This window comes from Mustela nivalis, assembly GCF_964662115.1.
Source record: "Mustela nivalis genome assembly, chromosome: 9".
Lineage (NCBI taxonomy): Eukaryota > Metazoa > Chordata > Mammalia > Carnivora > Mustelidae > Mustela > Mustela nivalis.
In genome coordinates, this window is record NC_139028.1 from 27,436,333 (window position 1) to 27,542,773 (window position 106,441).

A 106,441-nucleotide genomic window follows, 5' to 3' on the forward strand; every position below is an offset into this window, starting at 1 on the left:
GGCTCTTCCACCTTGGACTCCCCTGAGACTGTGGATAGACCTCTTCCTTAAATATCCCCTTTCATAGCTCAGACAAGGTTGAAATGCTTAACCAAGATAAAGGAAAGAAATAATTAAACAGAAATAGAAACACAAAACTCAATAAACTGCTTTACAGGCATGGCTCCTTCCCAAGCTCTTGGGCCCTTCTCATGCTCCATCTCTCATGCTGTTCCCATAAAATGTCCACCTCAGCATGGACTTCCGAGGAGCACAGGGGTCTATGTCTCAGCTCCTCAGAATGGAAGGCCTAACACTGAATCTCAGAGAAGTGAAGAGTTGCCTCCCTCTTTAAGGGCCGCCCACTGAGTGCTTGCTGAAAACACACCTGGCCTCTAAGAAATTTGATCATGCCTGATCACAGAAATATGCACTTTTTTCTTTACCACTTGTTTCCTTTTTTTTTTTTTAATTTTATTTATTCATTTGAGAGAGAGAGAGTGAGAGCATGGCAGGGGGAGGGGCAGAGGGAAAGGGAGAAGCAGGCTCCCTGCCGAGGAAGGAGCCTGATGCAGGGCTGGATCCCAGGACTCTGGGATCACAACCTGAGCCAAAAGCAGATGTCCAAGCAACTAAGCCACCAGGCCCTCCCCACCTTGTTTCCCTGTGATGGTATGATTCATTCAGCCTTTCCTCATTCAATCATTCAAACAATGTTTACTGGCTATCCACTATGTCCCAGACACTGCATGAAGGCTACAGTGGTAAAGAAAACAGTCTCGTCCCTTTCCTTAGGGGGCTTCCAGGCTAATGGACATACACTTTAAAAATAAGTACTAAAGAGTTTGTATGTTTCAAGGACACATACTTAAATGTTTATAAACGAAATGGTAATAGGGGAAATCATAAGGAATACAGGTTATATGAGTTCAGTGACATGCTGGGAATTATTGAACGTGGGTAATGGGTACAGCGGGGTTCACTATGTATTACTGAATTTCTGCAAGAGTTTCAAGTTCCTAAAATAAGACAAAAGGTTAAAAAAAAAAAAAGTACATTGCTAGATGCCAGATGAATGAGAGCCCTGACCAGCGGATCCAGATCAAAACCAGCCCTCCAGGCTCTCAGATTAAACAGTGTGAGCATGAAGAAGGGGAAGGCTAGGATCCTTGCCTCATACACAGGCTCCACGAGATGCGCATTCTGAATGATTGTAAGAGGGTCTCCCTCTCCAGGATGAGAGTTTATTGTTCTGTCCTGAGGTAGACGATGACAAGGAGAATGGCCTCAGCCTCCCTTGACGCATATTGCTAGTGGAATCAAGAATGTCTTTTATCTGGGCGCCTGGGTGACTCAGTGGGTTAAGCCGCTGCCTTCTGCTCAGGTCATGATCTCAGAGTCCTGGGATCGAGTCCCGCATCGGGCTCTCTGCTCAGCAGGGAGCCTGCTTCCTCCTCTCTCTCTCTCTCTCTGCCTGCCTCTCTGTGATCTCTCTCTATCAAATAAATAAATAAAATCTTTAAAAAAAAAAAAAAAAGAATGTCTTTTATCTGAATATCTGGCTGAACCACAAAAATAAGGGTCCATAAATGGACTAAAAAATCAGGTGAGAATTACACCTCATCTAAGTCTTTTTATAAAAACTAATTCAAACAGACATTTTTCTGGACCCAAATTGGGGGAGTTATCAGGTTTATGCTGGAGTTTGTCATTAAAATATTATCAAGATGGTTGTTCCCTTGTTGTAAGAATGGTTGTGTGGGTCCAATGTTTACAGATGGCATGTGGAGGCCCAGAAGGTACACACACCATCACCAGCTGTGATTCGTAACGAAAGGTGGGGAAGCAAACTGAAGAAAGGGAAGTGGAGTGGAACAAAACAAGTAGACAATTGGGGCAATTGAGGAACAGGGAGAAAACCACATCCGGGACTTTGAACCACAATGGCCCAGAGAACAAGGGGGTGGAGGTGAAGAAAGCAGCCTCCGGCCACAGCAGGAGGAGCAGGGCCTTGAGCAGGAACACGCACACACTTGCAGCACACCTACAGGTCCTGGAGGGTTTCAAGATGTTGCCATAGGTAAAATCAGGACGCTGAGCTTCAAACATAAAACCTCGCTGGGGCAGGGTCCCTGGGAGGCTCAGTCAGTTAAGCCTCCTACTCTTGATCTCAGCTCAGGTCTTGATCTCAGAATCCTGAGTTCAATCCTGCATGGGGCATTGATCCTACTAAAAACAAAACAAAAAACATCCTTGTGAATGGTAGGGAGTTGATGGGGATGGCTGTCCTCAGCGCCTTTCTGGACCAGGTAGCTTAAGCACAGAGACACTAAATGCAATGCATGGCTCACATTTACTCCTGCCTAAGATGTCCTTCTGCCCATCTCTATCCCCCTCATCCAGAAAGCCTTCCTGGATCATCCCAATTCTCAATCATTTCTCCCACACCTCAACTCCCATAACGCTTACTCTGCATCATTCATTTGGCATCTACTATTTATTACTTAAATTTATCTCATATATATACACAAGTAGATACATATACACGTCTATATCTATATATACACGCACACATATACATATGTACTTTCATCATCAGACTGTTGGAGCCAAGAGAGAAGAGACTATGTCTGATTTGCTAACCACTATAGCGCCCACTCCCAGGAGCCCACTGCAAGGTCTAGGTGTTGCACAGAGCAGCTTAGAGGTCCAAACACAGAATTCAAAGTTAGAACTCCTGATTTTAGCCCTCGTTCTGCAATTCACCTGAGGGCTAATTCCAGATAAGTCATTTAGCCTCTCTAGGCCTTACTTTGTCCTCAGGAAAAGGGGTTAAAAATACCAATACTTTCCCGTGCAGTTCTCATGAGCACCAAATTAAATAGTGAATTTGGTAGCACTTTGGAAAGCTCTATTCCAATATAGAATAATATTATTATTCTGCTCTGAGTTTTGATCTAGAGCTTTCCCTTGAATGACGATATAAACTTGGGCAAGTTCTTCAGCCTTTTTGCTCCTCCCTCTGTAAATAGGAAACATACGGCTGAAGTCACAAGTTTGTTGTAAGAATGAAATGGAAGCGCGGAGCTGATGTGGTGAACACAACACAGGACCCTCAGGAGTGCTGGATCTTTCCGCTGTCTTTCCAAGTATCTTAAACCCTCTCTGTTGTGTCCCTAGGAGTCCCCCACACACAACAGAAGTTTTAAGAAGTATTTTCTTTTCTGGGTAATGCTACTTATGATAGTGATACTGCTGATGATTGCTACCAACTCTAGGTGAGGAGCACTCAAGGGTCAGCGAATGCCCAGCAACCCCGATTTGAATGCACTCCTTGAGCCATCCATGGTGCTTTCTTCTCCCCTCCTTTAGGATGGGTGGGGTAACGGTGGGAGGAGGCCTCCAGTCTGGCAGAGGCCCCTTTAAAAATGTACCCGGGCTCCTCCTCTGCCAACCAAGTTGCTAAAAATACTACTACAGCAAAAGCTGAAATATTTGCAGAGAAAACTGAATTTCCTGCTACCCCCACCCCCTCCATTCAAATGGGTGAAATCCTGACCTAAGAAACCCCCAGATCAGCTCCACCAGAGGCATCGGCCTCCGACTTTCCACCCCCATCTTATCTTGGAGTGCCTCTGTGGGCTTGAGCTGGGATGTTATGTTCAGAAAATGCCCACTCCAAGGAAGGGAAGCCGCAAGTATTGGCAAATAGCTTGCCATGTGCCTTGGCTTTTCTCTCTGCTTACGAGGACCAACTCTCTCCAAATCCCCCACCATCTGTCCCCAGATGGAACCGTATTGGACCCCAGAATCTTCCCACTAATCCATCCCTTATCTTTTCTTTTGTCTCAAATCTCTTCCTCTGCTGGCCTTGGCTTTGACTTTGTACCCCTCCCCTGCCATGCTCCCTGATGGATGCAGCCCCCCTCCCCTACATGCCCAGGTTCCCTCTCTAACCTGGCCCTCCAGAGTTCACCTCCTTTCCAGGCTGCCAGTTCCTCTCCTTCAGTAACTGTGGGGGCCGCAGAGTTTATGAAATTCGAAGAAGCACGGTGGACAGCTACAGGGCTCAAGTCCAGCTGGTTAAAGGTGACCCTCCAAAAGATGACCTTGGCACCCAGGTCCTCAGCCAGGCAGATAGTCTAGTCCCTCAAGGGGAGTGTCATCTGGTACTCCTCTGCCAAGCTCCTGAGCTTTGCAGAGTGAGGCAGCCTGCTCCTTAAAGCAACCAGACCCAGACATTCCACACAGCTCCTGTCCCTTCTCCTTGCTCATCTATTTGAGCAGGGGCTCAGAATTCCACCCAGCCCAACTTGCTGGCGAACCCTCAGCACCTAGTCCAAAAGAGGAGGTCCTCACCAAGAAAGCCTCAAGCATGCCCTTGATACATGATGGAAAAGGGGTCCACTGTCATGCATATCTTTGGATATCAGTGGGTGGCAACGGGCCCACAGTTTGTGTCTCTGTGGTTATGTGAGCAGGGCTTGTTTCTGTGCCTCTGGGTCCGCGCGTGTGTCATTTAAATGAGGCTGTACATGTAGCTGCTTCTTCCTCTGGATTATTTGAGTTGTGTCTGTCTTCTGATTCCCGTCTCTGCCTTCCTCTCTGTCTACCTTTTCCTTACCTTGGAGACTGCCCATCCCCCACGGCAAGCTCAGTGGCCAGTTCTGCGTGGGCGCCTCAAGTGGGCTGTTGCTGAAATGCTTGTTTTGAGGATAGAACTGACAGTTGCCATTCTGCTCTCCCATGGGCCCGCCAGTGTTCAGGGACGCCCTCACCCCACACAAGGGCGGCTTTTAGGAAGAGGGAAGGGCTGTGCTGCCTGTGTGGGAGTTTAGGGGTGCATGTTGTAAAGAGAACCCCCCCCTTCAGCTCTGACCAGCAGGAAGAAGGGCCCAGAGGCAGCGCAGCCTGCAGAGGGATGTTGCCTAGCAACTTGGGAGACTTTACTGCAAACTCGCTAAATCCCGAATTCCTCAGCTCTAATTTGGGAAGAGAAAAGCAGAGTCCAGGCCTGATATCCATTCTGTCCCCAATTTCCTCCTTCTTTTTCGCCTCTGGATTCTAGATTTGAAGTCCAACAGGAACTGGCATAAGCTAAGGCCCCAGATGTGCCCCTCATTTAGGCAAGGGGCTGAGTTCCCAGGACATCCTGCCATTTGGTGGAGGTGGGGGGGATAGAACGTGTGCCAGAGACAGATTGGGGAACAGATTTTCAGTTACAAGGGTGGGTGGGTCCCAAACATGCTGGGAGAGACACCCCGATACCCCAAGCCCTGGAATCCCAGCCAGCATCCAGCCCAATTTGGGGGACCAAGCTGACTAACCCTGTTCCCACCATGAGTGGCCACCAGAATTTCCCTCCCACTCATTTTCCCTTTGCCAAGCAAAGCCTGTAGCCCAGTCAGGTAGGAAGGAAGCATGCAACAGCCATGCTGTGACTGGCCAGGGGCTGTGGCTTCACTGCAGTGCTCTTTCAGGATCCCCTGTCCCAAGCAGAGCCACAGGACCCCTCCTTGCTCTGTTTCTGCTCTGCTCCTCCTTGCTCAGCCTGCCGGAGTAGCCTTCCCTCTTCTGGGACCTTAGCTGACAGAGACTCTGTTTTCCTCAGATGTGGCCTACCCTATCCACTTAACACAGCATGCAGCCAGCTCTTACACCCTGACAGGCTGGGGGGCCCTGGTCACCACAGATGCTGCTGCTCCACCATGCCTGTCCCATATCTCCCTTTTCCAGCCTCTCACAAAGCCCACATCCTTCCTCCACCATGGACCCCAAAAGACAACGATTTTTTCGTATTTCCCAATACTTAGGGTTTCAGGTATTTTTCTTCTTCCCAGGGACAAGGTGAGAGTGGCCAGTTTTATGTTTTATTTTGAAGCAATGGATCAAGGTTAGGGAGGGTTGCCTGCGTGGCTCAGCAGGTTGAGCAAGGGACTCTTAGTTTTGGCTCAGGTCATGAACTCGGGGTGATGGGATCAGCCCCACATCGGGTCCCCCCCCCCTTAGCTTGTCCCTCTCCTTCTGCTCCTCCCCACCCTTGCTCTCTCTCTCTCTCTCTTTGCCTCTCTCTATTTCTAAAATAAATTAATTTTTAAAAAGACATTAGGGAGATTCTGGTCTGCGGAGTGGGAAGGAAGGGTATCTCTCCCAAGTTAGTATCTATGCATAAATACATACATTAGATAGATGGTAGATAGATAGTTAGATAATAGGTAATGGGGACATAGCAGGTAGGGTGATTACCCACCTGTGTAGGCGGCGCACCGTCTGCATTTATCTGCACAGCGTGTGTACAAGATCTATACAGTTATTTTTTTTAGGTCGTATCTGTAGAGTCTGGATGTAGCAGTGCGCGGTTTAGCCAGCCGGGCAGGGCCACCTATGCATATGTGGGGCTTGTGAGCTTTTGTGTTTAATGTGTACTCACCCTCAGGTTCTGTACTGACAGCTTTCTTGATTCCCTAGCAGAGCGAGGATGGGACTTCTTAAACGCACCTCTTAGGGGGCTTTTCTTTGAGGACTGGCGGGGGTGAGGGGGGGAAGGAGTTAGAGGGAGCCATATTTGGGACTCTAAGTTGTGGAAATGTGGGGAGATGGGTGAGGGGTGCGTGGTTTTCCACATATGGGTGGGAGGCGTGTTGTGCCCAGATGTGAGTGTGTTTGTGCCCGGGATGTCGGGGCCTCCTTCTGCCTGCGGCGGCGTACATCTGCCTGGCAGTCTGCCGCCTCAGCAAACAAGGGGGTTGAATTTGGGAGGCTGGGGTGTGTAGGAGGAATGGATGGAAGTGTGTAGGCGGAGGGGTTGGGGCAGGAGCGGGAGCGAGGCGGAGGGAGCAGGGAGGGGGCGTGGTCCTCCCTGCAGAATCCCCGCCCGCCCTGCCCGAGGCTTCTCCTGATTGGCTTCTCCACCGAAGGGCTCAGGTTACATTCGCGAGCCGAGCGGAGCGCGGGAGAGAGGACCCGAGAGCAGAGCTGCTGCTTCGGCGCTGGTCAGCGGGCACCCCAAGGCCCCAGAGTCCCCACCCAGCACCACACAGACCCCACCCCCGCCCTGCGCCAGCCTGTACCCCAGCCAAGGACCCCCAACACCAGCATGGACTGCTGCACCGTAAGTTAGAGGGCCGGGGGGACCGGCACTCAGCTTGATCTGGGGCAAGGGGCTCCCAAGAACCCCCTGGAGGGAGAGTAAGGGATGGAAGTGCATTTGAGGGTGCTGAAGACCGAGGAGCAATAAGGGGTGCCTGCTGAGACGTGGGTGGTGGGTGGTGGAAGGTACCAGCCTGACTTGGAAGCCCTAGGAAAAATGCTCCCTAACTCGCGGGGGCGTCTGGACGCCCATCCGCTAGGCAGTCCAGGTTGGACCGGGGACTGCAGGGCTCCGCAGCTGCGAAGCTTCAGGTTAGACGAGGAGAGGAACTTCCCCCAGAGAGACGCTGTAAACTGTAGCGAAGCTGCGGCGACTCCTTTCGGTCTCCTTTCCTCTAGCTTTCGCCTTCATCCATTCCCCATCCCACTGCCGCCACCGTGGGTGGGCAGACAGGATGATCTCCGTGACCCTCGTGCACGGTACAGCGCAAGGCCGGAGGTTGGGGGGACAGTCAGTTCATATTGGTTAGCTTAGGACTGATGATGGGCAGCAGAGAGCCTAGTCAGTGTGGTTCTGGGGAGGGCTTGGCCCGTCCCCCAACGCCTTCTAGCCCCGGAGGGGGCTGGGTGAAGTGACCGCGAGAGAGCCCTGCTGGCGAGGCAAGGAAGTGTCTGCAATTTGTCAGCGCCCACACGGAGACCTGGATGCTGCGAGTGCCTGATGCCAAAGTAGGTTGCTGTTAAGGTGACTTGGGTATGAGAGCGCCTGGCCCAGGACCTGGCTCCTTGCACACTAGAGGAGTACAGTGATCATACATATATCAAATGTGTTTATTTTTAATTTTAATTACTATTTATTTTTAGACCCTACATATGGAGAAAGGCTACTCCAAAGTCCTTGCATTCTTTGTCATTCAGTCAACCCAGCTAAAGATACCAGAGGTTATGACTTTACCTGCTCCCCACCCTCCACTTTATGGCTTACAAAAGAAAAAAAAAAAGTGAGGGGGCGCCTGGGTGGCTCAGTGGGTTAAGCCTCTGCCTTTGGCTTAGTTCATGATCTCAGGATCCTGGGATCTTTGCTCAGCAGGGAGCCTGCTTCCCCCTCCCTCTCTGTCTGCCTCTCTGCCTACTTGTGATCTCTCTCTGTCAAATAAATAAATAAAATCTTAAAAAAAAAAAGTGGGGTTTGGAAGGAAAGAATAACCCAGTTTATAAGAGGTGAAACTTCCCTATGTCTGGGTACCAAGAGGCAGAAAGAACTTAGAGGTGAATCATTGTGGTTGTTATTATGATTTTGATTCATTAACATCAATAATATTGGTCAATTTGTGATTGTTTACCATGTGTCTGACTTTATATTTAATCATCAAAACAACCCTGTGAGACCCTGTCCCAGATCTGCAGGGCTAAAAGACTAAGCAAGAGATAGCACCATGGTCAGATTGTGTGGGGTGGGGGAGATAAGAAAAAAGAGAAGAGGTGCAGGGGCAGATGGCCGGGGCAGAGAGCTGGTACAAGGCTGGGACTGAGCCTCTTCCTACCCCATCCCCATTCTGTGGAGGTGGACTGAGAGCTGGAAGGGACCTGGGACACGCAGAGAACAGAGTGCATCTGGGGTCTAGAGGCAAGACTGTCTTTTTTTTTTTTTTTTTTTTTAAAGTAAGCTCTATGCCCAACCCCCTCAATGTCAACCCCCTCTTGCATGAGCCAGCCAGTTATCCCAAAGCAGAGCCCTCTTTATCTTTCATTCTGAGGCTCTCCTTGCTGACCATCTCACCTGGTGTATGGTAAACACTTAATCCTGCCTTATTTCCTTCTTGTCCCTTGGTAAGGAGGCTCAAACAGAAATGAGAAGAAAACAGTTTTTTGTTTTTTGTTGTTTTTTTTTAAGACGCAGAGCTGCTGATTCAAATGTACCAGTTGCTGATTTACACAGTCACATATATATGACTTCCCTCCACTCACCTAATATGAAAAGCAAAGAGACATTTTTTTGGATCCCACTCCTTTCTTTTACTGAGTCTGGTTGACTTGGTCTAGCTGAACTCCTAGAAATAATTACTTGCCCTGAGGCTTCAGAATCCCATCCCAATTAGTTAGCTCTGTGGCCTTGGTTAAGTTACAAAATGTCTCTGAGGCTGTTTTTGATCTCTGAAGTGGGGATTAAGTGAGGTAATGTATGCAAAGCATAGGGCCTAGCTTATAGTAAGCAATAGGCAGGGATAATTTTCTTAAAAGATTTTCTTTATTTATTTATTTATTTGAGAGAGAGAGATAATGCAAGAATGAAATGAGGAGCAGAGGGAGAAGCAGACTCCCCACTGAGCAATGAGCCCTATGCAGGTCTCAGTCCTGGGACTCCAGGATCATGACCTAAGCCAAAGGCAGATGCTTAACTGACCGAGCCATGAGCCATGCAGGCACCCAGGCAGGGATAATTCTTAAGGCCTTTAGGATTGGGGACCTAAAGGATTTATCCCTCTAGGCCAAGTTCCAGTTGCAGCTGAAGAAGCTGAGACCCCCCCTCCCCCGGAGGTGAAGTGGTATGCCCACTTGGGACCAGAAGTCATGGTTCCTGTTTGACCCTCTAGAGCACATTCTCACCTCTGGTTCATACGGAGCTCTCAGGCTTTGGAAGGCCCTTCCTGGATTCCATTTATTCTCTCTCTGGCTCTGCCTGTGGACAGGCCACTTAGCAGCTCTGCCCTGAGAATTAAGCTGGAGGGAGAAGGAGCGGCTCTGGGGGAGGAGCTGTGTGTTGGGTAGCTCTGCCTGTTGTTCCAGGTTTCCATTCTGGATCTGGCTGAGGTGGGTAGAGACAGCAGGTTGGCCACAGCATGGTTGGGGAAGAGACCCCTTCCTCCCTAGCTGCTGGCCAAGGATAAGTGGGTCAGGGATGGGTTGATTGGTTGGTTTTAAATCACTGTTCCCTAAGGATATTCCAAGAGAGACGTGAGCTCTGAGAATCAGGGAACTCAAAAGAGTTGTTTCTGATTACAGATGGAGAATAAGAGGTCAGAGAGAGAGAGAGAAAGAGAGAGAGCTAGACCTGCAGAAGACAAAAAGAATGCTAATCCTGTCTACAACCATATTGGCTCTTAATAACTCTGCTTAACTGCATTTAAATCAGTTGTGGGATCTTGAGCACAAATGGCAGAACTGTGAAGTTCAGCATTGTGAAGTATGATTTTTAAAGCAGTAGAAGTCCTTGGGTGGGGGTGGGGGGGGGTGCTAAAGACAATGCCCAGAAACCAGAGGGTCAGATCAAAAGAGAAATGCCTTTTTAACTCCATAGTAACCATCTACATCCCAACCCACATTAGTGCTTTGCATAATATTAAGCAAGAAAGGGGCTCAGAGACTGAGGCCCTCTCCATTCCAGAGCCTTACCTCTAAAATCAATACCATCAAGTCCCTAACCTTTGCTTGTCTCAGCTAGGGTAGGCTGTGGGAGACAGAAACCTGAAGACTGGGGGTGGATATGATTATTATAGGCTGATCCATATGAAATTGAATTTTGGGGTTTTTTTTGGCCAACAGAAACAACTATTTCATATCAACTTATTGATTAAAAGAATCATCATAATCGCTACCATTTATTGAGCAACTAGATTGTGCCAGACAGTGGATGTATATCATGCTGTTTATTCGATGATTTTGATTGCAAGTGAAGGAGCTAAGACAAGAAAGCATTAGGTAACACGAGGAAGAGTTTGGCTCATTTTCTTGACTGCCTTTGCTTATCCTACCGAATAGGGGTTGAAGATATACTCTGGACTCTGACATGCAAGGGTCAGAATCTTAGGTCCATTAGTAACTATCTGTACGACTTCATGCAAGGTTTATGAACACTTGAATCATCAGTTTTATTAGCTAGGATGACAATAAAAGGTGCGTCATAGCTTTGCCGGGACTAAATAAAATAATGTCTGTAAAACATTGTGTTACTGTGCCTGGAACAAGAGAAGTACTTAATGGATAGCTATTGTCATAACGCCTTTCTTCTGGAGCACACAACACCAAGGGCTTCTTGCTCCTCCTTATCTTTCCTTTGTCCTTTTTTGGAGTGAAGCCTTTTCTCTGTAGCTTCTTCCAGACCACCTCCTCTCTGCTGTTTGAGTACCTCCAGGGGAGCACTGGAAAAGGAAGAATCACTGGCAAAGCAGTCTCCGGGCCTCTAGCCCTAGGTGGAGGGAGGCTGACTTACCAGGGGTTAGCCCCACCTTCACCCTAATTCCAGCTTTGAGCCCTGATGTGATCTTAGCTAGGGAAGGGACTGGCCTGATCCTTCTACACCCTGTCCCAGGGAATCCTGGACTCAGAAGGGGCCCTTCTGAGCTGGAGGCACCCTCTAAGGACGTGGGAGGAGCAGCCACGTCCAGGAGTCCCTGCCGCTGTTTACTTTGCTCCTCCCAGCCCATCCTCCATCAGCTCTGCTGCTCTCCAGCTCAGCGGATGGTGATGGACCCTTCCCTCACTTAGGGCTATTTGGCTGTCTTGTACCCCATTCCACCGTGCACGACTCTTTCCCGAGTTGGAAACCCAGCTGTTCACCTGACCCTGACCCTAACTTTTTGCTTGCCTCTCTCCAGAAGGGACACACACACACACAGAGCAGCGTGCACGGCCCTTGCTCAGCTATTTCTCCACACCCGCAGCTCCCCTCTCTGCGCTTCCCACTCGCGCGAGGGGGCTCCCCCTCATCCCGGGCCCGTCACGGCTCTACTCCTATCTCACCCTCGCGGGGTCTCAGCCCAGTCACCCCACGAGTACCTCCCTGCCCCGCCCCCAGGAGAGCGCGTGCTCCAAGCCGGACGACGACATCCTAGACATCCCGCTGGACGATCCTGGCGCCAACGCAGCCGCTGCCAAAATCCAGGCGAGTTTCCGGGGCCACATGGCGCGGAAGAAGATAAAGAGTGGAGAGCGCGGCCGGAAGGGCTCGGGCCACGGGGGAACGGGCGGAGCTGGGGGCGCCCGGGGAGGCGCGGGCGGCGGCCCCAGCGGAGACTAGACCAGGTGAGGCGGGCAGGGAGCGGCGGGCGGCAGGTTCCCCCCTTCCCAAGCCTGGGGCCTGCTGAGAGCGGCCCCGGTTCCCCCACGAAGGAACCCGAAGACTCCGGGCGGGCTGCGGGGTGGAGAGAAAGCTAAGGGTGGGGGACTCACATCCGAGACCTGGGGTGGGTGGCCGGGAGGAGGCTGAGGGCGCTGCGGGTCCCGAGAGCTCACCTGTTCCTCTCTCTCCTTCCTCCCTTCTGCCCCGCCCTGGACGAAGAACTGAGCATTTTCAAAGGTAATGAATACGACTCGGAAGCGGGTGGGAGGCCTGAGGTTGGCGGGGAGAGGAAAGGACCAAATCCCTCACCCTTCCCTCTGTCCGCCCTCACCCCCTCCCAGCCTGCGGGTTTTCTGATACATCAGGACGCCTGAGGCTGCGACAGGGACACACCTGGACCAACACAGAAACGCAGCCACCCGCGTTTGGCTGCACAAACTCGGCCTGAGGCTATAAACACAGTGCGGCGCACACACGCACTGGCCGCGGGCTTGTTTTGGCTCAGTGGCTCGCGTGGGGGTTCTGGGTGACCAGGGCCCCCTGGCGCTCGCCGCCCCGGTGTCCTGGTTCAGGAAGGGAGAAGGAAGGGGGAGAGGAAGTCGTGGGGAGGGCAGGTGCTCAGACCTTCTCTGTCCTCAGTTGCCGAGGAGAGATGGATGCCGCGTCCCCTTCGCAGTGACGAGACTTCCCTGCAGTGTTTGTGATCCTCTCCTTCCCACCAGCCTGCCAGCTTCAGGAGCCCTCCCTGCGTCCCCAGAGACCCCCTCTCCCAGGCAGGCTCCGTCGAGGAGTCGCTAAGTCCGTGCCCTTTTAGTTAGCCCTCCAGTCTAATATGGTCCCTATTCGCCCTTCCTTCCCACCCTAGCCCCAAACGCCGCGCTCTCATATCTTCCTTCTTTTGCTTCTCGCCCACCTCTGACCGCACCCCGCATGCAGCTCTGCCTCCGCAGCCTCCGTGCACTTCCCTGCGCGCACTGCGGAGGGCGCCCTAAGCGTCGCCCAAGTACACTTAAAAAAAAAAAAAAAAAGAAAGAAAGAAAGAAAAGTCCTTTCGTTCTGTACTCAGATAAAGGGGGCGCTCTGCGTGTCCGTGCTGTTCGCGCCCCAGCCTAGCCCCAGAACTTTGGCTCTGGGGTGAGGAGAGAGGGAAAGAGGGTTTTTATGGTGTTAAATACCTCCTGTTCCGATCGTGAGGGAAAGTACCAAGTACCTATTTCGCACCCGAGCCCACGCCTGCCTGTAATCTGCTTCCCCTCTCCAGCTCTCCTGTTGTTTATGCAAACGCCAATCGCCTGGGAGGCTCGGTAGGAGGAGTCTGCCGCGGCCCCGCCCCCGCCCCTCTAGCCCCGCCCCCGCCGGGCTCCTGGGGCTGTGGCCCGAAGGATTTTTATCTCCGTGTGTGCATGTGACCGTGCTGGGTTGGAATGTGAACAATAAAGAGGAATGTCCAAGTATTCAGAGGGTGCCGGAGGGAAGGGAGTTTGGGTGCACAAGGCCATCACCTGAAGCTTGAGCAAATTTCACTTGAAATTTGAGGCGAGGAGGGGGAGAATAGGGGAAGAGGACCTTGTTAAAAACCTGCTTTCTTGGAGCCAACCAGACTTCCCACCTACAGCACCTCCTCTAGGACTCCAAGCCCATTCCTTCTTCTACTGGTGATATTCTTTGTGCCGCCTAGAGGAATTTGCTATGCCGGCAGAAAGAAGAGCGAGACAATATGGTGCCCAAAGGCTTTAATTCTTGATACTCCTCCGCAAGGATGAGGGGGTGATCAGACAACCATAGGGAGCTTGGACTTGGTGGTCGTCACACTGTTGGCAGAGGGGGGCCTCTCCAGGAGCCCTTTGCTAGAATCAGCTCTCACGGATGTTTGCTCAGAAATCCCAGGCGCAGTGGCATCCTCCCTGATAGAAGAAAATTTTTTAGTGAAGGCTGGGGGTATCCCTCAAGGGACCCCCACCAATTCTCTATCCTAAAGACTTGAGATTTTTACTGTGCATGACAATCATCTGTGGAATTTGGGTTGAAATGAAGACTCCATGCCCCATCACGTGTGCGCGGGAACACACACACACACACACACACACACTGCTTCAGGAGGGATATAGGAAGTAGCCAGAATCTGAATGTTTAAGAAGCCCCTGGTGTTTTTTGTCCAGATAATCTGAATACCACACATGGTGAAATATTGCTCTGAGCCCTCTTCTGGACCCCACGACTGACCGCTCACGTGGGTGACCAAGGCAGCTTTTCCGACACAGAACTAAACTCAGTTGAAAGTCTCAGGACAAACGCAACTCTTGTATATGTATACGAAAAGGTCTTAAAAACTGAAAATTCTTTTAAGTATAAGGAGGGTGAGGGAAGCCATGAACCAAGTCCTCCACCCTGTGCCTTGCTCACACGCAAGTGCACTTGCTGTACCTGCCACCCCCACCACCAAATCCCAGAGCTGAGCAGCACTCCTTACCCCCAAACAACCTGAAAGATGTCAGAGTTTGAGGGCTGAAGTCACCTACTCATAACCCAAGCCCTTTTCTCCTTTTCCCCTTTTCTGTGACACCCCTCCCCCGCCCAACCCTCCTGCTCACCGAATGTCACTACCCCCATATGTCTCCTTGGGTTTCTTCCTCCTCTCTTTCTGGAACTTTATCAGGCAGAACACAGCGACTGACAGGAACAGCACACCCAGGAGCACCCCAATCACAGCCCCAGCCATTCGGCCTTTGGATGGGTCTAAAGGGGACACAAGGAACTCAGAGGAGCAGACCTTCCTTGCCCCTGCTCAGATGTCTCATGCAGCCTTCCCAGCCTGGGCCTGCCAGCCAGACCTCTGCCCAGCATCCCCTACCAGTCACAGAGAGGGTCAGCTCACAGGACGCACTGCCCATCTGGTTGGTGGCCACACAGCGGTAGGTTCCAGAATTGGTCAGGGAGAGATTGGTGAGAATGAGCTGGCCAGACACCTCATCTGGAGGGTAAAGAGGAAGGGTTCCATCATTCATTCAACTCACAGGGAGCGCCTACTATGATGAAAGTATATTTCATTTCATCCTTACCACAATCCTGTCAGGAAGGGACTAATCTCCTTTATTAGGGGGGACGGTGGCTCTGAGAAGGAAAGTAATCATTTGAGGTGACCCAGAAAGGAAGTGCCAAAGCCACTGCCACTTCTGTGTTCTTTCCACCCTGCAAAGCTGCCTTTTCAGGGGAGAGGGAGAAGGCACATTCCCGGAATCGGAGTGAGATGCTTACTGGCTGATGGCAGGTTCCTGACTGGGATGGAGGGAAGGCTTGATTGCTAGAAACAGTATCTTCTGGGGTGGCCCAAAGCTCCCCCAAATGTTTCACTAAGCTGCTTACCCTCCCTTTAGAAGGCAGAACACACACCAGATGATGGGGGGGGGGGCTCTCTGTATTGATAAAGGAGTGCGCTAGGGCTGGGGTAAGGGACAGGGCACTGGAACAAGCATGAGAAGGCTGAGAAGCCAAGGCTCTTACTCTTTCTCTGGTTCCTCCCAAGACACTGACTAAATGATTCAAGCCAGTCCTCACTACTCTGCCTCAGCTTCCTCTCTGGGAAGCTTGGAAGTGATCCATGACCCTTAAGAAATCCTCAAAAGTGGGAATCATAAAAGACCCCCCTCACCTTCCACTGTCTTCCAACATCCCAGGAGTGCATGTAACGAGAAATGCTTCCAGGAGCACAGAGCTACAGATGGCAGGAAGACAGATAGGAGGGAACAATACAGACACCAGAAAAGAAGAGGGAAAGGTACAGCCCTCTGTCTCGGACCCACAGGCACAGAACTGAGAAATGAGGGGACATGGAGTTTAGAGATCAGATTTGCCCAGGACCTCAGTCCCCTCTTGCCCGGTGCCCCAGGCCCTTACCTTGCACCATGCTGCCAGGAGAAGGTGTAGGGGAAGATCCAAGGTGTACCCAGTTGTACACTGGCCGGGGGGCTCCCTGGGAAGAGCTGCATTTCAGTGCAGCAGAGCCCCCCACAGAGGTCTGACCACTCTTACTGCACAACGGACTACTAGGGGGCACTGCAAAAATCAAAGAAAGTACCTTAGCCATCTTTTAGCTCTGCCCTGCCTCCCCATTAAGTGCTAGATTTCCTGCTCTGGCACTCCCACCAAATAGTAGTCCACTTCTGTCCACATTCCACATTTCCCCAGGAAATGATTGCCACTACTGGAAATTCTGATTGTTAGAAAATTCTTCCTCATGTTGAGCAAGAATCTGTGTTAATGTAATATCTACCCATTTGGTCCCAATTTCTGCTCACAAAGAGAAATGAAAAATCTCTCCTCCATAGGACAAGCCTTCAGATACTTGAAAGCAGTTGTAACACACCTCCTAAGTTCTCACTTTTCCATCTAGATATCCCCAGACTCTTTAATAGTTCCTGTCTGCTCATCTCTGAGCAGGTTCTGGGTTGGAGTGAGCTGGAAACTCTGCACAGAAGGTTGGTGCCTAGTAACAGGGGCCCTTTTTCCTTTCATGGTCACTCCCTTTCTCTGCCACTGACCTAAGGAGAGACAGAATCTGAGCTACAAAAGGGATGTCCCCCCAAAGATAGGGTTATTGGGGGGCATAACTCAGATCTATATATGAGAAAGACTTTCTCTTGAATCTTTTGTGACTAAGAACTGAGGGAGGAGTCTTCTTCCTCCATCTTTGTGGAGGATGGAGGACTTTGGGAAGGAGGTATTTCCCCTTGGGGTCCCCAGTGCAGTGTGTGCTTGGGGTAGAATCGGGGGCTTGGGGGGCAGGGAGGACTTAGCCGGACCAGTGCAATCTTTCAGGGTACACGGGTGGCTGCTGGGTCCCCAGCCTGCCTTACCAAGCACAGTAAGGTTGATTAGCCCCAACCCATTGGTGTAGAAATCTGGAGGGTTGTTAACTTGGCAGAGGTAGGTTCCGGTGTCTGAGGGGTCGACATCAGTCAGTTTCAGGGTGGCTACCCCTCCTGTGGGGGGGTTCTGAAGTAGGCTGGCCCTCTTTGCCTTAGAACCAGTTGGATACAGATGGCCATTGGTGAAGTACAGAATCTGGGGAGAAGCAGAAGACACACAAACGTGGTTTTTTTCTGCCTGGTGTCAACTCTACAGTCCTTTTTCGAAAGCAGGTATAAGAAGGTATTAGGGGCCCCTCTTTTTATACCAGACAGGGAAGCTAATGCTCTGAAGCCAGAACAAGCAAGATCTATCTGTTCCCAAATACCATCCCTCCCCAAGTGCTAAATGAACTAGTTTTACTGCTTTCAGCTAAGCATGGGTCTCAATTTGCAGGGATTCGGGGGCCGGGGGAGTGGATTAATGCAAACATTCCTGGAAGGGACATCATTTGATCTTACTAACAATCACCAAAGCTGAGTGTCAGTGGGCTTATTAACCGAAACAGGGATAGGAGAGTTGCTTGTAGGAGTTAGGGGAGAGAGTGAGAGAGGTTGGATATACAGAGTCATATATGGGATTTGGAGTCATGCAGACTGTGGTCCTAAGAACATCTAGAAAGAGACCACTCATTTTTTTCATCCAAGCATCCTGGGTTTGCTGATCCCCAAACCCAACCTCTCTGACCAGCACCCTCATCCTGGGTGGGCCCTCTGTTCCAGCCTCTCCCAGCCACCCCCACTCCAGCGCCACCACTCTCAGCTCACGGGATGGGACTCAGAGATAGGCTTCCCAGCTTGCACAAAGCTCCACTCCAGGGCGAAGTTGTCTCCCACCGACGTGCTGTAGCTGCAGATCAGCTCTGCGGTCTTGCCCGCGGGGGTGCTCAGGGGTTCGGCGGGGACCTTCACCTCCACGGCTAGCCCGGGGCCTGCGGGACGAAGAGGGACAGGAGGCCGGCGGGAGAAGCGCTAGAGCGGAGCCAGGCCCGGGGCTGGGGTGGAGTGGAGGCCCGGCCCCAAATCCCGGGGGGGTGTGGGGGTCCGGCCCAACATGCGGCTTCCAAGGCCCAGGGTTGGGTAGGGGGGCCTCCCTCCCTCCTCCCGAGCTCAGCTCCCGGCCCTCAATCACTCCCTTCTCGAAACTGGAGGTTTCCGGAGGGAGGAGCACCCATCTAGGCAGGGTTTTTGTGGGTAAAAGGACCGAGACTGGGCCAGGTATGAGGGTGTGTTTGTCAGGGAAAAGAAAACAATAGTCCGGTGGTGGTTAACCCTGCCGGGGAGGCCGGACTTGCCTGCAGGTTTTCGTGACTGTGTCTTTCACCCGCCCGCCCGGCCTTCGACGCCCTCTCCCCATCCCGACGACAGCACCCCTGGCCCGCCCCGCGGGACTGAGCCGGCTCGCCACCCGCAGCCGGGAGGCCAGGCCTCTGCCCCCAGCTCAGCACCCCCCAACCTCCCACCCCCAGCCCCACCCCCGCCCCCTGCCTCCTCACCGCCCAGGCAGACGAAGCCCAGCAGGGCCCCGCAGAGGATGGGCCCCGGAAGCCAGGCCATGACCGAGTCCAGCTGTCTGGGGGTCGGTCTGGGCGTCTGGGTCTGGGTGAGGGAAGGCAGCACCCAAAGGGCAGCCTCCTCGTGCAGGGCAGCCGCGAGACTGGCTATCTCAGAGCAAACAAGGGGAGAGGCCGCTGCCCTCAGGTAAGGAAATGCTCCTCCCTCCTCCAGCCCCAATACTGGAATCATCCTAGCCTCACTCCCTTCTTCCTTCCTTTTCCCCGCTGTTTCTGAAACTGTCAGGTCCCGGGGAAAAGAGCAGGGCTTGGGTGGGCACCTCATGGGAAAGGATCAGATCTGGAGTGATCTGTAAACAGAGAGTGGCCCCGGAAGAAGAGGGAGGCATTTTAATAACCTGAGTTGGCAAATGGACATCACTACTTTGGTGTTCCAGAGCATGAGCCCAGGCAGAAGACCCTTTCTGACCCCTTCAGAGATTCTTACCCTTCCTAGCCCTTCTTTTGTCTGAGATCCTTCTTTGGCACCTTGATCAGGCTTGCTGAGGTAGGAGTCTCCATGGAAACCACAGCCACCTCCCCACTCCCTGTCTCGGCACTCCTTGTCTGGGCAGAGAAACTGAGTCTTGGAGGAGACCCCAGAATTGGAGCAGAATTGGCAGAATTGGAGCACAGGCCTACATCCTGTCCTATGTCCAGCTTTCCCTCACTGCACTGGAGGGCAAGATGTGTATGTTAAGGACTCAGTGGTCTGGGAGAGGGAGGAACAAGTCAGGTTTCTCCCTCCTACCCTTAAGAGGAAGCTGGAGATTAAGAGCACCGACACCCCAAGTCTGTGAGCACCCTTAGCAGGAAGGGCACCAGGTTTCAACCCTTTCCTGCTCGGAGTGGGTTAGGGTCTTCCTGGCCTCAGACTTTTTGAGCCCTCCCCATGATACCTGAGAGCTAATGACCCTTTTATTTATTTTTAAGATTTATTTGTTTTAGATAGAGAACTGAGCAGGAGGGGCAGAGGGAGAGGATCTCGATCTCAGGATCCTGAGATCACAACCCTGAGATCAGGATCTGAGCCTCAACCGGTGGCACCACCCAGGCGCCCCCACAAATGACCCTTTTAATGACTCTACAAGAGCTGTTCCAGGAAGTTGTGTGGAAAAGCCCTCCAGGGTTTGAAAAGGCCATATGACTCGACTGGTACTTTTCATACAAACACAATGCATCTTTATTGAAATTTGCAAAATAAAAACAAAAACACACATTTCAAGTTAGTTTAAAAAAATACCTTCCCTATCCCCTGTCCCAACAAAACCCAACCAAGACAGCAGGACAGCTTATATGAATGCAGGGAGCTGAAGTGGGAGTGACGGTGCTGTTAGATATGGAGGAGTACAGATGGAGGGGGCCTGGAGGACTCACTGGCCAGCAGTCCTCACCCAGACCAGCATTCCCTGCAGTCATAGGGAGGACTGGGGAAAGGGGTGGGCACTCTTCCTAATCTGAGGTCCACTTCCTCTTCTTCTACCTCCTGATGTTTGGATCTTAACTGAGACTCAGTTTTCCCATAGTAGAGAAAGATGTGGGTGGAGGACTGGGGGTCTGGAAGGTGGTCCCCCAAGACTCAAGCCTCTGAGCTAGGGCTGACCCTTACAGGAAGGAGAGAAACCAGATGGCTTGGGTAATAAGTGGCTGGACCATCACACCAGAGACCCAGCCTGACTCTGGGCGGGCACCATTACAGGGACAGCACCCATGCGGCTCAGAGCGGAGGAAGAGACTCCACCGGGGCTGGGGGATATTGGCTGAGGTTGGGCCCCATCTGTCCTGGGCAACCTGGGTGAGGGCAGGACCTGACTGGAGAGGCTGAGCGTGGGGGTCAGTGCACCAGGCCTGGGAGGACCTTGGGGGTGCCGGAGGGCTCGTGCTGAGGTGACAGAAGAAAGGGTCCCGTTCTTGGAGATTGTGTCTGAGCCCTTGGGCCAAGGCAGGGTCCGGGGAGCAGTGGCGTCCTCCCTAGTGATCAAAGAAGTGATTAAGAGGTCAGAAGCTGGAGGGGGCAAGAAGGGAGGATTTCTACCTGCTTTGTCTTATTCCCTGCTCAGACACCTTTTCACTCTCCCCTCCCTTAAAATTCCCCCAATGGAATGAAGTTTCAGTTACTGCCCACCTTTCCCTTAGATGACAGCGGCCTGAACTCCCAGCCAAGGGAAGCTAGGAGAACTCCACTGGGGAAGAGACCAGACACACTTACTTGATATCATTGGCCGGCTCCTCTAGGGCCTTGCTTCGGCGTTGGTACAAGAGGACCAGCCCAGCCAGCAGCCCCAGTCCAACCAGAGTGCCCACAACAGCTCCAGCAACAACCGTAGGCCCTGGCCCTGGAAAAGCCTTGGTGTCAGGGGCAGACATCCAGGGTAGACACTGGTCCCCACCCCCTCCAATCCCTCTACCCCACTGCGGCCATAAACATTTTTTTCTTCTTCCTGTCAAGCAGAAAATGCAGCAACCAGACATTTGTAGAAACATTGACCTGGACAAGCTCTTTGTCCTGTTAACAGTGAGAGGCCTCAGCAGGAGGCCTCCTCTCCTCTTGCAACCCCACCCCCACCAGTGTCCAATCTTCTCCTTAACCACACTTACCCCTCACTGACCTGTGCTCACTTCCAAGGTCACATTGCACTGGGCACTGCCCACTTCATTGTGGGCCCTGCAGATATAGACTCCAGACATGGGACTGGAAAGGTTTGTGAGGCTTAAGGATCCACGGATGGCATCTGCGGACACAATTGGGCCATCAGTCCAGGGACCCTTTTTCCCAATGGAAAAAATTCTGTCCCTTCTGGAATGTCCTCTCTGACTCTCTGGGAGACTCATCTGTCTGTTCCCTCACAGTGGTAAAAGTGGTGACAACCATCATGCTGCTAACTCGATGACCCTCCCCATTTCCACAGGTCAGTGTCCTGATTGATATCTAAAAAGCATCCAAGAGGAACTGGTGCCCAGAAAAACCCAAGCACCATGTTTGCTTTTATTTCCGATTGGCGGTGTAGGAGAAAGAACACAGTAGGCTAGGAATCAGAAAACCTGCCGTCCAGAATAGGACATGTGACTTTAAACAGGTTACTTGCTATCCCTGGGTCCCAACTTTTTGATCTGTAAAAGGGGTAATATGACCTCCTTGATGGTGTTGAAAGGATTATATGAAATAATCATTATTACAGTTAAAGTTTATTGGCCACTTACTCTATGTCAGAGACTAAGTTTCTTACCTGAACTAACTTGCGAAAATTTCACAACAAACCTATGAGCTTGAGCACTATTTAAAAAATACAAATGATTTTTTGGCACCTGGGTGGCTCAGTCAGTCAAGCAGCTGCCTTCGGCTCAGACCATGATCCCAAGGGTCTGGGATCTAGTCCCTCATGGGGCTCCCTGCTTAGCAGAGAGTCTGCTTCTCCCTCTCCCTGCTCCTCTGCCTACTTGTGCTCTCTATCTCTCTGTCAAATAAATAAATTAAATCTTTTAAAAATACAAATAATTTTTATTATAGAAATGATCAAATGAAAAGTAGAAAGAGGGACAAAATGAAATTCCACATACCAATGTAGTTTGCTAACATTTTGCTATACTTACTTCATTTCCCTCTTTTTGTGAGACACTTAAAAATAAATGCTCACCATGAGTCCCCCCAAAATAAGGGCATCGACTACATAACTATAATACCACGGCCACATCTGCTAAGTTAATAATCCTTTAACGGAATTATCTAATACCTAATAATAATTATCTAATTATCCATATTGAAAATGTCCCAGTTGTCCCAAAACATTTTTTATAATTAGTGGGTTCAAATCAGGGCTATGACATCCCGTTTTACAAATGGAAGCACAGAGCCAAGTACAGCTAGTACACAACAGAGCTGGAATTTTAATGCAGATTATCTAGCTCAAGAGCCTCTTCAGTGACACAAGTATACAGCCTGTGAAAGCCCCCAACACAGAGCCTGCACTTGCTGGGCCCTCTTTTTCCATCCCTTCTCCCCACTCCCTCCTTCAGCCCAGAATTTTGCAGCACGAACTCCCCTTTCACCCCAGTCCCTCTGGTGCCTCTCATCTTTCCCTCCCCCAGCCACAGTCTCAAGTTCCCTCACCTAAAGCTGGTGCAAAGAAAACCTGGGCGGATGGGGGTGCCCTCTCCCACTGGTACTGGGCAGCTGGCTTACTCCTCGGGGACTGGCAGCTCAGGGTCACATTGGTCCCCACACGGGGCACACCCAGGAGACCACAGGATGGAGGAGCTGGAGGAACTGAAGCAGGGAGACAGATTAAAAGCTCAACCCCAGGGGACAAACAGATCCCTCCCACCCACCCACAAACACCGCCCCCGCCCCCCCCCTTCTGTCACTCTGTCTGCCTCCTCTAACTTTACACTCAGCCTTTGGGAGACAGACCTGCCTGGGCTCCCGTGGGGCTGGGGAAGGTGTTGCCAAGTGTGTGCTTCTCACTCACCCAGCACACTGAGTTCTAAAGTTTTGCTGCTGTGGCTCCTTTTGATGCCTTGGTGGTCTTGCACATTCACAGAGCAGCGGTAGGATCCAGAGTCTTTCTCCTGGAGGTCCTGCAGCCGCAGTGACACGTTCTGGGAAGGCATGGAGTAGACCAGGGATACCCCATTTTTGCTTGACGTGGTCCCACTGATGTATGCCAGCACCTGGTGTGGGACACAATGCCTCCCCGTTATTCCGTGTGAGCCCTGTGCCCACAGGTTCAGCTAATCCCCCCTCCCCCAAACTGGCAGTCTTCAAGTGCTTCTCCCCTGCACTCACCTCCTCTGACCTGCCCCAGCTCCCCATTCCCCCACTGTCTCTCTCCCCTCTCTCTCCCTGCCCCTGGGTCCTCTTCCCCAGTGCTTTGTCTCTTCATTTCCCTCTTGGGGTGTTTAGAAAGGTGGTATGATGGGTGAGGGATAATGTAAACAGAAGGTATTTATGAAAGAAACTTAGATTACAGGGGGTAGGTCAAAGATTTTTTTTTAATCTTTTTATCATCTTCTTCTTGAAGATGTCCCCCCTTCCCCATGTATAAATTCAGGCTCTGTGAAACCCTGGATGTACCCCTGCAATCTAGATTTCTCTCATATGTACTCCTATTTATCAAAGGACCTCTAGAAAATACTTTCCAGAGCCTTGGGAGATCCCAAGCAAATAAGGGGCTCTGAAAATGAAGTTTCATTGGCTTCCGGGTAAATAACCTCTGAGAAGAAGTCTGATATCAGGAAAGAGGATAGATGTGAGGTTGGGAAAGGAGACTGCCCCTGTGTAAAGGGGCAGGGGGACGGATTCGGGAAGAGAAGTGGCCTGTAACAGCACCCAGAAGCACAAAGAAGGTGAAAATAGGAAGATGCTCAGCTTTTTCAAGTTGTGAGAAACTTTCCTTAACCCTTCCCTGGTCCTCAAACCCCAATCCTCGCTGCCCCTCCCCAGAAGCAAAGCAAAATGCCTTTCCACTTTCCTGTGTTTTGTGTCCTGGATTTCTAGGGTAAGTTGGGGAAAAGGAAATTCTTTGGGGGCCTCCAAGGTCAGAGCAAAAATTGAGCTGGTGAGGAGGACCTTACTTTTTCCTGACTATTCCTTCCCCATCCCCCACCCCTGGCGAACCCTCCCGCTCTGGCCACTTCTTCCCCACGCTCAGCCACAGCGTGTAGCCTCCAGTTGAGATGCAGCCCTCCCTCACCTGGTTCAGATCCTTCCCTTCTTGCTCCAAGAACCACATCACCGTGAGCAACTCCCACCGCTGGGAGGAAGATACCTGTCCTTGCACGGTGTACCACGCTGGGAGCACCACTTCTGATCCTTCCACTGCCTTCAACCTGGTGAGGCCAGAGGGCACGTGGAGCTCCAGCTGGGCCTGTGAGGGAGAGGCTGGGGACAAGAGCACAGAGGCATGAGCTCGGAGGACGGGCTCCTGGCTCCTCCACCTGCGGATCTTGCCCAGCGCAGCGGTTGGGGGGGGGTGTAGAGGAAGACTCCGGCAGAGTCCCACCTCTGTAGGCCTCGAGCCTCGAGGCCCAGGGACTGCTGACCTAGTGTCCTGCTTTCATCAGAACGTATTCTCCGTAATCTCGGCCTGCCTGTGGGTTCCTAACAGGGGTAGGGACCCATTTCTGTGCATTTATTTGTATCCAGAGGAGCAGATTTCAGAGCACCAAGAAGAGGGGGCTGATTTCCACCGCGAGGGGAGAGGAAGATCTCTAAGAGGAAGGACGTGTTGAATACTTTTAATCTTCACTCTACGTAGCCCACTTGCTCCCTCAATTTCCCCAGGGAGGGAGCCAAGAGGGCGTAGCGACGCTGGTTAGGATCGCAAGCGTTCCCCGCTCCTGCTTCTCAACCCGACGGGTGGAGGGGGTTGGGAGGCCGCCGGATTAGCGATTAACCCGCGGCTCCTTCTGAACTAACAGCTCCGAGAGAGAGACTGGAGCCGCCCAGCGCTCCAGCTGACCGACTGACCGCCGCGCTCCCCCGCCTCCTGCTCCGTCCAGACCCAGGGCCTGCCCTGGGAAAGCAGGCCCAGAAAGGGGCCCTTTGGGGGTCCAGGCGATCTGGGAGGGTCCTATGATGTCGTAGGAAATCCAGGGCAGAACTGGAACACGAACGAAGGCCCCCTGGCAGTCAAGTACAAATCTGCGTGTGTTTGGCGTTCAGGAGGTGGACCGGGGTGTCGGTTTCGAGAAGAGGACAGTGGAACCAGTGCTTGCTGATGAGGTCCAGAAACATTCACTTTTTGCCCTTCAGAGAGGCAATGGAGCAGCGGAATCCTAAGCCCTTGGGAGGAATAACCTTGGGCTTGTACCGGCCAGGCCCCAGGAGGCTAGCCACCGTAGCCCCTGGCCTCCGCACTCTGAGTCTGAGACGCCATCAGGCGGCCAAGGCGCGGACAGAGGCCGCACGCAGGCTGGGCTTTCCGCCCTCCTGGAGCCGGGCTGCAGGCCCCTAAGGGCCCCGGCGCGGATCCGGCCAGGATGCGAGCCACCCCCACCGCTTTCCGCCTCGCGTCTTTCCAGAACCCCCACCCCTATTCCTTGGCTTTCGCGGCACCCCCCTATCCATTTCCTGGCGGGTCCCTGCGGGCTGGGCAGGAAACTTGTGCCCGGTGATAAGCCAGAAGACAATGACCGGGGCGCCGCTGGACCGGAGGCTCTACAGGAGAAAACAAACTCTGCCTCAAGGAGTCCGACTCCCCCCTGGGGACCCAAGCGGACCTGGCCCGCACGCGGGTCTCGGGAGGCCAGGACTACAGGAGGCCTTCGGGCGGTGCCGAATCTCCCCCGGCCTTTCTGCAGCGCACTCCCGAGAGGCCGCAAACAGTTCCCGTCGGGAAACCTGCCTGCGGCCCGGGAGACGCTTGAGCTTCCTTCGCCGCAGGTGCCCCCAGCGACCTCCCCCAGGTCCTGCATTGACCTTTTTTCACTGGGAAAGGTGGCGGCGGTAAAAGAGCTAGTGATGGACACACTGGGGTCTGGGCAAATGCTCCCTGTCCTACGCCCCAGTGGGAAACTAAGAGCTGAAACTAGGGCACCCTCAGGCCTGGGTGTCAACAGGACAACCGAGTGTTTGGGTCCAAGTGAAGGACACAGGAACAGGCCAAGAAAGGGACCCTTCTGTCCCACTCCGAGACCGGAGTGATGGAGCCGGCAAAGCCCAAAGAAGCACAAAAAATGGGCCTGCTCCCCGAGGCTACTATTTTTAGTCTCCTTTTCTCTGAGAAACTCCCCGCTTGGGCTTCTCACGCCCCAGGGGCAGCAGCCAGCGCAGAGCCACCAAGGAGAGGAGCGTGGAGCTGCCGGGCCTCCCTGACAGCCGAGTGCCTCGGAGTCCAGCAGAGCTGGTGCCTGCCCCCAGGGCCCTGGGCCCTAGTGCCAGTTAACTCTTGAGTGGTTGGTGGAGGTCAGCAACCCCCTGGGCCGCCTGGTAGGGAGGTTGGGCCTGGGCTGTCCTTGTGAAAACTGAGGGCCAGAGTTAGGATAGGAAAAGGAGAAGTTGCAGGAGAGGTGCAGACACTGTCCAAGCAAGGAACTGGGACTTTTCTCCCTTGCTTGGCAAAAGCCCCAGCAGAGAGATGGGGGAGTTGGGGATAGAATGCAGAAGGGAAAGGGGTGCTGAGGTTGCCTTTGGGAGAAGGCAGCCAAGAAGTGAAGGGATCCGGAGCAAGCCCACCGAGCCTACAGGGACAGAAATCTGTCCAGGCTTTGGTGTGGCGGGTGCGCTGCTAGGAGTCCTCTTTGTCTAGGGACCCTAATCACTTCATGCCCCAACACTCTTGCAGCACAAATCAGGCTAAAGGGGGCATGGATGAGAGTTAGCTGGTCCCTGTCTCTGTCCCCATCACTGTGGATGAATTTCACTCTGTCTCTCTGTATCTGTGACTTCCAACCTGAGTGAAATGAGTTAAACTTGACCTTGACAAACTCACCCTTCACCCTTCAGGAGATCCTTGAAAAGAGATGGCAAGACAGCCCCAGAGGAAGACGCTTACAATGGGTTTAGTTCTTGCTGGGCCCTTACTCTTCAGATGTCACAATGGACCATCCCCAGCTCCTGAGAGCTCCTGGAAGCCTTCAGCAATCCTTGAGCACTTGCTCCAAGGAAGCGCCCTTCTTCTCTGACTCTTTGAGGAAACTTCTCTCTATTTCCTTTGTCCGTTTAGCTCTGGGAACCAATGGGGGTGGTGGACCTCATGGGGGGGGTCACAATTCTGCTCCTTTAGGCATTCAAACCCCTCCCCCGTTTCCTGTGTCCCAAGTGACCTCACGGTCAAACTTTTGGGGCACCTCCCTTTATTCCCAGGGCAGGAAGCTGGAGGGGGGAGAGGGAGGATCTGGACTGGGGAATTGATGTGAAGTGCGTTTGCCAAGCCTGGGATCCAGGGGATTCCTGGGGTTCTTACATATCAGCTCCTGTGTGGGGTGGGGGACATAAGGGGGCTGGAGTTAAGTCCTTAAGCTCTTTAGCCTGTGTCTCATCTAGCCGCTCAGCTCATCTGGCCCTGCTGGGTGGAGGTGGGGAGTGCTGGTGAGGAATGGTTCGCACAACTCCCAGAGAGGTCTACCCACACAGATGCCCTGACCCTCTCTCCAACCGGGCAGAGTCCACACCCAAAGTGGTAGTTGTCGGGACACAGTGGAGATAGAAGTCAACCCCAGCCAGTGATGCCCTGGGTGGGTAGAGGGGGGAGGGAGTGTGGGGGAGGAGGGCAAGAGTCAGAGGGGGGTGGCCCCATCCATCCAGTTCCTTCATCGTGCCCAAGACCACCTTCCTCAGGGTCGGATTCATCCCATTACCCGGCTCAAGTTCCCTCCCGGAGCACGTTTCACTCACCGAGGGTACTCAGCCCCAGGAACAAAAACCGCAGCAAGCTGGTCGCAGGGGGCCTGGACAGGGAAACCATGGCACTCCCTGGCCCCGACGGAGTAAGGGGGCTCCGGGACACACCGAGCGACAGGTGCTGAGGCGGGTAGGCAGCTGGGGCGGGCGCAGGAGTCTGGCCACTGACACCGAGGGCGGCTCTAGCCAGAATCTGTGCGCGTGTGTCCCGGCGGCGGGGTGGGGACCGACGGGGACGGGGGGGGGGCGGGGCGTTCGAGGGGGCGGAGAGGTCGCGGTCTTCCCGGGCGGGGCGTGCGGGTGACCCGTCACGGGGGGCGGGGGGGCGGCTCCCGCGCTCCGACGGCCGGATCTCGCGGCCTCCACCCTGGTAGGACGCAGGGTGGGGTCCGGTAAGTCTCGGTGCCCCCACAGCCGGCCGGGGGGCCAGGGGAAAAGGGAAGGGGCCTGAACTCCCACACTGGGGCCATACCCTTCCCCCTCCGCCGCGGGGGTGGGGGAAAGACGGGGAACCGAGGGATGTTTGGGGGACTCTCCGACGTCCAGGAGCCGCCCGCACCTCTGACACCTGAGCCGGCAGAGACTCTGGCCACTGCTCCGAGCTTGGGGGTACCGCGTCCTCCGCCTAAGCGGGGCGGCCTCCCTGATGGAGGAAGAAGGGGGCTGCGTTGTCCCGGAGCCACTGGGCTTCTGCAGGCTGTGGGGCGGAGCGGCGGGAGGGGGCCCGGTTCTCCGGAACCGGACGGGGAAGAGATGCGGCCCAGCCCGCCTCCGCCCAGCCCCGCAGGGGCCCCCACTGTCTGCTCCCGGTAAGGCCGAGAGCCGCGCCCGCCGGGTCGTGCGGGGACCGTCTGCACCTGCGGGCGGCGGAGAGGGGCTCTCAGCACGTCCTCGGAAACTCCCTAAAACCCAGGCCCCAGGTCACTGGGTCTTGTGTCTCAGCTCCCCAGCAGGGAAAGGACCGGCTTAAGAAAGCCCCAGGAGCTAAGCAGGAAACTGAGGCAACAGGAGCCCGGCTCCCAGCGAAAAGAATGGCTTATGGGCCTTATGCTAATTGGGGAGGTGGGGGCGGCTGTGGGAAGAAAGACCCCACAAAGCCCCCCGTTTCTTTATCCCCGTATCTTCGCTGCCCCCCATCCGTCGTCAGGCCGGCTCTGATCCTTTAATTCCCGGGACCAGCTCTCGTTCGCTGTGAATTTAATTTAACCGTCTCCCCCGCACCCCCCCCTCCACCTCCAGTTGGTCCAAAGGCACCTCTGCGCCCTCTGGCGGCCGCAGCTCCGCCACAGCCGGGCTCGCACCTGTTCTTGCTTCTCAGTCCAACAGCGCAAATACAGATGCTTCAAACATTTGGGGCACAGCTTAACCACGGAGCAAAGGTCACCGGCGGCAGAAAGCATAACAACCAATTCTTGGCGCTGCCTGCTCTGGGTGGCAGTTGACAGGGAAGAAAAGCAGCCAGGACTCCGATTCCATTTATTCCACACAGTCCCGCTCTGTTTTAACACCGGGTGTGGTCCGGGCGCCTGCGTGGAACGTCTTTTTCTACAGAGTTGCCCCACACACCCTGTCGGATGCCTCTGCCTCGTGTGACTTGCCTGACTGCTCTTCAAATACCTGCCATGCAGTGGCTTCGAGAAATACCTATGCAAACACTAGACTGCTCATGCAACCCTGGAATCCAATACTTGGCAGCTGAGAGGCAGCAAAGGCAACAGATAACTGCTAATCTCATACCCTTATGCAAGGGCCTGCAAACTTGGATTGTCAAGGAGAGAGAGAGAGGGTGTGTGTGTCTGTGTACTTGGGGGCTGTTGGTTTAGTTTTTCTATTCTGTCACACTCAAATTTTCCTTTAGTTTATGCTTCAAACCACCTCCTGTAAACATTCCTCCTTCATTTCCAGACTAGGGTTAAGTTACACCAAATCGGTAACTCCTTCCAAGAAAGGTAGTACCAAGTCTCTTGGTTGTATCCCAAGAACGCCGAAGCATCTAATTACATGGGCTGTGCTCACTCCTACCAAGTGCTATATATTCACTCTCTGCACACACACACACACACACACACACATACACACACTTTCTCACTCTCTGTAGCTAACTTCTTTGGAAAGTAGATCCCAAATAATATCTTTTCCATGTAACACAGGGGCCATCCCATTAGGACTCTTTCAATGCCCTCACCCCAACCAAAAGATCTTCCATTCTAACTCCTATTCCAATCACTTCTTTCCACTGACCCCGGCTCAGTTGGAGTGACAGAAATTAGCAGAGCAGCTCCGTTCCTTTCTGGAAGTTTTTGCCAAAATGCCTTTTAGGATGAACACAGCTGTCTACCCTTGTGTAAAATGAGAATGTTAGCAGATAACCCGTGAGTGGCCTGGGGACTGCTTCCATAAATGGATTGAATGAGAGAGCTAAGTTCATGGTTTCCTATGTTCAGAGACATGCAGGTCACTAGTGTTTCTTCCGATCGTACTTCATCTCATTTCTCAAAGCATGAACATAGTGTCTCCATCCCCCTTGACTCAGTTCTAAGGCTTCATTAAGGTCCATTTTTTTTGTTATCTTTAATAATGCTCAAATTAGTTACATGATACCCTGCTACCCTCTCCTCAAGATTGTTCTGGCCAGAGAAACTGGATATTCAGTTATCAGCAAGCTTTCCATTTCCAAGCTTTCCTTTCCTTTCCAAGCTCCCATTTCCCAGTCTGTTTTGTCCTCTTGCCCCTACTCTCACTCATCCCATGCTGAGTGGTAAAAACACACTGATTCTTGGATCCAGCCAGCCTTGGTCCTCTTCTCCATGCTGCCCATGGTGCTCTAGTAATGCCCCCTTCTCAATAATGTTGGGTAGATCTGAAATACCCTCACAAAATGATACCCCAGCTTAAGTAACTCAACAGCAACAGAAAGCGGGATAGAAAAAAATGCACGAAGCATGTTGGTTTTGGGTTTGGTTGGCGGCAAAGTTTGGGGGGATGCTGTATGCTACTCCTGGTAATGCTTTTTCCTGCAGCATTTAGCACTGAATGTTAAGAAATTACTGCTAAAAGATGGTCTGTAATTCCAAGTTCCAAAGAAGAGCAAAGTCAGGAGAATTTCCTAAGGCCCATACCCGTCTACTGTGCCCAGAGAGAAGAGGTGCTACACTTAAATTCCAAGAATATTTATATTCTCCCTGAACTAGCATCCACTTATATTTCTGTTTGTTTGTTTTATTAAGTAAGCTCTACACCCAATGTGGAACGTGAACTCACAACCCTGAGATCAAGAGTCACATGCTCTACCAAGTGAGCCAGCCAGGGGCCCCAACTAGCATCCGTTTTTAGCAACAGTCAACTCCTGAGACTAAAATACATTAAATAAGACATTAATAAAATCATCCCATTGATTATAAGCTCTCTAGCCATCAGAATATAAGCGTCAGCCAACTAAGAGGTATCAGGATGAGAAAATCACTGATTTAAGGCTATTCAGGTTGTAGGAAGAAGAAGACTATTTTTTTTAATCAATATGCAATTTTATATTTAATAGTATAAAAAAGATGGGCGAAATTATAGCTCTTACCTGGATTTGCAGTCCATCTAAAGGAGAGCACCTGAGACATGTTGGGGGAATCATTGAAGATACACCATCAAGCTAACAAGTCCCGGCCATGAGACCAAAGTGATCTTTGCCTGCCCTTCCAGTAAACTAGCTGTTAGCCAAAAGCGCTAACCTCTAAGTGGAGTGTTCGTTAGTTGATGCCAAGAAATCCCTGAGCAAGGAAGCTGCCTTCCTAATGGACAGATAGGAAGCTTTATTGTGGATCACTTAAAAAAAAAGTTTTTGGATGTTTCTGTTTTATTTTCTGTTTTATAAACAGCAGGATGACAATAATTCCCCACTTACACTCTTTGAGGGAGTGGCCCCTGATGACTGAGCGTTAATATGAAGAAGGAGAATCTCTTGCAAATTCACGTACGTAGGGTCAGAAGGAATATCCCATTTTTCAAAAAGAAATATAAAATGCAACATCCAGTGACTTTGGTGCTCTGACAAATAATGACATTGGTCAGCGGGGTGCAGAGAGTGAAGATATCCTGCTCCCTTTGTTCTGTATGTTGTGAGCAGCGAAGTCTGCATAGGTCATACCACCGGTGTGCCTATGCCCTGCTACAAAAAAGCTCAAACAGTGCTCCAAGAGGCCAAGAATTACTTTAATAATTTTTTTTTTAAAAAGTTCAAATGGCAACACAACCGTAAAGTTGATACATCACAGAAACAAAGGTCTTTGCAGGCAACACTGATTGGGAATAGCAAAACACTTGGCTGGTGAAAAAAATGAAACTCTAAATTATATACAATAGTAGCTAAGGGTGATATTGAAAAACAGTCTTATTTACTGTGACTCGCGATTTAACTTGCCATTATCTATTGCTTATTTATTCAGGGTTGTAAATAATACTTATATAGAGACATAGAGATGTGTAAAAATGAAACATTGTGAAAAAAATACAATTTTTCAATTTCATATGAAACTCAAAGTATAAGTTTTGTCCAATATGGAATGTACCTACATTTGTTTATATTAGGGCTCTAAAATCCATTTAAAAATTGTCTTTTGTTTTTAAAAAAAGAACAGCTGACCCACCATGCAAGTTCGCTGTGTATCTTGTTTGCTCAAAATGAGCATTTTCAGGTGAGGTCTGTTTTTTCTGCCCAAAGTCTGGTATAATTCAGTTGCAGTTGTACTGGCCCGACTGTGGAAAGAGTTTCCGTGAAGAGTCTGATGGCAGCATCCGGATACGGGGCAGTCTCGGGAATGCAGAGTGAGTAGAGAAGAGGGAGGTAAGAGCCCAAATCCTTATGAAGGATGACGTTCAGTTGTTAAATTTTAAGGGATATCCAATGGCTTTTTCCAGGCACTCAACTAAAGAGCCGGCGGAAAGAAAATCCCTCTCTACTTCTACGAATTTGATATAGATAGATTTGGGGGAGACTCCGGGATCCACAATACAGTTCTGGGACAAAAACCCATTAATACCAACCCAATCTTTGCTGAAGGTTTTGGTATTTGCTTGGAAATGTAAAAATAAGCATTGCTGGAGAGTCCTAACCTCAGCAATCCCGAGGTAGCAATAGATTATTCGGGTGGGTTCAATTTCCACCTGTAACGAGGCTTGCGCCGAGAGGGTCTCCAAGTCAACCCGGCCCTCCTTTCCCGGGTCCAGAGAATGTCGCTCCAGGTGTGGAGATGGGGGCCTCTCCATACATTCTTCATAGCCAATGGCATAAAGGCCTGGACTTTTGGGAATGCCTCCCGGTAATAAATACTGAACCACGTTCCCCCCCGTTGGTTTGGAATGGGCAATGGGTATCCAGTCAATTTCCATGTGCAGCTCCAAGCACCGAGCTTCACTAATGGTGATCTCTAAAAACTTGTAGTAAACATTTTTCCAGTTCATTTTCTGCACACGGGTCATAATGATCCGTCCCTCGGGCTTCTCGGAGTTGAAGTATTCCCGCAGTCGCTTGCCGAGGGGCACCTGGGAGCTGATCTCAGCATAATGGTAACGAATATCCTCTTTCCAACGGGTGTTATAACCGATTCCAAAAATGGCCAGTTTGTTAGAAAGATGAAGCCTTGAAAAGTCCGTCCAGCTCTGAAACAGTTCCCATTTCAATTGTACTGATTCCAAAATCTGGACGATATTTTGCATGATGTCTCTCTTCCTAGAAAGGGAAATACAAAGTCAAATTCTTCAGGTGTCTAGTTCAGCACGGTGCACCAGTACTTTCTGCAGTGATGCAAATGTTCTAATCTGTGCTGTCCAATATGGTGGCCATTAGCACTTAAGATGTGATCAGTGTGAGTGACATATGAAATCTTTAGTCATAATTTAAAAAATTATGTTTAAATAGACATGTTGGGGCACCTGGGTGGCCCAGGCATTAAGCATCTGCCTTCGGCTCAGGTCACGATCCCAGAGTTCTGGGAACGAGCCCCGTATTGGGCTCCCTGCTCAGCAGGAAACCTGCTTCTCTCTCTGCCCACTCCCCCTTCTGGTGCTCCCTCTATTGCAGTCTCTCTCTCTGTCAAATAAATAAATAAAATCTTAAGAATAAATAAATAAATAAATAATTAGCTACATGTGACTAGGGACTACCGTACTGGACAGTGCAAGCCAAGATGAACATAGTATTAAAATCTGAGAAACACTCTTTCCTAGGAAATTTCTAGCAATTAATGATAAAGTGCTTTCCATGACTTCTAGAGTCTGGCTATATTAAACTTAGTAACTATTGATATGTAAGTCCCTGATTTAGAAACCCAAATCAAGAATTTAGAATTTTTTAACTTATTAATCAATTCCAGTATAGTGAACGCACATTGTTATATTGGTTTCAGACGAACCATCCTGGAACTCAAGACCTCCACACGACACCCAGTGCTCCTAATGACTGGTGCACTCCTCCATCCCTGGTCCCCATTTCCCCTCTGGGAGTCATCAGTTTGTTCTCTATAGTTAAAGAGTCTATTTCTTGCTTTGTCTCTCTCTTTTCCCTTTGCTTGTTTTGATTCTTAAATTCCACAGATGAGTGAAATCATATGGTATCTCTCTTTCTCTGGCTGGTTTATAAAGTGGCTATTTCTATGCATAGAATGGCTTTCCAATCTAAGTACCAAAGGCAGGCGAAGGGTGCTCTATTCAAAATGGCATCCTGCATCACTTAAAATAATGAAGAGCTTAATTTCTAACCTGGAAGTTCTTAGAGTTCAGTAATTTTGGCCCATATGTGTTTGCTGTAGGAAATGCACAACCAATTATGTCTAATGGCCTGATGCAGAAACAAAACGATATTTTCTTCCGGTTGTCTGAAACTCATACTACTCCCAAATGTCGAAGAATTGTCAGTTAATCAGAGAATTAAGATCTGAGAATTCAGATGGAAAAAGTCTACATCAAACTTAGAAGGGAAAAATGAATGGGGACTATTGCTCAAGGGGAGCAAAAGTATAGAAATTATTTCAATTTGGATTTGGAGAGTTAACAGAGTAAGGCTGAACATGCTGGGAAGTTTTTGTTTCAGATGCTGCTTAACTCCTAAAACCGGAACTGATACTTGACGATAATTCATGCACTATATATGAGCATATGTAATTACAAGTTTGTTTCTCAGGTATGGCAAAGACTTTGACATTGAAAGATGGAAGTCTGTTAAATGTTAACTTAGTAACAATCTATTACGGTCTACATCGGCCATAGGTTTAAGCTACAAAAATACTCAATGACCACCCTTATGTACGATTGAACGCAGGCAGAGAAGAGGGTGTACAACTTCTTGGAAGGAGACAATGCTTGAAAGTTTCCTATTAAATCCTTGTATCTCCTAGGGGAAGAGTCTGGGGAACCAACTGGGGAACCTCCCACGTACTCATTCTCTGTCTGTCCTCTTACTCTCTTTGGCGTTCTCTGCAAGATGACAAAATGCTAAGATTTTGTCACCTGCTGCTTCTCGAAGCCAGAGACTGCCCTAGACTTATCTTCCACTCTTTAGTTTGTCACAGAAATTCTCAGGTATTGGAGTGGCCATCTCGATAAAATCACTGCATTGCTGGAGAACTGTTCCTTCTCAGAATACACAAAGGCACTCAGTGATCATTCACGTTCGGCTTGGTGCTCAGGAGGTAAAGATAGAGGACTGTGTGTCTGCATGAATGCTGAAAGAAAAGCTCTCTTATACAGCCACCATCCTTCCTTGTCCTCTTTTGAAATGCTACAACGATCTCAAGGACCAGGCTAAGGAGTTGGGATGGTAGAGGGCAGAGATTTTCATTGATTCTGCTCACTGATCAACATCCCAGTGCCTGCCATGAAGTAGGCACTTGGCAAATATCTGTCAACTAAATGAGCAGGTTAGGTGACTCTACTTTATGGATGAAGGATGGAGCATATATATATATATTTTTTTCTTTTTTTAAGAGAGTTTTTTTTTTTTTAAGATTATTTATGACACAGAGAGAGACAGAGAGAGAAAGCCCAAGCAAAGGGAACAGCAGGCACAGGGAGAGGGAGAAGCAGGCTCCCCAAGGATCAGGGAGCCTGACACAGGGCTCGATCCCAGGAACCCAGGATCATGACCTGAGCCGAAGGCAGTTGTTTAACCAACTGAGCCAGCCAAGCACCCTGAAGGTTGGTATGTTTAACTACACACTATGTTCACTATCTTAGGCTCATCCCACTTATACTTGGAGAAAAACATATCCAATGCCCAGATGAGATTATTTTATTCAGCATTGTCTTAGCCTTAAATCATCCATAAGGAATAATTCTGAGTAAACTTGCACTGGAAAATAAATGGCCCATTAGGAACCACTTTAAAGATTCTCACTGTGTGAGCTAAAACCTGGAGCAAGAGGCAGCAAGTGGTCCATTTCTACAGAACCTGCTGATCTGATGTCTGTCTGGAGATCCCTGGGCCTATGACTCATCACATTTTCAAAACTACGGAGCACAGTAAAAAGGAGACCCAGGTTTTTAAATGGCTCCAGAGAAGGGTCTATTTTAGTTCCCGATTTCTGAAATTCCAACCACGGGAAAAGTGCAGATGGTAGGGACACCCATTTTGTGAGGTCTGAGTTCATCTCCAGTTAGGTCACCTGGGCCTCTCCTCAAGGTCCAAGCAGTTGAAAGGGAGAGACGGGTCATTTTAGTAAAGGAGAGACAATGGCCTTTTTGGAGACTCAGGGCCTGAAGGGATGGACTAGTAATAATGCATTTTTAAAAAAATATTCAACATCAGAGTTTCCCTTCCTTTGGGACATTCTGATGTCCCAACTGGAAAACAGACCTACTTCCCAACAAGAAACAGCCTCAGGCTTACTGACTTGAGTCATAAACTTCTTTGTTGAGGCGTGCGGAGTGTTTATAATTTTGAGAAATAATTCTTGATCCCTAAACTTTCACCCTTTCCCCTGACAGGGGAGCAGCTGATACCGGGAATTCTTTTGTTCTACAGATACTCTGAAAAAGAAGCATTTGCAAAGTGGGTGGTGGTGGTGGTGGTTGGCTCTGTGAAAACAAGTTTCCTTTTTATATTGCTTGTTGCTTATCACAGCTCTTTCCATCTTGCCTGTTCCCCCTTTGTCCACCGTCCCCTCAAACACCAAGTTCACATGTGCACAATGAAGTACAGAAGAAAAAAATGGGTGCTATCAGGGTTTCTGGATGACCAGATTGAAAAAAAGAATGGCGTTCCTCTACTTTCCCCCTAAATTGATCTTTTAATATATTTATGTCATAGACTTAGTGAGGGGACTTCCTTAAAATTAATTAAAAGAACCACAGGGAGGCCTGGGTGGCTCAGCCATTAAGCATCTACCTTCGGCTCAGGTCATGATCCCAAGGTTCTGAGATTGAGCCCCACACTGGGCTGCTTGCTCAGCATGAAGCCTGCTTCTCCCTTTCCCATTCCCCTTGCTTGTGTTCCCTCTCTTGCTGTCTCTCTCTCTGTCAAATAAATAAATAAAATCTTTAAAAATAAATAAATAAAAGAACTACAAACATAGCATCACTGAAACTCAGAGTCCTGTGGTCTCCTTACAGAAGACAGAACTGAACTGACGTAGCCAGCAGAAGGACCCCAGCCCGGGATTCCATCTTTCGTCTGTCAATGTCTTTCTTTTCCAAATGGATAAAAAGGCCACCTAAGAGCTTGCTTCTTGATCCCCACAGTGTAATATCATAAGGCATGCAAGTGCCCCTCTGGCCTTTCTGGCATCGTAGGCAACCCCAGACTAACTCAGGGCCCTGCGAGTCATCTCTGTAACGTAATGAAACACCTACCTACATAGCCACATTCGAGTACAGGCAAACACCATTTGTTTTTGTGCTAACACATTTATTTCTTCATGTCGTATACAAAATTCTCAGTGTAGATTAACTACTGGCAAACATAAGCTAAACAGATGAGACACTGTGAATACAACTGCTCCCTCAATGGTATGGCTGTATTTTCCATACATGTCTAATGACAGCAGTGACTTTCTATGTCTTCCCAACGGTCATTAAATTTAGGTTAATATACTTTGTAGAAAGAAGCATCTACTTACTGTGCCTCTTCAGAAGACTCTTGTTTTATTTTTAATGTTCTCTTTGTGACAGGTATTTCATCTGAAAAGCAAGGTTTTTGAAACATTATATTTTTCTAAGTAGCACACATTTAGGTAGAGAAGTAACTGTGTTTACTGTTCATTTCATACTTTGAATGCAAGGCTGTAATTCCAGTGTCAAACACTGTCCAATGCCAGATTTATAAATATAACTCTTATATAATGAGATGCATACATTTATATGCAAGATCAGAAACCAGCTCTACAAGTATAAAATTCTTCAAGGTCACCAGTGGATTTCTAGCTAGGAGCTTAAAGCTTAATTTCACGGCAAACATGATTTTTAAAGAAACGAGAATGAAAAATGATTCTCTCCTACTCAGATTTTCTATGTAGGTTTTACAGAGCAATTATTCTCCCAATATCACGATCAATATACTCTGCATGTTATTTTTTCTCAAAGGTTTGGGTGGAACTTAACTCTCTAGGGCAAAACCCGAGTAATGGGATGCCAAAGCCATTTAGACCTTATTACCGTTTAGAAATTAAAGGGTGGCGATAACTTGGCATCGGCCCTTTTTAGTCTCCCAATCTTTAAGTTTCTCGCATTGTGTTAATCTTATAGTTTTATAGCCTCTTTCTTCTCTCCTTTTCCCTTCCAATATTTGAGAGATTAAAAAAATATAGCATTTGTAAGAGATCTTAGCATTTAATCCTTTTTCTTTTGAAATTAGCATTTCTCTATCATCAGGAATTCTGTAACACCTGGCCTGTGGACTTCTACCGTGAGCTAAGGAAGCACATTTACAATGCCAATCCTACTTATGCTTCCTTGGAGACTACCTGAGCAGCTCACTGGGTAGTCAGAACGTTTACTTAGAAGTGAACACTCATCACATAACTTGTTACTGAACCACACTGCCTGCACCAGAAACAGGGTTGGGACTTGCAAATTATGAAAGCCCAAACTGGAGCAATTGTTGCAAAAACAACTACATATACCTCTTTTTCAATTAGGCCATCCCAGTTTGAAATCGATGGCCAAGAGTTTTGTTTTCCATTTTTAATGCTAATCTAAATCATTCCAGCTACTGCTTGGATGGGATTCTTAGTGAATTCTGAAGTATGATCACTGATAAAATTCAAACATCAGCTCTTTTCAATATAAACTGAGGCTTCTTTTTTGTTGTTGTTCAGACTAAAGTCTGGCTGGGGACCTTTTCCAATTCATAAGCAGAAAAGTATTTGGGATAAAGCAAGGAAAAGATAGTCATGTCCAGAGAAGTTGCACCAAGAGTTAACACTCCTGGCAGCTGTCTTAGAACTCAGGAGGTGCAGGATATTTTAAATTGCATAGGATTTCACTTGTCCCTGATTAGGAATTCTGCATCTTTAGGAATTTTGTTCGTAGCCTCATCCAAATGACTCACACCAAGCTCTAGCTGGCAATTTAGGGCCAAAACAACAATGCCCATGTTGCCCCAAGGAGGCTGGCCATGTGCTTCATGTGGACAGTGGGAGCAGCACCAGAGGCTAGGACAGCGACTAAGAGTAGGTGCACATGTGAAGGGGTACATACACACACACACACGTGCGCGCATGCACACACACACGTTAAATCATATGTATTGGCTTTCTTACCCAATTCCTGATCTGTTGGATAGCCATGGAGATCCTGACTGTGGTTTCCCCAGTCCTCCTGTGAATACTCCTCCATAGTGCTGCCATCTGACTCCAGCTCCTGGTACAAGCCACTACTGTTAATAAGTACAGGCTGGCAGGGCTGAGCATCCCATCCTCCCTGACCAAACACCTGTTCCAACTGTTCAAATGTGTAACTGCTCTTTCTTTTCCCAACACCATGTTCTTTCACCCGACTGTAACACCTGCGAAGGGTCTAAGACACAAAGTCTTTTGTTATTCCTTTAAAGCTGTACTTCCTCTTCCAGGTACGGACCACAGATATTAATTACTATTAGACAGACACAGACAGACAAACATAGACACATTGTTACAGGAATGCTAGATTTCAAATTCATTATTATATTAGAAAAAAAACTAATTTAGCATTTACTCAAACATGTTATAATTCAAACAATTATTTTGCAATTAATCATCCATTAAACAACAAGAAACATTACAACATTATTGCATGTACCCCATACATATATTTTTACACCCCCACCCCCCCTTTAAAAAGAATAAGAAAAAAAAAAAAAAGAAAACAAGAAATACCAGCCAGCCAATAGGATGCACACCTGCCACAGAAGAGAAAAGAGCTGCTATTGTGCCCAGAATTTGGAAAAAGTGAGGGAAGGGAGGACAGAAAGAAGAATTTCCCAAAGCAAAGAATATAACCTTCCTTACTCCTAAGAAGGAAAACAGGGTCAAAACAATTGTCTAAATGAATCAGCTAGTAAAACATATTACTTACGAAGTCCATAGTCCTTAACTAACTTACTCTATCTTTAAGGAGGTTGCTAAAATTTGAAAGAGGTCAAACATTATGCTACAGATCCCCAGTCTCAAACACCAACCATCCAGAAACAATACACTCATTCCCACATTGAACGATTAGCCAGTACTCATCAATTCAACCAACACAAACTGCCAGCTAAAACCAACAAAGAAGGCCAATAATTTCCTTTTTGGGGGGCACGGGGGGGAAGTGAGGTGGACAGGGATCATTTTACTTCCTTCTCTGCCTCGTGCCACACAGCAAATAAAAATCACTATGTGAGTCCACAGAGAAAACCCGGACGATTTTATTATCTTGCACAACACTTCCATTTTCTTCATGGTCTTTCAGTGCATACTTCTGATCATTAGCCCTGCTTCCTTAACTCTGTCTTACATGTTTTAAAGGATAAATCAAGGACTTAGTCCCAGCATCCACATTTAGTTCAGTTCTATCCACTGTCTAACTCATCTCTGCTGCTTTTGTTCCTTCGAACCTCCCTTCTCCTTGACTGGATTTCACTCAGAATTTTCTTGAGAGAGACAAGACCCTTTTTCCCTGATGGCTCTCAAATACTTTCTGACTCAACTCTACAAAACCCATTCACCTCAGACTTAATGTATACATGTTAGCCAGACTGTAGGTTTCTCCTAAATGTGAGATTACTTTCCATAAGCCAATGTCACATATTCTCACCAAACTGAAACAACTCTTAATAATCTTTACAGAACCTCCATGAAAGTTCCGCATCTTTAAATCACAGTTGACAAACGACAAGACACTGTCAAATACTTTGCAGATCTGTCCTTTGAGACCAGAAATCCAGATGGGCAAAAGGAATAATCAAAGCAGGACACACAGGATTATCTTCCTCAGACATAAACAGAGCAGTGAGCAGTCTCCCCATCAGAAAACCAGCCAGCCTACCCCCTGCATAAGCACCTGCCTCTCCCCGCCTCTTTCTAGAGATCTCTTCTGGTGCCTCCAACGATGCCTTAAAGAACTGAGGTTTCTGATTAATACACTCTTTAAAAAAGTGTTCCCTCTCTTTCTCTTTGTAAAAGATAGTCACAACTACATAACACAGAACTTTCTAGAAAAAAATCAGGCAGGAACTTGGGAAATGTGTCACAGGGCAACTCTTCCAATGGAAGGAGACAAATGCCTGCAGCAGATCTCATTTGACTTTCTATATACTCCCCTTTCCCAGTGCCCTCTGCCCTCCTTGCAGGGATTGGAATTTGAATTGCAAACATCTCCTGCCAATTTATTTTTATCTCACAATGTCTTGTTTCTGCCTCCAAGAACACCCCAACCACTCTTTTCAACTCCTCCAAAGACCGTACATGGAGAGTCCCGGCCATGTCCCTTTCACCCTTCCAAGGCCATAAATGGAGATGCCACCACTCACTCCTTACTGGCTGCCCAGAGAAAAGCACGCAGCACACAGAAGAGCCCAGTGGGATCTGTCACTGAGGGTTATTTCAGAAGTCAAGGAATAAAACTGATGTTCCTTTGAAGAAAGGTGCCAGCCTTCTCAGGATGTGATATGGGCATAAAGCAAAGCCACCAATTGTTGACTATATACATGATGGAAAACCACAGAAAAGATTGGCTTTCTTTGAAACCACCAAATTGAGCTTACAATTTTACTTGGCTTAAATAACTGTGAATAAGAAAACTAGTAATATCTAATGATTTTAGAGACCGAAGAATAGTCAGGATACATTCTATATTTCATCAAAAAAGGCTAAGAGATCTTGCCACCTCTTTCTTCATAGTGTACTTCTGTAATACACTTTAATAGTGTAATGTGCTGATATGTAAAATATCTATCAGGGGCCTGAAGGAAAAATGTTTCGTAATTCCTAAATCCATACGATAGGAATTTGATATGTTGAAATAATGTTAAAAAGATTTTCAGATTGACTTTAACTCTCTCAAGACATAAGTACACATAAGAGGTACCTTCTGAGTTCAGTAAAAGACCCACAGATCCAAGGAGAGGCTGTTTGAATAGGGACACATCAACTGGGATAGAAAAAAAAAAAAGTGAGAACTCAAACATGAACCTGACCACCACTACAGGAGACACTGGAATTCAGTGGAACTGCAGGGACTTTAGAAATGGATAAAAGGAGCATATGGAGACCTTCCAATCAGAAAAAGTTACACTTCCCACACTCTAAATGATGAACCAAAGCAGGCAATTAAATAACTGTGTGTCTGTGTCAACAGTCCTAAATAAGCCAACTGAAAAACCTACTCTAAATCTGAGATTAAGAGAATGCTCCAGCATCTAGGAAAAACAAAGTCTCACCTCCCATTTCAGACAGCCATGCCAAACTCAACAAGAATCTCAGTTTAGCTTTCTTGGAAGGCCATTTCCTACCCAACGCAAATACCCACCTCACTGCCCTTCCTTCTTTCTTTAGCTCACTAGTCTTAGAAATATATGGGAAATTAACCTCTAACTTTTTTTTTTTTTTAATTATGATCTCGCGGAGGGAGTAGGGGCAGGGAAAGAATTTGCTTAAAATTATTAAAGACCAGTCTATTCACAATGGAGAAGAGTAACACTTTCCTTATTACTAGAAATTTCCTCATAAATCAATATACAATCTCCCTTCTGGGGAAGAGGAGTGAGATAATACTGTATCTTGAACGAAGTCAGAGGGATAGAGGTCAGGAGGAGTCAAGAAAATCTGGAAAGAAGAACTAAAGGAGAGGTAACAACTTGATCAGGTGGTCAAATCAGAAGAGTCTGGAGGTATTCGGTTTGGAAGAAACGCCAAGTGGCTAATGACTCCAACAGGAAAAGAACCAGAGAAAAGGCTTGAAAGATTGTCCCATTACCAAAGCAGGGAGGAAAGTAAGATGGCTGACAACCGATAATTTATAGACAGAGGGAAAGTTTCACCAAAGTTTAAGACTGGAGTGAAAGGAAATGAGAGAATAAAGATGACATTCATTGTGGATGAATGTAAGAAGGGTCTACGGGGGAGGGGGTGCGGGTAAACAAAGGCAGGAGTTCTAGATTGGCAGGATTGGGGGTTTAACGGCAGCAATGCAGAGAAAGACCCAGGGTTACAGTACACGTAACATTAAATACAGTGCACAATGCAGCTATCTTGCCAAAGTAAGTAAATCCAGTATTGGGTTGTATAAGCAGAGGAATCACATGTAAGCTATGAAGGTGGCTCTTCCTCTCTATTCAGCACCGGTGAGGCCACAGCTGGAGCACAGCATTCAGTTCTGGGCATCGAACCAGCTACAAGAGAGGGAAATTGTAGAGTTCAGAAAAGGGCAAATAAAATAATGAAAGGCTTGGAAAATAAGATCTATAAGTAGGGCCAGTGGTTTCATCAAAGCCCTTCCTGACATCACATGAGCTACTTTGGGGGTAAAAAATAAGGTGTCTTTCACTTCTGTGTCCTCCAATTCCTCCTTTGACTTTCAGGAAGCGGGAGGAATTGAATTCTTCCCTGCTACGGCAAAGCGGGAAGCAAACTAAATAATCATATGGGCATATGCCAACCAATTCTGCTACTGGCTCAATCATTGTCTCAAAATTTGCCCCATTTCATACAATCATAAAATAATCACCATGACAAAACCACTGTTCTAACCAAACTGACTACAGGTGGGACAGGGTATGTAATAAGGAGGAATGGAAATAAGGCATAACAGCCACATAAATGTGTCATTTAGGAAACACTGGCATGATCCATCTAGGATGTCGGATGAAAAACAAAGTCAAACTGCGAGGCAGGACAGCTTAGTTGTAATAGCAGGAAACAATGTTATAAGAAAACACAAGCAGTGAAACAGATTTTCAAATGTAGTTGTGGAACTGGGAACACTAGAAATGGATTACATAGTTGATCTTAACCCTCTAACAACTAAATAGGATAAATTTGAGATGTTTTAAACCCAAATGGATGTTTAAACCCAAATGGTTACTTATAAAGAATATACTTATTTGCAGTCAGAGTCTTAAAAATCACATGTTCTATTCCACAAAAGATAGGGGAAATCATCCTGGGGGAAAATCGCCAAACTAGTCGTTTATAAAAGTGTTAAAAACAATACCTCAGCCTAAGCACACATGAGTTTTGAAGCAAAAAGGTCTTTGTGAAATACATCTATCTTCTTCCTTTAAAGTTACTGCTTTAGGGCACCTGGGTGGCTCAGTGGGTTAAGCGTCTGTCTTTGGCTCAAGTCATGACCTGAGGGTCCTGGGATCCAGCCCCACATTGGGTTCCCTGCTCAGTGGGGAGTCTGCTTCTCCCTTGCGCCTCCCTCCCCACCCCCACCCCCCTTGTGCTCACGCTCTCTCAAATAAATAAATAAAATCTTTCTAAAAATGTTATTGCTGTAGTGTAACTGTTACAGCAAGCTGCTCTTAGTTAATGAGGCAACAACAAAACCACTGAGTTTCTTCCAGTATCTTTTAGAGAAACTCAAAAGTTCTTTAATTTGCTTTAGTTGCTTACTGGGAGCACAAAAGGTGGGGGAAAACAAAAAACAAACAAACCCCGAAACAGGAGACATAAGCAAATAAACACATTTCTGCATACAGTAAGAGAGATATTATAAGTATAGCATATATTACTACAAATGCATGTCTATTACAGAGAACTATAACTAATGATTAGGAAGTCACTCAAGGTGAAATCCCTCTGGGGGCTTGCAGAAGTTTTACTACCTATTTTCTTAGGTTTTCCATCAAAATCTGGCAAGTGCATTTGCCAATCACCCAAACGCTTTAAAATCAACCCCAAACCTCAACAGATCAAAACCAAGACCAAAAATACATCACTTTCACACTCTCCCACTTCTTAGCGCTACAGAGGAGGTTTTGGCAAGTGAAAGATCTTTCTATTCTTAAATTTCTCTTTTCCTTTTCCTCTCCAGAACAGAGGTTCTTAACTTTTTTGGGTCGTGGATCCCCTCCCCAGAAAAACGCACATATGAAATTGTTGCATAAAATTTCAAGGGGAACATGGACTCTGAAAGCCCATACAAGAATCTTGGGTTAAAAAGCTGCTCTATACCACGGTGTTGTTTCTTCCATCAAAGAATAGAACAGGTATTAGTCAGAAGCCCTAAAATAAGGTAGGTTTAATTTGTGTATTAGGTATTACAAGAAAGATTGGGACAACCAGTTAAAGTACAATTTAACCAATTTGCTCCGTATCCTGCTCCTTTAGATAAAGCAGCATTAATATTTCCTTTAAGAGATAAATTAGCCAAATTCCCCTGCTTTTTGAAAGAAGCAATTCCTAGCAGTAAAAACATACAAGGATATCAATTTACTCATCACAAACATGTAGGACTTTTCTCCCACCTGCTAGAGAAGAAATCTTTTTTCCAAGGTGGTAATTAGGCAATATTAAATGATTCATAAATTATACTGATTATTAATTGAATCACATAATATGTGATTATTCATTATCTGATTCACTTATCATTACAGATGCTAGATAAATTACCTAAGGTAACAACTTACAACAGGGAAGTTCACAGATCTAGAAACAAGTGTAATAAGTCTTAACTACTTTCCTTAGTAGTCACAACGGCTAAGCTCTAGCATCCTCCCATTTTAATACTGCCTAAAGACCAAAGGGTCTCAAAGAAATTGGCAATGTCTACACTAATTTGTCCTTAACCCGATGGGACTAAGTCTGATCTATTATTCTGCTGGAATTGTTCATATCATGGTTGGCAGTGTCTTAATTACTAAGAAGAATGACCCTTAAACTTTGTCCTTAAGTCATTTGAACACTTGATACTTTGTGTCTATATCACTATCCTTGCCAGATAATCTCTTTGGTAAAACTTTCTATAATACACTGATTGACAGCGGGTGGGGGGAGCTGTCCAAGGCTCTAAGAGCAAACCAGGTTCCATCTTCCAAAATATTATAGATGTTTTGAATGGAAAAGAACCTCAAAAATCATGTAGTCCACCTTCCTCACTTACCAACTGAGGAGACAAGGACCCAAGAGAAGTAAGTATTCCTTCGAAAGGGATTTGGGTGGGGGAAGGGGAGGTACCAAATGCAAATATGAATGTTCCCTAAGAGAACTATTCCCTTAGATCATAAACTCTGGGAGGTAGAAATTATGTCTGCCTAGTTCACGATTCCCGTATGCCCAGAATAGTGCCTATCACATAAGGGTTCAATAAATATATTTATTAAGTAAAGGAATTAAGGTAATTTTCACATTGTAAATCACTTGCAAGAAGAGCAATTTTTTTTTTCTTAGCAGAGAAAATCAGGAAACTCATTGTATAACCACGGTTTTGTATTATATGTATAGAATCAATAAATCCAAGGTAGCTAAGGCTCCGCCTTGAAAAAAGCGGGAGCACAAAAGGGTATGACACATAGATACAGCTATAATTAGCAAAGCAAATTCCCTTCGTAACAAAGGGAATAGCTGCAGAGGGCAAGGGCTATTTTAACAATATCTACCATGCTTGCTGTTATGGTTTCCTTTGGGTGAGCGAGGGGTCCACCCACCAAATAGGGCTCTGTTGCTCTGTCCAAATTTGATCATTTCTTATGCCTTACACATTAAATAAATAAAATATTCAAGGATATAGAGTACAGTTCTGTCAAAGATAGAAAAGGAAAAAACACTCAATTGTTTTCTGGATTCTGATAGGGCCAGACAGAAGGCCCACCACAAACCAAGAGATCTTACCTCTCTGGAGCCCCAGTTTCTGTGGGGAACTGGCCAGGATTGGATTTTTTTTCAGCTTGCGCCACATTCCAACTCTGGCTACGAGTGACTCACTTTTGTGTCTATAACTGGTCAGTCCTGGCTTCAGGAGGGAGAGACTCTTCAGGAGATTTTTAATCCTCAGTGAGCATCAGCTCCCCTATGTTTTCTAGGTTTCTCCGTGCTAGCAGGTGAGGGTCTTGTCCATTCAGATTATGAAGAAGAAAAACCCTCAAGGAGGGCAATAGTAACTGCTGAAAACACATCTTCCATTGCTCAAGGAACTATGTTCACGGACTATCCATTTTCAATTCTATACTGTTGGTAAGTCATGTGGGTGTTCATACAGTATCTCGTCTTGGCAGCAACACCGTACAAGGGGACCTAGGAAGTGTGGTCATGTTTAAGGGCTTCTTGGGATACGAGAATCCTTCTAGGCATGAAATCCTCAAGTGCTGCTCTATTGAGAACAAGACAGGTCAAAAAATTAGGGCTTCCTGAACTACTGAACTCTTTTGGACATAAGCAGCCACAGAGAGTTACAGCCATCAAAGATGGTCACATACCACTCTTTGTCTAGAACTTTCTCCCCATCTAAATGGGGGAAAATCAGTTGTTTGGTAAAGAATTCACCTGGATTAGGTTATTTTCACCTGCCCTCCTCCATCAGTTCTGAAGCTGTATTAGCATCTCTGTTAAATCTTTTTCTCAGTACTTCACACTCTGGGGCAGAACCTCAAAGGACATTCAGATGATATTTAAAATGTTAACTTTTGTGAATATGTGAGAACTAAAAAAAAAAAAAAAAAGAAAGAAAGAAAACATATTCAAGAGAGTTATCTAAAATATTTCTAGGATAGCAGGGGGAAACCGTTCATCTGTAAAGGCCTCCCACACAAACATCCTGCATTGGACACTAATTGGTCCATAATTAAGAACTACACACACATACACACACACACACACACACTTACAAAAACACCTCACACAGCTTTAGCATTACAACGTTGTACTGCTTCCCAAACACAGGGTACTTCCTGCTAGTAATGAGACCAGTGTTTAAAAGGAAAATGGTGCAAAGCAATTCTCCCATTAAAAATACAGTAAGCCACCTTACTCCTTTCATGTGAACCATGAAAGGTTTGTATATATTTTCTTACCAAAAACTACCATCTATTATGCAAAGATAATCTATACCACAGATTCTTTCCCTTAGTAAATTTGGCATATTTGGTTGTGACGTCTAGACAAAATCATCTAAAAAGAAAGGTTATTAGAAATCCCCCATCATGGTATCTGGGTACAAGCATTAGTCTTGACTGAATCTGGGACAAGATTCAGACAATTGTTTTTAAAAGGGTAAATACTGAATTAAAGTTGAACTTTGAGTAACACGGATTTGAACTATAAGGGTCCACTTAAATACATAATTTTTTTTTTTGACAAATACATGACTGTAAATGTATTTTCTCTTTCTTATGATTTTCAAAATATTTTTCTTTAGCTTATTTTATTATAAGAATACAGTACATAATATATATACAAAATATGTCAATCAACTCTTCATATTATTAGCAAGTCTTCTGGTCAACAGTAAGTTATTAGCAGTTAGGTTTTTGGGGAGTCAAAAGTTACACCCAGGGGCGCCTGGGTGGCTCAGTGGGTTAAGCCGCTGCCTTCGGCTCAGGTCATGATCTCAGGGTCCTGGGATCGAGTCCCGCGTCGGGCTCTCTGCTCAGCAGGGAGCCTGCTTCCTCCTCTCTCTCTCTCTGCCTGCCTCTCTGCCTACCTGTGATCTGTCTCTGTCAAATAAATAAATAAAATCTTAAAAAAAAAAAAAAGTTACACCCAGACTTCTGACTGCACAAGGGGGTGGTGTCCCTAATCCCCATGTTGTTCAGGGGTCAATGTACTTCAAAAAGTGGGGTTTTTCTTTTGCATTTCCATGGTGTAAACTACAGATCATAAACACATGCACAGAACACATCTTCATATGCTGACAAATACCTTTTCAATGAAAGCCCTGAAAATAAGCATGTTTTAAGTTTATGCATTTGTCCTTTGGCAACCTGAACTTATTTATGAAGTTGTTAGAAAGAAATTCAAGCAATCATAACACTTTCTATAGCTCATTTGGTAGCATTTTTATATTTTACTCTTACCTTTATGAGGCTTGCTAAAAGTAATAGCCATATGAAAAATGTAGCTTACAAAAATCAAACATTTTCCATATGCGGCTCAATGTCCCATGCAATGAAGGTAAAAACCATTAACTACCATTATTCTCAGTGCCTACTGTATGCTGAGATTTGGGCTAAGCAGTTTATATTTATTATTCCTAATGTTTACTTTAATGCTAAAAGAGAGGGTCCCAGGAAGCAGTCTCAGGAGCCAGGGCAGCAGTCTTATGGAGGAGAGCTCTTGAGAACGCCTATGAGAGACTGACCGGAACAGGGTTGGGGAGACAAACAGGTTGTAACAGAGGCCTCAGCTAACCTAAAGTGAGGTGAGGGAACTGGGATGAGCCTTCAGAGTCGTCCTGAACTGGGGCAAGGAGGCTGTATCTTTGTATTTCAGCACTGGATGCAGGCTGCCCCTGGAGAAGGAGCCTGACCTTGGGACAGACAGCTAGCTCCCTTGGGCAAAAAGAACTTCCTTCCAGGAATTCACTAGGAAGCCATGACCAGTCATTGCTCCAAGCAGCCTGTGGGGGGGGGGGGTTGGGGGTAGACTGATTAGTGTCTCACTCCTAGAGGAGGGTCTGGGGAGTGTATCAAAAGTATATGAAAGACACGTGATACATCCCTATTTAACTGAATAGAGAACTAAGGGCAAGGTAAGAACTTATCCAAGGTCTCTATCAGAGCTTCGTTCACGCAGATTAAGGATTCAAAACTAGGACCCGGTATTCCTCTCTTCAGCAGACATTGAAAAGTAAAGAAAATCACTGTATTTACCTTTCTGCCATAGTTGCCAGAAGTTTATAACAGAGCTCATTTTAATAGTTAGCGGAAGTAACCGTATTTACTTGGGTTACTCCCTGCACTGATTTCTTATTTTCTATTTTTAGCTTTCTTCCTATGCATATTTACTTTCTTTGACCCATTTACATTATGTATTACAAACAGCTCATCTCATCCTCATCATCTCTAAGAAGAGTACCTATACCATTTACACATTAGGTGAGTGATGGCAGGCTTAGGTAATGAAACTCCATGGCCTCCTTTTGGTAACCCACATCCTTACCTGCTTTCACTGCCAAAAAGTAATTCTACTTTGTAAATTCCTTCTGCAGTTCAAACTTAACTTCCTTTAAGAGGAGTTCGTAGTTCAATAAATACCATCATTTATATAAAGATCTTAGTGAACTGAATCTTTGACAATAAGACTATTTGTTTCAACACCTGTTGTAAACTCTTCCTTGGGTCTTCAAGTCAAATGTTTTTCACTGTGCTTATAATCTTAGGACACCATGAATTACCTGTTTTCCATGTTAAGTAACATATATGAGCATAATAACATCCGTGTTGCTATGTGTCTTTGCTATTGCATTTGTTTATGATCACACTGTTGCCAAAAACAGTTCAACTGTCAACATTTTTAAAAATGTGGGCTGATGAGTCATAAAGGGGTTAACATAAACAAGTGGTTAAGAGCATGGATACAGACTGCTCAGTCCAACTTCACCACCTGCTAGCTTTGTGACTTTAGGTGAATTCATCTCACTGTGCCTCAATTTCTCCATCTGTTAGGTGGGGCTAATAATAGTACCTCTATCATAGAATTGTTGTGAGGGTTCAATGAAAAAATACAGATCACTTAAAATAGTATCTACTGAATAGCTTGTCCTCAATAAATATTAGCCATTCTAGCAAAAATGAAAGTCACACCACATGGAGACCACTTGTAAATAAAGGTTAGTTCAAATAGAAAAAGACAGCCCCAAAGTTTTATCACAAAGCACATGGTAAGAATAACAAATCGTAGCAGTCCGTATCAGAATCTTGTCTGGAAAGCAAGTTTCCGCTAAACCACATCACCCGAGGTTAAAGGAATGCTAGCTTGATTTTCTGATTCTTAGTTTTATTGGTATGTAGAAGTATTTTAAAGTTATTTTTGTTTGGTAACATGTGAGATCAGCAAGTGTTATACCTAGATTTAGGTTTGTTACATATTAAGTAACATTGTTGCATAAACATGTTTTAGATGAATTATTCAAGTTTCAGAAACACCAGGCTATACTAGCATAGCTTCTTTAACTTTTTGCTTGCCTTTCCTCTTTATATATATAAACCAATCATCTAACTATTTTCAAAGGTCTGTAGTCTTGGCGAGAATATGGTGACTAACACAGACATATAAAGAAAAGGGGAGACAAAGAATCCTAACTAACTACAGGAATAGGCCTTACTCATCGAGCAACCTGCTTACAAGAAGCAGTAGGCAGAATAGCATGAATCGAGTAAGTATGAATGACCCATATATTTTCTTGGAGTTTAATGGAACAAAAAGCATGTGGATCTCTCATTCTTTTTTTGGTGCATGAAAACTTACTGGAATTAAAATCATGGAGCACCTGGGTGGCTCAGTCGGTTAAGCATCTGACTCTTGGATTTGGCTAGGTCCTGATCTCATGGCTTGTGAGATGGAGCCCTGCTTCAGGTTTCAGGGTCTGTGCTCAGTGAAAGTCTGCTTGGATATTCTCTCCCTCTGTGCCTTTCCTGCCCTCGCGCACCCCGCCCCCCCCCCCCCCCGGCCTCTCAAATAAGTAAATCTTTTTTTTTTTTTTTTAAATTAGATTCACCACTTTTTGCAAAATAACATTTCACAGATATAGAATTATGCTACCATGAAGTTAAAGTATCTCCACTGATTTTTCTTAATTTTATACTGTGGTTGTATATTACCATATAAAGGAGAAATACTCTTTTATACTGTTCAAAAACAGGCACACCTCTGATCCCTCAAAGTCCAACTATTACCAATGTCTCCTAATTTGCAAAAGAGAGAAGGGACATTACCTGGTTATGCAAAAGACTGAGTTAAGGGTGTTCATTCTCTAATGACTGAATGAATATTAACAATGTTGTAGTTTGCTGCTTCATGGGGCAAACTTCAGTGACAACTGGACATATTACAATAAAAAGGTCTCATATAAAACCATATACTCATTCTTAATACAGAAAAGGCAAACTGAACCTCTATGACTAAATACAATGAAAGATAAGAGTCAAACATTCCAAGGCGCCTGGCTGGCTCAGTCAGCAGAGCATGCGACTCTAGATCTCCAGGAGTTCAAGTCCCAGGCATGGAGCCTACTTTAAAAAAAAAAAAAGAAAGAAAAGAAAAAGAAAAAAAGCCCAAACATTGTAAGGTCAATAAGGTTGATACCTAGTAATATATTTGATTGGCCTTCTTTCTATTGTGCTAATTGCTTTAAATTGCATTATTTTAAATATCATATTGGTTTCTATAAGAATGTAAGCTCTTTGAAAGGGGTTTTCTTTGATTTTGCCCATTGATACATTTGCAGCACCTAAATCAATGCCTGGCATGCAGAAGCAGCTCAGAAGATTTTTTGCTAAATGAATGAATGAATGAATGAATGAATGAATAAAACTTCCTTAATATTTTATATGGCGACTGAGAGATCAAATATAAAGTGAGATTTTCTTTGACCTATCACACACTCTTCTTTCTAAATCATAAACCAGCTCCTTCCATTTAGAGAAAGTATCTGTAAATTTAAAATAATAATAATAAAAGCAGTTTTTGATAGATACGAACTTTATTCTGATTTTATTAATATCGATTACAAACATAATTGACTTATTCGAATAAATGAAATCTGAAGGTAGATATTAGAGAAACAATATTGTGAGTTTCAAAAATTCAGGCTATTACAACAAAATAGTCTTACATAGGCTGAGAATATGCAACTAGAAAACAAATCTAAGTAAATAACTTCCATTCTATTGTATCGATTTATATTGAATGAAGTATTACTTGGTAGCTCAAAATACGTAATTTATGAATACAGCCAAGAACACATATATAAAAATAAAATAATGGCTGTTATTCCTTAAGTATCTGAGAATAAACACAGATTTGTATTTTACTAAGGAATAACAATACATCCCACTAAGTGACAAGATAACACTTGCTTGATTAGTGCCAAGAAAAAAAAAAAAAAAGGATTTCCACTGGCTCTCAAGGACTCTCTCAGCCACAATAGGTAAGAATTAAAACATTTAAATACATGCCTTATTCCAATACCCATTTTCCAGTGATTCAGAACAGCAGGGGGAAGACTCCGCATAGATTACAAACTCCAGATAATTTGTAACATATGCATACGAGGCACAGATTTGCATTCATTCCAGAACACTGAATGAAGTTTTTGCGATGGTCATTAGCAGGCGGACAACCAAACTGCATGAACCCACCACAGAAATAAGATAAAAGAGAACCTGATAATCATAGCAATCCTAACAATCAATTGTCTCAAATCTACAGCTTTGTGGTACTGGTCTTTGTTTTTCAAAGTCAAGACATTTTTCCTCCCATATTTAAACCTTTTTAAACATTACATAGATATAACCTTCGAAAAGGAGAGGGGAGGAGCTGCTATTCTACCTGATATGAGCATACTTCAGAGGGCCTGTACGACAATTAACATCTGAAATTGGAGATGGGACTTTTAGTTGTTGCCCTCTGGTAATGTTAGAAAAAGGAGGGGGAAAAAAAGGGCAGGATCATCAGTTCTAAAGCTCAGGGAGATGAGAATCCAAGAGTCTAGAATATATCCTCAAGGTAACATAGAGCTCTGCTAAAATGGTGTGTTAGTTGGATCTCATTGGTTCTAGAACCAACTCTAAAAACGTAGGTTATGAGGCACTGTGATGATCTCTGAGGCTATGACAAAGATCCCATGTAAGCTGGTAGAAGCTGTGTGTGGGGTTAAGATCTATCATACCCTAGAGATTAGAATTTTCAGATTTCCCAAACAAGCCCTGCTGACTTGGGTGTATCTGAAATCTACTGTCTTCTCTGTTTTCATAACGATTGTTTTATTGCACTTCTAGTCCAGCTTACTGCAAAAAGCCTCTGAATGATCTGTGCTTCTGGTTTATGTCTCCAGTCTCATTTCTTATCACTGCCCACCTCCGTCCACCTCTTTCCACCAACCCTAGGCTCCAGCTATCTAGAATTACACAGCGTAAAACATTTCACCAGAATATCTGGGATGTGACCTGTTCCAAATTATGATGTTTCTGAAGTTCTGATACCTTTAAGCTAAGAGCACAATGACTGGAAATATCTTGATCTCACCTCAGTATCTTCTCATCTTTTATCTAACTGTAGGTTATAGCCCATTAGTGAGCTGGGTTGGAAAATCCGAATTTCAGTAGGTTGTGATCACCTTTCTGCTATTTCTGGGGCACCTGGGTGGTTCAGTGGGTTAAAGCCTCTGCCTTTGGCTCAGGTCATGATCCCAATGTCCTAGGATCAAGCCCTGCATCTGGCTCTCTGCTAAGCAGGGAGCCTGCTTCCCTTCTCTGCCTGCTTCTCTGCCTACTTGTAATCTGTCTGTCAAATAAATAAATAAATAAATCTTTAAAAAATAATAATAAAAAAAAAGACCACCAAGGCATCAAAAGGAGCCACAGCAGCAAAACTTTAGAACTCAGTGTGCTGGGTGAGTGAGCAGCACACACTTGGCAACACCTTCCCGAGCTCCACGGGAGCCCAAGCAGGTCTGTCTCCCAAAGGGCTGATGAGTGTAAACGTTAGAGGAGGCAGACAGAGTGACAGAAGGGGGAGGATGTGTTGGGGGTGGGTGGGAGGGATCTGTTTCCCTGGGGTTGAGCTTTTAACCTGTCTCCCTGCTTCAGTTCCTCTAGCTCCTCCATCCTGTGGTCTCCTGGGTGTGCCCCGTGTGGGGACCAATGTGACCCTGAGCTGCCAGTCCCCGAGGAGTAAGCCAGCTGCCCAGTACCAGTGGGAGAGGGCACCCCCATCCGCCCAGGTTTTCTTTGCACCAGCTTTAGGTGAGGGAACTTGAGACTGTGGCTGGGGGAGGGAAAGATGAGAGGGACCAGAGGGACTGGGGTGAAAGGGGAGGTTATGCTGCAAAGTAGAGGTGGTAGAGGAGGAGGAGGAGGACGATGCAGGGAGTAGACTGGGGAAAGGGAGCCTACCAGAGGACAATGTTTTGGGTCCTTTCAGATACCGTATACTTGTGACACTCAAGAGGACATAAGGCCTAGTGGATTCGGAGCTAGGATACTTGTGCTCCCATTTAACAGAACATACCAGAGTATACTGTACATCGTTAACTAGAGAGTCATTTTGTGGATTAAATAAAGGAATGTCTGTGCAACACTTTCAACAGTGAACAGCACGTGGCAAATGTTATATAAATCTTAGCTATAATCATTATAATTTTGAGAAAGGGTTTCAGTTACACATATGTATCATGGGAATATTAGGCCACAGGGTAAAATATTTGCCTTCTTATTGTATGTTCAGAAGATGTACTGCTTTGGGAGCGCCTAGGTGGCTCAGTGGGTTAAAGCCTCTGCCTTCAGCTTAGGCCATGATCCCAGGGTCCTGGGATTGAGCCCTGCATCAGGCTCTCTCCTCAGCAGGGAGTCTGCTTCCTCCTCTCTCTCTCTCTCTGCCTGCCTCTCTGCCTACTTGTGATCTCTGTCTGTCAAATAAATAAATAAAATCTTTTAAAAATTTAATTAAAAAAAAAAAAAGATGTACTGCTTCAGTTTTTCTTTCCAGTATATAAGAATGAGATATATAACACGGGGCGCCTGGGTGGCTCAGTGGGTTAAGCCTCTGCTCAGGTCATGATCCCAGGGTCCTGGGATGGAGCCCCACATCGGGCTCTCTGCTCCACAGGGAGCCTGCTTCCCCCTCCTCCTCTGCCTGCCTCTCTACCTACTTGTGATCTCTCTCTCTGTCAAATAAATAAATAAAATCTTAAAAAAAAAAAAAGAATGAGGTATATAACAGGCATTTGCACAACTATAATCCAACACTATAAAAAGGTTACTCATCAACACATAAAATTGTCTAGAATTGGTATGTGCAAATTACTATTATTCCAAAACTACCTGCTCTTCACTTTTCTTGGTTCTTTAGGATACCACCAACTAGTCATTTGTACATTCTAAGTCCTACCTTCACCAATACCATGCCCTATGGCAAACTGTTCCTCAACTGAAAGGCATGACTTTTTATGAGACTGACACACTATCCTCTGTGCTAACAAGGCACCTGAAAGCCATGCATTTTTTCTTAACAACTTATCACTTAAAAATTTTTTGGAACTACAGCATTTAGATGTTTCCAGTTTAGGATTCATGAACAAAATATATTTTACTGTATTTGCAGTTTGCACTGTCCTAGGTTCTGCTGTTTCTGGCCTTTTACCCCAACCGCTCATCTCTCTCTACTTTCTTCTGCTCAGTCTTTACCTCCAAGAGCCACCTCCTGAGAGTCTATGATGACATGCCTTTCCTGTGTGAGTCCAAAGCACCATGAACATAATGCCAATGTGCTGACAGACCTTACAACACCGTCACTGGTGCTTTCGTAGTCTGACTCCTTCACTGGAAGGTGACACTTGATGGTGGATAGTACCCTGCTGCACGTCTAGAACCTTCCATGCAAGGTACTCAAATATTTGTGAGTGAATAATTAAAAAAAAAAACAAAAAAAGTTAAGTGCCTAGTTCAGACTTTAGTATTTGAAGAAACGCTGTGATCTGTCAGTTGAGTCTGATGAAAGAGAATGGGCAAGATCTCCAAATCTTCCCATGGATTCTTGCATTCTAGCCAAGAGTTAAGCCCCAAAAGTTTCTCCCATTTCCTAAGGGCAGTGGACTCCAAGGGCCCAGTCCCACTATATCTGCCAAGAAAGATATCAGAAAGATGCTCAGAGTTCTAAAGCAATGGCCTCCCACTGGGGTATCTTCTACTCTTTCTTAAATGATTAATGAAGGCCCCTTAAAACCTTAGGGATTCCTGGCATTCCCAGTCTAGGTCCTTATTTTTTAGGTATAAAGCTTGGCCCCTTAATTTAGAATAACCAAAGCAAAATAGGTTAGTGATACTGTATCTTTACATGTACCTTTACATCTTTACATATAAGTGGAACATTGTCTGATCATCAACATTTTCAAGATGCATTTGATAGAAATCTACAGATATGAATTTTGTATGGATTTTTCTGATTCAGAGTACATTACTGAGTAAATTTATAGCAAATCTGCATCTTATTCACCTCATTCTAGATTTCCTATTTCCTATTAACTTCTGTAGACTTTCATATAGAATGAAAAAGTTTTAATGTCAGCTTTAAAATTCTTGGGAGTACATAAACAAAAAAGCTTAAATACCATTGTTCCAAAGCTGTTCTGGCCAATACAATAGCCAGTGGCTACACACATATGGCTATTTAAATTAATTAAAATTAAATTAATTAATAATCAAATAAAATTTAAAATTCAGTCACAGTAGCCACATTTCAAGTATTCCATAACCAGCTGTGGGTAGTGGCTACTGCATAGTGACTGATGGACAGTGCAGACAATAAGACACTCATATCACAGAAAGTTCTATCAGACGGTATTATCCTAGAGAACCAAGAATAGGACAAACTTTGCCTAAGCCACCTGAGGTTAAAACACATTATTCCTTGCACTAAACGCTTTTCCTCCCTAATTCAGTGGACCATTTTTCTTGACTTCTTGATAGAAGTTACTTTACTTCTGAGCAGAAGTAAAGTAACAGGGAGGACAAGAAAAACGAACTTTGTGCTTTCCCTAAAAGTGTGAGTATGTAGCTAAGAGAACTGTTTCATAAAATAGACTTCTTTAGGACTCTAAATAACAACTTTTTACTTACACTGTTCAATATGGTAACCACTAACTGCATGTGGCACTTATAATTTAAAATTAAAATAATTTAAGGGGTGCCTGGATGGCTCAGTCGGTTAAGCACCTGACTCTTAATTTCGGCTCGGGTCATGATCTCAAGGTCATGAGATCGAGGGCCATGTCAAGCTCTGTGCTCAGCATGGAGCCTGTTTGTCCATCCCCTTCTGTTCCTGCCCCACTCACTCGATCTCTAAAATGAATAAAATATTTTTAAAAAGATTAAATTATTTAAAACAAAATATAACTTAAAATTCCATTCCTCAGACACACTAATCACATTCCAATGTCTCAAGAGCCACAAGTGACTGGTGGCTATCATAGTGAACTGCGTTAGACATAAAACATTTCCATCATCATGGAAAGTTTTATTAAATAGCACTGTACTATGTGCTTTCAAAGTTCTTTTTTCCTTTTACACATCCTCTTAATGAAGGATCCATAATAATTTCACTCCAGTCTTCACTAGATTTCCCAAAATGCCAAGAAATAAGCTTGGAAGCCTCTTCCTCCTAAGTTTTAATATGTGCTTGTTAGATGCTTACCTCCTAAACGGAAAGACTGTAAGAGTACGTTCAGTAGTTTAAGATGGTCTATTCTCTAAAGATACGCATCAAGCCTATATCAGATTCACATGCAGACAAGCATTCTGGAACACACAAGCTTCTGGGTGACAGGGGCAAGGGAACAACAAAAAAGGAATATGTCAAAAAATGGAAGCAAACAAATCTGACTAAATCCTTCTTACAAACTATGTGAGCCATACTCCGTATTTCTTGGAAATCTTTCAATGATAGTACAGAGGTACCATCTTGGCTGCAAACATCAGAGGAAAGTCCTCAGAGATGGGTGGAGGCTATTACAATGCTTATACAGGGACAAAGATATCTTCTGGCTCCATGTCACTTTACCCTAGTGGTTCTGGCAAACAAATGATGACAAAGCTTGAGAGCCAGAAGTGAAAGACCAAATGTACTATATGTTATTTGTCTGCTAAAGTACGAAATTTGTTCTAAAGGTTATGACAATGACTAATGAATAAATCTTAGAAATATCCCTGAAGAAACTGATCATTTTGTTGGCTAGGCAGAAGACTCCCGACCACTTTTAAATTTGTCTTATGAGCAACCCGTACTGATCCAGCAAAAAAAAGCTTTTTAGGTCATACAACACCTTGCATTTCATCTTGAGGCAGAGCTAGAAGTACACATCTGTTTCAAAGACATAAAGCCAACTCTCAAGAGGCAAATTTTTGGAGAACACCCAAAAATATGGGACTTGAGAATGAGTTTTGCAGTGCATCAGATTAACTGACTGAAGTGTGAATACAGCATCTGGCCCCGAAGTGAATGCTTTAATGAATGCCAAGTCTAGATAGATCTTTCAACTACTACAGTATGGACTGTGATGAGATCTCTCCCTCCTTTGAAGTCATCGCATTTATTGTCTGCTTTAGTCATATGACACTTAATCAAATACTGCATCACATACCAGCCCTTGTGTTGTAGAGCTTTTTAACTCTTTGCTGCATGTATACAGACTTCAAATACATTGGAAGCTCATGGGCTGTATATTACAATTTTTTAAAATTTATCCTAACCTCTAGCATACAGCCCTGCACATAGAAAGCACTTAAGTATTTGTGGATGGAGAGAGGGAGAAAAATACTCTAGAGGAAGAGAAAAATCATGCAAGGACCAGACAGAAAACCACCTTATTATGTGTTTATCTGACTCTAAAATTAGAGTGGACAATGGAATTGTTAGTGGACAAATTTCCCTCTAGCAAACAAAAAAAGCAACAAAACTTCAGAACCAAACAGTGTGTGGAGTAAGACAGTCTCAAACATACCCATTTCATCTAAAGGACTGAATAAATACCAGTAACTGGACATGTCAGACTTCAAAATGAAGCCCTTCACAGCAATAAACAATGTTTCTATGTTACTTTAAGCTAAAATCCTGTGCACTTAGAAATACACATTTTCACTTGGATGGTATTGAAAAATAGTACTCTGGTAGCAAAATCCAAGAGTTATTAATTTCAAAATTTACAATTTCAATAGACAGGAAATCTAAAACACAGTCCAGAAAAAGGTAGTGATATGCTTTCAGTTTATTCAGGAAGATGGCCAGGGAAGAGGCTGGGCTACCACTCAGCTTTCTGATGCCTTCTTGTGATGAGATTAACACGCTGAAACTAGGATTAAAGTAAAGTTTCAAGGAAAAACCGAAGTTACTGTATATCTCTTCCCTCCTTTCAAATTTACAAGAAATCATTTACGGAGTTTTCATAATTGAGTTTTAATAAATATTCCAGATACATTCAGCCAGAAATTTAATTGACACAAATGATATTCCTTCCCTGAGAACCTTTGACATGAGCTCACATTTAAGTGAGCACATTCGTCTGTTGAGTAAGTTCCTTATGGTCCATATCTTCTGTACCACTTCTTTTCTATTTTACAAAATCTAAAGCAAAAAGGATGGTTGAATTTGTTTTTGCAGTTCTCATCAAGACAATAAAGTTAAAGAAAAGATTTCTGAACCACACATGGCATTTTTGAAACTAGGATCTAAAGATCTGTTTTCAGGGATTTGAGATTCCCTGACGATATTTTTAAGGTTGCGTTATTTTCATAAACATATCCTGGATTACTTGGACATCCACCTCATAACTGGGTAAGGCTATGATTTCAGTGACAACATTTGCTTCTATGCTTAACATTACATTTAACCTAAGTCTTCTGGAGGGACAGAGCTTAGTTTTCAATGCAAAATTTTTCAAACGGGGTTTCAAAGTCTATCTTTGGATTAAAGCTTGAGTAACACTAATCTAGATTTCTATACGTTTCAAAATTCTCCTTTTAGACTTTATTTGGTAAATTTAATAAATACGTATCCAGTGACTATTATGTGCTAGACCCTGGAGATACATTACTCAATAAGAGAAACCAGAACTTGCTTTATGGTACTTATAATTCTGGCAGGAAAGACCAACATTCTTATAATGAAGTAATCGGTTCCTTGGTTGAAATCACTTAACAAGTAGAGAAAACACACACACACACACACACACACACAGAGTTATCTGTCCCCTTCATCAACTACAACTGTTGATCAGAGAATCCATTATCATCAACATATTTTCCAAAAATTCTAAGAGGTTGAGGTCAATTTGGTCTTACCTGTTTGAAAACAGGCAACTGACCCTCTTTTAAAAATCTTAAGATAAGCCTAATCTCCTGTTCCTGCTTTAGGTTATGCTTCTCATAACGAGACAAAGATGCAACCCAACTAGATATTTCCTGGCTACTTGAGAAACAATTTTATGGAGGGATTTCTATTCAGTGAGGTTTTGACAGCACAACACTTTTTCCATTTGGGAAGTTTCTATGGGCAAAATCGATCAAGCTGAAACCATTACAAATGCCTAAGTACACTTCTAAAGTCAAGAAAAGCTGATGGGTGGATGTTAATCAGCACAGTGCAAAAACGCTTCCAGAAATTTAACCCTGATAACCTTGAAATTGAACTTACAACTATTCTTTAATAGAAAAATGAAACAGTGGCTACTATTAGGTACTATTTTAGTCCTGTCTATAAACAATTATTTTAATGCCATCTTATTAATTGGGGAGGAGGAGCAGGGAAGAGGGGACAAAAGAAGACCTAAAGGTACATGTTATCAAGTAAACAAACTCAATTTTGTAATTGAGAAATGGGTGCCAAATTCCTTGAACAATAGTAAGTTTGAAATATCTGTTTCTGACCCAAATTTTCTAAGAAACATTACCCCAGGATGAACACTACTTGAGCCAAGATCTCCTCAACTTGGGAGCAAATCTCTGATTTTAGTGTGATTGCGATTGTTCTCACTGGATTTTTACCCCCAAAGAGCTCTGAAAAAGTGTCAATCCTACCAGAAAAGAAGTACACACATAACTTTGACTTTTAACAAGAAGTAGTTCATTGAAAACTGGGAGAAAGAGTCCTAACAGAATGTTTTAGCAGACACTATGATGAGGGAACTAGCTTACCTATAAAACCACTCCCTAGCTGCCAATAATACAAATCTGAAAGCCTAGATTAAAAGTCACTAGAAACAGCGAAAAGATAACCTGGCTGGTGATAAAAAATTTCTAGCCCAAATTAAGCCTCTGTAGTTAAACATTCAGATACACAAAGATAGCCAGATGCACAATGAGAGCTGTACTTGTCACCACATCCGGCAAAATAACTAAAGCAGGGAAAAACTGGCTTTCGTGAAGGAGCTTAGTCAGAAACATAGCAGGGCCTCAAGCCAATCTAACTCTGGAGGCATCGACACTCCACAAATTCCAGACCAACTCTCAGCCAGGCTAACTTTAATTGCGCCCCTAACTCCACGATAACAATACACTATCTGACTGCAATCAAGCCCTTCCAATTCTCCAAAGCATCTCAAGTCTTATTCGTCCTTCGAAGCTCAAGTTAGAAGCAAGGCGACTGACACAAAGGCCAGTCGTCCAAAAGCGCTTTTTGCATGGCTCTGCACAGCCACTCATTTGAAAATTCCTAAACTGGGGGCTCACCGGCCCCCCCTTCTACCCTTCCTCAATCCCGCCCCGGCTGGTAAGCCTCTGCCTGGGAGCCCCTCGGCCTGGAACAAAGCGAGGGGCCCCGGCGGTGGGGGCGAGAGGCGCCAGCGACACGGGGACTGCCGCACAGCGCACAATGAGAAACTACCAACTTCAGAGCGCAGGAACATCCTCAATTGGCAAGAAAGAGGGGCGGCGGCAGGCACGCCCAACTTCAAACTCAGGAAACCTACGGGCTGGCGGCCATCTGGAAAAAAGCCCCCTTCCCAGGGAGAGAAGAAAAAGGCGGAGGAGATGCGAATCGCCCACCGGGCCCCGGAGGGGAGCCCTGCGCTCAGACCGGCCCCCGCCCCCGAGGCCCGCTTCCCCGCCTTCTCTCTGCCTCTGGTTCGCTGCCCCAGGCCGGGCGGCCGGTTACCTTGATGCGCTCCCGGCACTGGGACGGGGTCCGCTCGTAGCCCAGCTCGGCCAGGGCCCGGGACACGCGCTCGTACATGGCTGGCCCAGGGGCCTTGCTGCCGAACACCGTGCCGGCTCCCTCCAGCTGCTGGTACCGCGCCTCCACCAGCCGCTCGTTGCCCCATACTGCGATGAGCGCGTTCGTCTCGGCCGGCGTCCACGACATGCCCCGGCAGGCGGCGGCGGCGGCTGCCGCAGCCCCGCCACCGCCGCCACCAGGGGAGAAGGAGACCGAGGACGAGGCGGCGCTGCGGCCCCCCAGCCCCAGCCCGAGACCCCCGGACGCCGCTGCCCCCGAGCCCGCTGCACTGCCCGGCCCGAGCGGGGAGGCACCCCGAGGCGTGGAAGGGTCGGACAGCGATGGATTTCCGTCGCTCAGGCCACCAGGAGAAGCCGGGGAGAGCACCTCCATCTTCGGGATTTTTAGCGGCGAGTTGGCGGGCAGCTCCGAGCCACAGGGCGCAGCCATCTTCCAAGCGGCCGCCGCTGCACCGCCCGGAAGTGACGCGCCCGCGCATCCGGCCGCCGCGGTCTCCGGGGCTGCCCTCGGGCCTGGCTCGCCTGTGGGCGGGCGGCTTAGGGCTCCTGCTGCCGAGCCGGCGCTGTCGGCTCCCCCAGGCCTCTCTCCGCGAGCCCTACCGCGCCGCGCGCTCTTCTCCCGGGGCGAGGGGCGGGGGTGAGGCGCGCCGAAGCCCCGAGCGGAGGAGAAGGGTGGGGGCATGAGGGCGCTGGTGTGAGGAACAGATTGGAGCCTTCCCACTTCCTCTCCAATCTCAGCCCCCGGGAGGAGGGGTGAGGCCCGCGAGGGGGCCAGGAGTTAAGGAGGACTTGACCATTTCGCTCGCTCGCTCTCGTTCCTCTCTCCCTCCTCTCTGCGTCTCCTCCCTCCAAGCTGGCCTCGGGGTGCAGAGGCTGATGTCCAGGGCGGGGACTGGGGAAAGCTGCGGAGGGTATATCCTGGAAGGGCCAAGGCTGAAGGAGTGCATTTCTGGGGGAGGCTTTAAAAAAGCAGTTGTGGACCGGGGTTAGAGTTGGTAGCTGTGGCTTTTCAAGAAACCCAAGCGCATTATTTGAAGAACTGCAACTCTGACTCCAGTTAAGATGTGTTTTCCGGTTAGCCTGGGTAACTCGGACGGTCTGTAGAAGAATGAGATGTCATTATCGCGTTTCTAATTTGTAGCTTAAATATGTTACAAACTCTGGAGCCCGGCAGAAGTTACTTTCCGGTACCATTCCCCAACCTCCTAATTTGGAAGTTGCATCATTTTCCTACTGTATTTCACACTCTGGAGTGTAAGGAAATTGAAAAAAAGACTGTCTCTGGCAACGCTTGTGACCTCTACTAATTAGTTTATTAACCGTTACTGAATACTCTTCCAAATGCTGCAATTTAATCAACATTAGCACGCCAAATCCAATACATAGCTGAAAGGTATTTCAATACTCTTGAAAGCCAAAACTCTTAATTGTTTATCTTGGATCCTTAACTTAAAAGCCTCAGTGGACCTTCTTTCAAATATGAATAAACCATGCGATTTTTTTAAAGCAAATATACATTAGTCTGTTTTTTTTGTTTTGTTTTGTTTTTGTTTTTAATAGATCCTCAGATTTGAAGCCAGGCATCGACTGGCTACGTTTAAACTCAGAATCACCCGAGAGAGAGAGATGGTTAGAAAGCCAAAAAGAATAAGCAATTGGGATGAAGTAGAGGGTCTGTATTTCACATTACAATGCCACCATAGTTTTAAATTACCAGTATAAGGAATCAAAGAAGTTCCAGAATTTATGCCATCGTTTCCTCTTTTTCTAAGAAAAAAGATATAGTCAGCTCCTTAGTTAAGAGTATGGATTCTAGGGTTGCCTGGGTGGCTCAGTGGGTTACTCAGCTGCCTTCAGCTCAGCTCAATGGCTCCAGAGTCCCGGATGGAGTCCCACATCTGGCTCCCTGCTCAGCAGGAGTCTGCTGCTTCTTCACCCTCTGCCCCTCTCTGCCTCTCCTGCTCTCTCGTTCTCTCTCAAATAAATAAATAGAATCTTAAAAAAAAGAAAGAAAGAAAGTATGGATTCTAGAGTCGATGCCTGGCTTCAAATTCCAGATCAGTAACCTCAGCCAATTTATTTAAGCAATCTCTCAGTACCTTGGTTTCTTCATTTATAAAGTGAGGATGACCTGACAGCACTGTTGTGAGTAAATGGGTTAATACAGTTAATTCTCTTAAAATGGTGTCTGTTTCATAATAAACACTGTATGCGCTATTACCTCATTTTGGCTATGCAGTAGTCCCATCTTCTGTGCGGTTTCACTTTCAGGGTTTCAATTACCAGTGCCAAAGACAGTCACGAAAGCAAATAATTCTCTCATCTCCGGTCCAGAAGGTCAACAGTAGCCTAAGGCTACTTCACCATGCCTCTGTCATTCGGCTCTCATCATCTCATCATGTCGGCAATTTATCATCATCCCATGTCATCCCAAGAAGGGTGAGTACAGTACAATAATATATTTCGGTAGAGAGGAACCACATTCATATAACTTTCATTACAACACATTGCTATAAGTGGTCTATTATTGTCATTAATCTCTAAACATGCCTAATTTATAAATTAAATTTTATCATATCTATGTATGCACAGGACAGAGCATAGTACATGTAGAGTTGGGGACTGTGTGCACTTTCAGGCATCCGCGGGGGTCTTGGAACAATCCCCTATGGATGAAGAGGACTATTGTACTTTTAGTTAATAGAGAATCTTTCCTTTGTCGCTTTCCATCACTAGTTTCCGGTGTCTTCCCTGTCAGCTTTTTTAAGGGCTCTGGTGGCATCTCAAACACCTGTCAAAGCACAATTCACTCTCATTCAGCCCAACAGTAAGTTTTTTTTTTTTTTAATAAGATCAGAGACTTTGAAGAGTTTTAATATCTCTGCTTATCCTGCTCTCATTTTCCCACAAGCCTGAAAAAGATCCTCCCTCCTCCTATTGTTAATTCTGGATGATTCTCAGATCAACTCTGACTCATGCAGGAAGCTTTCCTAGATAAAGTGGGTTGACTGGGAAGTCTCCCTTCCCACAAACTTCTGTTTCTAGACATTATTTCTCTATACCTCCCCTTTATTCCCACACTCATCAGTCTATCCAATGAGAAAAAGTATCAAAAATAAAATTTCCAGTAATATCCTGAGGTTAAAATTAATTCAATAACATAAAAGCTATTAATATGTACTACACAGTGTGGAGACATTGCTATATAGGCAACCTGCATCACGTGCTTGTCTTGTTGGCTTACCATGGCTGATTCTGGCTTCCAGGGGCTGTGTGATGGACTTGTTCAAGGCTTCATAGTTCAATCAGAATGTATGGAATGTGTTTGAAGTACTGTACCTTTTTTTGTGGATTCAAATGATAGCATAAGTAGATTAAAACCTACTTGAGAGATAATGTGCACAATGTCTCAAAATAATGTGCAAAGGAATACAGAACAATACATGGTAATTGACCTATAAACTGTCAAGTCCTCAGGACACCTGGGTGGCTCAGTTGGTTGGGCGGCTGCCTTCGGCTTAGGTCATGATCCCGCCGTCCTGGGATCGAGTCCCACATTGGGCTCCTTGCTCAGCAGGGAGCCTGCTTCTCCCTCTGCCTCTGCCTGCCACTCTGTCTGCCTGTGCTCACTCTCTCTGACAAATAAATAAAATCTTAAAAAAAAAAAAAAACTGTCAAGTCCTCCCTTTAATTGTATACCTCCCTTTTCTACTTCCTCCACAATATGTGACCAGAATTTCTCAGCTTTTCTCTCCCTTTTTTCCTTCATTGATTTTCTTCCCCATGCAGTATCTTTTATTCCCATGACTTATTCATCCCATAAATGGAAGCCTCTTCCACTCCACCTTCACCTGTTTTGCCCATTTCCCCACCTCCCTCCCCTCTGGCAACCACTTTGTTTTCTGTATTGAGAAGTCTGTTTCTGCTTTTTGTTTGTTTGCTTGCTTTGTTTCTTGGATTCCACATATATATGAAATCATATGCCATTTGTCTTTCTCCGTCTGACTTATTTCACTTAGCATGAGACTGTCTAGATCCATCCATGTTGTCACAAAGGGCAAGATCTCATTTTTTTTTTTTTTTTGGCCGAGTAATGTCCATTTTATATATATTTACCACCTCTTCTTTATCCATTCACCTGTTGATGGTACCTCAGGTTGCTTCCATATCTTGGCTATTGTAAATAATGCTTCAATAAACATAGAGGTGTATATCCTTCAAATTAGTATTTCCTTTTCTCTTTGGGTAAACATCCTATGTAGAATTACTGGATTTTATGGTATTTCTACTTTTAATTATTTGAAGAAATTCCACAGTGTTTTTCACAGTGGTTATACCAATTTATGTTCCACCAGTTGTGTATGAGGGTTCCTTTTTCTCCACATCCCCACCAACACTTACTTCTTGTCTTTTTTGTTTTAGCCATCCAGGCAGGTGTAAGGTGTTATCTCATCGTGGTTTTGATTTCCATTTCCCTGATGGTGAGTGATGTTAAACATCCTTTCACGTGTCTGTTGGCCATCTGTATGTCTTCTTTGGAAGAATGTCTGTTCAGGTTCTTTGCGCAATTTAAAAATATATATATTTATCTGAGGGAGAGAGAGAGCATGCCAGAGCAGGGGGAGGGGCAGAGGGAGTAGAAAGGAGAGAATCCCAGGCAGGCCACCTGCTGAACACAGAACCTGTAGCAGGGCTCAATCTCACAACCCCGAGATCATGACCAGAGCCAAAATCAAGAGTCAGAGACTCAACTGACTGAGCCACACAGGAGCCCTTCCTCTGCCCATATTTTAATGGGGTTATTTGTGGTTTTTTTGGTGTTGAGTTGTAGAAGTTCTTTATATGGTCTGGATATTAACTCTTTATTGGATATATCATTTGCATATATCTTCTCCCACTGGGTAGGTTGCCTTTTTATTTTACTGATGGTTTCCTTCACTGTGCAAAAGCTTTTTATTTTGATGTAGTCCCAGGAGTTTGTTTTTGCTTTTGTTTCTCTTACCTTTGGAGATATATCTAGAAAAATGTTATGGCTGATGTCAAAGAGATTACTGCCTGTGTTCTATACTAGGAGTTTGATGGTCTCACATTTAGGTCCTTCATCCATTTTGAGTTTATTTTTGTATACGGTGAAAGAAAGTGGTCCCGTGTCTGTCTGTTGCATGTGGCTGTCCTGTTTTCCCAGCACCATTTGTTGAAGAGACTGTGTGTACCTTCTGTGTCCAGTGCTTGTATTGCCAACTTTTCTAGGAAGCGTCTCTTAACCAGCTGGACAGAAGCCCTCTGTCTAATACCCACTCCTACAATTTAGCGCTCTACTTTAATGTGTTCTGTTTCCAAAGCTTCGCTAATTCTGTTGTACACTCTCTTGCTGTGTTTTTATGACTGTCAGTGTGTTTGTTGCTTCAGCTTTTTTACCCCTTCATGTTCCACATCAAGTCCTGTTACCTCCACCTCTGAAATAGTTCCTAAATCTGATTACTTGTCAGCTCTAGTCCAAGCCTCCATCATGTCTTTACTGGACAACTGGACTTCCTGCTTGCATACTTGCCCACTGACGTGGTAGACAAGGTGAATTTGGTTTTATACAACCTTTTGCTTGTGAACTATAACATGAGTATAGAGGAGTACATGAAACATATGTGTACAACTATTACATGTCTTATTATAATGTACAATTACTACTATATGGTTTATTATTATATGGTTTATTTAGAAAGCAAATACTACATAGTCACCCTCCAGGTCAGAGAAATAGAAACACTCCAGAAGCTCTGCCCCATAATCCCTGCCCTGTGTTAATTCCTATCTCCCTTTTAATGATAACCACTATACTGACTTGTCTTTCTTTATAGTGTTATCACGGTATCATGCTTTGCTATAAGTTTTCCCTGGTTTTGATTTTTTTTGGTAAGCAAAATCGCATGTAGTCTGTATCTCCCTTCTTTCATTCAATATTATGTTTTTAATTAAGATTCATCTATTCCATATGAAGCTACAGTTTATTCATCTTTGTTGTTGTAAAATACTCTTATTTTATGACTATGTCACATTTTATTTATCCATCCTCCTGTTGAATTTTTGGGTTGTCTCTAATTTAGGATATTATGAATAATGCTGCTACAAACATTCTTGTACATGTCTCCCAGCGCATATGTGCAAGAGGATGTGCCTTCCTCCCTCTCTCTCTCTCCCTCCCTCCTTCCCTTCTTGTCTTCCTTCTTCCCATGTGGATACCCAATTATTCTAACTCCATTTTCTGAAAAGACCATCCTTTCCCTCCTCTTGCAATGCTATCTTTGACATAAAGCAAGTGTCCATATGTGCATGGGTCTGTTTCTGGGCTCTTGAGTTACATTGGTCTATTTGTCTATTTTTCTGTGTTCCTTGCAGCACAATAATGAGTCACCCTGGCTTTATAATAAGTCTTATGTCAAGTAGAGAAAGTCCTTCCTCCTCCTCTTCCTTTTCTCCTCCTCCTCCTTTTTCAAGAGTGATTTGCTATTCTTGATCCTTAATATTTCCATATATATTTTAGAATTAGCTTGTCAGGTTCTACAGAAAAAGCTGTGGGTATTTTGATTGGTATTGCACTGAATCTGTGGGCCACCGTGAGAAAAACTGACATCTTTGTAAGTCTTACAGTCCTTGGAAATGACATCTCTTGGAACATTTCCTTGGGAAGGTACCCCTTCATTCGTCTTTTGTTTCTCTTTAAGGTTTTATAGTTTTCTACAAAAATATCTTACACATTTTATTGCACTTATCCATAGGTAGTTGGTGTATTCTTTTAACACTCTTGTAAATGGTGTCATCTCATACATTTTATTTTCTAATTGTTTTTGCTGATATAAAAAAGTATAACTGATTCTTGCATGTTTATTTTGTATTTAGTAATCTTGCTGAAACAGTCTTTTAATAAAATTGTAAATGACTGCACATCCTTTCTTTGCTAAAAACTTACCAATATCTTCCTACTGTAGAAATATAATCCAAACTCTTTGCAGCGACTCTGGTGGTTTTAAAACGTATTCGCACATTATTTGACATCATCCAACAAGAAGCTGAGTCTATGTCCCCTCCCTTTGACCTGGGTGAATCTTTGTGACTCCCTCAATGAATCAGACATGGTAGAATGACACTGTGTGATTTTTCAAGGCTTTTCAAGATTTCAAGATACCCTGAAGCTTCTGCCAGTTTCTTTGGATATACTTGCTCTGAAAACCTGTAGCCGCCTTGTAAGAAATTGGCTACCCTAACCCATGTAGAAACCATGTATCTATAGAGCGAAAGCCAAGGGGCCAGAAATGTTCCAGCCTCCAGTTGATTGTCCACATAGCCAGATATGTGAATGAAGAAGCTTTGAAATAATCCTCATCTCAGCCACCATCTGACTGTGTACACATGCGAGAGTTTTAGCAAGAGCTGCCTTGCTGGCCCCAGCATGCCCAGATTCATGGGCAAAATTCATGATTGTTGGTCTGTGCCATTGATTTTTAGAGTGTTTTGTTAGGCAGTGATAGGTAATGAGAACAATGGTCTCCAAGGCCCTTTTTACTCGAAGCTCAGCCTACCTTCTGCACCAACCTCATCTCCCACCTCAGGCACATTCCAGCCACACTGGCATTGTATGTGTGCTATCAAACAAGTCAAGCTTATATCTGTTTGGGGGCCTTTAGAGTTATCATAGATCCTTGTCTTAGAACAATTTTAACCCTTCAAGTGACAGCCTCCTTCTTATAATCCATCTCCTCAGATGTCACCTCCCCAGAGAAGCCATTAGTGCCTCTTTTATGACATTACCATTTTATTTTATCAGTACACATTTTCCAAAATCATTTATTTATGCACATTTTTCTTTCATGTATTTATCGTCTGTTCTCCCCCAAATATAAACTGTTTGAATCCAAGTAGTGTCCAATTTATTTGCTTCTAATAGAGCCAGCACATAGAATGGTGTCAGGCAGGCTTTCACCATCAATGAAGATGGAGTAACAGAGACTAATACCTTCCTATCTTAAATAACTAGAAAACTAGACAAAATATATGAAATAATGGATTTCAAGACAATGGTTCCAACCTCTTAAAAATCTAACAAAAATCGTCATATGAATGCTTATGACAGCCTTAGTCATAATTGCCCAAATCAGGAAGCAACCAAGAAGTCCTTCATCTGGTGAATGGAAAAACCAACTGTGGTACAACCACACAGCGAATAAAGGAAATGAGCTATCAAGCCATGGAAAGACACAGAGGAATGTATATTGCTAAGTGAGAGAACCCAGTCTGAAAAGCTACATGATTCCAACTATATGATGTTTTGGAAAAGGCAAAGCTATGGAGACATACAGAAAGAACAGCGGTTGCCAGAGGCTGGGCAGGAGAGAGGGAGGGACGGAGGAAGAGAGAGGTGGAGCACAGATTTTTAGAGCCATGAAAATACACTGTGTGATACTGACATACATGTAGATAGATACTGACCTTACTCATTTGTCAAAATCCCTACAGCTTGACAACAAAGAGAGCAGATGCTAATGTGAACTATGGCCTTTAATTAATAATAACATATGAAGGGTGCCTGGGTGGCTTATGTAGTCCATTAAGCGTCTGCCTTCGGCTCAGGTTATGATCTCAGGGTCCTGGGATCAAGCCCTCCCCCCACCAGCAGATTTCCTGCTGGGGTGTGGGGAGTATGCTTCTCACTGTCTCCCTGTGCATTCCCTTTCTCTCTCTCTCTCTCAAGTAAATAAAGAAAATCTTAAATAATAATAATAATGTATCAATAGCAGTTCCTCAGTTGTAACAAACATACCACAGGAAAATAAGGTGTTAGTAATAGGAGCAGCTGCAGGGTGGGAAGATCTCCATACTTTCTGTTCAATTTTTTTCTTTTTTCTTTTTAAGATTTTATTTATTTATATGACAGACAGAGATCACAAGTAGGCAGAGAAGCAGGCAGAGATAGAGAGAGGAGGAAGCAGGCTCCCTGCAGAGTAGAGAGCCCGATGCAGGGCTCAATCCCAGGACCCTGGGATCATGACGTGAGCCGAAGGCAGAGGCTTTAACCCACTGAGCCACCCAGGCACCCCTCTGTTCAATTTTTCTGTGAACCTAAAACTGCTTTAAGAAAAAAGGTTTCTTAGTAATTTGTTGAAAAATAAGTTTCCATTGTAATATATTAATTTTTAAAGGGCTGAAATAATACGCAACAGGTTTTAATACTGGTAATACCTAATTCTGGTTTTCATTTTGTTGTTGATCTTTGTCTTCTCAAAAAGAAATGATGGTTTTGTGATATTTGAGAAAACAAAAAAATTCAGTTATTTTTTCTTTGTTATTTTTTAATGAATTTGTTTATTTGAGTGTGGTTGACACACAATGTTACATTAGTTTTAGAGGTACAAAGGAGTGATTCCACAAGCTTAAGCATTATGCTCTGCTCACCACAAGTGTAGCTACCATCTGTTGCAAAACAACACTGTTACAATACGATTGACTATATTCCTTATGCTGTGTCTCTTATTCCCATAACTCACTCATTCCGTACCTAGAAGCCTGTATTCCCCATTCCCCTTCCCTCATTTTGCTCATCCTTCTACCCCTCCTCCCCTCTGGCAATGATCAAGCTGTTCTTTGTTCTTTCTTCCTTTTAAGACCCAGTTATTTTAAAAAGAAGTATTTGAAGAAGTAATGCAACCATTTCCCCTCTCTCCCATTGCTATAGCACTTGTGGGACAAGGTAACACTGAAGGCGGACTGTGTCAATTTTGTTTCCAAACGGGGACAGAAGGCCTAGCTCTTAGGAAATTCTGGAGCATAGGTAAGATAATGATGAAGTTCCCTTAATGAAAGATAGCTGCTAAGGAAGGTCTCTCAGTCCCCAGCCCTGACCCAGACCAGCAGTGACAGCCTTGCCATCTCTATCTGACTCGAGACTATAGGGACTAACCTCATGCCCTTTTCCCTGTTTAAGTCACTCCACATAGGAAGCCCAGGAATACAAGGGCATCTTAAATGCATTCGAAATTAATAACGCTGGGATTCTGTAAATTCTCTTCTCTGATTTTGTTATGCACCCCTTCAAGCTCCTGTGTCCTCTGGTGTTTGTGATCAGTGGTAAGAAAAACTCCCTAATGTCCTTGGTTTCCTCTCTGAGCCTTCTTTATACCTTCCTGCTCTAACTCAACTGTGGCTCTCCATAGCTTCCCACTTCAGCCCTTTAAGTGAGGATTGTTCCTTTCCATTCACTTATTAATTTCTGTCTTTATAGTACTCATTGTCAAAATTACGATCCTGTTTAATCCAACTGTCTGCCTATGCACCTTGCACCATATAACCATATAACCACTGCTGGTGGTTGGAGAAATAGACCAATCAGGCTGACTGGTTTGCTTCTCAATCAAATGCTGATTGCTGACCTCAAGTGGCCCCTTGATATGCTTGAGCAATCATTTCATTTCTCTCATTCATTCTCTCACTCTCCTGTATGACTACATTATTCAATGTCTTTGTTTGTCTCATATTAAATATTTGTGAGGAAGAGATCCAATTCCCTCCGCCCTCCCCCCCTTTTTTTTTTGCATCTGGATATCCATTTGTCTCAGCACTATTTGTGGGAACTACTATTTGCTCCCAATCGAATTGTCTTGCCTACCCCCTGTCGAATATCAATTGACTGTAAATGTGAGATTTATTTCTAGACTCTCAATTCTACTCCACTGATCTACATATCAATCACTTTGACATAAGCACTGTGTCTTCATTATTGTAGCTTTATAATAAGTTTTGAAATTGTGAAGAGTGAGTCTTCCAATTTTAGTCTCACTCGAGATTGTTTTGGCTACTCTCGGCCCCTTGTGTCCTTATGAATTTTAGCATCAGCTTGTTAATTTGTGCTCCCCGCTCCTCCCCCCAAAAAAACCAGCAAAGATTTGATAGGGATTGCATTGGTCTGTACATCAGTTTGCCATCTTAGCAATATTAAATCTTCCAATCAATGAATAAAGAATATCTTTCCATTTATCGAAGTCTTCTTTTTGTTTTTTAAAGATTTTATTTTATTTATTTGTCATAGAGAGAGAAGCGAGAGCAAGCACAGGCAGACAGAGTGGCAGGCAGAGGCAGAGGGAGAAGCATGCTCCCTGCCAAGCAAGGAGCCCGATGTGGGACTCGATCCCAGGACGTTGGGATCATGACCTGAGCCAAAGGCAGCCGCTTAACCAACTGAGCCACCCAGGCGTCCCTCAAAGTCTTCTTTAATTCCTTTCAACAATTTTTGTGGTTTTCAGAGTATAAGTTTTATACATTTTGGGGGTTAAATATACCCTAGTAGTTTATTCTTTTTGATGCTACTCCAAATAGGATTGTTTTCTTTTTTTTTAATAAGATTTTTATTTATTTATTTGACAGAGATCACGAGTAGACAGAGAGGCAGGCAGAGAGAGAGGAAGGGAAGCAGGCTCCCCGCTGAGCAGAGAGTCAGACATGGGGCTCAATCCCAGGACCCTGAGACCATGACCCGAGCCGAAGGCAGAAGCTTAACCCACTGAGCCACCCAGGTGCCCCTGAATAGGATTGTTTTCTTAATTTCATTTTCAAATTGTTCATTGCCAGTGTCTAGAAATTCTACTGATGTATGTGATTGATTTTGTAGCTGGCAGCCTTGTTGAACTTGTTTAGTCTGATAATTTTTTAGTGAATTCTTTACGGTTTTCCACAAACAAGATCGTGTCATCTAAAAACAGATATTTGGCGGTACACGGCTGGCTCGATCACTGGAACATTCAACTTTTGATCTTGAGGCTGTGAGTTCAAGTCCCACATTGGATGTGGAGATTATTTTTAAAAAAATATTTAGGAGCGCCTGAATGGCTCATTCAGTTAAGCAGCTGCCTTCAGCTCAGGTCATGATCCCAGGGTCCTGGGATTGAGCCCCACATGGGGCACTCTGCTCCGCAGGGAGCCTGCTTCCCCCCACCCCCACCACCTGCTTCTCCGCCCATTTATGATCTCTGTCAAATAAATAAATAAAATCTTAAAAAAAAATAGAGATGTTTTCACTTCTTCCTTTCCAATCTGAATGTCTTTTACTTCATTTTCTCACTGACTTACTTTGGCTGGAGCCTCCAGTACAGTGTGGAAGGGGCTAGAGTGGCTATCCTTGTCTCATTTGTGATCATAAGGGGAAAAGCATTCAGTCTTCCACCACTAATAATGATGTTAGCTCTGAGTTTTGGTAGATGTCCTTTATCGAGTTAAAGACATTTTGTACTATTCCTAGTTTGTTGAGTGTTTTTATCATGAAAGGATGCTGGAGTGTTGAATATTGTCAGAGAACTTTTTCAGCCTCTATTGAGATGATCATGTATGTGATTTTTGTCTTTTCTCTATTGATATAATGAATTATGTTAATTGACTTTCAGGTCTTTAAACAACTTTGCCTTTGGGGGAATAAATCCCTTGGTTATGAGTTGTAATTTCTTCTATATGTTGTTGGATTCAGTTTATAAGTATTTTTTGTTTTTTGCTTTTTTTGTTTGTTTTGTGTGTATGTGTGTGTGGTTTTTTTTTTGTTTTGTTTTGTTTTTTTAGGATTTTTACATCTATATTCACACTGGACAGTCAGGCTTCACTGATTGCCAGCTGATTTCTCTCTGTTTTCTATTATGAAGTGAGGCCGACATTGCCCCACAGCGGGAACTAGTTAAGTCTGGTCCTCTGCAGGCCTAGTTGGTTTTTTGTGGTTTTTGTTTGTTTGTTTTGTTTTTTAAGATTTTTTTTTTAAAGATTTTATTTATTTATTTGACAGAGAGAAATCACAAGTAGATGGAGAGGCAGGCAGAGAGAGAGAGGGAAGCAGGCTCCCTGCTGAGCAGAGAGCCCGATGCGGGACTCGATCCCAGGACCCTGAGATCATGACCTGAGCCGAAGGCAGCGGCTTAACCCACTGAGCCACCCAGGCGCCCGTTTTTTAAGATTTTATTGAGTAATCTCTACACCCAGGCGCCTGTACAGCTGAGCACCCCTGCAGGAGTAGTTTCTGAGGTAAGCTTTGGAGGTTTGTCCTCACTCCAGAAGTGCTATTCTTAGCTGACTCTTTCCCTACTTCTCTCTGATAAACTTAGCCTACAGCTTAGCTTCTTGTCCTCATGGAGCTACCAACTTTTTCATTGCTTACCACCTAAACCTCCATTGTTTTTAAGAGTGCCTTTAGGCTTGAACTTCCTGCACTCTGTTCCATATAAAGTCAGTTCACTTGGTGAAGGCCTTGGCGCTCTTATGGTTTACCTTTCTCCCTGGGCCAAATCTTTGCACTTATGCATTAGAGCTGGTGGCAGGGACAGCTCTAACTGTCTAGGTCCAAGTATCTCAGAGTGACCTGCCTCTCCAGGGCACAGGGTCAGGGTCATAACCATCTGGTCTTCTTGGCTTACCTCTGGCCATGTAGAGCCTCTCTTCTACGAGTGAACTGAGCTGAGAGAGATTGGGCTTCCAGTATTCTAGGCCTGTCATACCTGGGTAAAGCCTCTGACCTGTGAATGGGGGCTCAGGGAAAGAAGAGAGATTCCAACCTTTTGGCAACATATCCCTGGCATTTAATGTCTGCAACACAGAGTTGGGAGGTCTGGAACATTCTGGTGGCCACCATGCACAGGGAAATAACACAATCTATGATGGGGACCTGGGGTTTGGGGAGTTTGGGCCTTGTCTTCAAGGCCACTGCTGCCATGCTGAGTTTCTATCAAGCTGAGATGGGAGAGTGGTCAAGAGAGGCAGGGGGTTGTGGCTGAGGTGCCACAGACTCTCGTTCAAACAGATCTGATAAACTGTTCTTGAATAAATATTTCTTCTTTTGCTATTTGCCCCTAGGACAATTTCCAGAAACTGAAAGTTTTTTTTTTTTTTTAAAGAAATAATTTTCACTTGTTATGGCTATTTCGTGGGAGAGATGAACCACAGAGTTCCTCACACTACCATTCCAGAAGCCATCCTCTCTCTCCTTCCCTCTCAAAAGTGTTGTCAGTACTTCCTGTTCAAATCCTGTCTCCTTCCTCCTGCTCCCTGCCAACCTCTTTCTTGAACCAACTCTATGCAGGCTCTGACGCTCCATGGACTCAATGAAACCACTCTTGTCAAGGTCACCGTTGCCCTCCTTGTTGCTATATCCTGTAGGTGGAGTCTCATTTTCATCCTACTTGACCTGCCAGCAGTATTTGACACAATCGATCCCGTCTCCCACCTTCGGATGTTTTCATCACTTTGCGTTCAGAACACGACACTCCCCTGCTTCCCGGTTTTCCTCCCACCACCTTCACTGTTCCTCCTCGGTCTCCTTTGCTGGTGTCTCAGAACCAGTCCTTGGACCGCTTGTCCTTCTTATCTGCACTCATTTCCTTCGTGATCTCCTTCAGTCTCACAGTTTTCAGTAATTCCCCATAGGCTGGTGGCTCTCAAAAGCATCTCCAGGCCAGGCCTCTCTTCCAAGCCACACACTCATGTAATGTGCTGCCTGACTGACATTTCCATGCGGTCACCTGATGGGCTTCTCACAATGTGTGTACAAAACAGCTCCTGATGTCCCCTACAAACCTGTTCCTTCCAGGCTTCCTCCTCATCCCCGTTGCTCAGCCTCAGAAGGATGGTACTGTCATTGACTCTTTCTCACTCTGTGTCCAAGCTATCTGCCAGTCTTATTAGGTCTACCTTCAAAATTACTCAAAATATCACTTCCTGCAGCTTCCACCACTGTTCTGGGCCACTAGTATCTCTTGCCTAGATGATTTTAAGAACTGTTTGTGTGGTCTTCCTGCTTCCATTCCATTACCTGTCTGACTTCATCTCTTTTTGCAGTCTCCAACTCCAGTCACACTGGCTTCCTTGCTGTTTCTAGAATATACAAAGCACGTGGGTGAGTGTCTGGGGTTGGCAGTAGCTTGCCTATTACCACACATTAATGCCAGGAGCGAAGCACGTTCTTGAAGACACTAAAGGTTGTATTTGGAACGCTCTCACTTCTAGATTCTGCCATATGCGTCTCTTCCTCTGACTGGCTCTAATTCGTATCCTTTCATTATAATAAAACTACAATCATAAGTCTTGAGTTCTGGGAATCATTCTAGCAAATTATTGAACCTGATGGTGGTCATGAGAGCCCCCTAATTTGTAGCCAGCCAATCTGAAGTAAAGGTGGACCTAGGTGTCCCCAAAGTTGCAGCAAGTACCTGGAGTCTTAGACACACTTGGCAGCCTGGAGGACTGTTCGCTTAACCTCAAGTTTGGCTACTCATGGTGGTGTTAGAAGAGTTTAGGCAGGAGTATCCATATCTCGGGCTGGGAAAGATAGTGGTGTCCTACAGGCAACAGTGGTTTAGTTTACTGAGATTCCACATCCTGCGTTAGATCCTGGATGGCATCTAGAGCCTCTAGGTAAACATCATAACACCATATATTTTTATATCTTACCTTTGCAAATTGCTTTCATATTTGAGCCTCAAAACAGGTAGTGTCATCCTCCTTTTACAGGTGAAGAAACTGAAGTGAAGGGGGAAATACTCGCCCAAAGTCATTAGACTCAAACACAGGTGTTGTGCTTCATTGCAGAGCTCTTCACACAGGGACCCACAAACTGCAGAAATGGTCTGCATCACTTGCACAGGGGGGTATCTTTATGATCAGTTCTCCTTTAACACCTTGTAGGAAACTGAAGGCAACTGGGTCCCTCCAGACAGGACTCAGGATTCTCTCCCACCTATGTGATCTTCTCCTTTTGGGACAGCAAGATTTAGGAGAAAATATCTAGGAACCTGGGTCTTCTCCAGTTAAACAATGACATATTGATCTCCTCCTATGAATGGCCCTCCCCAAGAGAGAAAATTTGTTACCGTCAGAAAGACCCAAATTGAGTATGTAAGGAATCTTTTATTTCAGAGACTTAAGAGAACCTGTCCCAGAGTTGGTATCCAAGTCTCCAACTACTAACATATGCAAGTTCTCAAAGGCTTTGAAACATGATAAGTCATGCCTACAAACCAAATGGCAAACATATGACTAGCTGCTTTCAAGAAAATACAATTGGCTCTCAGGAAAATATGTCCAATCTCACTCATCATACGCCAAATACAAATTAAAACTACAAGAAGATTTCATTTTTACCTGTCAGGTTGGCAAAAAAATAATTTGGAAAATGCATTGTGTTGTACGATCTGGAGAACCCTCATCTGGCATCATACAGTGCTGGTGAGGTTAAAAATTTGTCTCACCTCTGGGAAGGGTGACTTGGCAATATTTCACCAATAGGTATTTGCATTTGACTCAGCGAGTTCAATTTTAAGAATTCTAAAGATGTATCCATGTGTTAACTATGAAGATGTCTGCTGTAGGCTGAAAGGCATTGTCACAGCATTTCATAACTCTTTCCACTAAGAGATGAGTCTTTCCTGGACTCCTTACATCTGGGATGGTCCTGTGGCTTGCAGAAGTGATGCTGTTCCAGAGCCTAACCTCTGGATGGTCCTGTGGCTTGCAGAAGTGATGTTGTTCTAGAGCCTAACCTCAAGAGGCTTGTAACTTCCACTCTCATGCTCTTGGAATTCTGCCCTTGGACCAGTTGGTGGTTAGAAGCTGGAAAAACCCCAAAAAGGCTGTTAGCAAAGACTGGAGGAATGGTGGACAAACAGTTGCTGGAGGCTGGGAATGCAGTGAGAAAATCCTTATCAGAGGCCGAAGGGGGAGACAACTCATGTTATGTGGTGATGCAATTATTGGCAAAATGTTGCCTGTGAAAACTTGAAAGCTAAAAAATGTACCTCATAGCCTTTTTAAAAAATATGATTCAGGAGATTTCCAGACAGAATGTTAAAAGTGCCACTTTGGCTTCTTCTAGCTGTGTAACAATGGACAAGAAGAGAGAGAGGAGCAACAGAAGGAACTATGAAACTTAGAAGATTCTAGAGGACATCTAGAAGCCCAAGGATTTGCTGGTTTGGAAAATATAACTCTTGCCCCAGTTCTCCCATCTGGTAAAAATCTCTCGAAGTGAAAAATCAAACCAGGGGTATGGCTGTAAGGACCCTTGTTCAGACCCCTGAATAATTTAAGTAATGCCTAAAGGACTGTTTCAAGTAGAGCTTTTGAGATCTTAAGGATATTTTCTCACAGCAGCCTCAAATCATTGCCCAAAAGACTATATATATAACACAGAACACCATGAAGCTCCCCTATTTTCATGGCATTATGTTAATTGGATCACTGGAATACCAGAGGGAAACAAATAAATCCTAAATGATTGGGGCGGGAGCGGGGGTGGGTAGTCTACTATATCAGTGAAGGTTTTAGGAGACCAGTTGTCTGAAGAATCCCAAGACATCCACATCACGTTTGAGGACAAGTACCTTGCTTTTCCTGCCACTCAGAGATCCCGTACTGGGTAGACCTCTTCAGACTTTGGTGATACATACACATTTAGGAATACTGCTCCCATCTGTCTATAAAGTATCAAGTTTTGACGGGGAGCCAGAGAAAGACTAGACGCTGCAACAAGTTCTGGTTGCAGTTTAAGTGGCCTTGCTGCTTGGGTCACAGGACTAGTAGATTCCAGAGTGCTGTTTGTCATGGGTCCATGCCACTCAGTGTCTGGCAAGCTCCATTAGGAAATCTGCCGTATAGACCGTTAAGGGCTCTGCTGCACCTCCATTCTTTTTAATGTTCCTAGCAGCAGATCTTAACCAATGCTGGATAGAGAATTGGTAAATAAATATCCTGGCTTCCTTGCTCCTCACATGGTATAAACTCCGAGATGTGTCCTGTGCCATCTCCCAGAGCTCCCTGATGGGATTACTGACGTCCTTCCTTTCTCTCCCACACTTCGCGTTTCCTACCGGTGTTCTCTCTCTGAAATGAGCTCCTTGCCCTCTAATCTTTGTCTCAGTATCCACCTCTGGAAGGACCCCACCTAATGGACCAACAATTTAGAACATCTTGGACTCTTTCTCGAAACAGAGCTTTTTTCCAGAATAGAAATTTCCTATGATGCAAGACCCTGGTTTACTGATGGTTCAGTGGGCTTTCTGCTGTTCTGCTGGTCCTTTCATACTCTGTCAGGTGAAGCTTTGCCAGAACCCACCCGAAGCCACAGGAGCGAACTAGACAGGCATCTATCGTCATGGAGCTTCGGGTCTGGAGATACGAAGAGCTTTCATTCACTGATGCTTTCTAGTAGACAGAATATGAAGCATTTCCCATGCATTATCTTTTTCAAAGATAATGTAAATGTAATAATGTAAAGATAATGTAAATGTAAAGCCTCACTTTACAATGAAGTTAGCCTATGCTCAGACAAGTTCCTTACCCCAAATCTTATCACTGGTAAGTGGTGGATCTCCACCCTAGACCCGAGACTGTCTGATGCCAGCTTATGCCTGTACTGCTTTCCTTATTTCAGTTCCCTTATGTCAGTTCCGCCATTTGCTAGAAAATGTATCTTTTCAAGGCAGAGTAAGACCCTCTGCCCACCTCCACTTTTTGTCTCTCCTCCTGCCTTAAAAAGGATTAGACACTGGATTAAGCACTGGTTGCAGAGATTTGGGACACGAAACAAGGGACAGGAATAGAATGGCAGGAGGTTCTACTGCAGCTGGGAACTGTTAACAAGTTCCCACAACTCCTTCAAACTGCATCTCTCTGCTAGATAACTTAGGCTTTTCAAGATGTGGGGGAAAGCTCCATTTTCGTCCCTTATGTAGGCAATGGAAATTCCTTTAAATGATTAATTGAAAGAAGACAGAACCAAGTTGGTGTACATACACATGCTAATAAAGGCTCCTAAAGGGAGCAGTGGGAAAAAACAATTATAAATTAATTTCAAAGACCAAATGTTGGTTTGAATGCGTCTAGATATTTGCCTTGATCAACACTAGCTCAGTAAAAATTAGGGGTTTGGTCTGTTTTGTTTTGTTTTTTGAGTCTAGTTTCCTGGTATGAGAGTCAAGAAGATAGGACATTCCATAAGTGTTACAGATGTGAACCCACTTCCATTTATTGGTGGCCTTAGATGGCCTATAACCAGGGCATAACCTTCCAGGTAAACATTTAACTTTGGAGAATTAGTACAAGATGCTTCACTAACTTCTAAAGTTATTCTTCCCTCACATGAATACTATCCCATTAGATTTGTAGCACCTTTTTAAAAAAGATTTATTTATTTATTTATTTATTTATTTATTTGACAGAGAGAGAGAGAGTAGGCAGAGAGGCAGGCAGAGAGAGGGAAGGAAGCAGGCTCCCTGCTGAGCAGACAGCCCAATGCCATGCGGGGCTCAGTCCCAGGACCCTGAGATCATGACCTGAGCCAAAGGCAGAGGCTTAACCCACTGAGCCACCCAGGCGCCCCTGTTTTGTAGCTTTTAAGTCCATCTACTCAGATACAAGTGTGAATAAATTCACATATATTATTTCACTGTGTGATGGTTTACGTAAGGCCTTCCTAGTGCAAATGGGGCTGTTAAATTTGCATCTCAAATTAGTTTCTGCTAACTGAGCAACTAAAGCAAATTCCTTTGTGGAAAAAAGTTTCCAAGCATGACCTGGTAATTGTTTTAATGGATTTTCAATGAAGGGTGAAGTGCTATGCAATGTGCCCCAAAGGCATTCCATAAATATGTTTTGAGTGACTCTGTTCACCCACATAGAGCGCACACACATACACACACACAACAAATGTGTACTATTTAAATAATACTTTTTCTCCATAGTCTCTGTATTTACCACCCATATCCATTAATATTGAAGGTGAACAAGGGAGCTGAGCCCGCGGCAGAGAACTGACTAGCGAAGAACTCTGGGCAGGGGAGCTTTGCTTAGTTTGAGACCCTCAGTGTGCACCTGGGATCTGAGCACTCCCAAATGAGGGAGAAGCCCTCATGTTGATCAACTGAGAGACTTAAGGACCCCTGCAGGCTAACAGGGTAATATCCCACCTGTGTTAGAGAGCCTGATACTGGTATATACAGTTTCCTGTTTTCTATGTAAGGAGTAGATTTGCTCTGACCTTGGCGTTGGTCATACTATATTCTCAGTATCTGCTGTTCCCACACCAGAGATGAGATGTATACAACAGAAATCTTTACCTTACTTTCTCCCAAAACTTTCATTAGGTCCTGCTATAAGAGATACATACATACATCCTTTTCAAAAAAAGATTTTATTTATTTATTTGAGAGAGCAAAAGAGAGCACAAGCAGGGGGAGGGGCAGAGGGAGAGGGAGAAGCAGGCTCCCCACTGAGCAGCGAGCCCTATGAGGGGCTCCATCCCAAGACCCTGGGTTCATGATCTGAGCTGAAGATAGACATTTAATCCACTGAACCACCCGGTTCCCCAATACATATATTCTTGTTGTAAGTGTGTATCTCTTGCTTTAGTTATTGTAGGATTTAGGTTTTGTTGACTATTGAGTATCATCTGAGGCTCACGATCATTTGTGGTGTAAGAGAGAGCATGCAAGTGTCCATTAGATTGCAAGCTGGAATTTCATAAGAAGGCCCCTGAGCGGATTCTAGGGTTAGAATAAAACTTGTTTTCTTTTTTTTGCTGTTTGTTTGTTTGTTTGAGAAAAGTTCAATATGAGCAACAGAATAAAGCACTCTCGGGTGGTAGGAAAGAGAGGAGTACCTCCCTAACAATGGCCAGGAGAAGGAAGCCAAACAATGTGCCTATAAAGTGGTTTAGGGCTGCCGCGTGTCTTTAGGGTACCAGAAACCTCATTCTTCTAAAAAACCTCATTTCCTCTAAAAACAAAAAAAAACAAAAAACACATTTTTTGTATTTTTCTTAGTTAAGTAACCCATTTTCTTACATCTGCAACAGGGTGTACATCTTTCCCAGAAGGAAAAACGAACGTCTCATTGATCCCTTTCTGACTGTTAAAGAAGCTCAGGGAATCGCTCAAGTATCCTGGCAGCAGTTACAAAGGTATTTACAAGCAACTGCTCTCCTGCCTCAATTCCCAAGTCTTCTAAGTAGAGAAACACTTAGAAACACTTCTAAGTAGAGAAACACTTCAAATCAATGTAGGGTTGTTCACATTCCTGAGGAAAGGTCTGCCACCTGGTGGTAAGAAGTGAAATGCCACTTGCTCGACTCCTCTGAGCTCCCTCCGTTCCTCCTTCCTCCCTCTTTCCTTCTCCCCTTTCCTCTCCTTCACTCCCTTCTTCCCTCTCTGCTTCCCTCCCTACTCCCACTCTGTCCATCCTTCCCTCCCTCCCTCTGTCAATTCAATTTTTGCAAATCCACACTCAGTTTCTGGCTTAAATCTTGCTTGCTTGCCACGTGCCAAAGGCTTCTAATGGATGATAAAGATACTGACACCTCAGAGAGAATTTTTTGGGCAAATATCTGGAATTTGAACACCTTAAATCAACTTTAAATTGTTTCAGAACAGCTGGGGGAGGGGAGTGAAGAGGAGGGGACTTATAAGTGTTAAGTTTCTCCTAAAGAGAGAAAAAAAAGCATAATTGATTTATTCATACACATTCATTGATTCACTACTGAGTACCAAAAACCTGTGCTAATTAGTTTGCAAATAGAAACATATATGACAGCACCCTAATGACAAAGAGATGAACAGATGACCAAACTAGGTTGGGAATATAAATTAGGGTCATTCTTGCTTCCATTTTTAAGGTGGAAGAAAGCGCAGAATCCTTACAGTCCATTAGGGGGAGTGCTAAGTCCCCAGGAAAGTCACAGGCACTGCGCTAATTCCAAACCATGCCCACAATTCTTTGGGGACTTAGCCCATCTCCCCCTTACAGAGAAAGGAGACCCCAGTATCCTTGGGAGCTTGAACTGCCAGTAACCATTTCCAGTACCACAAGTACAATACTTCAGTATTCAGCCCCTACTTTTGCTTCCCATCTTCTCGTCTCAAAGTATGGTCCCAGGCATCAGCATTGTCATCACCTGGGAAACTTCTAGAAATGCAGATTCTCATACCCTACCACAGACCCACTGAATCAGAAGCTGGGAGTGTTTTAATGAGCCCTCTGGGCATTCTGATGCAAGTTAAAGTCTGAGAACCATTGGTCTAGTAAACCATCTGGGCGTGGACCAGGGAGACCAGTGAGAGTGGAAGGGTGGGAAAGAGCAATGGATCCTACAAGCCACTCAGAGTGAGCCCCACAGGGTTAGAGAAGGCAGAGGGGCAGCCACAAGGAGGGACCACAGAGTCATTGTAGAGGTTTCTGCCAACTGAGGTTGGAGTCTGTGTTGTGGACACTAGCCCCCAAATTTACTCTATGTCAGATTGGTTATGGTACCATGACCTTCATGCTGGAAACTTCACGGATTCCTCCTTCAATTCGTGCTGCTTTAGATAGGGAGCCCAGACAGTGTCGGGCCAGGCAGGCTGACCCAAGGCTGTGCCCACCCCTACCCAGGCTCAGCTCCAAGTCTCTTCACTCTCCCAGGTCCACGGAAGGCCCATTGGGTAGCTCCGTGGCAGTGTGGTATAGTGGTAAGCCCTCTACCGCAACTCCTGCCGCCCCAACACACAGACACACTAGTGTGGGGATGCCTGCATTGAATGCTAACTCCACCACACTCCTGGGGACACTCTGCAGGCTGCTCCCTATGTTGAATGGAGAGAATACTACCTACTAAAGGAAGTGCTATTTAAAGGTACAGTATTGCTGTATATATAGTACTCAGGGCAGGCTTTGGTCCCTAACTCTGTGTGTGTGTTGCTATGTTTTCCCAGTCTCCACCCCCCCCACCCCCGCTCTCCCCCACCATCCTGTCTGCCTGTGCCTCCTGACCTGGCATTTCCTGCACAAAATGAGCACCTGATTAAAAAGAGTAGAAAGAACAACTGAAGCCTGCTTCTGCTATTTTTCCTCATTTTCCTGGAGCTGCTGGCAGAAAAGTGGCAGCTCAGAGCCAGGGGTGCAGACTTTGCTTGTCTCTTCTGAAAAAACAAAACGAAACGAAACAGAACAAAACAAAAACACTTTTTCTTTTAAAGGGGGAAAAGGAATAAGCTGATTCGGGCATCTCCCTGACCTCCATTCCTCCCCCACACGTGGGCACACAAAGAGCCCAAGTGCCGGTGTGAGTCGGGGGACAGGCTCCGTAGGTCCGCAGTCCCGGGTCACCTCGGGCCAGGTGCTGGTAACTCAGCTGCACACTGGAAGATGGGGCCTGGGAGGGGCATGGAGCCCCCCACACCCCGCCCCGCCCACCTCCCCAGGCTGGGTGACTGTCAGGCCACATCTGCTCCAAATTTATAGCTGCTCCTCCGGCCGCCGCCGTCCTCTCCACGGCCTCTTTACCAAGTGCAGCCCCAGCTGAGACCCCTCCCGCGGGGAGCGAGAGGACACACCCGCGCCGGCCCCGGGCTGGGGGCGGGGAGCAGGTGTGAAGCGGGGGTCGCAGCCGCGCGCGCGGTCACCCTCCACCGCACCGCGGAGACCCGACCTCACTCTAACGTGCACACAATGGCGCGGGGGCCAGGAGCTCATTACCGGGACCGGCCAGGGAGCGGCTGATGAAAGAGGTGGGCGCAGGGGAGGACGGCTGCCCGACCACTGCGCGCAGACCCCTGCGCGCTCGCGAGGGCGGAGGGGCGAGGTCTGCACCGAGGACGCTGGTCTAGTGGCGGCCTGGAGCGACCCTCGCCAAACGCCTACAGAGGGTGCCAAGCTGGGCCCCCAGGGCCGGGCAGGAGGAGGAGCCAAGGGACAAAAAGATGCCTGCGGGCTGGGGAGGGCCGGGACTCTTCAGGGAGCACCTCCCTGTAGGCGTCTCCCCCCTCCCCCGACCCCCAACCCGCCGCGCACGGGTCCGCTGATTGCCTATTGTCCGTCGCCCCTCCACCCCCGCCCGGCGCCCAGCGTCCCGGCCCCGCAGCCTCCACTTGCTCGGGGCTCGCGTAATTCATTCTCCCAGCCCGCCCCTTCGGCTCTAAATGAGCAGTTAGCGCCGCACACACGTGCGGGGGGAAGGGTCGTCCACTGCGGAGGGAAAAGTGGGGGTGAAGGGTCGTCCACTGCGGAGGGAAAAGTGGGGGTGGAGGCAGGAGGGAATGCAGCCAGAAGAGACTGCACGCGCACACACACGCGCGCGTACACATACACACACACAGCCTGGGTCCAACACTGTCTCTCACGAGTGTCTGTGGATAAGGGGTCTTCCCTCACTCCCCACATTAACAGCCGTCTTCTCTAAGCCGAACTGCCCCGAGGAGACTCCCGCCTTTTATTTTTATTTTTTCTTGGGCAGTGGATGCCTTTGTCTGGGTTCTGGAACGCAGAGGTAGAAGGTGGGAGGTCGGCCAGATGTTGTGTGCACCTTTAAGGTTGAGGTGAAACAGTGGGAAGAGGCCAGGATAGAAGGGCGCAGGCAGGGGTTTTAAGGAAGCCTGCTAGGGTGTGACCGCTCCTAACTTCCAGCTCCACACATCATCATCCTGTGTGTCTTTGGTCCCAGGGAACTCGTCCTAGTGTTTATGGCTCTTTTTAATGTTCCTCTCTACACACCATCACGTCTTCTCTGGGAGATGGGCACCTCTGGGAAAGGAGCTGAAAAGGGACCAGAAAAAGGTTTGGGAAAATGAGGTATAGTAATAAAGGTTCTCACCACTGATGGTTTAGATCATGAGCAATTTACAGGTGAATGGAACCACAACCTGGCTGCCCACAAACCCAGGGGAGGCAACAGACACCTTTTGGCCCAGAAAGTATTTTTTAAAATCAGTGCGTATATATATGTATATATATATATGCATGCATGTGTGTGTGTATGTATGTATATATATATGCACATATATATAGTCTATTTTATAGATATATAACATTCTATTGTGGATAAGAGTATATTGTGGATAATAAACACATTCAAAATTAGAATAATAGAATGAAGCCCTGTGTATCTATCACCCAGACTGAGCACTTAACATTCAAAGGCAATCTCCTGTCATTTATACCCCCATTCTCCACTCAGGATTTGGAAGCAAATCTTGGAAATCATATTTCTTCTGTAAATATTTCAATATAGTTCTAAAAAGTAAGGACTTGTTTAGTAGTATAATGATGATACCATTATCAACCATGTATCATTATATATAATCAATGTTCAAACTCCCTCAACTGTCTCAATTATTTGTCTTCTTGGTATTGTTTTTCAGATTAGAATCCAAATGAATCTGTCCAGGTCAATGACTCTTTTAACCTGATGTTCACTGCTTAATCTCTTTTTCCCCCCTTGCAATTTGTTTGTTGAAAAACTGGGCCATTTGTTCTGTAGAATTTTCCACAGTCTGGATTTTGTTGAATGTATCCCCATGGTGCCATTTAACATGTTCTTCTGCCCCTATATTTTCTGTAAATTGGTTGCTAGATATAGAAGCTAGATCAATTAATGTCTGATTTTTTTTTTTGCACGAATTCTTCATAGGCAATACTGTTTGTCCCCAGAACAAATGGCTCCTTGTGTCGTGGTGTTGTTGCTGTTGTTATATTAACAACCAACAATGATCATTGCCTAGACCCATTATTTCATTAGACTTTGCCAAATTGTGACATTCTAATTCTGTGATTCCTTCTTCATTTATTATCTGGAATACTTTAGAGAAGTAGTTGATTACTTAGCGTGCTCTGAAGGGGAACAATGACTTAAAATATATATATATAATATATATATATATATAATATATATATATATAATATATATATATATATATATAAAATTTCATGGATTTCAATACATGTGATGTGTTTTACACCAACATGTTTTGATTGCATGGGTGTTTTTAAATTAGGAGATACCATATTAAAAATACTGAGCTCTGGCTTGTCCTGTAGATGATCTGTCAAGCCCGAGACCCTTTCTGGCCTGGCTGGAGTAGCCTCAGGTTGAAGGGGACTGCCCTCAGTGGGCATTTGTTCTCGCCCTGGTCTGCTTAGATCTTGTTTTTTTTTAATCTTCCTGGACCCTGTAGGTTTGAGTTTGTAAGCCTGATTAAACCCATGTTTCAGATGAGAGAACTGATGAAGTAAATTATTTACCTGGGACTAGCAGATAAACTTCCCATGAGGGGAGAAGTATCTGGACTCTGACTTCCCTCCAATCTGAAATGAGTCAGACACCTTGGAATACCTCAGTATCATATTCCTCCCAATTCCCAAAACCTTTGCAGAGGAAACTTGGGAAATATTTGAAACATCCCCCCCCCCCATTTCCGCTCCCACACCCACTCAGTCCCCTTGCTTGCTAATTGGCCTTCCTCCCTCCATTCCTGTCTCCCTCCAAATCATCTTCCTCGCTGGAAAAGAGGTTTTCCAGAACAGGAGTCTAACCATGTCCCCGTCTGGCTGTAAAATGCTTCTGTAACTCCTCATTGCCTTTAGGTTAAAACTAATCTACCTTTTCTCCATAGCGTACAAGGCCCCTATTGACCTGGGTCTTACCACATCTGCCTCCTTTCCTCCTGCTGTCCCCTGGTCTGGACCCTGTCCTTCAACGGGATCAAATTACCCACACGCAGAGCTCTGCACACACACACAGTGCAGTCTAGCTTTGGTCCTCTGTATTTGCCGTTTGATTCTTTAGGCACCACTCCTTCACCAGTTAACTCCCACTTAGAGCTGAAGTCCTGCTTCAAGCTTTGATCCTCTTAGGAAAACCTTTCCAGGCAGGCCACAGCTGCATTCCATTGTCCCGCTCTGCTCTAATGCGGTGTCCTGTGCTCCCTTTAAGAATCTCCCCTTGCCATGGTGGGTTTTTGGTGTTGCTTTTTCAAATTGGACTGGATTTTTTTCTTTTGTCCCTCCTGGATGGTTTGGGAAGTCCCTGAAGTCACTGTGCCTATGTGTCCTACGTCCCAAACCACAGCACACTGCGGGCGCTCAGCGAGGATGTGATGAGTAAATGAAATTAAACGAGAGAGATGAAGGTTTGTGGGGTTTTGGGGACAGAAGTTACCCCTTCCCTCGTAGGGAGGAGACTTCATGCAAATGACAGGTCCGTAGTAGACTGACTGGACAGATGCCGCGGAGACGCTGGCCGCTACCTGGGGACCATGCAGCATCCTAGGCACCGAGCCCGGTATCTGCTGCCCTGGCTGGGTCACGACCCAGGACCTACCTGGGCTTGGCCATCCTCAGGCTGGTGTGTGTGCGCACACCGCGGGGCAGTGTGTGTGCGAGAGCGTGCGTGCCTCCGCGCGCACGTCGCCCACCCCGCCTCCTCCCGCTGGGAGGATAATTAAAGCGCCAAACGGTGAAGCTGGCGGGCAGCGTTCCCGGGGGCGCATTTCATCGGGGCTGATTAATGAGGCCGGGGAGTTAATGAGGAGAAAGCTAAACGGAGAGAGCGGAGCAGCGGAAGCCTTCTCGGAGGCCCTGGAGGGGGCTCTCCGAAGGCATCTCCCGCCCTCTCTTTTCGGGAGAGGCTTAGCGCAAACCACATGGTGCCCCTGGCTCCCGCCAGCGCCTCCGGCCCGGGGAGAGGAGGGGTCGCCGCCGCCGCCGCGTGCTGGCCTCAGTGGGGAGCTCGCTTCTCCTTCCTCTGCGTGGGCCTACCCTGGCTAAGCAGAAAGAGAGCCTGCCCTCGCCGTCTACAGCACAACAGAGGACCTCGGGAGACCAATCTTTTCTTTTCACGTTGAGGAACGTCGTCGGGCAGAAGTCCCAGACCACCTGCAGACTTCGTTCCCACCGCACGAAGAGCCAGCTCTGCCCTTACCAACCTTAAACGAATTCCTAGTCATTTGGGCCTCAGTTGCTGCGTCTGTCAAATTGGGTCACGCTCCTTACCCCCCCCCCCCCCCATCGCTAACCTCGACTGAGAACTTAGTATAAGCTAGACCCTAGTCTAAGCGTTAGGCACGCCTAATCCCATTTACGGTTCCCAGCAACTCTAGGAAGTAGGCTCTGTTATGATCATCTGTGTTCCACAGATAAGGACACCAAGGCAGGTAATACGGCACCACTGGCCCAAGGTCACCGTCCTACTGAACAGTAGGGCTGGCAAGTAAATCTATCGTGGGACCTCGGAACCCGTGTCCTGAAACAGGAAGTGATGGTGCAAGTTCACAGGGTGGTTGTAAGGATCTAATCCTCTGACTCCGGGAAGGACTTTGAAAACTGTAAAATGCTAAGCAAAACTGAGAAGAAGCCACTATGATATGAATTTTTTCGTTCCCAGTTTTGAACCCAGGGTGGAGAGGAAGCAGTGAGGGATGGAGCCCCTGACACAGAGAGAGAGAACAGACAGTATGATGATCTCCCCAGCAGTCTGCGGCCTTGTGTTCTAACATACACAGATAGAGAAGAGCAGAAAATGACCTCTGCCTGAACCCCCCATACCTACCCTCCATGCATACCCTTCTGTGGTCACCAGAAGTGCTCTCTGTGTCCCCACACCAAGTGTTCTCTGTGTCCCCATGAGTGGCATAGGAGTAGTGGCCTCACTTTTCAAGGGTAGAGCACAGAGCAGAGGGGGCTGGACTCAGAAGAACCATGTTCCAGCATGGATTTGCCCTTGACTAGCCATGTGGACCTGGCTGGGTTGCTTGAGGACTCCAGGCCTGCCCACTGGGAATGATAACTGCCATACGTATTTCATGGGGCTGATGGGAAAGGACAGTCACGAAGCTCTGCCTTGAAGAGCCCTTGTAACTTGATGTGCTCTGTATCTGGAAATTGTTGGAAGGAAAGTCCACGTCCCTTCCCAGGGGTTTGCCAGGAGTTTCCAGTAACGGACAACAGCGCCCGAGCTCCCTAATGAATACCACTCCCTTACCCCAGTAATATGACTTTGGGCTCTACAACTCCATACTGATCTCCAGGCAAGAGTGATTTGAGACCGGAAGCCAGTCAGCTCCAACAAGGTCTTGGTGAGTTTGAAACAAGCAGTTTCCTCCGGATGAGTTTCTTCTACAGAGTCGGGAAAATGGAGGCTGGTCAGGCCAACCAAAAACAAATCACTCTGTCCCCTCTTGTCAGACCCCTCCACCTTCCCCACCAACCCCTGGACTCTTAAGCCCCCAGCCCTCACTCATACTTCACGCCACCCCCCCTCACTGTGGGAGTGGGCCAGCACTGGCAAAAGGGGGAGCATCAGTAATTTTCTCCAAAGGAGCTTGTGTCTAGAGAAACCAATATTTAACATCCCCATTTACATTGAAAGCGTGATTCTGATTATGAGATGGTAATGAGGGGATTAGCCAGAGAGAGCCCCCCTGCCTGCTGCCCCCTCCCATTCTTCTCTCCATCACCCAGCAAGCGTGCTTATTCCTGGAAAAAGGGGGCTTGGGGGAGGGTGCGGGCACTCCCACTGGGAGAGCATCAGAGATGCCAGAGCAGGGCAGGGGTCCTCCAAGACCCCATCTGAGGGCCCCTTATGTCTGGAATCAATTAGCCTTAGAAGGGGTGACGGGTGAGTGTAAAACACCTGATTCTGAGGGTCCTTGCTTTCATCCCTGGCCCCTAGCCTCTGCTGAGGCCCTCTGATTCTGCTCAGTATTTCAGATAGGTGAGTTTCTTCTGTCAGGCTTTCCCTCTGAGGCAGAGGAGTGAAGTAGAAAAGTCTGTTGAGGGAACTTTTGCTTGGCTCCTGGCTTCTCTGACTTCATCTCAAACCCAGCCTCCTCCCCTAAATTCCCTGCTTCTCTGGAATGGCGTCCCTTTTCTCCTTGTCCCAGACCCTGCCTTTTAACCAGGCAGTGGTTTATCTCTGGCTCTTCCTGTGGGGCGAGGGGTGGGGGATGGAGAGAACCCAAGGGGGTCACCCATCCTGAGGCCCCGTTTGTTGGTGGACAATTGCGCTCAGACGGGATAATTCAGTGTGTGATTGTGGTCACGCCCCCCCTTTTGTGCCCCTTTCAGAGCCAATCTCCCAGGCCCAGATGGGTTAATCCATAATGCAGACGAGCAAGTAATTGGCTGTCAGCCCAGCCCCCTGTACCCCCTCCCCTATTAGTGCCACTGCCCTAATGAAGCCCAGCTTGGAGAGCCCCCTTCTCAATGAGGCGCCAGCCCCAACCCAGCCAGGCACACATGTGTCTCCGCTGCTCTGCCTGAAGCCTGGCTCCCTTTAGGGACCCCCAGCCCAGCCTCCCCGGGGTGACCCAGCTGCCAGGGCTGCAGCGGCCCCGGGGGGAGGCTGTGATGGATGGAAGGGAGTTAGTTAATAGAGCCCAAAACACATGGGCCCTGTCCCCACACCGACCCTCCCCCCTCACACACACACACTTTTTTTTACAGCTCTCCTCTGACAGCAGCCCTAGCCTTTTGAAATAGCCCTAGAATATTTCCCACTCCCTTCTCCAACCTAAGCCGTGCCAAAATAGGACCAAACTGGGGGCCATGAAGCTCCTTTTTTGAACATTGCTGTCCACGCTAGCCCCAACCTCTGCCAACATAGGTCCTCTTGCGTGTTTTGGGCAGAGCATTAAAAGCTGGGCTTGAATGGGGCACCTGGGTGGCTCAGTGTGTTAAGCCTCTGCCTTCAGCTCCAGTCATGATCTTGGGGTCCTGGGATCGAGCCCCCACTTCGGTGTCTCTGCTCAGCAGTGACCCTACTTCTCCCTCTCTCTGCCTGCCTTTCTGCCTACTTGTGATATCTGTCAAATAGATAAATAAAATCTTTGGAGGAATTAAAAAAAAGGTGAGCTTGGCCCTGAGTCTCCAATGTCTCAACTATTAGAACCTTAGCTAGAGATTTCTTTTCCTTGATTCTTGGGTTGATTCCATCTGTTTCTCGATCCTATTTGTCTTCTGAACCACTTCCCAACCAATTATTTTGGGAGCTAGAACTGTGGCAGATACCCACAGACAAGACCTCTTTTCTTTGTTGGAGCTGTTTCCACTCAGACTCCGCTTCCCCATCAGGTTTTGAGCCCTGTGTCTCTGGAAGGATTGAAGCCAGGACTGGATGAGATTTGTTTAAGATGTCATAAAGGGAGGTTTGGGGAGGATATTTGCAAAAGGACCTACCATTCTTTGATTCCCTGCATTTATTTCCTATTTCTGTGTCTCTGTTCCCTCCTTCGCCCCAATGCAAAGAGTGGTGGCTTTGCTGATCCTTTTTCCAAACCAATGGAGGAAAGGTGAGACTGGCTTCTGCCTTGGGCTTGGGCTGCTCTTGAGGGCCCCCGGAAGTGGGAGTTTTTGTCCTGAGGACAGTCCTGGACCATAATCTGCCTGCCTCCTTCCTCTACTTAGCACCTTTGAAATGATAATTTTATATTTTCCACTGTTAGCGAACAAAATATTTTTAAAAGGAGAAAAGATGGAAAAATCATATAAATGCCCTTCACACCTAACCAAACATTCCTTATATTTTGGCTTATTTTTCTTTCAATTTTTATATGCATATAGGAAATAATTCAACACAATGAAAATATTTGCCAAGCACAGTGCTTTTAATTTTTCTACCCTGGTCATAACTCCAGTTCTGTTCTCCTCTTCTATTGCCCTAGAATAGGCAAAGCTTCTCATCATGGAATATTTGAGAATTCTCACATTTAGACGTAGGAGTCTCAGGGCCTATCAAGGTTGGAACCCATGAGGGGCTCCAAAGTTACAGTGGGCAATCTCTTTATGATTAAGATCATGGAGAGGAAAATAAGGCCCCCCATTCTGATAAGCAGGGCTCAGGGGCGGAGGCAAGTGACCCTATGGAAAGTCTAGCCCCATTTCTGATTAGATGAAGGAATAACACTGAGCAGTGAAATATCATTCAGAGGTTGCTTCTAGGAAATGTTGAATATTTATGAGCTATGCAATCAGGACCTAGGAGGTAAGGTTTAAAAATAAACAGGCAGTAGGAGGGGGGTAGGGAGGACTGAAGGGGAGAGAAACATGGGAAAAGGAGAGGGCCACATGAAAAGAAGGAAGGAAAGGCAGTCTCGGTTCCTATTACTGGTCAGAATGGTGACTTCTCGGGGCACCTGAGTGGCTCAGTGGGTTAAAGCCTCTGCCTTCAGCTCAGGTCATGGTCCCAGGGTCCTGGGATAGAGCCCACACTGGGCTCTCTGCTCTGCAGGGAGCCGGCTTCCTCCTCTCTCTTTCTCTGCCTGCCTCTCTGCCTACTTGTGATCTTTGTCTGTCAAGTAAATAAATAAAATCTTATTAAAAAAAAAAGAAAGAAAGAATGGTGACTTTTCTGCTGCTTCTTAAAATCTAGTCAAATCTCTACTCATCATCTAGATGGGGAATGAGGTCACGATGAGGTTGAATTGTTCTAGGTCAGACTGTCCTTCGGTGGGAGCCCAAAGAGATCTTGGTCATTCCCCTCCAAGGAATTGAGCTCCAGGATATGTCACGAAAAGGCACCCCTTACGGTACGGACAAGCAAGGATCAGTATAGAACAGTGGAAGGAAGGACTCCAGAGCAGAGGGATCCCTGCAAGTAAAGGAGATGGGTCTAGTATTCAAGGTAAACATAGACAAGTCTATGAATGCAACCAAAGAAACATGAAAAATAAAGACTTGGTAAAGTAAGGTGGGAAACCGTTCACATGTACATTTAACGCAAAAGCATTTCCCTCTGAATGTAAATCATTAGAGGCAAGGGAACAGTCCTCTTTAATTGAAAAATGGAACATCCTCTGTTGGGTGCAGGGGATTTGAAGATCTTAATTAGTCTTTTCCTTTATTAATTTAATGTATGAACATTAATGTTCATACATTAATGAACATAAATTCAATGTACAGATTGAGACGTAAAGAACAGAGTCCATTTCTGACTTCCCTGGAATTGTAAAAGTATCAGGAATTACAGAAATGAACTCCTGAGTGGCTCAGTCTGTTAAGTGGTTCAGTGTCAGCCTTCAGCTCAGGTCATGATCTCAGGGTCCTGGGATTGAGCCCCAGGGCAGGGTCTCTGCTCAGCGGGGAGCCTGCTTCTCCCTCTCCCTCTGTGCTCTCCTTCCCTCTCTCAAATAAATAAATATATTTTTTAAAAAAGAAATTAGGGAAGTGAGCAAATATGAAGAGTGGTGGGTTTGATAATGGTAGGTACCAGGAACTAAGAAATTTAGGAACTAAAAACAGTGGGAGAAAAAGACCTGGATGCCTTAATGGATTATACTCAACAATGTGACTGTAGAAGTTATTCTGTTACTAGAATTATATAGAAGAGTAGAATTTTGCAGGGAGGAACAGGGGGAGTTTTCCTTCTGCTGTCCTCAGATGCAGGTCTTTTTTTTTTTTTTTAAGACTTTATTTATTTTTTTGACAGACAGAGATCACAAGCAGGCAGAGAGGCAGGTAGAGAGGTGGGGAAGTGGGCTCCCCGCCGAGCAGAGAGCCCGATGCTGGGCTCGATCCCAGGACCCTGGGATCATGACCTGAGCCGAAGGCAGAGGCTTTAACCCACTGAGTCACCCAGGCACCCCAGAGGCAGGTCTTTTATAGAAATGTGATGGACTAAGCAGACAGGTGTAGGTTTGGCCCAAGTTGGAATACTGGATCCTCTACTAACCAAGTAACTTTAGGCACGTTATCTGATCACTCTGTGCCTAAGTCTCCCCATCTGTAAAATGAGGGTAACAGCAGTACCTGTTCATAGAGTTTTAAAAGAACTGCACGAATAAAGCACTTAGAACAGCCCTGGCGATGGTACGTTTACAGTAAATGCTATCTACAGTAATTCATGTTTTCCTTAACATTAGATGAGCATTGACTACACACTGCCCATTAAGTTAGACACCAGTGATACAAAAATAAATAAGACAGAGTCTCTTCTCTCTAAGGGGAACTTGGACCTTGTGGGAATATAAGCAAATAATTAAAACATTGTAGGTTAAGTGATACAGTAGGGGAATAAATCAAGTGGTTTGGGAGGACACTGCAATCTATATGGGAGAGCCGAGAAGACTTCATTAATCCAGTGACTAAAGCTGGGTGGCTGGGATGAAAGGAACCCAGCAGGTGGAGAATGGAGGGGAGAGGCCTTTTCAGGAATAGGCGATGGGAAACACCACCCCTGACAGAGGTAAGGTAAGTTGGTGGTAGGATATGGATGGCCAGTAGGGAGGGGCTAAGTGTTGGGGTGATGGAGCAGATCTTGGAAAGGCAGACAGCATCCAGTCTATGGCCATACCTCAGTGCCACTTGTGTGGGATCTATCCTGCAGGAATTGAGGGGCCATTATAATCTGTGAGTGAGTGAGGGACATGATCAGATTTGAACATTAGAGTTGAGCATGTAACTCAGTACTTTGTAGGCACTTATTAAATGGAGGTTGAACAACCATAGGAGTATGCAGCAGTGTGGAGAATGGATTCTCAGTGCAAGACCGGATGCAGGAATTAGTTTGCCATTGTCAAAATGAGAGATGATAAGGTAGTGGCGTGCAAGCGGGGCAGGAGGTACAGAGCTGAGGCTATACCTCTCAGAAACTCACAGGAGAGGCGCACTCAGCTCAGAGTTCAAGGGGGATATGGAGAAGGGAGGGGTCCGAAAGAAAGACCCTGTGTACATTTGTAACACGATGATAACAAACATTGGAATCAACAAACAAGGAGCATTTGTGATCTACATGATGAAAACTTTAAAATTACTAGAGGACCTAAAAATGAGGCTGGATTTTCCTCCACAAAACTATACCACTGGTCCTAAAGGGGGATAAGTCTACTCCTTCCTCTTTATTGTTGAATCTGAACCACCCTCTCTGCCACCTCCCAAAAATACTCCCCAACTTTCAGTCTGTCATAAGACTCTACTGACCACCATCTAAGGACCACCCACTAGCTACTCCAGGGTCATGTCACCTTGTTCCTCCTTGTTCCTGGAGGGTTTTAGCTGCTGTGTAGCCATCTCTCACCCACTCTTCCTCTGCTCTAATTCTTGGTGGTTTTAATGACCACTTAGATGGTCCATCCAGTATCCTTTGTGCTCAGTTTATTTACTTTTCCTACCACAATCTTGTCCGCTCTACCCTAGGTCTTTGTTCCTGCGCTCATACCCTGCAGACTTTGTCATAATCCTGTAGGAATCAGGACTGGTTATTGGTTAATCAATAACCAAACCACTTCTTGCTCTTAGTTTCGGGCATTCTCATTTCCAACCACCATCTCCTGTTTTTTCCCCTATTCATTACCTCTTCTGATATTCTAATTCCCACCAACTTTAGATCCCATGAGGACAATCCCTTGATCGATTCTTTCCATTGATTTTAGCTTCTTTTCAGTATCACTTTTTTCAATGTATCAACTCTAGGCTCTACTTCCCTTTTAACTCAATCATCAGAACCAGTTTCTGGCATACATTCTCAACTTCCCTACCCGACTCTCATTTCTTTAAGCTTTTCTGGCTAACCCACAAAAATGGGAGAATTCAACTCTCTACCTCTTCTGTGCCTGCACCCACGCAGCTGAATGGACATGGGAAAAAAATGCAAAACCATGCACCATTGTCTCACTTTTATTTTTATTTTATTTGTTGACAAGCGAAAGAGCGAATGGGGGAGGGGCAGAGGGAGAGAGAGAATCTTAAGCTGGCTCCACCCCCCCATGGTGCCCACAGTGGGAGTTCAATCTCAGGGTCCTGAGAGCATGACCTGAGCTGAAATCAAGAGTTGGACACTTAACTGAGCCGACTGAGCCACCCTGGTGCTGCAGTTGTCTCACTTTTAATTCATGACTGCTAACCTCAAGCGATCCTCTAATGCTGCCTAGCAATTACACTGTGTTTCCTTGTGTGTTAAGTCTCCTGCTGTCCCACACGACTGTTACACACTCTCCTCTCTCCTCAAACTATTAACACTTCTTCCCCCATCTCCGTTCTAGCTGATATTTTTGCTTCCTATTTCATGGGAAATCGAGGAACGGTCAGAAGAGAACGCCCACTGGCTCTTATCACCTATTTGTATGTGCCCAGACACCCTACCCTTTGTCTGTCGCTGTGGCTGTTACTGTGGTTTCTAAGTGAACCCGTTCACTTATGGACCAGACTGCATCGTGTCTCCCCCGTAGGACATTGCGCCAGCACTCTCCCCCTCTCATCTGTGTATCATAGATTTCCTTTCTCTGTTAGATAATGTCAGTCAGCACATAAACATATTTCTCCCATTTGTTTATAAATATATATTAACACATTTTTTAACTGTTTCCCTACAAATCTTCCCATTTTGGCAAAACTAATTCCTTTCCTTCCATTGACTCTTAGACCCTCTCCAATCAGATTTTGCCTCCGCCAGTGCACCAAAACTGCTTTCCGCATGGCCAACAGTGGCATCTACATTACTAAATCCAGTGTTAATCTTTGTCCTCATCCTAATCCTAATTGATCTTACTATACTTACCGTGGACCCCCTCCTCTGTCACTTGGTATTTCCTTTCCTAAATTGGGTTCCAGGACATCACGCGCTTCCAGATTCCCTCTCATCTCTCTGGCCCCTTCTTAGTTTTCTTTTGCTTCATCCTCAGCTTCCTCCATTCTAAAGGTAGAGTAGCTAAAGGCCTAGTCCTCGGGCCTGTCCATTTTATTCTATCTCCCTTGATGATCTCATTTACTTCTGTGGCTTTATGTACCATTTACGTGACGAGGACTCTCAAACTCATGGCTCTGACCTCGTCTGCTCCTTCGAGCTTCGGACGAGTTCATCCAACTGTCCACGTGATGACACAACCAAGATTCCTAATAATCATCTCAAACCTAACATGCCCCAAACCTAATTTCCTAATACTTTCCATCGAATCTGAGCTTCCCCGTCTCAGGAAAATCTTGTCAGCATTAATTGCAAAATATATCCAGAATCTGGCTGTCACTCTTCCTACTGGTACCTCCCTGGTCCTATTATCGTCATCACTTGCCTGTGTTATAGCAAAAAGTTTCCAGCTGTTTTCCCTTCTCTACCCTTGCCTTATCTTCTGTCTGTTCCCATCACATCAGCCAGAGAAATCCTATTAAAAATAAGTCAGGGGGGCCCTGGGTGGCTCAGTGGGTTAAAGCTCTGCCTTCGGCTCAGGTCACGATCTCAAGGTCCTGGCATGGAGCCCCGCATCGGGCTCTCTGTTCAGCAGGGAGCCTGCTTCCTCCTCTCTCTCTGCCTGCCTCTCTGCCTACTTGTGATCTCTGTCCATCAATTAAATAAATAAAATCTTTAAAAAAATAAAAATAAATCAGGTTATGTCACTCCTCTACTCAAAAGTCTTGCTGTGTGATTTTGGGGAGTTTACTTAAGTAAAATTACTTCACTTACTATCCTTTCTTATGCCCAATTTTCTCATTTGAAAAACGGAGATAGCAGTACTACGTCATAGGCTCCTGTGGGAAGTATACAAGATTACGTCTTCAGAGGGCTCACACCAGATTCCTTGTCTGTCTTTCTCAGACAGGTAGCCCCTACCTACCGAACTGTGTCTGGCACACAGTTGGTACCTGATGAATGTCTGCTGACTACTTGAATGAATAGAACTTCTCAATAAACATTAGCTGTTCTCAGCTATTATTTGTCTCTATAGTTTCACTTCTAAGAACTTATCCTGCAGTTATGCATGTGCACAAAGATATCTGTGTGTTTATTTGTCTTCTTTAAAAGATTTTATTTATTTATTTGACAGAGATCACAAGTAGGCAGAGAGGCAGGCAGAGAGAGAGGGGATGCAAGCTCCCCGCTGAGCAGAAAGCCCGATGCGGTGCTTGATCCCAGGATCCTGAGATCATAACCCGAGCTGAAGGCAGAGGCTTTAACCCACTGAGCCACCTAGGTGCCCCGTATGTTTATTTGTAACACTGTTTATTTTCAAAAAAGATACAATCCAAATTTCCATAAATAGGGGACTGATTACAAGTATATTATACATACATACATACATATATACATATGGAATATTAAGCAGTCATTAAAGTAAAAAAGATGGAGATATATATACTGATATGAAACTATGCCCTGAAAATATTGATAAGTTAAAAAAAAAAAAACAAGGTTCAAAGCAGTATACATAGTATGATCATATTTGTGTTTTTAAAAGGATAGAGATATGGGGCGCCTGGGTGGCTCAGTGGGTTAAGCCTCTGCCTTCAGCTCAGGTCATGGTCTCAGGGTCTTGGGATGGAGCCTCTCATTGGGCTCTCTGCTCTGCAGGGTGCCTACTTTCCCCTCTCTGCCTGCCTGTCTGCCTACTTGTGATCTCTGTCTATCAAATAAACAAATAAAATCTTAAAAAAAAAAAAAAAGGATAGAGCTATGTATGCTTTTTCAGTCTGGAAGGATACACAGGAAACCTTCAGTAGCTACCCCCAGGCAAATGGGTCTAAGGATGAAGGACTTAAGAATGGTGAGGAATTCTGGAGCACCTGGGTGGCTTTAGAGGATGCTTTGGTTGAGGATCCAACTCTTGATTTTGGCTCCGATCATGATCTTTGTGCACATGCACAAGCATGGCGTCAGGCTCCATTCTTGGTGCAGAGCTGATTTGGAGATTCTCTCTCTGCCTCTCCCACTGTCACTCCCCCAGCTTGTGCTCTGTGTCTCAAATGAATAAATAAAATATTTTTTTTTTAAAAAAAGGAAATAGGATCTTTGGAGACAGAATTAGTTAAGAAGAGATCATACCATATTGGTATGAGTCCTAACCCAGTGACCTCTGTCCTTATAAGACATCCACACACACACACTCACAGGGAAGAATGCCTCATGAGGACAGAAGCAGGGATTAGAGTGTTGCATGAGAAACCAAGCAATGTCAAGGAGGGCCAGTACCCACCAGAGGCCGGAAGAGGCAAGGAAGGATTTCCCCTAAGTCTTCTGACAGCCAGCACAGGGTCCTGCGGACACACTGGCTTCAGACTTCTAGCCTCCAGATCTTGGAGGGAATATATTTCTGCTGTGTGAGACCAGCTAGTTTGTGGTGCTTTGTAACAATAGCCCTAGGAAACAAATATAAGAAGGAGGGGAGGGGGAGGCAGAGAAGCTAGTCGGCTCTCGGGCACTCGTGAGGTCTGGCTAGTTCATTAGATGTATTCACAAAACTGATCTTTATGCAGTGCTTGCTGTGTACCATTCATAAAGGGACCCAGGAAATCTCTTTCTCTTCCAGACCTTGTTCCATCCATACTGGGGTCTGGATATTTCTGCCCAGTTGCCTCCGGATTTCCATACTTGGTGGAGTGTGTTGCAAAGTGTCTCCCCGCAGGTTCTTCCACTGGAACCCTGTGGGGCAAGGGGTACTCTTGGGCAGGGGGCCTGGCTTATTATCTCAGCAGCTGTAGGGCTTGGGCCAACAAACCCTGGCTCCTGCCAGGGGCAGGCTCCTGCTGTCCGCCTTCCAGCCGGGTGTCTGCTCTTTGCTCTCAGAGCCCCCCTCCCGTTTGGCCCTCTGGCCCCTGCTGGCTGGGTCACTGCCCCCCCTGGCATCACCACTCTGAAGCCAGCAACCCTGCTGGGCCATTCACAGGCAAAGCCTAGTGGGGGTGGGGGACAGATGTTAGTTCCTTGCCCCCCCACCCCCAAAACACACACATATGCTCAATGTGTACCAGCGCCCTGGGAAGGGGTCCAGGCAGAGAGAGTGATGGGAGGCTGCAGGCTCCAGGGGGATGTAAATGGGCTGGGCGGGGTGGGGGGTATGTGTGTGCACGCATGCACACTGGGGAGACAGACAGTCGCAGTATTCAGTGTGAGATCGGGGGTTTGTCCTCAGACTGCCCTCCTGGGCAATTACATGCCAGCAACTTCATCCACCAGCTGGCACTCAGGCTTGGGACCACCAAGACCTCCCATATAGCCCCCAGCTTAGTCCCTGAAAACTCCCCACCACATTCTCTGGCCTGTTTGCTGGCACTAGGCCAAGGAAGTCGGCCTGGGGTGACTATTCTCTCCCTCAACACACACACACACACACACACACACACACACACACACACTTCTTCCCTCTAGATGCCATAACCCTCTCAGAACAAACTATCTCCATCCTCTCTGCCTGCTGCTACTTTCTGCCAACTTCCCAACCTCCTCTTCTCTTCTTTACCCTTTTTATTTATTTATTTTTAAGATTTTATTTATTTATCTGACAGAGAGAGATCACAAGTAGGCAGAGAGGCAGACAGAGAGAGAGGGGGAAGCAGGCTCTCTGCCAAGCAGACAGCCCAATACGGGGCTCGATCCCAGGACTCTGGGATCATGACCTGAGCCGAAGGGAGAGGCCTTAACCCACTGAACCACCCCTCCTTACCCTTTTTAAAGTACAGACGGTACTATTGATGAGACTCTGGAAAAGAAGTGTCTCCTGAAGTAGTAGAAGGGAGGGGCCCTGAACTCAACTCTGATTCTTCCTTCAGCCCAAGGTGGAAACTTATAGATCAATTGAGTGGACCCCCAGACAAGGGCTTCCCGATTTCAGTGCATACACTCGGAGTGTTGTATGTCTTATAGGAGCACCTACCGTCTACAGGTAAGGAAGTGGAGGTAGATGCAGGGAGTTACTTACTCTGTCTATGCAAGAGAGAGACTCCAGAGTTGTTATTCTGTGGGAGGGGAGGCAAGGCTGGTGAGGAGACAAATAGGAGGCAGACTGCTTCTAGAATGGCTTATGGAAACAGTCCAGAGAAAGGCTGGACTTGGAAAGGTGCAGGGCCAACTTCTAGGCTGCCCATCTGACCTTAAGAAAGGAAGGGAAAGAGAGGGCTGCAGAAGAACTGGAAGGCGTGACCCCTCTGTCTTCTCTCTGTTCCACCTCCTTCTAGGCCCAGGGCTCTCAGAACACTAGGACAGGGGAAGGGAACTTGGGAGGTATTTATTTCCCAGTGTACCCCCAATTGAGTACACACCCCCTTTTGGCATTCAGTCTGAGTAGGTTTAAAGGGAGAGTATTCTAGAGATACAGAGGAGTACCGAGAAGGAAAGACCAGAGAGAAACAAGAAGAAAGGTAGGGGGGCGCCTGGGTGGCTCAGTGGGTTAAGCCTCTGCCTTCGGCTCAGGTCATGATCCCAGGGGCCTGGGATCGAGTCCCGCATTGGGCTCTCTGCTCAGCAGGGAGCCTGCTTCTCCTCATCTCTCTCTCTCTGTCTGTCTCTCTGCCTATTTGTGATCTCTCTGTCTGTCAAATAAATAAATAAAATCTTTAAAAAAAAAGAAAAAGAAGAAGAAAGGAAAAGAAAGGTAGGGACAGGAAAAAGAACATGCCAAGAAGGGGGGAGGTGTAGAGGGGGAAAAGGAGATCCAGACCAGGAGAGTCTAGGAAAGGAGAGTGGCCGCACTATTTGTCCGACCTCCAAACCAGGATGAGAGGGATTCGGAAGCAGCCTTGCCCGTGGGCTGAATTGCAGCCTCCGCTCAGGGAACCCTGAGCAAATACGCCCTGATCCCCACATAAAGGGCCAATTAACTGCGCTGTCTCTGGGAACAAATCCGCTAACAGGGTGACAAGCCCCTAGACGCTGGCAGGCCCTGTGTTTGCTGAGAGGCCGATTGGGAGCAAATCAGGGGATTAGGATGGGGCAGGAGCCACATGGTGGGATGCAGTTTCCTGTCTGCTCTCCGTGTCCTGCAGCAGGGCCAGGTGCCAGGACCCTGGATATCTGTCCAGGCTTAGCCTCTGGTGTAATGGAAGCTGGGTGACCCCAGTCAGCAGGAGACAAAACACAGGGTCCCAGAACCGGAAATCTGAAGCATCAGAGCAGAGAAGGTAGTACAATATCTCCTTATCAGAAGAGGAAATTGAAGTCCACAGAGGGGATGTCTTTCATTTGGCAAATAAGGGATTGGAAAGCCCTTCTGGGTGCATCATTCCTGAACTGATTGATTTTCTGGTGAGGGAAACCTATCTCTTACAGTCTCTTACCTGAATGCTGCCTGGCCCTGGAGCAAGGGACAGTGCCAAATCCCATATTTTAGTACCCTGGTGCATCAGAGAAAATGTGTTGCTAGCCCCTGTCTACACCGACTCATCTCAGCCTCAAGGTCAGGTCGGATTTAAGCCATTTGTGGGGCACCAGATCCCAAGTTCAGCACAGGCAGAGGGTGCTGAAAGAACAGCTCCCAGGGCGCTGCCTCCCAGCAGGACCATCTCAGCACCCCAACCCCCTAGCACTTTTGTTTCCGGCTTTGGGAACTCAGTCCAGCGCAGAGCTGATGCGTGTAGATTGGGGGTGGAGTTCTGGGGCAAGCCTCCCCCTCTTTGACAAAGTGTCTGCTTCACTTGAGCACTGCCTGCCTGATACTTTGAACTCGGGAATGTGTTTACTGTGGGCTCTGTGACCCGGTGGCATCCACCTCTCTGGATCCAGGCTTGTTCACCAGCCCCTCCCGGGTCAGAAGCAGCCACCCCAGGAAGGTGGTCTCATCATCCAGAGCCTGAAGACTGGGCTAGAACCCCACCAGTCAGCCATCAACATGGCTTTGCCCAGATAGATAGGCCAAGGTCTCTAGCTCTCCTTGACACCCCAATGCTATCTCCAGCCTAGGAAAGTGAGCAAGTGAGTGGGTGGTGGGGGACGAAGAGATTTTCAGGTAAAAAGAACTGCAGAAAACTCAGAAGCATGCTGGATGGAGAAGAGGGGATCGCGGTTTCTCCCCACTGCTCCGCATTGGAAGGACAACCTTTATCGGGTTTGAACGGTTTTGCACGAGTTTTGCATCAGGCCCTTCTCTTCTCTTGCACTTGCCTTTACAGAAAATATTGCTCTCTTTGTCTTGGTCCTGGCTATCTGCCTTCAGTCTCCTCAAGAAGGTAAAACAATTTAATAAACCACGTCAGAGCACAGTACTGTAAAAGTATGCAAATAGATGGCCCGAGGTATGCATATAGATGCTAAGTGCCCGGATTCCCTTGGGCCTGTCCCCTCCAGTTTTATCCTTGGTGAGTCTCCTGCGCGTACTACTAGATTAGAGCGTGTGAAGCAGGACTCCGGGTCAAGACACAGCACGCTGTCCCATGGTATCTCCGCTGTAAAACGGGCTACAGAGGGGTGACGGGTGGACGCGCCGTGCAGTTATTCCGCACCCGCCCCGGACTCCCGCGCTAAACCACTCCAGCCTCCAGCACTTCGCAGCTAAGCCCCGGGACTTGGGAGGAAATTGAAACCAGGGCTTTGAGAGGTGGAGGAAAGTTCTTGGTCTTAGCCTAAGGGCGGGTAAAAGAGAGATGGGAATCCTGTTTTAAAGTCAGTCAGAAGGGCAAAGTCAGACAGAGCCTCATCCCTCATCTTGGCTGCTTTGAGAAAGGAGGGAAATAGCTGCGGTGTCCAAAACCCCGACC

At 46.1% G+C, this 106,441-nt stretch overlaps 4 protein-coding genes and 1 long non-coding RNA gene across 14 annotated transcripts; 2 read left to right on the forward strand and 3 right to left on the reverse strand.

Annotated features, from left to right (window-relative positions):
• Positions 1 to 6,918: 6,918 nt before the first annotated feature.
• NRGN (neurogranin) lies at positions 6,919 to 13,172 on the forward strand. Its single transcript, XM_082682638.1, has 4 exons — positions 6,919 to 7,090; positions 11,864 to 12,090; positions 12,347 to 12,364; positions 12,767 to 13,172. The coding sequence occupies exons 1-2, from the start codon at positions 7,076 to 7,078 to the stop codon at positions 12,083 to 12,085; spliced, it is 237 nt and encodes a 78-aa protein (XP_082538764.1). The 5' UTR covers positions 6,919 to 7,075; the 3' UTR covers positions 12,086 to 12,090; positions 12,347 to 12,364; positions 12,767 to 13,172.
• Positions 13,173 to 13,845: 673 nt separating this feature from the next.
• VSIG2 (V-set and immunoglobulin domain containing 2) lies at positions 13,846 to 18,737 on the reverse strand. Its single transcript, XM_082682637.1, has 7 exons — positions 18,528 to 18,737; positions 17,800 to 17,963; positions 16,981 to 17,188; positions 16,022 to 16,180; positions 14,979 to 15,098; positions 14,719 to 14,863; positions 13,846 to 14,031 (listed from the first exon to the last, which is right to left on the reverse strand). The coding sequence occupies exons 1-7, from the start codon at positions 18,586 to 18,588 to the stop codon at positions 13,899 to 13,901; spliced, it is 990 nt and encodes a 329-aa protein (XP_082538763.1). The 5' UTR covers positions 18,589 to 18,737; the 3' UTR covers positions 13,846 to 13,898.
• Positions 18,738 to 19,740: 1,003 nt separating this feature from the next.
• On the reverse strand, positions 19,741 to 28,146 carry ESAM (endothelial cell adhesion molecule). Of its 2 annotated transcripts, none has more exons than XM_082682725.1 (7): positions 27,919 to 28,146; positions 24,275 to 24,462; positions 23,051 to 23,252; positions 22,693 to 22,848; positions 21,194 to 21,316; positions 20,794 to 20,920; positions 19,741 to 20,555 (listed from the first exon to the last, which is right to left on the reverse strand). In XM_082682725.1, the coding sequence occupies exons 1-7, from the start codon at positions 27,986 to 27,988 to the stop codon at positions 20,240 to 20,242; spliced, it is 1,182 nt and encodes a 393-aa protein (XP_082538851.1). In that variant the 5' UTR covers positions 27,989 to 28,146; the 3' UTR covers positions 19,741 to 20,239. The 2 variants fall into 2 exon arrangements, with proteins under 2 accessions (XP_082538851.1, XP_082538852.1); XM_082682726.1 differs by lacking the exon at positions 27,919 to 28,146 and adding an exon at positions 27,014 to 27,204.
• A 3,960-nt stretch (positions 28,147 to 32,106) lies between these two features.
• MSANTD2 (Myb/SANT DNA binding domain containing 2) lies at positions 32,107 to 65,478 on the reverse strand. 9 transcript variants are annotated; one of them, XR_014298902.1, is made up of 5 exons: positions 63,162 to 65,478; positions 43,664 to 43,753; positions 39,666 to 39,765; positions 38,025 to 38,085; positions 32,107 to 33,643 (listed from the first exon to the last, which is right to left on the reverse strand). XR_014298902.1 is itself a non-coding variant. In XM_082683812.1 (4 exons), exons 1-4 carry the CDS (start codon positions 63,921 to 63,923, stop codon positions 32,791 to 32,793), a joined length of 1,932 nt encoding a protein of 643 aa, XP_082539938.1. In that variant the 5' UTR covers positions 63,924 to 64,984; the 3' UTR covers positions 32,107 to 32,790. The 9 variants fall into 9 exon arrangements, 6 of the variants coding, with proteins under 6 accessions (XP_082539938.1, XP_082539939.1, XP_082539940.1 ...); XR_014298903.1 differs by having other exon boundaries at positions 39,666 to 39,921; XM_082683812.1 differs by lacking the exon at positions 43,664 to 43,753 and having other exon boundaries at positions 39,666 to 39,921; positions 63,162 to 64,984.
• Positions 43,761 to 60,132, forward strand: LOC309841040. The gene is made up of 2 exons (XR_014298908.1): positions 43,761 to 54,912; positions 55,109 to 60,132. It is a non-coding gene; the product is annotated as an uncharacterized lncRNA (long non-coding RNA).
• Positions 65,479 to 106,441: the final 40,963 nt, after the last annotated feature.

Coding starts and splice junctions, on each gene's coding strand:
- VSIG2 (XM_082682637.1), bottom strand. CDS start 18,588: ATGGCCTGGCTTCCGGGGCCCATCCTCTGCGGGGCCCTGCTGGGCTTC. Junction 17,964..18,527: donor GGGCTTCGTCTGCCTGGGCG/GTGAGGAGGCAG, acceptor TTCGTCCCGCAG/GCCCCGGGCTAGCCGTGGAG. Junction 17,189..17,799: donor CTATCTCTGAGTCCCATCCC/GTGAGCTGAGAG, acceptor GCTTCTCCCCAG/ATTCTGTACTTCACCAATGG.
- ESAM (XM_082682725.1), bottom strand. CDS start 27,988: ATGGTTTCCCTGTCCAGGCCCCCTGCGACCAGCTTGCTGCGGTTTTTG. Junction 21,317..22,692: donor TTTCTTTGCACCAGCTTTAG/GTGAGGGAACTT, acceptor TTGTGTCCGCAG/ATGCCATCCGTGGATCCTTA. Junction 20,921..21,193: donor GACCTTGGAAGTGAGCACAG/GTCAGTGAGGGG, acceptor AGGCTTTTCCAG/GGCCAGGGCCTACGGTTGTT.
- MSANTD2 (XM_082683812.1), bottom strand. CDS start 63,923: ATGCCCCCACCCTTCTCCTCCGCTCGGGGCTTCGGCGCGCCTCACCCC. Junction 39,922..63,161: donor AGTGCCGGGAGCGCATCAAG/GTAACCGGCCGC, acceptor TTTGTGTCTTAG/ACCCTTCGCAGGTGTTACAG. Junction 33,644..38,024: donor GAGTCTTCTGAAGAGGCACA/GTAAGTAGATGC, acceptor TTCCCTTTCTAG/GAAGAGAGACATCATGCAAA.